Consider the following 121896-nt stretch of genomic DNA (forward strand, 5'->3'; position numbering starts at 1 on the left):
AAGAGGCAAAGTGACCTGGTCTTCCTGGATTAACTGGTATACCTGATTTGTGTCTCAGCTGTCCCTACTCAGAGAAGCAGGACTTCAGAGATGCAGAAGTTCCACATCTAGTCCATGCAAGAATGCAACAGAAAGTTCCACAAGGAGAACTTAACTTTAGTGCCCAAGATAAATGCATATTCATCTAGAAGGCCCCAAATCACCTGCTTTTGGGGAGACAACAATTGTGCATCTTAGCAGCATCTGATGCACAGGTCAGAGAATCACACAATCATAGAATCATAGAATGGTTTGGTTTGGAAGCGACCTTAAAGATCATCTAGTTCCAACTCCCTTGATATGGGCAGGGACAACTTTCACTAGACCAGGTTACTCAGAGCTCCATCCAGCCTGGCCTTGAGCATCTTGGGAGATGGGGCATCCACAACTTCTCCAGAGAACCTGTGCCAGTGTCTCACCACTTACAGTAAAGAATTTTCTCCTAATATCCAATCTAAACCTACTTTCTTCTAATTTCAATCTATTGCCCCTTGTCCTGTCACGACAAGCTCTTGTATAACATGCCTTTCTCTCTTCCTGTGGGCGCTTTTCAGGTATACTGAAAGGCTGCAATTAGGTCACCCTGAAGCCTTCTGTATTCCAGGCTGAACAATCCCATTTACTCTCAGTCTTATGAGAGGTGCTCCATCCCTCTAATCATCTTGGTCCTCCTCTGGATTTGCTCCAACAGGTCATGTCCTTCTTGTGCTGAACAGCCCAGTGCTGGACACACTAGGTGAAGCTAAGGTGACCACTTCTTCCCTGTAATAATGAGAATCTTTCTACAGCTGTCCCCTCAGTCTAACAGGCAGTGCTATACTTCCTCTATCCTAAGAGACTGATTTTTAAAAGCCTTATGAATTCCTGTACAGTTAAAGCTTTACACTTCTCTCTTCTGGGAACATATATCCAGCTCAAACAAGGTTATTTAAACTTCTCAGGCTGAAAGAACATGTATTCTGAACAACAGTTCATTAATGATTTCCTTTCGTGATTGTATTTGCAACACAAAAATCTTATTGTGCGTCCAAAGTCTGGGGAAGAAACACAGACTTATTTTGGGGATGCACAGTTTCAGTTTTACTGACACCATTAGCTTTTAATCTCTAGACCCTCTGGGCAAAGTGGGATTAGATGGTGGTATAACAGGCTTCCTTTTTCTGCACAGCCTTCAAGAAGCTATGCAAAGATTCTAGTTTGCCAGACCTTGTCAGAGGAGAACAACTGTGAAAAGTTGGTTGCTCACAGATAACTCTGCATTTTTGTCTGTATAAATCAATCATCTTCCTACAAAGGTAATCAAATTCCTTTGTATTATCACATTAGTCACCACACAGCATCCTCAATTGCACAAACTTTTATTAAGCAAATTAAACAGTACATATTAGCTTTAGCTGCAGTAAGTTCCCACTGCATGCACCAAGCACTTTTATATCTGATAGTATCTGTATTGAATAAACAGCTCAGTGTTTGCAGATTCTGAAATGATTTTCTTTGCAACAGGTTTCTTTTTCTCTTAAGACACATAACCATATAAAATTAAATACAGTGTTTCAGCAAAAATTAGGTCTTACAGAAAGTGTCTTGTAGTGTCAGTTTTAAGTGACAGGGATACACTTATTTTTCTTGATTTCCTTCCTAAAATTTTTAAGAATCTGTTCATATGAAAATTGTAAGTTTTAATGTGGTGGGGCTTTATTGGCCCATTACCACAACCTCACAGGCAGCACCACTGAATGTTCATCCTATACTGCCCACTGACCTAAATATCACATGTATATCTGTACTTTCCTTGCACATCCCATTGAAAGGCATTGAAAAAACTTCATTAACATTTTCACTTACCCAGTCTCAGGCTTCTGGAGCTTCTTTTGGGGTTGCCTGCAGAGAAATGTCTGTTTGTTACTGTGGGAGCTGTAGTTTTGTCATTTTTCTTATGTGTAGCTTTCTGTCTCATACATCTGTTGCTTAGTCATTAAGCTGAGCAGTAAACTTTTCATAGCACTAATTGGTTTTTGAGAATCTAACAGAGAATCTGTTAGATATTGTCATCACAACTGGTCCTGTTACAGAGTTGAAGACTTCTGAGGCATAAAATGTTGAGAAGTTGGTGAGTCACAAGGGGAGCTCACCTGAGTATGAGAGGGTTGCCTTTCTTGCACATGCTTCTCACAAAGACCCTCAGCCAAAATGCTGACATTGTCACCCGCAAACTCTGCTAGAGGGTGAAAAGGCACAGTCTGCTCCTGCAGCACAGGACAGAGTGAAGAAGTCCTTAAAATACTTCACATTTTGCTGCTTGGAGTTGAACAAGATCTCTCAGAGCCTGCTGTGGTGATAATGGATCTGTGCTGAGGGAGGGCATCCTTTCTGGCACAGCACCTCAAGTTTGTGGGTTTAGCTTCGTCTGCCTATCCAGCCAAGGACCCTGCATTTCCTCCAGCAGTAAGTTGAAAGCTATTACATACAGGTTCATTTTTAAAATATGAGCTGAGCAAAATCATCTCTGTGTGCTATCTTCTTGTTGCTCAGGCCATGTGATGGTGCCTTGAGTGAGAGTTGCAGTCCCTGTGATTGAAATTCCACACAAAAGTCCTCCTCTGACATTTGTCTGTGCTATAAACGCTCCAAGACCTGACGTGGCTTTGCCTTAATATCTCTGCTGCCTATCCTGGGCCTAAAAATGCTGAACGCTTTTGCTGGCGTGAGAATGGAGGAAGAAGACAAAGACCGTGGACTCTTTCATCCCCCACGTCAAACAAAAAGTGTGCTGAATAAAAGAAATTGGGAAATAACTCATTCTTGAGCTTAGGAAATACCTCACGCCTTGCTGCACTAGTCCTGTGAATCTCCCACAAAGGAAAATACCTTTAGAAAGTGTATGATTCTATAAGCAGAGAAGAAAAAAGACATCATGTTCTTCCCAAGATAGCCCTTGTTCTGTGGAGATTATCACACTAATCTAAGAATAATACATCTCCCCTCACACTCTGTTGGGAAGACTCCCCATCAGAACCATGTGTGCTGCATTTTCCTTGGTGCCTGTGTCATCCAAACCCCACCATTATTAGTGGAAAGGAAGACAGAAGTGAAAAGATTCCGTAAATTTAGGAGGCACCAAGCAGCTTTCACACATTTACAGGATTGGGTGTTCCAATTGCCCTACACAGGAAAAGACCAGAACAGTGAATGCAGTGGCACAGCACTTTTCTACAGACACTGAGGAATTTCTTTACAGATTTAAGTGAAGGCTGGGGAAGCAGTGCAGGCCTTTCTCTTTCAAGCAACCTATTTGGTGCGAGTAATTTAACTGATAGGCTTTGGGTGCAAACTCCAAGTGCCTGAAAGCCTCACTCAGCATGAAACAGTCCTTTAATCTCGGGACAAAAACGATCCTTTGGTTGCCTCTAGCCATTAATCAGAAGTTTGGAAATTTTGCTTCTTACACATCTCTATCCCAAGAGCAAAATTAACTTACACCTCTTTCTCACAGAGATAAAACAGCAGAAAATGTAAAAGGCGAGTGATGCTGTGCTATGGGAATAAGGCAAAGGAAATGTTAAAAACTGATAGCTTATTCCCAGAGAAACAGTATGAGCTCAGCCAAGCAGAAAAATGTGCAAATACTACTCTTAATTCACTCTAGACAATTTGTCATTTATAATATTTTCTTTAGAGTCTGTGAAATCACAAACTCAGTGGGTAAACTGCTGCTATTTCTCTTGTTTAGTTGCTTGCCCGGGGAGGAGAATGGGAACATGGGCAGGGGACTATAGAGAGCTAATTAAAAATTATCTGGAACCTTAAAAGTTAACATTGAGGTACTTGTGGCAGCAGTTTCCTCTCATTTGTGTATTTAATTCCTTTTAAAGCTCAAATATATGATAGGTAAATCTCAGAATTTCCTTCTAATTTCTTTTTCCCATAATACTGTTTTAATATTAATTCATTTATAATAAATTCAGTATAGAGAAATCTGTACACACATGTATGTGTAGGAGTTTGGAGGGTAATATACTAAAATGATGAAGTGACATAGACTCTTTAAGTCTTATTGACTTTCAGGGGAGCTATATTTTAAGCTATATTTTTCCCAGGAAATTGATAGATAAAGGGTTTTTTGGGGAGGTAATGAAAGCTGTGCACATTACAGCTAACAAACATATGGCCAGAAATTTAAGAACAACTTACCTTAATTTGCGGCTTTGTAAAAAACCAACAAAAGATGTAGTTCAATAGACTGTATAGTCTTCTACCCTGTGAATTTGATAAATAGCTGTGATGCAAATAAACAGAAAAATGAGGCAGTCAGTAAATAAATTGTCAAGTGAGAAGTTTTCGTTTCAGTGTTTTTGTGATGAAATATTTTGGTTTCTTAATTTGAATCTTTTCAGTGAAAAATCTTTTCAAGTCTACCTGAAAGGAAATGTCTTAGTTTCTTTGGGGCTTTTTTGGGAGGTTTTTTGATTTTTTTTTTGGTTGGTTTTTTGTTTGTTTGTTTGTTTTTTGGTTTTTTGGGGTTTTTTTCTTTTTTTTTTCCTGAAGAAAAATAAAACATTTATCTCTTCTTTTCCCCCCCTCCTCACTTATTTGGTATACAAAAATCCTGTCATTCACACTTAATCCACTACTTTTGCTATGATTTTATTTTTAAAATCCCTTCTCTTTTTCCTGGTATTTGTGCATCCAATGTTGAAACTATACTCGCTGCAGCAACACAGTTATTCCAAGTAATTATGTGAGTCTGTTTCCTCATGAAAAATGACACCTCAGGCATGGAAAAGTTTACTGTGGGCCCTTAAGTTTCATTATGTACTTCTTGTCTTACTGTCAATTTGGAGATAAAATTAAGAACTGAAACAGATCTCCTAAATCCTAACTACAATACCAAAATCCTTTCCATAAACAAAACACTTGATTACCCCTCTGAGTCTTAATCAAGTAGATATAAAGTATGGCCTGATGAGCTAATAAGATGAGACTACTTTTTTTTAAATTATTGCTTCATTGCATTTTAGGATGAGAGTTTGACTCCTAAATCATGTAGATATCTTGTCAAAGGTGTCCAATTATTGCAAAGTAATCCAACATATTTCTATGGATAATTTTTAATAGAAGAAAAAAGTGCTATAGTTCCAAATCATGATTTTAATGGAATTAGTTCAATGAAAGCTCTGATGTTCTGTTCATCTCTGTGTTTTCAGTCTGCCACTTAGATATTGGAAGTCAAAAAAGAATCATGCTTTAGGGAATTCCTAAAGATTAATTAGTAAAAATTTCAGGGTTTTTTCAAAGTACTATTCTGTCTTGTTTTGAATCATGTATATTCCCAATATATTCCAGCTGCCACAGAGATCAAACTGCATTGAGCAGCTCTTGTCCACACCTACTCAATGCAAGTTTTCAGCCAGAATAATTCTGGGTTGAGTTGTTTCTTTCCTTTATGTCTAGGTCTGGAAGACATGGACTTCTGCAGAAGCCAAGTGGCTGTGCAGGGATGGGCATCTGCCAGGAGAGCACTTTGTCACACAGGGCTTTTAGTGTCTTGGTTGCTTCAAGCTACCTGCATGCTTTGCTCAAGGCTTTCTGGGTTTTGTTAAAAGAAAAATCTAGGCCTTTGTCACTGACCTGTGCTTCTCTGCATGTGTTACCTAATGTCTTACTGTTCTAACACATGGAAAAAAATTCCTTTATTGGGCAAGCTTTTCATCCATCTGTTATCCAAGGATAAAGGTTTTATCCATTAGAGGTCAGAACAAAATCTGATATGCATTTTAGAAAAAAAAAGTGCAAAAGAATCTCACCCAAAATACCACTATAAGCTTTCTGTCAGCAGACTTCCCCCAGTCACTTTTGACCTGCTTATGTACCCAATGGAAGTGGCTCAGTGTAATATTAAACTCTAATATTCACAGTCTGTCTCAGGGATTATTATAATAAAAAAAGTCAGTAGGAAAAGGTCCTGGAGACTTTATCTTCTTCACTGAGTTGTTGCTGTACAGGATCAGCTCTGTTCACATCACTCCTGACCACTTTTTCTCTAAAGTGCTCTGCAAAGGGCACATAAGAGAAAAAATAATACACAACAGATGCACACAGACTATCCCAGTGCTTCAAAATCCCTTACCATTAAAAGTTTCTTCTGTTACGAATGCAGTGCATTCCTTCTTTTTCTGGTCACATGAATGTGAAAACAAGTCTCTTTTTCCTTCCTGGAAAATAATTATATGAGAATAAAATTCACGCTCTTGGAAAGTCCTACCATGTCCCCACTTGAATTGCTGTTCTTTAGATTGAACAATCCCAATTATATAAGTCCAAAAGCTCTCTAAATCTCTTCTAATTCTTGAAACTCACTGCACTTCATGCCTTAGCCCACATCTGCCTTGCAATATCATACCTGGAAGTAGAAAAATATTACAGTAAAGGATTTATCAAAGCTGTCAAGACCAAAAGGATGCACTGATGTGTCTTGAAAGCTGTGATCCTATTGATACATCACATTGTGAGCTCTGCCTGTCTGAAATATATTTTGAATCACATTTAGTTTGGGATCTATTATAAATCCCAGTTTATATGTAGTTTTCTAGATCTTATGTAGAATGTTGCTCTTATTCATCAAAATACTTCTGATTCCTTACTCATTCCTGAAAGTCTTTTTCTGCAATAGAGTCACACAAAGGGTCTCATACACCAGGATACAATTTTAAGTGTTCCTTGACAAGTGCAATTTCAGCATGGGGAGTCCATGCAGTCTTGTTAAGCCTTCACAACGCTCTCTTCTTGCTGCTCTAACTGCTCCCTTTGATGAATGTATCGTGAGGAGCTCAGCTTGATGGCACATCACTCTCTGCTCTCAAACGTCTTCAAAGGGGCTCTTTCTGCTGTACCATCCTGGAAGAGACACTCTTCAGAGCTGTTGCAAAGGCTTTTTGTAAGTGTGGTCACTACGAGAAAAGCCACACTGTTGCCTGACGTTAGCCGGTTGAAAGGGAGTGTTGAAAGGGATGAACAAGGCTGCTGTGGAGCTTGTCTCCATTCTCTCCATCTTTGATCTGACTAAGAAGCATCAACTAAACCTCACTGGTAATCTGGAAAAGAGTGAAGATACAGTTCACCCTGCTTCAGAGAGCAGTAAACAAGGAATGGCAGAGTCTGCCTGTGCTACATATCAGCTGGAACAGTGATGATGTAGGTTCATGGAAGCAGCTGCAACATAGAAAACATATTAGCTTCCCCATTGCTTTTCTTTCAGCTTCATCTCTGCATCACAGAGATGAAAAGTGGCTTCTGGTAATACCAGGGAGATAAAAAGGAAATAAATCCAGACAAACACAGATTTGGGGTTTGATATAATTTTAAAAACTACAATGCTGGACTTGCTTTAGGGACAAGATAAGAGAGAAGTATTGTATTCCCAGATAATCAAAAAGTTGAGAAAAATTTAAAGTTCAGTTAGAAAGTCAATGTTTCATTTCTGAACATTTTACAACTTTAAAGTTAAAATAAAAGTCAGTTGTAGGGAGATTGTTTCAAGTGCACAGAACTGAACCATTTTAAGCTTTTAGAGACCAAGGAGGATTCCTCTCAAATTACATAATTTGTTGAAAATGAGACACATTCCAAACAATGTTAGTATCTTCAAATTTTCCTTCACCCAAATTGCCCATCATAAAACTTCACTCACATCTTACAAAGAAGCTAGCAAATATAAGGAGTTAAGCACAATAAAAAGCAAAAATCTTTAGCAAATGGAAAGGAGAGTGATGTTTCAACTTTTACTCCCCAAATAAGGAAGGATGTAGAGTCCTTTGGGAAAATGACTAATGTAGAAGGAGCAAAAGACTCTCTTTCCTGGAATAAAAAAATGCACATATATTTTAATCTCTCTTCTGGCTTTCATAATGCAACTACATGCTTTTGACTCTGTGGTGCTGTCAGCAAAAATTAATTTTAAAAGTAGTACACATGAGTGACTTCAGCCTTTGCCTTAATTTAGTTTCTCACTAAGAGCCGAGATAAGACACGGCCGCACAGAAGCAGGATGGACGGCTGTACACTATATTGTAGGAGACGATAGTGCTAAATTAATCATGTTCTATCTGGAATTTGCAATTCTTTCAGAGATGCTCGAGACAATATAAAAAATTTAGTGGTAACAGTGAAAGTAGGCAGGAGGTTGTGAGGCAGAAAGCTTCAGAGGGCACTTTAAATGTGAAAGATGCATTACAGTTTCTCACACATGAACAAGATAGCATGCCTTACTAAAAATATAATAAATACGGAGTGTATTCTGCCAGATGCAGCTGTGAAGGGAGCGCTCTCCCAGTCAGATGTACCGAGTGTGATTGACACCCCCTTAGCTTTGCTGTGATATGACTAAATATGAAAACGAACAGCCTCGGAATGATGTTTGCATTAGGAACAACATACCATTCTGTTCCGCTCAGAAGCCCAGCAAATACATCAGAAGTTTTGGTACACATACTAGAGGAGTCAGTCTGTTCCTCAGTCAGGATTTCACTTTTCATTTACTTTTCTGCTTCTCCCCTGCTTTCCTTCTTTTCTTCTTTTCTTTTTCATTGCATTGTCTCAACACTTTCTCCTGCTACAAACATCAGGGGAATGAAGGAAGACATAAATTACTCCATTAGTGGCTCTCTGCTGATCGCCTGCTGTAATTTGAATAAATCAGTGCACGCCTGGCTGCAGCAGCAACAGGAGGAAGAGACAGCCGCGCAGGTTACCCCTCCATCCTTGAGGCTTTTCAACTCAAACACAAGTCTTCACAGCTTACTACTACATGAGCCCTCACCTTGCAGAAAGTAAAATGTGACAGAAAAAACTCCCTTTTATGTTTGAAAATAAATAACTAGTTTTTTAAATAACTAGATTTTCCTTTTCACTGCAGTCAGTGGATCACAAGCAGGTGTTGAAAGCTGCTGTGAGAGTTTCCACAGCAATCAAAGATCCTCTGGGGGAAGAAAAGATTATGATTGACTTGATCAAAATTAGTGAAAAAAGTTCCCCCCTTCCTATCTGAATGCACTATTGATGCTTTTGAGCCAGAACCTCTGGTGAGGGTCTGTATAAGCTTCTGAATGCAAGAAAGGACCTTTCTCTCTCTTTCACATTGTGGTTTTGGGGACATGGGGGAAACAACAACCTTTCACCGGGGAAACCCTGCACATAACTTTTAATCTTGAGTCTAAAGTGGACTATGGTTATATAGATTAATCTAAGAACTGTGGGAAAAGCAGCCAAAAATATATGTGAGGAAAACTTCCAGAGATTTTTTCCAGAATATAGAGGATGAGCATACAGTTAATGCAAAGGAGCACTGTGCAATAGTGACAGTGATGGTGTGAGTGAGACAGTGTAAGGAAGCAATTTCTGAAATCATTGCCTCATGATTTCAGCTATTCCTGAAGGTCCAGCTGTGTCTTCCTACTTCTGGTTGCAAGACTTTCTTTTGTAATTGAATTTTTCTGAGAGATCACAACAAAAATTACATCTCACACTTTAGCTTGAGAGCCGGTGGTCTGGGAAACAAACAGTGCCTTAAATGATTCTTTCAGATCTCAAAATATCATCAATGAGCATCTGCAGTATATTGGCCAGTTGAAAAGCACCTGTGATACTGCATTGGTCCAATCTGCCAAAAAGTAATACCTCTAGGCTTCATTTTTCACTGTACTATTTCTTTTCTGTGAAAAAACATTCCAAAACCAGTACTCTTTGAAATAGGAAGCTGAAAAAAGGCTAATCTTTTCACACTGACCACTTTTGGCTCTTTCTCTTTTCCCTCACGTGTGCTGTTTCCTGGGAAAAAACAACCTGAGAGCCCACAGGTGCCCTAAATGTGCCTTTAATCGCCAGTAAGCAGATCATTTAAAGAGCAGAAAGAGGTGAGCAGATTAAACTGCTGGGAAAACAAGTTGAGCCTGTGCTGGCTGAGTGTAGTAAAATACTTCTGTATATGTTAATTACAAGAGAAGACAATATTTTATGGTGTTACTGCTCATGTCTCAAAAGATCCACTTTTGAGTTACCTGAATCTGGTGATTGTAATCACTTAATACCGGGGGTATTAGTTACTGTTTCATTATAATTGACTCATAATTTTTCAAATTCAATTTATGTATGAAATTTCATTTAACTAATGGAATTCATTTAATTATAGATTATGTGAGGCATATATGTTATTCTAAAAAAATCTAATAATTTGTAACAAAGATTGATAAGATTCAAAAGATCTCACTGGATACATTTTCATTATAGTGTTCACAAAGTCACTAATAAATCATAAAAATTCTTTAAAATCCTTTTTTTTTTTCTTGGACTATGGACACTGTTAAGTATTGCAAAGTCAATTTTGTCTATAAGGGTTTTACCCATTCCAAAAAGGACACATTTCTGTGGAAAATCAAGCATATTCTCAGCCTCTGAACTGCTATTTGTGTCTCAATAGCTTTGAACTCCTTTCAATGTTTAAAAATATTAATTTGGGTTGGAGTGTATTAGTATTACTTTATAAGTTTTTAGTTTTTTAATAGATAAAGTGGATCCTAACCAAGCAAATTCATGTTGTAGACCAGGTGGTAGTAGTTTGTCAAAGAAAGATTTACTGACTTATTTTAGATATTCTACACATTATTATTTCCTGATTTAATGCTGTTATTACTAACTATATACTGTGGGGGAGGGTTTTTCTGGGTTTGGGTCTTTTTTTTTTTTTTTTTTTTTGCTTTATAGCTACTTTACCTTAACACATGAGCAGATGCCTTTGATTATCATGAACTGCAGAAGGAATTTCTTAAGCTGGATTCCTTAGGTCTCTCCTTGTGTACTAAGTGAAGGTGTGATGGCAGCATGAATAAGAAGCTACTGTTTATTGGACCTTTTACCTGGTTAGCATGGACATATTAAAAAGAGGAAGAAAGCCTCTCTGCAAATTGTCTTATAAAATTATTTAAAAGGGTGAGGTGAGCTACAAAGCCAGGCAGTTATGACAGGTTGTTCTTGAAATAACTTTCAGTTATTGCCAATGCTTATAAAGATGAGAGGAAAGGTTATTTTTATCCACTGGGGTGGCTATGAAGGGAGAAGTATCAGGTCTTACCAAGTAGGCAATAACTCAGTGTTTTAGTGTGATGACTGATTTGTGTGTGTGTATATGAGAGAGAGATATTTCATGTTAAAATAATTCTAGAATAAAATATTCTGTTGCAGTATCAAATGCTCTGAAGAGCCAATTAAAAATAAAATGTCCTAACTCATGAGTATTTCAGTATTTCTTTGTAAGTTGCCAGAATTTTTCTTCACATAGGTAAATACCATTTCATAGGTGGTTCCATTTTTTTTTTCTAATAAATTCAATATTTTGAGGTTCCTTCTATAGCAGTCGGTAGTTGAATTTGCTTTTTAGCTGAACAATCAAGTATCCCCTGGAGCGCCTTCTATAAATTTAGGCCTCCTTCCCACCATTAGAGTGAGAATATTTTAAATTAAATGGTGCAAAGTGTGTATATGTCATCTGATAAAAAAATATCACTTGAGCATATGTAGCGTAAAACAGGGTTTATTGTGGATGGATATTAGTACCTTTTCAAAGACAGAGTAAGCATCTCCATCAATTGCTCTTAATACAATTCTGTTTACTGAGTGGTACTAGCTCTCTTCTGTGACTAGGATTGAAACTGTTTCAAGTGGGGAAACAAATTCTTCATGGTCTTTTCTTCTGTGTGAAGCAATGCAAATCCATGACTGGTCAACACAAGTTAGTTAAATTCTTTTGAACTCTAGTACAATATATATTTTTATTCATAAAATATATTATTTTTTTGGGATAAGATCTTAATTTCTCTGGTCTTTGAGTACACTGAGATAAATCAGCCATATTCCAGAAAGATTTTATCTGCTAGTATGTGAAAATGGAAAGTTCTTTTTTTTGTCTTTATTAGGATTTTACATCATTATAATTACAATATGGTTGCTAAGTGGAAGTAAAAAGCAGGGGTTTATGTTGATGCACATTAAAACTGAGATTCTTTCTCTTTTCTTGTATGAGAGAAACTCTAAGGGCTCATACAGAGCCACTACATTTTCTATTGTCCCACTGATGAGGAAACAGCCCATATACGTGTCCCTAAAAATTGTATTGAGCAAAAATTATGTTAACTCTTCAGTTTGGCTGTTACTCATGCATTATATCAACTTACATTGCAAATCAAACTTTAAATTATTTGGAATTATTGCCAAAATATCTTCAGCCACGGGTGAATACATTGTAAGCCTTTAAAACCTGGGCTAGGGCAGAAAAAGCCCTAGCTTTTTCTTGCCCAAATACCTTTCTTGCCAGTTTCAGTATTGGTGAGAGACAGGATTTCTGCTACTGGATTGGACTACATAGCTACTGGGGACAGAGTGGATGAGGAAAAAGCCACTCAGCCCTTAAAGGCATTGGCCAGAGTTTTACCCAGAATAAGGAAAAGATTTCAGCTGGGCTGGTGTAGTCAAATCTGAGAGTCTGAATATTCTGTTTCCTCTCCCTCACAAAGAGAATAGACAGAACTTTGAATCTGTGTTGGACTGTATGACATCCTCCTCTCAAAAGCTTATATCTCAAACAGCTAATTAGAGATGAATCTTTAATGGTGGTTGTACAGTAAGAGTGATTTCTATTAAAGGTATCTTCTTGTTGCTGCTCACCTGCTTTGGCATTTCAAATTTTCTGTAAGACTGGGATTCCGCTGTCCATATTGTAATTATCGCTTTGCAGAGATTACTATCCAGTAAAGATGGATGCTCAAGGGCATACCTTGTGGAAAAAGTCTTTAGCTGAATACATAAAAACAAAAAGGGATGGAACAGCAAATAAAGAAATAACCCAGAGAGAATCACTAATCAAACAGTTATACATGCATATAGAAAATCTAACATGATAATGGCTAAGTTAGTTTGGTGGCAGTTATGCCTCTTTTACAGTTGCCCAGGACTCTTTCCACCTGTTTGTGGCAGACATTATTTGTGCTTGATTTTGGCTTAAAGAGTAAACATTTTTTTTTATTAAAGTGGAACAGTCATGTCGACAAAGGGATATATTCCAGCCTGGGAGCAGTTTACTTGAGAACAGTATTCAACTGAGGCTGTAGAATTCCTCAAAGGATGCCTTGCTCTCGTGGCAGTGACAGCAACCCTTCTCCTGTCAGTTCTCATTAGCCAATGGCAGTGTAACATTTCTCTTACTGTGAGTGGCAGAGATGATAGAAACTGTATTTTTTAATTAGGAAATATCACACATGCAGACACAAGGCTGGGCAGGAGCTCTGTTCACGGCTGCTTCATTTATGTGCTGCCCCTCATCTCCCATTCTGTTTGTGTCTACTCTCTAGTCTTGAGTTGACCCTGATTTGAGGTATGGGAGAAGGTGAGGTTCTTTGTGGTGTCAGGAATAAAAGTTTAAATTAAACTAAGCTTGAAGTTCAATTTAAATTTTCCATTAAAAAAAAAGTGTAAGAACTTGATTTTATGCTGAATATAATAAAATACCTTGATTTTAGGAGCTTACGAGAAAAACAAGGACATGAAAAGACACACTTGCAGAGGAAGAGTCTGTCCTTTCTTGTGGTAACCTATTGATTAGGGTATGCATCCAGAGTGTGAGAGATCTGGACACCAGCTCCTTCTCGTATTAATATTTAATAATTATACAAAAAGAAAAAGCAGCTAAAGAGAAATTAAGAACCTGGCAAGATTGCAGCAGCAAGACAGACCCTGGGGCAATGGGAGACTGACAGTCAAATATTGCCACACAGAAGAGTGAGTTAAACCCAGGGCTCTTATACCCCGGCAGGTCCTAAATGTCAGGTTACTGAGTAAAGGAGGAACATCTTTTCTGCTGATATATCCTACCAAAGTTTACCAACTCTCCTCTCTTTCTTCACCCTTGTTTACTGCAAGATAACAGGTCAGAAGAATGCTTGAAGAATTAGAGCCACACACACTTACAAAGAATTAATGAAAAATAATACATGAAGTTTATAACATTGCCTCTGCTATTGCTCAGTACTGCTGGGGAGTAATTTCAGAGGCATGTGGGCATGTTATAACAAAAATAACACCCTTAGCATTCAAATTATTACTGTATATTTCATGGAAAATGAGTTGAAAAGAGTTAGAAAGCTCTCAGCTAAATTTAAATAAATCTCTTTAAAAGCCCAACTAGGGAGAATACAGGCAAAATAACTAAGGCAGTATTAATTCAGAATTTAAGAACAATAAACATTCATCCATTGTTTTATACAAATATGTGTACTTATATGTATATACTTCTATGTATTTTATGGCATATATATATGCTTTCAGTTATGCTTATTTTCCTTTCTCTGTTAAGTTTTTCATCAATAGAAAACATTTTTAGTTAGTATGTCTTTCTCTTATATGCAGCCTATTCTTTTCTGTATTATAAAGCAGAATTGTTAATGAACAACAAATTAATATGTATATTTAGACTTACAAACAAACAGATGTGATCAATTGGTTTGAGTGTATCCACAGCAATCCTTTTCCAACTTTCTACCTCTCTAAACTAAATCTGACTCCTTGGTCAGTTCCAGACACAGAGAATTCAAAACCAAACAGGAGCAAACTGCTCAGAACCTAACTCAGATCCTGAGGCAGAAATCACCCAGCCTTGACTTCATTGTAAGGTGTAAAGAAAGCAGTCCCCTTAAATTAGGTAGCTTTTCCCAGTCTGTTGGAGCAGTTAGGTGCATTGTTTCCTCAGTGGAAAGCAGTGTGTGTATTGCAAGGTCTCAAAAAGCCGGAGATTATGTCCAAATTTAGATTAAATTCAGGTTCTTTCCTTTGGGATCCTTTGAAAACATCTCCATGCTTTCACTGACATTACTGAGAAATGAAGCCTCCATGGCTGTAGGATGAAGCCACTCATACTATGGTTTCAGGCAAAGTTAAGTGTCTATGTTAAGCAGATTCTTTTTAATATTTTGTTTCTACTGCTTCTGCAGGTAGAGTCTGTGATACAAATATAGACAATTTTACCACATAATTACTTTTGATTTTGTGAGCTGACAGCTGGAGTCAAAGCTGCCTGCATTTTGCTACCACAATACCTTTCAGAGGAGACTATAAATATGCATGAAGATGGAATGAAAATAATCTTCTTTAGGTCAAACATTCATCCAAATTAATTGGTTTTGAGAAGTTTTCTCAGAAATCCACCATGTAAATCCACTTTTTGTTTATACAACTAAGGATGTCTATGCAAAAGAAAATATATGTTTTGTGTATTTAAATTGTAGGGTTGATCTGCCATTCTTTATGGGACTTTGCGACAGTGTTTTTACAAACTGGCAGCCTCCCCTACCTCCTCAATGAGCAGACATTTAAAGAAAGCTCAGGCAAACAGCAATAAATGAGAAATTATTCAGGAAGTACTTGCTTTACCTGCAAGTACTGCTTTACCTGCAGAAAACCAATATACATGGAGGGGCCTCTGATATCTGTAGTTTGGATTTTGCCCAAACATGGGCCAAGAGCAAGTGGACTGGAAACCATCCCAGAAATTGGGAGCATGGAGTACAGGATGTTATTCTTTCAGAAATATGTTCTGTATTTGGAACTACAGCTCAGAGGAGAGAACTCCTCTCTTATGCTGGCTGAATTTCTAATTTACAAATCTGTAGAAATTTGGATCCTGCAAACACTTCTGCTCTTGCCTGCTTGATTTTAAGCACCAGCAGCACAGCTAAAATCAGCCTACCAGCACTCCTGGGGCTCAGGTGACAGAAGTCCTATGCAGAGCAGGGCACACTTGCTGGCTGTGCCTTTATATAATGTGAGCCAGTATATAACGGTGGTGTCAAGAGGGAGGACGTGGGGTACTGGCAGCAGCAAAGGCTGCAAGTAATAAAAAGTGCTTTTCTAATTGGCTGCAATAATGTTTAAATTTTCTAATAAATAACCTCCACACACATCACAAATAAGCCCTAGGTGAATGTTCCAATGGAGGTATTTATTTGGAGCACTGAACAGATTACATTTACAGAGTTATACTGCACAGCAGGGAAATCACTCTACGTGGAGTGACAGGGCAATGGTCTTACAGCAGTCCCCTTCATAGCAAAGCACTTAGGCACGTGAGGATCGATTTCAGTGTCGCAGTTCAAGCTTAATATTATGGATATATGTTGCTGAATTGGGTTGTGGAGAGGTGCAGAAACCGAATGACCCTTAGGAAAATATTTACAGGATCCAGGTGGCGTGTGACAAGCCCAAGTTCAAGTGAAAGAGGAAGACTGATTGCTTACTTTTCTAATTTTACACCCTTGCATTAGAGGTATAACTGTCAAAATAACTGAGTTTAGCTTTTCAATGGGTTAACAATTGCATTCTACAGAAGAGAAAATGTGCTTTGTCAAGAGAAATATACTCACAACAATGAATTCATTTTTTAATTAAGAGATGTTATACTATTTTGTACCTTAAGCCATGCAGCTGCTAGTGTTTACTGCATCTCCCTGTGTATGTGTTTGGCCCTTCCATCAAAAAGTTCTCCTCTGAGTATTTCTTTTTTTCCTGTTCTGTGCCGGGATGCTTGAGGGAACAAGATGAAACCTGACTAATATTGTTTGGTAATACAGTTGTTTGCAGTTTATTTGTTCTCTGGTGGATTTTATTATAGCTGCTGAATTTTTACTCATTAGTTTAATGGTGGTTATTTTGCAGATTTCTTTTATTCCGTATTTTTTATTGAAACCTTATTCACAATACCACAGTGACTTGACTATGCTCTTCATGATGCAAAATTTAATTAGATACTAACTAAGTAAGTGGTCCATTAAAATATTATTCAGATTGTTCAGGGAAATATTTTGGTAAACATTTTCTTTGGAAGTTGACTTTTTGGTAAGGGAAATGGAAACAGACAAATGAATGCTGCTGTTTATTTTGTCTCTCAGCATGCAAAGGGTGAGATAGTGTGCATCTGAATTACATCTCCATTTGCAGTGGGAGAAAGGACCTTGCCATTAGAGGAATCATAGCATCCATTTATTATGCAGTTCAGGTCTAGACTGCCTATACTGCAGTCCATCAAAAAGTATTTTAGGGGAAAGATGCTCATAATGAAGCAGGGAGCTCCACTGTTTGAATGATGATGATGATGATGCACTGCAGTTGCCAAAGCCACATAATACACATTGCTGGAAAATGTCCCATAAAAAAAATGGAGCTGGAAATAAAGATATACATTGTGTGTATTTAAGTATGGCTCCGTTCACTAACAAGAGAGGCTTTAATTATACATGGGTTTTCACAAACAAGTTAGTTCAGAGAGTGTTCAATTCACAAAGGTCTCTTTCTCTATACTCTGGGCTCTCTGTTCTAAGCAGTTTTGTAGCTATTGAAACAGCTGCACAATTTTTGATTTGGTCATGGATACTTTTAATGTGCACATAAAATGAAGAGGAGAGGGAGGGAACATTTCTTTGCCAGCTCTATGCGGAAGAGTGAGCCAGCTTGGTATCTGAAGAATATTGAACGGGTCTGTGATGACCTAATGGAGCCAGAAATCAGACCTCCCTAAGTCACACACACAGCTTTGATGTCAAGCAGTTTGCCAAGTGGCAGTACCTCCTTCAATGGCAAAACGGAGAGAGAAAGACTTGCTTAATAGGGAGGTGAATGGCAAAAGTCAACTGTTGGAAGGTGAGAACAGCAAGTGAAGTAAAGGAATTGGCAGAAATGTCAGAAATACAAGGAAAGAGTATTTCTCTCTCTAGATAGTGTGCTGAAACCTTTCAGACAGAGATCTGTGGTCAACGCTGTCCCTCATTCCCCAAATAAACTATTTATTTCAGTACCACAAATCTCCTTTCTGCCATCAAGGACTCCCTAGTCTGAAGCAACAGCCACTTTCTGCTGAGATGTGGCCACAGGAAAATACGGTCAATGTTGTGGTGTTCATGCACATGGAGAATGTGGAAATATTGCTATCAAGCAAGCAGATTTAAACCAATGCGACAGATAAATGGGAAACTGAAGTAGGAAGCAGATCCCCAACATAGAACTCTACAGGAACTAATATTCTTTGATGCTACCATTCAGCAAATTAATAACCCTGCCCTGTGAGAAGTTCATCTGGGAGTTGAAATGGAATAAGAGACAGAATCTTTGGGGAATATGGAAGTAGTGAACCCTTCAGCATTACTAATGAATTTTTTTTTTTTTTTTGTCCTATGTTAAAGGATGTGTTACTAGATCTAAAAGGAAGCCAAACCCAAGTGCCATTCAGGGTTCTGGATGGGAAAGATGGTTGCATTCAGGAACGACAAAATGGTCTCAAGATACCTTATAGCAGAGATTTGTTTCTCAAAGAAGTTATCAATTGGTTTTCTTCTCATTCCAAAACCAGCAGAGTAGATGATATCTCATTTTTTTAAGAATTTACATCTTCAGACTCAGCTTCTGTGTGAATTATCTGTAATGTCAGTACTTGCATTGCAGCCTTTAAGTTCTCTGGGGAAGGAATAGAACATCTGCTGATTTCTATAACCACTTCATTCTACAAGATTTGGAAAATGTACCAACTTATCAAATAGCATTAAAATTGGGTAATATATTTGCAACTATTAACCTGAGCAGTACAGATAGGTATGCATACATGCCTGACAACGTGTACATACACAAATGATGACAGAGCATAATCACGTGAAGTTCATATTCTTGAGAAAACAGATGAATGATAGTATTTCATTCCAAAGAAAACAATTATGTTTGTTGATTTGAAAGGCTGAGAGCTCTAGCTGTTTAAAAAGTAGCCATAAGATTGTAATAAATGAAAAATTTTGGAAATTACCTAGCTATTTTAATATTTTCAGACTTTTTTTTTTTTGCCCCAAAGTATTTGCAAGACTACCTTAGTATTGCCAACTTTGCCCGTTCCAAAATTCCAGTGTAAAAATTAAATGTCAATCTGAAAAAACAAGCATCCCAAACCCTCCCTACCAGAAAAAAAGGAAAAAAACTCAAAAGAACATTATCCATGGGTGCAGGTTTCTAGACAATATTTTCTCTCTCATTCCAAGCGGTGGCACTTAGAGGTCTCTGCGAGAGCAGTATGCCTTTCTGATGGAGGTGGAATGGATGATGCAGCCTTCCAATGTCCTCTCAATTAGATGGACAAGAGAGCGTCATTTCTGGAGAAAGGATTTTTTTCCATTTCTCTTCCTCCAAGTGAGTTTGGAGACAAACAGCATCTGTGGAAATTTGTGCCTGATAGCTGTGGGAGCTGTTGAAACTGTTAGGGAGATCTTAGAACACATTCTTCATGTGAGAGATAGATTGGACAGGGAAAGACAAAAAAGCATTTCAGGAGATGAGGGTGAAATAGATTACTATTAGGCCCCTGTTATACATGTCAGGGTCAGTTCCTTCTTCCCTCTCTCCTCCATGGAAACATGTTTAATCAAGTGTCACTTTCACTTGCAGAGAGAGAATCAGGTTTCTCTTGTGTTGCACTGTTTCAGGTTTCAGCAGTGCTTGGGCTGTGTCGCTTTTAAACGTTTCTATTTTATTCACAAAGCTTAACAGAGAGTTTTTCCTATCTTATTGAAACTATGGATAGGAAAGTTCAAAAATTCTAGCAAATTGGCTCTAGAAAGTAATTTTTAAAACATGAGGCACCAAAAATTGCCTTTTGTGGAAAAGGACTACAGTGCATGGACAGTCCTATTGTACTTTCATTGCACTCATGACCACAGTGTCAGAGATAAGAGATATCTAACCTCATCTCACCCTCTTTTTTTGATGGAGTTAAAGTAGGTAATATCAATCCTTTTATGTTTTTAAGAGTAATGGAGTAATTGATGACACTAGAGATGTCACTTATACTGTAACATGTTTTGGGCAGGTCAATCCCAACACTGATCTTTGTAAAGCATGTGTGATGCTGCAGGTGACACACCTGAGATTCCTGCTCAAGAGTGATTAATGGCTCAGACAAAACTGTGGGAATCCCAGTTCCTTCCTTCTCCTTTCTGCTTCCCTCTTCCTTGCTGCCTATCAAAATTCTTTATTGAAGACACTGTATCCACTGTTTCTGGTATGCTGCAGATGGGCATTACTCTGTCAAACTTTCTTACACTGAACTGTGTAGCAAAGTGCCTTTCCTTTGTGCTATGGCTGAAACCAAAGAGGTTCAGGAAATAATGTAGCAATAACGATCAAATGAGAAATTGTGGAAAACTCAATGATGTCTCAGATAGAACTGGGCTCCTTTCTTAATAGATCAGGTCAGGTACCTTTCCAGAAAAAAACAAAACAAAACAAAAACAAAAACAAAAAAACAAAAAACAAGAAACAAAAACAAAAAACCCAACCAAACAAACAACAAAAAAACCCAAACCCCTCCAAATTCACAGTGTGTGACTCAGTTTGTACCCATCCCTATACACTTCACCAGCAAAACAGTGGCTGTGTGCTGACATGTTTTCTTCAGAGTCTAGAGGAGATGGTTTCTACCATGGGTTGGCCCAAGACTCTTCTGCAGAAGCCGCAGCTACACAGATTATGTTGGTCCCTGCTGAGTCTGCCTGGCTCATCCTACCTGAGTAGCTTGGGATGATATCATTAAATACACTCACAGTGAGGTCAGTATAAGCTACAGCTACTTCCAGGAAGTAATTTCAATTTTTATTGTTTCAATACTTCCCAGTAACACCTCTTCCAAAATTTCCTGTGAAAGAAAAGAAAGAAGCATGAATTCATTTATGAAGTCACTGTGTTTCACAGTCAATTTCTTCTAAATACCTTTTTGATCTCAAGAGGTGGAGACAAGGGAAACTTTTTCTTACATCAATAGGTCAGTATTTTTCTGTGGAGCCAGGAAAAGTCGACATTGCCATGTAACCATTTTGGATTATGAGGCTTTATAATACTTGTGGCATGCCTGTGGATCTCCTTTAACACAGTGATATCTCCTTTAACACAGGATGCAGCCTGACGAGGGGAGAGGAATGCAGATTCCATGAAAGGGCAGACATTTGCCATGAATCAGCTCATGTATTTTCACTCTTCTGGGGGTGGGAGCACAGGGATTTGTTTTGGTTTCAACTGGATTTGGTTTAGTTTTTTACACAGAGAATTTGGAAATAACTTTTCGCTTCCAGTCATCAGAGTTTATAAGGTTATTACCAGTTAAAGTCAACATGCCTCTAAGGTTAAAGCCTTTCACTTGTGTATTTACATATCCTCTTCCACTTTGCAGACATCTCTCTCATGCTTTGCCTGCAGCCTATTTTGTATTTAAGTTGTCTTTGGACCTGAGACCTGAGCTTGTTGAATCTGATCTAATAAAATGAAAGTTAGTCTCAGAACTAGGGCACAAGAACTGGGCTCCTAAATTTTTCTTGATTGCATCATGAGTCCCAAGCTACATTCTCTAAATTTTACATTGCATGAGCTTTCCAAGAGCATGAATATCTCTTATAGGAAGCACTACTAGTGATAAGGTTTCTCTTGCATAATATTCCCTGACTGTAGGTTTTATTTTCATTACAAAAATTTAGAACTCCAATATTAGTGACAATGACTGGGTAGAACATATTGTCTCTGTCATAAATTTTAAAAACTCTGCATTAAAACTATTGCTTCAGGGGCTTTGTCCCCATTTCTCGTGTGATTTCATGTGCTTTCTTCTTGTTGCTGTAATCAATAGAAGAAACTATTGTCATGTCCCACATACATTTATTATGAGAAAAACTTATTTTTATGACATGGCTGAAACTCTCTAATTTCCCCCATAAGTGGCCTTCTAGAAGATAGTTTTATCCTGCTTTGGACCTTCCTTTACTGCCTTAATTTCCATTCTGTATGTAAGCTTAGACTATCTAATTGTCTCTTATGACAAAAAAATTATATTATCACTTAGAAGAAGATTAATATGGAAAGTTATCTAAACTAATACTACAAGTTACATTTATGTTGTCTCACAGGTGAATATAATGAGAACAGCTATCAAGTTTTTGGGTAAGTTCTATCTTTTTTAATAGTTTTAGAAATTATAGTAATTAAAAGATCTCTTCTACTGGTGATTGCTTTGTACTTTCCCACCATTTGCAGTAATAATTGCAAAAGCAAGTGGTGGAATGTGAGGTTTTAACCCGCATTTTATGGGTCACAAATGGGCTCTAAACCCACTGCAGTCTTGCAATTTCATCTAGAGATAATTATTAGATAATGCCAGCAGTAAATTATTTGCTGCTCATATACTTCCTAATAGTCACTATGCACAGGTAATTATTTCACCATTTAAAAGAGAGTATATTTGAAACTATTAGCTACCACTTTTAGGAGCTGTACGCCCAATGAGCAAGCCACTGTCCCAGCATTGCGATCCAGAAGAGTCCTTACCTGCATGGCATTGCTTTCTCATCCCTGAGGCATCTCATTACATTTGCTTTGGGTTCACACAGGTGTAAGAGAGGCCAGAATTTTTGTCCTAAATGTCTCCATCAAATACCTGTGAGGTTTTTGGATCAGAAAACCAGTTTTGGTGCAGCTGACTTCACAAGCCAGACTGAATATCTTACCTGATATGGTAAGAACTCACACAAGGTAAAATTTTCTGTCTTAAGGTAGAACTCAAGGCCTAAAACAGAGATCATTATGCCATTTTGATGGCACAAGTATAAAGAGTTTAGACTCCATGCTTTTTGGAAAATATTGTAAGGAGTATTGTCAACTTGCTTTTTAGAAAAACTTAACTCACTTGGTGATGGCTGGTGTTAATAATTTTACTGGAGGGTAACCAACCACATCATCACCTGTAACTAACATGCAGAGTAGACTGCACTTTATTTCTAATCAAATCCATATTCTATTTGCTTGTCCACTCCAGAGACCTCAAATCTACATTTTCTCTTTTAAATTATAGTCAAACCAGGCAAGTAAAATTGTTTCTACACTACCACAGATCTGTCTGCCACGCACAGAACTGTTCTCTTATAGTCAAGTAATTTAAATGAGAAATTTAACAGCAAATTCAATTAATCCAAAACACACTCTTTACCTCCATGAAAGTGAGACTGGAAAGAAAAATACCTGGACAGCAATTTCACTGTTAATGTATTGTGCTGAAAGCTATTAATGAAGTTGTTTCTGTCTCTGAGCAAAATCACTTAGAAGTAAACAATATAATTTCAAGGGTAGCCTTGATGGAAACATTCAATATCTCTGTGAGCATAGGTCTTCTGCAGAAGTTTTTACAATACCTTATCATGTTTAGTAATGGCATCCAAAGGAAGGCTATAGAGATGGTGGAGGGCCTAGAGGGGAAGCAATACAAGGAGTGGCTGAAGTCATTTGTTCTGTTCAGCCAGGAGAAAATGAGACTGAGGGGAGACCTCATTGAAGTTACAAGTTCCTTGTGAGAGGAGACATGAAACAAGTAAGTCCCAAATCCAGGGGAACTACGTATCTGTATCACCTCTTTGGGTTTGAGCTCCCTCTTTTTTAACAAGATTCACTGCTCAAGCAGATACCCCCTACTAAAACTGCTGCTGGCAGATGGAGGGGACTTGTCAGAGTATTGCCTGGAAGCTCACAAGGCACCCTGGCATGGTATCTGTGTTAGCATCTCTTTCATGAGTTCTTAAGTCATCCCAAACTTTTAAAAGACTTGTCATTGTTTCTCAAGTAGATTAAAGCTTCATTACATTTCAGGCTACCAATGCTGTCTTCTTCATGAGTTAGGGGATGTTTAACACCACTAAAAATTGATAACGAATCAAATCACTGCCTAATTTACAAAATGCAGTCAACTGACACCACATTAAAAGGCTGATCAGCCTTCAAAATTATTGCAGTGTGTTTATTTTTTAGAAGATTTTTAGTCTTTGAAATGTCAAACACAGTGATCCATCTGAGCTGCAAATGTGGATGAACATACACAGCACTGTCATTCGCTCAGAGAAGAGTTGAAAGCAATTGCACATGGATTCACTACAGAATTTATACCTGTTCTGCATAAAATTCATGAAGTACAATGTAACCAGCCAGCCCTGGTTCTGCTACTTAATTGGTTTAACTTTTGAGAAGAATACACACTTTTTAGCTAACATTCATTCAGATGTGCAGTAAAGTCAGGGTCATCGTACCTGCCCTCTCCTGACCCTTTTGTTGCTGAAACTTTTGAGCATACAGCCCTTATCTCACATTTAGAATAATAGAATCATAAGAAGTTTTACATTGGAAGGGATTCTCAAGATCATCTAGTTCAATCCCCTTGACATGTGCAGGGACACCTTCCATTAGACCAAATTACTCCAAGCCCTATCCAGCCTGGCCTTGAACACCTCCAGGGATGGGGGCATCCACAGCTTCTCTGGAAAACTTGTTTCAGTATCTCACCACCCTCACAGTAAAAAATTTCTTCCCACTATCAAATCTAAAACTGCCTTCTTTCACTTTCCATTCCCTCTTATCCTGATACTACATGACCTTGTGAAAAGATCATCTCCAGCCTTCTTGTAAGCCACATTCAGGTACTGGAGACTTCTCCAGGCTGAAAAGCCTCAACTCTCTCAGCCTGTCTTCATAGGTGAGGTGCTCCAGCCCTCTGATCAACTTAACAGCCTTTTCTGGACTCATTTCAGCAGGGTTTTTTTGTTGTTGTTGTTGTTTGTTGTTTTTTTTTTTTGTTTTTTTTTTTTTTGTGTGTGTGTGTGTGTGTTACTCTTCTAATACAGCTCTGAAGCTTTGCATGGTAATGTATTCTTAAAGCAGGGGCCTAAACTGAGTTTCCTAGAGCCATGTTTGACTTCCCTAAAAGACCTGAGCTTCTGTAGCCAGAGAACTTTACAATAAAGCAAGTATGTTCACCAGTTCTATGTACACAACTGCTGGGAAACTAGTGAACTCTGGGAATATGCAGCCGAGCATATGGGCTCTGTAGAAACTGTTACTTCTAAATGGATTTTTTTGAAAAACTACTCTGATTGTTACTGGTTTTCTTGCCCTGGGTTATGCTGTACAGAACCCATTATTCAGAGCTGCAGAAAGGAAGCAAGCTTGGTATACTTGAAGCAGTGGTTGTTTGGGTTTTGTGTGCTCAGTTCTGAGAATCCTTTTCCTGCTATAGCTACCCCAGCCAAACTTCTTTCCCTCCTGGAACGCTGAATTATGTCAGGAGCAATAGACTTACAAAATGTTTAATGCTGTTGAACTAGAAAAAGGGAAAATTTCCTGAATTATGGAAACAGAAGAGGGACTCATACAGAAGCTTCCTCATAGCTCAGCTAAAAGTCAATCAACCACATGACAGTTCTACTGAAAACGAAGCTTCACTAGTTCTGGTGCTCATGGTACTACTTGTTTTTAATTAAATTACTAAATGAGGGATTACGTGCAGAGACGACACTGATACTGTAATTGCTTCCAGTGATGAAATTCAAATTTCAGGCCATGAGCTTCTGTATACAAATGGATTCTTTATCTAGCCAGAAGGTAGAGCTGCAGCCTGTTACAAATAAGGCAATACCTTTATTCACAGCAAAAGGGCTGTTCTGGCATTAGTGTTATGATTATTGTGTGACCTTTTCAAATAAACATGCATTTAGACATGCACTCATATCAATGCATGAGTAATAGAGAAACTAGAGCTAAACTTGTATAGTAATATGAGCCATTAGTTTTCTTCAGTTATTATTTGAGTATGAGAGATAAGTATCCATTTTAAGAGATTCAGAGTTTGCAAAGCTAGTAAGGAGTGGCATGAGCATATCTATTCTGACCTCTATGTTAACACCAGCTGTAGACTTTCATTCAGTAGTTTCTGCATCATGTATAGTAATTTATAGCTGAATTAGAGCACAGCACTTAGGAAAGAGTTGCAGGAAGAGGACGCATCCTGCCGTTTTGTATTCTCAATGCACAACAGGCAGTGAGGCAGGCTGTTCCAAAGCTGAAGGCTCAGGAGCTCAAAATGCCTGTGTGCAAGACAGAAGCACGGACACAGACATTCACTCGAGAGAGATGGCTCAGCCTTGTTTTTAAAGACATCAAATCTTAATTCAAAAATGCCATATAACAGTGAATTATTGTCTAAATTATCCTTGTTAAAATTTACCCCCAGTCTGAAGAGCTTTCTGTTTATGTAGAATATGTGTAAGTTACTGCCTCATCTTTTTTAAAAAAACAAAACTAAGAACTAACATATGTCCATTAGGATATAGTCTTCAGATTTATCTTTATTTTGGCAGTATATTATATATACATACACACACACTGCATATGCCATATCTACTGTGGTGCAACTAAACATCCACCAGCTGCTCACTCACTTGTCTTAAAGTGGGATGGGGAAGAGAATTGGGAAAGCAAAAACTAGAGGACAACCATGGGTTGAAATGAAGACAGTTTAATAAGTGAAAGAAAAAAAAATCAAAACAAGCAATGCAAAGGCAATCACCTTCCACCAACTGATCCATGCTCAGCCAGCCTCTGAGCAACTTTGAACTACTCCCCAGTTTTATTGCTAAGCATGACACCATGTAGTCCATCAAACACCCCTCTGGTCCATTGGGGTCAGATCTTCTGGCTGTGCCTCTGATGCCTTAACTTTTATATTTTCCAGATGAGCACTGCTTTAATATATCTCTAAAACTCCATAGCCTGTCAGCTACCATCTTACCATTTTATTCAGACAAAGCAACTTCTCTCTAGGCCCTATCTTCAAGAGCACTCTGTTTTTCCAAGCCCCAAAAATATAAACAACCAAGAACAGCAGCAAGAAGGGGACGAACTGGAGAAAGGGACTTCACTACCTGATGTTATACTTGGACAATTGGCTTCTGATATGGAGGTGGACCAAGCTTGTATCTGTCCAAAAATCACGCATTAATCCATATTGTTTGTAGTCTCTGAGAGACTCTTGCATTACCCAGGGTGTACCCTGTAAAGACCTTTCCATAAATACCTACCTTATTCTTTTAACTCTATCTAGCTTCTGTTCTAGGTACCATTCTTCATGCATCACCTCCTCCCAACCTCTTACCCACTCTCAGCCTCCTCACTGGTGGAGGGGTCAGTGAGAAACAGAGAAAGCCTTTGAAGCTGTTCAAGTACTGCTCAGCAGCCTCTAAAAAATCAGCGAGGTATCTACACCATTTTGGTCACCAGTCTAAACCACGGCACTACATGAGCTCCTGTGAAGAAAATTAGCTCCCTCTCTTACTGAAGAAAAGGAAGCTGGGACTTGATTTCTTTGGTTCACAGAGAACTGATAACCTTATCCATGTATCTGTGGTGTAAGGCTACAAATTGAAATATCTATAGCAAAAATGCAACTTAAATTTCAATGGATGATACTTTACCTGAAGAAAAGCCTGTCTCTGAATTTTGACTATTATATTTCTTCTGCAACAGAGAATAAAACATAATGAAGTACCACTATCAGTGGTAGTGGAGGAAGAGTACAGATCAAGAAAACACCTATTACATTATACCTCAGTTAAGGAAAAAATATATAAATTATAAATCACTTTTCTGATTGCAGCTACTGTTCAAATTCCTTAAGTACAGAGCTCATTAAAGTACTAGTCTAGCATGTGCTAGGTTATGCGATAAAAATCTCATCTCTACAGGCACAAAGGTGCTCAAATGAGCAATGGTAACTGGGGTAACCAAACTAAAGCCCTGCCTAGCAACCTCCAGCCCCATCACAGAAGAGGTATCAGCCCCAGGGGTGAAGCCAATCACCATCAGTCAAGGGAAGCAGACCTCCAGAAACACCTTTTGGACTGAGGGAGATCACTTCCTTCCTAGGGACATGGGGCATGTTATGGGATGCAAAGGAAGAGTGATTTGGGATTTCACAGGACCTGCTGCGGGACGGTCAGGGTAGGAACTAGCCAGTGAGTAGGCAAAGCGGCCCAGAAGCCAAAGGATATCTAAGAATAAGACCATGGGAAAAGCTGGCTACTGGAAGCACCACAAAAGTCTTATCCAACTGCTGGACAGATTTTGTGGGTTGGCTGAGAGTGTGGGTGTACATGAGACACCTAGAGAAAAGAGGATCCAGGGGAAATTTACTGGATGGGCTGCATGTCCAAGCCCAGCTACTGGAGATATCCATGTGACATACAGATCTGTATTTTTCCCACAAGCAAGCCTTGATTAGCCAGAGAATAGGATGAAGCCACAAGTGCCATTTGTGTTCATGTGCGTCTGCCTGCATTGATCTGTGTGGTAGGACAGATATGTTTATTTATACACATGTATTGTACACACAACTTGTGCATCTGCCTATTGGAAATACATTCCAGCCTCATTCCAGGCCAAAGCTGGGCTCCTGAAGTTGTGGGACCTCAGATCTGGCAACCTCTACAAACCTCTACTGACATTTTGACACGTTTTACAAATATTGAAGACTTCTGGACTAACTTTAATTTAAAGAAACTACACATACAGAAGCATAGCAGCAGTGACTTCTATTTTGTTCATGTTGGAGGGTTCCTTTTAATTTATCCCTTTACTAATGCATGCCCTTCTGCCATATCTATGTGTTTTACTTTGAAAAGGTATCTGTCAACTTACTTAGTTAGAAGAACTTCTTTCTCTATGTTGGTAACGCTCATCCAAGTTCAGAGGTATCTTTTGCCAGACAGGTAAGAAATTCTGCTGCCACTTCTGGTGTCTGTCTCTTGGCAGCATGGTGGTGGCACTGCATGTGGAAGGAAAGCTGTTGAAATCAGCTGTGTACAGCATACATAGATACACCTATTTTATTATTCATATTAACCTCAGTTCATTTTAATTTTATGTGAGTATTTTGATTCAGGTATAAAGCAATTTTTTATTATATAATATGTTTTATTATTATTCTTCCACCTTACACCCTGAAAGGTCCCAGAGGCCTCCATTTCTACCATTTGACTATTTGCAGTGTTTCAAAGTAACCATGGGGTGCCTGTCCTTTTTAGCATCTAATTACACTTTGTAAGGGCTTGATTACCAAAATGCATTAAACAATAATTAGATAAGGATAATTTACATCCAAACAATAAAGTTGAAAAGAACAATATAACTGGTAATTGGCCTTGACCAAGGTAAATAATGTCCTCTTTTTTTATTTACATTTGGTTTTCCCCATAAACTGCCTACTAGGTTGTACAGAAGTAAGAGGCTAGCAAAAATCTGAATCCCCATCCATCAGTATTAATCTCACACTTTACTGAGGCCCCATCCATTTATCTTTCCGACACAAATTAGAAATTCAAGAGTTTTAACAAATGAGCCTGCAAATGTAAACTTATTAGCCCATATATTTTTACTACACACTGTGCAGTGCCCTCCACAAAGCTGTCCCTTCAGAGAGTGTTTTCCTATTTTGTGTTATTGATGGCAGCTAACTAATCACATTTTTAATGTTGTCTTTGGGGAGGGCTGTTTGAGTGAATGTGCAAACTAAACTACCCAGAATAAATCTACCTTATTAAATGCTTGAAATTATGTGTCTTTTACGATAAAGAAACTCTCGAGCATTGTTACATTTGCTAACCTTCTTTTTTGTAGAAATCAAAAGACTGGGATTAATTAAAATAATACATCAAAACAGAGGTTTGTACAGAATGTGTCTGTGTGTGAGAGAAAGGCCAAGAAAAATTGGTTAATTGGTCTCTTCAGCCCTTCTCTCTTTCCCTCCATTGAAATATCTTTTAAAATTGCTTTTAAACTTACCTTTGTTAGCTAAATGTTGTCATTATCTATGCTTTTGGAGAATTTACTAGTGAACAGATCAAAATGCAAACCTTGAGACACAGCCTTTCTGCACTTGTCACAGGAGTTTTTCAAAGCTCCTGCATAGCAAGGAGACACTCTGAACAAAGCATTTCAGATTATACAAAATTTGGGTTTTTTGCTAGTATTTTACTGATGGTTTTACTGAATTCCTGGAGGTTTCTGTTCAGTTAATTTTTTTTAAACTGGTTTTCTAAGGCACACATGTTTATATGCCTTTAAATTTGTACAATTTTAGAGAAGATTGGGAGAGGAAGGGATTGATCTATACGGCATAGGTTTTTCTAGAAGATAATGCTTAAAATCCTTTAATGCACACACAAAGATAAACATCTTTGACCAATAACATTCAAGCTTTTTTATCTCCTCATTCTCAGCATTTAACAAAATGATGTAATTACTTCAAGAGCCTTTACTACCTTGCTAAAAAATTGGTTAAATAATTTTAACCAATGATCAGTAGAAATGCTAATTGCTCTTTCATTACTCTCTTCCCAGCAGCAAATACAAGTCTGGGTGATATCTGGATTCTTATCTCTAAAAATAACGCCTATTGTCTGTTTTAAAGATTTGAGCAATGAAGCTTGTTGGTTTGTTTGTTGAGGATCTCTAGGACTGCTCAGTGTAGTACACTTCATTACTGACTCCTAAAGAAAAGGGAGAGAACATTTTCTCATTTTTCAGGTAGACAAGAAATGAAACTGAGAGCTAATAATGATAGTTCTAAAAAGCAAGGCAGGGGATTTAGCTCAGTTTGCTTTATATGTATAACAGGCCAGTGCCTACTTCTGTCCTACTCCTACTCATTTAAAATCAGATTTCATTTGTAACAGACATTTTATAGAAGAGGCTCCATGAAGATGAAAATTATGCACCACAGTTCTTGATATCAAGCCAATGAAAAAAGATCTTCAACACAGGACAAGAGAAGCCTTTTGAAAACTGTACAGATTTAGGCTTAGTTTTCTCTATTTTTGCTAAAATACTCCAGTTGGTGCAATGGACCAGTCAGTCATTGTTTTTCCTTTCTTAATAAGACTTCAGATTCTACTTGGCAATTAATAAATTATTTGGATTCTTTTATATCAACTTTGCTTTTACCCTAAATATATAGTTTTGCAGCTGTTGTCACAAGCAATTTGCTTATTGGATGAGGTCACATTTTTAGCAAATTACTTGAAATTTTGTATGGGTTTTTTTGGTTATTAATAGGTACCAACCCTGTAGATAACACTACAGTAGTAAAATTATCCAGAAGAATTTCAAAGCCATGAATATTCTGCCATTTCAGTACAATATATATCCTATAAATAGCACTCTAATGGATATGAAATTACAAATACTGTTATGTTGTCGAAACCCTATGGCTTGTGCTATAGAGGAGGTCAGGCAAGATGATCATAATGGTCCCATTTGGCCTTACGATCTATGAATTTCCAAGAGTTATAGGTCTAGTTTAAGTGCACCCTCAGCATGAGTTGCCTTATTATTTAGCAGAAAAGGGGAAAAAGTAACCTTGCTCATGCTTGTTCTGTAATGCAGTAGGTTACTACATATTTTACCCACAGGGTAAATAAGTTTACATTTTTATATAAAAAGACCAGGCAATTTATTATATATCTTTCCTTGTATGTACCCCAGACCACAGAGATGTGTATGTGTAACCTGCTAATCAGTCCATGTGTTATTCTTTTGCATTTAGTCATGAGCAAAGCTCATGGGAAGGAGGTCATCCTTGTATAATGAAATGTATAGGGAAAGATGGACCAGTTGTCTCTCTTACATGCTGATGAAGTTACTTGCAATCTAAAGCAAAATAAAACACATTTAATGGAAGTTTGTTTATTCTAAGAGACATCCAACCGAAGAGACTGAGCCAAGGAGAAACCTTTATTTACCCAAGCAGATCTGGGAAAATGAGAAAATTCCCATGAATTACACGAAAGTACTTACAGAAGCAGGGGAGACTGTTTTTAATCAAATATCAATAGATATCTAGTAGAACGATAAATGAAAAGTGCACATTTTATTATAGCTGAGGGAATATGGCAAAACATTTATCACTAGTACTTCTTCAAAATTTTAAACACATTTATTTCCTTCACTCTTTCACATTTCTCTCACTTGCCTAGCAAAACATTTTATGGATACGGATATTGGTGGATATAAAACTAACAGAAATTCTGCACATTAGTTTCTGAAATTATAGATCAGACATTTATATCAAGAACCATGTTTGGAGACCTGCATATTCCCAATTACTTAGGAGACAGATTAACCTCATGAAGGAAGTTCAGAACCTAACATCCCTTTTCAGAAACTGCCTTTAAGCCCTACTGTCACAGGTACTTTCATGGTAAAACTCACCCTCAGAGCTGATATTTTGCTTTCTGGCTGTTTACTTTGCTCCCTTCCACTCTGTTTTTCACACTACTTCAGAATAAATATAACAATACGCATAACTAAGTTCAGAAAAAGATAGAGGAGGAAAAAGAAAGGATGAGGATTATCTTTTTTATGTATACAAAAATTCCAGACTTTAACAATAAAATTTGCATGTTTCAAGAAGTTAAGTCAGAAACAAAGCAAGGCATTATTTTTTATTTTCCTCCAGTTAAAATCTAAGAAAATAATCTTATCCACAAGCATAGTTTTTTCTAAGACCAATAATGGCATACAAGCCCAAATATTTAATCAGTTCTACCAGTTTTAACATACCTATGGGATTTTCAGACTAAGTCATTGTACAGTGACATAACAGTTCAGCAAAAAATATCAGCCCTGCTGTTGAGGAATAGGGGAAGAAAATTTTTATTCTTCTCTTTGTATGAAGAAAATTGATTTTGAAAACACAACCTATTTCCTTGAGTAGATAAATCTTCTTCTGCCTCTTTGGTCACAAAGATATCTCAGGGTATTTCAGCTATTAGGATGTGTTTTGTAAATGGGTGAAACTGGGAAGAAATATTAGATTCACTCTGGAACACCTTGTTGAAGGTTACTCAGAGTAACTTAAAAGATGAGACAACATTCTGGAGATTCGCAAGCAATCTTTTCGCTCTGGGCCAGGAGTCGCTACTTCACTGACATTCAGAATCAAACTTGTTGGCAGCACAGTTGCACTTTTTGAAGTACAGAATGAAGGTTTTTGTTAATTAACTTAAATTAATTTATTGAATTTTTTGCTGCTTCTCAGTTTGATACTGTGGGCTTGATATGCTAATGATCAGTCTCTTCCCAACATCTGTATCCCTCTTTTCCAAACATTTTATTTTGCAAATATGATTTATGTATTTAGTGTAACTCACTGCCAAACTTGAGAAAGAGGGCAGGAAAGGAGGTCAGCTTTGAAAAGCTGTTAATGAGGAAGGAAATAAATGTGAAGGAAGGACGAGAAAAAGGAAACTAAGAGTATTCTAGTGATCACAAGCCAAATGTCGGAGCACAGAGTACAGCACAAGTTATTTCTCCAGGTGCATTGGTAATTACAGTAGAATTCAGTCTCAAAAATGAGAAGGACAGTGTTCTCCAACATACTGATTTGTGAATGTTACAATCTGATATTGCTGCATTAAATATACCAGGCTTTGTTAAAGCCCTTTAGGAGTTCAGTCCATTCAGCCTTGTGAAATGAAGGCTGCAACAACGTGACAGCTTTTGATGAACATCTCATGGAAGTAAACATCATGAAGGGAGAAAAGCCACTTAAAACAAAGGACTACAGATAACTACAGATAACTACAAACCTAACTACAGATAACCTGGAGGAAAGTCAGTTTAGGCTACAAATTACACAAATTAAAAGAAAATATGAAGTTGGGGGCATTGTTAGGTTGCTTTTTGTTTGTTTTGGGGGTTTTTTTTTGTACAAACTTACTGGAGAAACAGTTGGAAATATCTGACAGTTTTAAGATACATCTTAATCTGTTTATAAAAACTGATAACATCCTACTACTACAACTGTTTTCAGTCAACTTCACTTGACATGAAAGTCACTTTAGGAACTTCTACCCCTTCACAGACACAATAAAATGAAATTAAAAAGGACTTTAGGCAAAATAATTTCAATTTTATTTTTTTCAACAATATTCCAGCCATAGCTGCTGGATATTTTTTCCTTTGAAAACAATTATTTTGGTACTGTAAAATTCCTAGAAAAATACAGATTTTTGTTATACATCTAAACACCAGTTTTTCTTATCAAGTTGTTTTTAGAAGCCTTCAGTGTTCTTGATAGATTTATATTCACTATGTCCATGTTATCCTCCACCTTGTTAAATGATGACAGCTGGCATACAACCAGTGACAATACCAAAGGGGTAGATGATTTGGATTTGTAGATGATGCTATTTTTTAAATACACAGTGGTTTGGCTGAACCTCCTCTGACCTCACAAAAAAACTATGATATTCAACTGTTTAAATTGGTGACCTCTTGGTACAAATCATAAGAAGTGCTTATGGCTAAGTAATGAGAAAGTATTCTGAATTAGAAACACAACAGCAGTTGTAGGTACATTTGGAAAGCAAAGTGAAACCACAGAATTCTGAAAAATCACAATAATTTGAACAGTCCTTCATCCTGGTCTTTCAATGCCAGTTCAAATATGAGTCTTAATTTCAAATGAATACAGCACCTCTGTAAAAAGCTGGCAAAGTTGTCATAAAACAAAGTACCCAGAAATAAGAAAGTGTTTTTATTTACTATTTCCATTTCAAGAGAAAATAATAGCTTTCATTTTGAAATAATGTATCTCCCTTCTATATACAATCAAAAGCAAAGACATTTTCTGGGTTTATAGAAGGACAAGATAAAAATGGCAAAATGCAAAGGCATATACCAGTAATAGACTACAAAATCAATTTAAGAAGTGCAACTGCAGTTGTCTTTCCCAGGTTTTTAATTATGTGTTTGTTTGCCATGGTGGCCTAATTTAGTCAAGTAGATGAGCCAACATTAAAAGCTGGTAGGAGAGGTAAGTAATCCCCAGGGTGGGCTGCTTGTGTAGAGAGTTTAAAAGCTACATGTACAGAAGCAGAAGCCAAGGCAAATTTGAGAAGGGGGTCCACATGATAAACAGTGAAAAGCCAGCAAATCAAATTTTTCACAATTAGTTGAACAACAACTGTGACAGGTTCAGCGCTTAGCATTTTCATTTGTGTGCTCAAATTTGGTTATCCGTCCTCCTTTATGCAAATGTGATGTGACAGGAGAAGCTGGGAGCACTCAAGCAGGCCGATCACTCACAACAGGAGCTAGGTCTATACAGCTGAGAGGTCTGGATTAAATGGACTGAGCGCTGATGGATAAATGACATAACCTAGGCTGAAAGCCTCATGAAGTGATTTAGAACTTCCACAAGATGATGCCCAGAATATAAATTGTATTTTATTCTCAAATGTAAAAATAGAGGAGAGAAAAAACATCAGCTTCTGCTAGTAAATAACCATACTGTTAATCTAGCTAAATCAAACATGCTTGTTGCCTACTACAATAAGGAACTTGGGAAAACTCTAATAGGTATCTCTAATAATTGCTTATACACCAACCTTGCAATTCTACAACTCACTGAGATGTTTTTTGCTTGCATGGGAGACTTGGAAAGCTGATTAGGCAATTAAACCATTCAATCTACTTTGACAGATGGGAGCATGCATGGCTGATGAAATACATGCACAGACACAGAAAATATTTTCACAATGTACTTGGAAAGTAATTTGGCAGCAGAAATTATCAGGTCAGAGAATTCTATCCTGCTGTAGAAGGTATAATACTTAAGGTGATGTATTGCCCTAAAAGCATACTTACACATGAAGGGCTAAAGGATGAATTATCTGTGTAGATCTCCCCCTCTGCCAGTTTATAGGAAACTGAAATTGTAGAGGAAGACGTGCCAGAAAACTATCGCAGTTGCCCCTTTGATTACACCACTGCATTATTGCTAGGTTAATTTTCAAGACTGTTGGTAATACTCAGAGATTGTTCAAGAGACATCCAAACCTTACTAATGATAGAAAAGTTTGAATAAAATCACCTACATAAATTTCAGCTTCAAGATTACTATTTTCTTTAATAAGCTTTCTTCTAACTCTGTATTTCACAAGACAACTATGTATTTTACACCTCTCATTAAATCCAGTAGTTACTGTAGTCTACAAAATTTTAATTGTTGATTGCCATTTATTTGTCCATTAGCTAAAGTACTAGGATTTTTACTTTTTAGTGCCGATTCCCTCTTCTAATTAGTGACATATCTCTCTAGAGAAGATGGACTCCTTGCAGAACATTGTTGACAATTGTCACTGATTTTGAAAAGAAGAGATATTCCTTAAGGCCCCTTCATCTACCAGTGGAAACAAATCATATTACCTACTGCTGGACTAGGCTTGGCAACTCAGACATCTGAATTGCCACTATTAACATTGACATTAACAAGTCCAGCATACATCATAAGCACTGCAACCCTATTGTGGGTTCCACAACTCTTATGTTGTTAGGTCATAGCACCTCAGAGACCCAGATGAACTATCCCAAGTCAGACATTTCCAGCAGAGAATGTGGATACGGCTGTCCTGTTTTGAAGCCCAATAGTGTGTGTGAGACTTGTTCCACATCAGTTGGCCTCAGCATCAGAGAACGGTCCCAGCCATGTTTAATTTACTAGTATTTATGTAGACCAGAGGCTGAGTACCAACATTGAGATGGGGAACAAGACACTGAAATAACCTATGTCTCTAGTGAGTTCTACTAAAAGCAAAAGCTATGAAGACATAGTGAAATGTGATAGTGTTGGATATGCAGCAATGAAACCAGAGGATTACTGCATGACATGAAGTTATTTGGAAGTCACCACAGTCTAGCACCTTGCAAGATCTTTAGGCAAGTTGTTACAGGCAGAAGTTGGTGTTTCAAGTACATTCATGGGCTTTTCTCACCATTTGGTTCTTGGGGTAGAAGAAAAATTCAGAAGGTCCTAGGATACCCGCATCAATCCAAAATCCCATTTAAAATCCATGCACAGAGGGTTCCTAACACATTGTTCCCATAACCACTAAACAATGCTAAACAGAATGGTTAGAGAAGACTAATTGTTCCTTGTTCAGACATTTGGAGGAAAACAAACAAAATGTTGAGATCTTCAAAAGCCAATGTGTATTTTTGCAAGTAACAATATGTATGATATTTGGATATTTTAGAGATTTTCATGTGGATCCATGGAGATAAAAGTAGATAATTACTTTTTGCTGTGATTTTTGGACTCTAATAAAGACTAAAGATTACAGTCTACCTTTCCTTTCACACAAATATGTTGATTTTGAATGGTTAAGATTATCTGATTTTAGAAAGCAGACATCAAAACATATACAACCTCTCTCAAGTAAGACAGTACTAGGGGATGGCTCCCAACACTTTTAAAGTTCAGAACAGCTACAAATCTGTTCAGAGAAAAAATGGTCATGACAAGACCATTAATTCTTTGTGCAGCTGGAGAGATAGCTGAAATTCTGAAATTCTTTGCACTGCAGAAGTGTGCATTTGAGGGTTTAATTGGCACAAGCTGCTCTTAATGTGACTGTAAGAGTTTAGACCAGTACCTTTCATCTTACTCTGCAGCCATGATAATGAAAGAGGATTCCCTTGTTCTATGACATTAACTCAACATCATGCAATTTCCCATCTGATATTATGATCTGCCCATTAAGTTGCTGATGTAACTCCCTCCTAATTTGTTCACTCAGGCAACAGGTTAAACAGCTTAAAAAACAGGGAAATTACATTACCTGACTTGTTGATGTTAGCCTACCTAACTTGGATGAACAGGTTTGAACATACAAACACTCATTGCCTGGAAAAGTAGTCTTTCAAAGGAGTAACTCAATGTTGACACAACATACTCCACAGGGACTCATAACAAGGAACATTAAATTCTGCAATCACTAAGCCACACAGAAGTAATCACTAAAGTGAGGCTTCTCTTTACTTCTAGGTATCTTGCATGATACTCTGAAGTTCCAGATGAAAGCCTCTGTGAAAGTACTAGGCAGAATCAGTATTTCCTGGCCCTATTCTCTGAATTTAGCAGTATTTCTCAAATCTTTTACAGCATGGCTCATCTGCAACAAACTAGGCTACCCACAGGTGTGGCAGAGAGAGTAGATTGCAGGAAAGGAAATCTGCATCCAAACAATTGTTTAGCCAAGAACCTGAACCTCAGCTTCCATCTGTCTGAGTACCTCCTTCTAGAATTTTAATATTGGTAGTTTATTACACCAACACCATTTAAACAAAGCCATCCTTTCTAACATCTAACCTAATTTCAAGTCCTAAAGTGCATGGTACATCCCTACACTTACTCTGTTTTCTTCCCACCTGCTGTGTTCCCCAACTAAGGTCCCTAAATGCTTGTCAGAATTGCCTTAGTTCCCTGCCAATGGTTTCGTTTTTCTACACAGATCCATTAGAGAAAATGATCTTTTCCTGCTCCAACCTAGCCTCAGGGCTGCTTCACCCAGCTGGCAAAGCTTCCTTCTCCTACCAAGTGCAGGAATAGTGGCTCTGCTGCACAATGGTGACTAGAGGAGGAAATCCTATGGCTGCTGCATTAGCAATGCACTAACGTAGGAGTCATACAGCCTTTAACACAAAGGTATTATATTCACAATAAGCTAAATGAAGGTCCTAAAAGTCAGATAAAAATCTTTCAAGGTTTCTCACACCTCTTTTGGAAGTGATCCTTGGATGATCTGAGACTTACCCCCATCAGAACCACGGAGGGATATGCCAATAGTAGCCAGAGCTCCTACAGCAAAGTCCCTGTTTGCAAGGCTATTAAGAATGCAAATGGGTCCAGAGAGTCAGTTCAAATGCAGGCCGATGCAGCTTTCAATTTAGTGGGTCATGCCTGAAGCACAGCTTGCCCTGTGCTTGTCCTGAGTCCTGTGCAAAGTTCAAGGCTTCTGTTCTCAACTGCTCTTCTGTGGAAGCACTTCAGCTTCCACATTCCGTTCACTAAAGGTTTTATTAAATATTTTGTCCTGGCTCTGGTAAATCAGGGGAAGAGAAGAGACAAACCAGGAATTGAAGCTGAACATATGTGCGGCTTCAGGAAGCAGCCAAACATACGTGTGCCAAGGAGAGCAAAGTGTTGTGGGATTTTTCAGTGAATGAAGCATGGTTTGAAACAGAATCATGGGATGAAGAGTTCTACTGATCTCACCTCCTCATTCCTGTCCCAGCATCCCCCACCAATAACATCTTTTCAGTCATCTGGTAGATTAGGAAGGTAATTCATTTGTACTATCCTATTTTTAAAGCACAGTCCAGTTCCTCAGTTACTACATTATCACTCAAATACCTGCGGTGTCAAGCACAGAGGATGGGCAGGAATGACCAGCCAGGGTCCTCTCTGATACTGGCACGGAACAAGACTATTTATGAGAACATTTTGCACAACTTAGTCTTGCCATCAAAGAGTTAATACTGTTTTATCTAGAAAATGAATTCTACTATAAAGTTCAACAGTGGGCAGAAATTATTTCACAGAAAGATTCAAACGCTAAAAACTAGCTCAGTATTTGTTAATTCAGGGTGACTCCAGAGAGTAATTCATAAGCTTCTAAATTAATATTTTTTAAGGAGGTCATAAAATGTGAACTTTAGTAACTGCTACAGCCAATCAAGGTGCCATCAATCTTGCCTTAGACTACTAACACCCTAGTAATTACCTACTCAAATTACTTTTAAAGTTTAACAAAAGCTTATCTACAGATAGTATTGTAGCATGATATACTGCCATCTTAAAAATTGTAGTGTACTGAATTCTCCTGGGTAATCTTTCAGTTATTTTACATTCCAATTTCTGTAACTTTTTCTCTATTTATTCTGCGTTTTCCTGGTAAACTGTCTTCCAAAAATTTAATATGTAGTACATTTGCAGAGAAGAGCCAGTAAAAAGCAAAGACCTCAGTATTTTTAGTAGAGAAAGGATCAGAGAACACAAGGATGGAAATAGTACTTACTTTAAATTCACTTGAAAGGATATTTGGAGACAGTTCAACACAGAAACTGAAGAAATAAATATATTTAAAAATATTTTAATATTCAAGTTATTAGAACATAAATTTAGTGAAGACATGCAAATAATATTGTGGGAGTTTACTAATATAAAACTGCACTACAGAGAGAGCTAAGTATTGACAGTTAACAAGGTCTAATAAGACTTACATTCCTTAATTTTTCATTATATATTGACAGCAAAAAGTGCTCTACGTCATTCTGTTTTACTGCTAATATCCTTATATTACCTCTAATACAAAACTCATTTTGTAATTCAGGTCAGACAGTAAGTCTGCTGACCAGCATTTTGCTTATTCCACCATAAAGGCTATAGCTATTGCTTTTTGTTCTTTAATCTCACATTTTTCAGTAACAGAAAATTACTGTTAAATTTGACTAGATAAATTTGACTAGATCACACTAAGGCATCTAAATACATGATACACAGGATGTTGCTTCTGGTAACAAATTCCAAATCCTAAACAAGAAAAGTTTTGCAAAGTAATTGATGAAATTTTACCACTGGAAAAACAAACAAACAAACAAAAAACCAACCAAACAAAAAAAACCCAAACCAAGACAAAACCACAAACATCCTCTTCCCTCCTCTCAAAAAACCCACAGACCCCAAACCAACCCACAACAAAAAATGAACAAACAAACAAAACCCCAAAAGAACCAGGAGAAAAACAAAACAAAACAAAACAAAACAAAGAAAACATCCAACAGAAGTAGCTTGTAAAACCACCAGAGTCCAAGTTTTGTAATACTGGAAACAGATATTCACCAATTATTGACTTGGTATTTTAAAAGTAGATGGATTACCCCACAGATACTGAATATATGTATCTCGGATGTAGTAGCAAAAATCAGCTTTTTAATCTCTCTATAGGAAGATCAATCCATTTAAAATGTGTTCAAGTACACAAGCAGTTATGATTCCATATCCAGGTCCATTTCATTACTACAATGATGCATAGAAGCAAAGTATTCAAGTATAAGCAGGTAACCTTTGCCTTCAGTGTAAGAACTTGTTTGAAAGATAGTCAAGATTTCAATTACTTGGATATAGAAAGTCCACCCTTCTGAACATCTATACAAAATTCTGTGCTGCAGGAAAGTTTTCTAAACCTGCTCACTTGCTGTTTACTGGATATTTCTATTTTTGTGTTCTTGATAAAAAAATCTAATTCTACTTAACTTTACACAACTTAATTTTTGCCTAATATGTGAAGGATGGTACAACCAATAGCCAAATTTTGAAAACAACACCAATTAAAAAGCTGACGATTGTAGAACTGTCCAAATAAATAAATAGTAGCCAATACCTTACTTTTCTAAGGTAAAGTATTACCAGAGAAAATAGATGGAAAAATATAATAAAAAACTGTATTAAAATACTCTTTGATGTCCTACTTTACAGGAAAGTTAAGCAGGAAATATCACATGGGATATGTACCATTTTAAACATTACCCAATACCTTTCTGAGAGCAGCAGTGGATAAATGTTAATAATCTATCAGATTTGAATGCAAAGAAATAATCAAGATAAATAAAATCAAGTAATTGTTACAACCAGGATTCCTCTTCTCACAATCACTTCTGGTAAGTAAGGTTTCCATCTTTAGGTGAATTCAAAGATACTGACTCCTTGAAGTCTTGCAGCTTTTTGTGATGTTTATCCACAGGTGCTGATACAGCGGCCTCCTTCAAGAAAAAAGAAAAGTATGTAATAATCTCCACAGAGCTGATTTTGTGAGTGAAGAGGAGTGTAAAAAAATCTGTGGTGCCTCAGCACTTTTTGACATTGCACTAATGACTGAAAGGGAATAGAAAACAACACAGAATGAGCCACATACACATCCTGCACGGTGTAGGCCTGTATATGATTCGTGTGCATGGGCATTGCGCTCTCAGAGCTCCAAGTGCTCCACTGCACACTCAATGTTCCAATGCATGGGCTACCAGCAGCTTCCTGGCGCACCCAGGCAAGACAGTAAGAGACAGTGAATGGGTGTACAAGGATGAGCAAATACTACACATAACAGCTGAAAAGCTGTTTTGTGTAATTACAGTGCACCCGCTGTAGGTGGAGCTACAGTAATAATTATTTGTAATTCGTAGTAAGTATTTAAGATGAGTCTACCATAATACAAATATAACCAGCTATAGTAAAATTTATTCAAACCATGTTAGGCTGGTGATTTCTTCTGTAGTTTGTATGAAAACCCAATGTTGTGTGCCATTTCTGTGCACCTCCACTTTCCAGCAGTAAGTTTAAGCTTTCCCTATTCCAGAGCACCAACACATTTTAAAGATTCTTATGAAAAGCTTTGACAAACAGGATGAAGCTACCCAAAGTTTTCTACAAGTTCAAGTGTAATCTATCAAACCTAATTCAACTCCCACAGCAGAAAAGGCAACAGATACATGCCTCTTGCAACACAGAAACATTCTTCTGTTTTATTCAGATTTAAACACCTGGAGTCATGTTTTATCATTGGTACCTAAATCCAGAGAGATATTTTGTTTCAGTTCACACAAACAGAATTTCTGCTGACATAGTAGAGACGTATACAGGTTTTTGCAAGAAATGCAAATATTAGCACGAGAACTGAAACAGGAAAAATATCACTGAAGTGTTAAAATGGGAACACTTCTCAGCTTTTGTTGTTTCACTTGTGTAGTCATAGTGCCCTCTAGCAGCCTAAAGAGAAAACACAAGGCTTTATCTCGAGGAAAAAAAAAAACTAAACACACAATAAATCAGAAGTAGGTTTTTTGTGGGTTTTTCTGGGTGTTTTGGGGGATGTTTTTGTTTGTTCAGTTGGTTGGTCGGTTTAGGTTTTTTTAAGCAGAGAAAGGGCGGTTTGCAAATGACAGAAAGAAAGTTCTTCATGCTAAAACAAGGCACTTTAATGGAAAGGACACTTCTCTTGGCTTTTATGCAGCAGAGCTCTGCAGAACTGGGAAGCTCTACAAAAAAAAAGGGGTTTTACTCTAAAGGAATTTCTGTGCTTCAGTAAATCTCAGCTACACTACACACACATAGATTAGTAACATGCTAAAGGATATAGATTTTTACGTGCACAGATCAACACACATTTTTGTGAAGTCTTTTTTTTCTTTTTGGCTCAAATATCTTTACTGCACAAAATTTTGTGGAAGACAAAGAATAAATTATGACCTTTAAAACCTAAGAAACTTTTGTCATTTCCCTATAGAGCAAATTATTGGTTAGAGAAGAGTTCATATGCCTTAGAGCTGGGACATATCCTGTCTGGCTGCAGACTATCACACAAACTTTTGAGAAGCCAGTGTTTCTTTTCCTCTTGCATTTAAAAGAACACTAGGTTTAAGAAACAGAAGTCATTCTTCAGCAACTGAGAAAAGAGCATATACACAGTTGAAGTTTTGGGGCCTGTAAACAACATTTCTGATTTCCAATAATCTTCACAGCTTGTTGGGAGGCTCTTAACAGTTACTTTTCTCCCCTTTCTTTGCAAATGAAGAGTACACAGTAGATGATATTAAATGGCCTGATTTTTTAAAGAGGAATTTTTACCCATCAAATTACTACAAAAAAATTTATGTGCATCTGCAACACAGAAGAATAAAACAGTGTAAAAGAGTGAAAAGACTATTCTACCCTCTCTGTATCCAAGAGGTCAAAATGAAACAAACAGGTCTACTGCAGATGTTTTCCAGAAAAATGAATTTAGGAAGGTGTATGTCTCAAACCTTTTTCTTCCATTTGCTGATAGGGAAATACTAAAATCCAGTTCATAAACTAGACCAGACCGATTTGCCAAACATTGTATTCCAGCCCTTGGCACAGAGAGGTGAGAAACTGAATTAGTTTATTCTGCTAACAATCAGGAAGGATCTTGGAATTCAAGAATTAAAACTATATTAAAATAACTACAGTATACCACAGGGTCAGATGAGATGATTTTCAAAGACATCAACTGGTCTCAGGATTACAAGCTTACTGCAAGAAGAAGAAAAAAATGTTAATCTTCACTCAAACCAAGAACCAAGTACAATCATTCAGATAAATTTTAGCACTGATACCTATAGAAAGATTTAAAAAATAATTATCTATTAAGAAAAATAGATGGTATGGGTGGTATAGGTGGTATGTTCTTTAAATCCTTCTCATTAGAGTGCCCATTAGATTTCAAGACAACTCAAATAAAGATTGAGATCACCAAAGTCTGTTTTTGTTAGGAGTATTCTTGACATCCTCAGAGGTAAAACATGGTTTAGAATAAAACATGCTGAGGCATACTTAAAAAATATTATAAGACTTCAGTATTTATGCACCTGAGTAAAATGCACACCAGTGTATTTATAAAGGTCTACGCTGACCTCTTTACACTGAGTCCACAAAAACTTAAGATTCATTTTCCCCAAGGATAGGTTTACAGCTATGTTGGTTCGTATGACAAAGATGAAGTTTTCTTTTATCTTGATCAAGAACTTTTACTTTGTCTAACTTAACAGGTTCATTTGAAAGTAACCAAGAGCCATAACATCAATATAGTAACACACAACCCCACTCAGAACAGTATGACGAACAAAAGAAATTGTTTCAAATTTCACCTGTTTTCCCAGAAACTCCTCAAATTTCTGTTATTTATTCAGCTGCTCTCTTCTTAACTTTTTCATAGTAGCTTACTGTCCTAGTTGCAGTAACAGGTAAGTAATACAGGATAAAATCTGATTATATCTTCATTAGTTGCAACATAAATCAAAATTGAATTAGAGTAAATGAGGTGTTTCATTGAAGGCCTCTACTTCCTTTATATTAGTGTATTTGTACAACGGTAGTGTATGACTGGTCTTAAGAGAAATAAAAATACGAATAGTACTGGCCATAAGCATTGCTTCAAAGAGATATTCTTGTTAACTTTCTCTTTTGCAGAGATTGTAATACAGTCTGAATAACTGATTCTCTTCAAACGTTTTGTAGTTCAACTGAATGTAGCTTTAAACAATATTGCCATTGAACTGCATGTCAGCGCACATCTTACTCAAGCCCTTTAGCATCCAAGTGGAAAATAAAATACCTTCTTAAATGTTACCTTTTATTTGATGGACATTTTGAAAAGCTGTCTTAAGGAAAACCATGCCAGCAAGATGTTTGGTTTGTTGACTGAAATAAGGATGCTGCTCCAGGTGACAAAAGATTTCACTGTAAGCTATGTTAATGAGGATCTGAGTGAACTGAAGAAACAAGTTGGCTAAGGTAGCAGCAAAAAATGGAGGGGAGAGCAGAGCTAGACAAGGAAGACAGAACAAGCCAACAAGAAATCAAATTAAGAAAATAATTTGATAATGACAGAAATCTGTATAGAATCCATTCAGACTGCAACTGGGACACTGTCTTCTTCTGTTGAATGACATACAAACAGATTGGTTTTGACTGGGGTTGGTTTAAAGTGAGAATAAATCAAACCATTCTGATCCAGGTATTTTACAACCATTCAGAATGTCACAAGATGCAACAAGATATACACCATAAGCAGTGTGCAGAAGGAAGGTGATAAAAAGAACTTTAAGAGAGTTTCTCCCCTTACCAGTAGAGCAGGGTGCAGAGTTTCAATGAAATGAATCTTGGATGGATGCACTACCAGGCTGAATTCAAAACAAACAGGCAAACTTGGAACCCAAGTTTTCAAATTATATGATACAGCAATTTCAGATGATTTGTAAAAAACACACCTATAGTTGCCATTAGCTTGTGTTGAGTGACTGCAGTGAAAAGGTCTGTTTGAGCAGCAAAGCACACCATACAAACACTTTATGGAGCATGGACAGCATTCTCCTGTGCTGTACCTGTTCTGTAAGACAATACACAAAAAACCTCCACCTCATGGAGTGTCAATTTGGCACTCTTCAAATGTACTAAAATAATTTAAAAAGTAGGGAAGAGTGTACTTAATTCAGTGAATTAAGAACAGCTCATTCAGAGCACTGGATAAAAAGGTTCTTAAAATATTTTATTTTGCCTGAAATTCAGTGTAAAAGGAAATCAATTTCCCAAATACAATTCCTTATGGCAAAATTTAGAACTTAGCGTAACAAGCATGGCAGTCAATTGTGACATTTCAATGTGAAACTAGGACTGTACAAAAATTTAAGTGCACGTTTTTGCAACCAGATACGCATACACATCAGGACAGAGGGGAAAACAAAACCAAAACAAAGGCTCAACAAAATAATCCCCAAACCAGGATCCAGTTCTTAAAATCCCTTCAAATAATTGTAAAGCACAAACAAAAATTCTACAGCTGAAGCTCTTCTCTTTAGAATGCTACTAATTCTACTTTCCTCCATTCCTACTTTGGACTTAAAAAAAAAAGGACAGGGATATGACTTACACCAGTTCTCTCCCTCTTTCCAGCAAAAGACAAAAACATGGACTAAAGAAAACACCCTATTAACTGAACTACTATCACAAAATCACAGAATATTCCAAGTTGGAAGGGATCCACAGGGATCATCAAGTCCAACACTTCAGTGAATGGCAGTACAGGCTCATATCCATCTATTTGATAAATAAGACAGTGGTTTTATGATGCACTCATTAATGAATTAATGGGGGGAAATATTAAATCAAAACACCCCACCCACTCCCTTCACAACAAAAATAAAACCCAAGACTTCAACACTTAACAAATGCGCTTCCTTTTGAAACCAGTCCAGCAAAATGCCACTAAATGGATATAAACCCAAGTCTTTCTGAGAGGCCCTTTACTGCAAAGGAGTAGGCAGTTCCCCTTCCCAAGAAGCAACTTCAGACCTCACAAACCAGAAACACTTGCTAGAAAGAGCCAATGGAGATTTTCTGTGGAGTACACGAACATTTCACATATTTTTGAATGGTGAATATGTGCTATAGTGTGAACATTCCAAGTGTTACTTCTGAAACGAAAAAATGTAATCATAAAAACACAGGAATATAAAAAATGCATTAGTTGTGTACTCAGATTTTTAGAATATTACATCCTAAGTATTCAGATTCTCCTCACATATTTTTTTAAATTATATTTCAGTACCGCATGTTATTTTTGTGGCATCAGACTTTCTTATAGAGTTGCACAGTGCAGAAATATAAAAAAATTCCTTATTGTTGGAGTACTATTCTATTTAAGATCTGACTCGCATCACTTAAATTCAGAACATCCAAACGTTTTTAAGCAGAGTACATCATGTGTGATGTAGATAAAACACGATTGAGATTGGTTTTATATATTCAGTATTATTTAAGTGTAAGTGATAGTGATTCAAGCTCCTTTTGTGAACATGGGGGTGGGGGTTGCCATTTGGAATGGTCTTTTGTCTTTTTTTTTTTTTTCTTTTTTTTTTTTTTCCATCATGAAGGACCATTGCCTTAGCTTTTTTGGTTATTGCTTTTTTTCTTTTTCTTTTTTTTTTTTTTTTTTTTAAGACCATTCCATTTCTTTATTTTTTTAACATCTTAAAGTCGTAAGGACTTATATGCAAAGCAGTCATACACTTTATCATTAAAACCCATAGGTAAAATACGTACACAAATCCAACAAAAGGCTAGTACATAGTAAAGCCTAAGCATACTACTATGCAATATTATGAATACATAACTTTAGAGACTTCGGTTTAGTACTGTTATCTATTCATTTCTGAAAACATTCACAAAGATTTTAAATGCAAATTTTCATTCCGTATCTGGAATAGAACAAAAATTATCTATGTTATAACAACTTTTGGTCATTTGTGTTTGACCAATTCAGTAAATTACAAAGAACCCAAAGAATTCTGTAACTTTCTGTAGAACTATGTAATAAAAACATTGCATATGTTCCTAGTATGATGTCTTTAGCAATCATTTACTGAAATGTAACTCAAACATAAATCTCTCAAAATTTATAACTGACCAACTGCTTTTTAATCTATATCTGAATCCAACTTCATCACAAAACCCCTTTTAATACAAAGATGCAGAAGTACATTAGGTAATACTAATGCAACACAGGTGCAGTTCTAGCGTTGTCATTGATCAGTTGAATCATCTTCTCCATGAACGAGATTCGTTCTCCTCTTCCTCTTCATCATCATCTTGAAGCAGTGAGTCATCCACCAAAGATTCTTCCTGAAACTTCAAGAGAAAAATGTGATAACTGTTATACCACAAAATTTTAAAAATCAAAAGGCAAAGTACAAATCCCTGGCACTTGCACTTTAATAAAGAAAAAAATTTGATTGTGAATAGGTAAACATTACTGCTTTCAAAAAAATACACTGGATGTGTATGTCTTATATACATATATTACTACACGGCAAATTAAACATTTTTCAATAGACATTAAGATGACCATTACACATGCACCTCATCCATAAACAGCTCTTCTTATTCTTCAGCATATCATTCATGTCCAAACTGCTATGTATACAACAAAATGAAACTTAATATGCTATGTGACAAACTAATGGGTTTTTGCATGTTCACAGTATCTATGTCTATTTTCATCCAAGCCCTTAATCCACCTGTTCCACAGTATCAAAGAGGTTGAATCTGGGATTTTTGATTCTGACAGCTTAATCAAGATTACAATCAATACAAAATTTAAACAATTAAGGCAGGGAGACAGGGATTTAGAGAAATTCGGACAAACTGTATTAGTGTGTTTTCAATTCCATTCCATAACAACATAGTAACTTGGCAGACTTCAAAGCTTTTGAATGTAAGTTGCTTGAATTTCTATCTATATATGGACACAGGAGTGTATATAAACTACCTTATCTTGGAAACTTTTTCATGGTAACACCTAACATAGCAAACTCCGCCACAGTTAAAGAAAGGACTAAAACACAAGGATGTCTTTTCCTAGAAAAACTGCCCAGCTGTTAGCAGCTGTGTTCTTTCTTGCCTGTTCTTTGTGTCTAAGGAATTACAGGTTTTTGACCACAGTATTTCCAAATTCAGCAAGATATGTGAAGGCTGACTTGCAAAATTATCAAGTTTTCTGAGAGAGAAGACACTCTAGGCTGAAGAAAGCCTAGAACTAAGCCTTCTCTCTTTCCAGTCGGCTCTTTTACAAGAGAGAGAAACTACTATCTTCATTACTCTTGCATACAGAAAGTACAGTTTCAAAAGGAGCTCTGATGACATCTGACCCATCTGTCAATGTATGCCTGAGTAGTCTGACCTGGACCAAAACACAGAATCTTTCTGAAGACTCAGATTCTTTCCTGATATTCCCTGATGTCCAGTGAGCTAAAATACAACAGTGCAACAGTCAAAGAGGAAGAGTTCTGGGCAGCGCACAGTGCAGAACTCTACAGAGCAAAAGACTGAGTGGTAGTAGAGATGATCAAAAAGCCAGGTTTCCATAGAGGGGAAAAACTATAGGGAGAGAAAATAACTCAGGGGAAGTATGACAGTGTCCCTGTAGATTAAGGATCTTCAAGAAAGCGAAGAGAGAATATTTAGGTGGCAGATTCAACAGAACAAGACTTATTCAGGCAAGATATAGTTGAATAGTAGCATTCCCTCTTACAGGACATTACTGTTATCAGATGTTATTCAGATTCCAAAGAAACCAGATAAATTAATACAATAAACACGTCAAGTCCTTTTAACAACAAAGAAACCACATCTCTGACTCTAGAGGACCCTGAACTGCAAACCCCTGATGATTAAAAGCTTATCTCTACTTACACTCTTCCTAGGAATCAGTTGTTGACTTAGCAGACTCAACTCTTTTGTTAGGCACCCAGATGCAGAACATAAGGCATCTGGGAAGACCAGATGCTTTTATAATTAGCTGGCTACTCACGAGGGTTTTTCTAAAGCGCTCAAGTCCAAAAGACTTTCCTCTTATTTTCATAAATGGACTGGGAATCTTGTTTCGTTACTAAGAATCTCACTCAGCTGTATTATGTAGTATTTTTTTCTTTTTCTGAGACAAAATTCTCCATTTTATTCAGATCTTAAGCCTGTTACCTTCTCTAGCACAGTATTCAGCTGAACTAACATGGCAATATATAAATGGAAAAATGAAGAAAGCCTTTTCCATGTGTTTACGTCAGCTGCTATAAATTAAGTAAGTAGGAAGTAGAGAAAAACAATGAACAGCTAAGGATTTCAATCCAAGTTCAACTCCTAGGTATTTCCCACAGGAATAATTAGCTAAGGCAGTTAAAAGACAGATCTGTGCAGTTCACCTACCAAAGAATCTGTACTTTCCTTCCTTTACTCTGCTGAACTGTTTGCATATGCCTGCATGCCCTTCCTTCATTACACAAAAAGTCCCAGTGAAGTGGTTATTCAAGAAGACCTCTCAATAATGCAGTCTACTTGCATCAACACACTGCTGTTGATATTCCCAGGCAATACTTCCTTGAAGGAGATGTGACAAAATACCTAAGATGCTCTGAAGATTCCATAATACAGTCTCTTGTTCACTCACAGCTCGTGATCATCTGACAATGCTTGAGGTTTGTGTACATGAGGAAAGTAGCACTCCTTAAACTGGAATGCACAAATGTCTAATCTGTCTATCTTCAATTGGCACACAAGAAACAAATTAGCATTTTTGGAGACAGGAAGCCAACAGATAAAGTATCTTTCCTCAGGAAGAAAACAGAAAGTGAACCACCAGCAAGTGGAAGAAAACTAACCATATTTGGTTCTATCAAAGCACAGAAGCTGCATCTGTGGTAGATCTGCCAAAATGCCACAGGAAAAAGATGCAGACAAAATATTGTCATCGAGTAAGTCAAGGTATACTTCCACATCAACCTTTCAATGCCAATTTTGTGGATATAGTTAACAGACAGTAAATAAATTTGGAAAAATTGCTTGACTTTATCCCCAGGTGACATTTATTTTTCTGAATTCACAAACATAAGTATTTTGAGTGTAATGAGTTAGATTGCATCAATACATATTGCCCCACTATTCCTACATTAACCAATTAGGATGACTTGGACACAGCTGTAGTATCTGTCATGCACCATGATGAAGACTAACACTCAGCAAGGGTACTTCAGAAGTCTGAATGATGTCACAAAATGCTCTGAATTATTCCTTCACCTGTATCCTCCAAGCCATATCTATAAAGAAAAACTAGAGTCTAAAATATATCCTCTAAGAAATTAGCGCCAAAAGCAGATGGCACAAACACATTTTGGACAAAATCCTCAATCTCTCCCATGCAAGTTCAATCCTGTGCCATCCATTTTCTAGATATATCCTCTAAAGCTTTTTGTTAATTAAAAAATACAAGTATGAATCTACAGATAAATTTTCTTTCTGAAAAAGCTGTATTATTTCATCTTAAAAAAGAAAAATTAAAATAAGAAAAAAAAAAAAGTAAAAGCAAGCTTACTTCTTCTTCATCAGGTTCAGCTTCTTCTGTTTCAATAGCTGACATACTAGCAACAGGCTTGTTCCATGCCAACTTCAGCTCTTGTCCTTTGAAACGAGATCCATGAATTGCAGCCTAAAACAAGTTTAACTATCTTAGTTACACGTGACTTTACAAAAGAAAGTTTAAGTTGTAATATGTTCATACTGAAGTACTGTTACTAGGTTAAATGAAACAACTTCATTCACTGCACATGGAATTCATACATCCTTTGAGGAAAATGATGAAAATACTTTCGAAAGAAAATAAACTTGGAAAACCATAAATCATTTGGTAATGTGGGTAACATACTGAACCAATACCTTCCTGTTTTTTAGTATTATTTTGCTCAGCTCTTCAAAGACAGACACAAAACTATTAATGCATAACTTACTGGAAGAAGACACACCACAAATTATTTAATGTATTTTTAAAAAACCCAACAACCAAACAACTGAAAAAAAAAGCCCCTTTGTGATTACAATTTAATCTACTGGAAAACGTTCCACTTCCTGTAAAGCTGTTGTAATTGAAATGTAAAAAAATTTAACTTATGGGATATTCATGTCTTTCTAAGTATCAGCTGCATTAAGTGGCTGCTTTGGAAATAGTATGTTCAAATTAAAGTAACATGAATGAGCATAAATCAGCATTAGCAACATTCCGAAATAACCGTCATGGTCACAAAAGATTTATAGTACAATCTGAAAGTACAGCATAATGTGAAATGTAGAAACAATTACATGTTCAATGACATCTGAACATGAATTGTGTGATATTAAAGTCCCCAGGTATAAATTTTAAATCTGTACATATAAATTTATGATAAATTTAAAAGATTCTATGCTTATTAAAATGCAGCTCAGGAGCTTTTTGTCCACGGTCTCATCACAATGTCACACAAGTAGGATTTTTAGAAGTACTTATATGTGACATTTAGGTACAGAAATAACTTGTAATCTTTGGAAGAAATTACTACTTCATAAAAATGCAACATCCTACAATAGGGAATCTTCCTCTTCCTTCTAGGCTAGAACATATATGATCATAAAGCCTAAGCCTATTTTCATTTAAGGAAGTAAAATATAAGCTACATTTACTTTATAAATTGCCTCAGCAAAGGTTTTTAATGATTACCTTCTACAACTTCTCAAATTGCCAGCCTTAAGCTGCAATGCTTTAGTTGTACCTCAAATTGCCATCATTAATGCTTTAGTTATAAACACAGACATTCCAATGGAAATATATTTAGTATGTAAGAATATCCTAAAGAAAATACAAATTTTCCTAGGTTTGATTGAACCCAGCTTTCAAAAAGATCTTCATTTGAAAATGAAGGTGAAATTAGACACACAAGTTTAATCAAACACAAAATTGACAATTAAATGTTTTAATGCTCACTGGAACACAGACATCTCAAACACTGATCATAAATCCCGATCCTTCAGTGAACCATACTCCATCTGGGAGAAGTAAAGACTTTATTTGGATAGTCCACAAAACAAATTATTGTTCTATATCTTCTTTTCAGGGAAGCAGAACTTCCTCTCCACACCTAAGAGTATTTCTTATGTAAACTACAATGTCAAAGAATATGAAACTGCAAAAAGAAGTACCAATACCAGGAAGCACCAAAACTAAAATCCCAACTTAAATTCAATTCATTTATGAATATAGTAATTACAGCAGCTATTATCTTTGAACAAAACTTCTGTTCACTGTTGAACTGTGCTCCTTCAATATAGCCGTACAGTACTGTTTTTCCCCTATCAGTCAGTATGCACCATATACCATTAATTGTACCTCCTTTTTTACAGAATAAATATTATCTTCATATCCTTAGTGCTCATCACTGCTGTAGCTAAGAGTTCCACAAACAAAACAGAATTCTATGTTTTCTGTAAAACTTCTTTGGCACATGGGTATCAAAATATCTAACCATAAAGGACACTCTAAGTGTTCAAAACTATTGTCCCCAGCAGTTACTCCGCACTATAAATAGCAGTTATTTTTGTCAATCAGCTCACTGGTGCCTCAAGATGGAAGAGAGAATAGTCTGACCAGGTATGAAAACTGCATTTGGGTAAATTCCACAAGATAAAATATGTGCAAAATACAAACATAAAACGAAATCTTTCCATACAGCCATACTGCAAATATGAATCCATTCTTTCTGTATTCCTGCCAGAGACACAAGGATTTTAAACAAAAAAAAATCATTTGCAGAACTATGCTCATTAATTTGTTCAGGACCACATAATATTATATGCCTATACCAGGGGCCAAGTAAGGCAGGAATCCTGATGAGCCAAATGTATTAAGTTTTAATGATCCATATGTAATGATACTGAATTATAACGTAAGTCAACTCTGGACTTTAGTTTCTAGAAGTTACTTCTGCAATTTCAAAAATTTCTAAAAAATATGCTAAAAAGGGAGGAAGAAGAATCAGATCAAATCTCATTTACACGACCACAGCCTTTCAGACAAAAATAAACCAAACTGATCTCAAAGTAAATATACAGTCCTGACTTTACAGGATGTCAATGAAACTCCAGGTAGACTATGAGGGTACAAAGTCTTCAGGTGAAGAAAACTGACAATTAAATGAAGATAAACCAAGACATCTAAATATCAATTCCTAAGTGTTTCTCTTAATATCCCTCTTACCTCCTGCACTTTGCTTCGCTATAAACCTAATTCCTTAAGTATTTCAATACTATGCAGTTCTGACACTTTATTTAATCTTTCGTGTCAATAGTTTTAGAATAGCTAGCAGCATTATATTTAATCAAATGCAGAAGTGTAACAAACTAAGTATTTGAATGCTGCAGTGTATTTTCAAGAAAGATTATACTCACAGCTTCAGCTTCTGCTCTTGTTTTAAAAGTAATCACCGCATGGAGAGAAGAGTCATCTATCTGGCAATCTTCAATTTCACCATATTGCTTTTGATAAATAAACAAAATAAAAAAAAGTTTAGTAAAATAGTTCTCCCACCTCTAAAAATGCAGTCCTAGATCAAATGCCCTCAAAAAAAGAGTAGAAAATTAGAACAGTGTGTATTTCACAGCCTTAATGTCAGAGGACTTGTTCAAGAATACAGTTACTTGTATTTGCATTGCTAAAACACCAAAGTGTTCTTGTCTCTGGATTTCCCAATTCCTATAGCTATGGGGTAAAACTATGATAGAAGTAAAAGGCTGCTCTGCTTCACTATTTCTCTTCTGATTAGAAAAATGATTCCATTAGCGTGTTTATGAAACTCTTCAACAGAAGTATTTCCTCAAGTCAGGAGCTGTAGAAAAAGTTTGAAAACTTAACTGCATTTCAACATCTTAATAACATGACCTATCTATTCCTGTATTGGCTGCGATGGACTGCTATCTTTGATCCTGCCATCACTGTAAGCTGCAAAGGCCAACAAAAACGCACATCTGTGCAAGTGCAACAAAACCCTGTGCACAGGGCTGTGGTATCATATCACAGAAACAGAAATACAGCTCAGACCATTTCCAACGGAATTTTGAGCAAGTTTAAAACAGCAAATTAGCAACCTGCAAAATTAAATAATTGATTTTTTTTCTCAGTGTTATCCTACTAAGACTGTGAATAGAATTGCATTTGTTCATGTTACTAAGTTTCTTTCTGATTAACATTTGAGCTTGTTAAGGATAGCGAGTTTCCTATAATAAGAGACACAGGCCCTTGTTTGATTATTTTATTTTTTTTTTAAAGCTTCTTGCATGACTGCCTGACAAGAAATATTAAGTACACTGACTGGACTATAATTTAGTGGACTAATTGGCTCCTGGACTTCTCCCTTCAAAGAGGACCACTGCAACTAAATGCTGGGGAAAAAAAACCCCAAACAAACAAAGGGAAGAGTGGCACGGATGGAGATTCACATAATATTCTTAGCATTTATTCTACAAAATAAACTAATTTCCTTTTATTATACTATTTTTTTAACTCGAAAATAAATGTTTTTATAAATTTTATTGATTTTTCATACTATATTTGCAAATAAAAATTTGCTAAAAATTATGTATGCCAATTTATCATTTTTTTAGACTAAAATAGAAAAAAAGTAGAAAAATATCTGACTTCTCAAGCTTAAGTACATGATTAGATAGAAATGTTTGGATGCCTCTTCAAGATCTACATATAATTGCACAATTTTCACTCTGACTTTTAAATTCAGAAAGTTGGGCAAAAGCACTGAAGATGTTTGAAGAAAATTTTCGTTAAGGACTTATTAAGATACTTCAACAAAGACAAACAGGTACTGAAAGTTTGGCAATAAAACAATCTTAGTTCTCACCATTCCCTCAGTTATTTTATCTTTTTGTACCTAAAATATTGTAAAAAATTTACATATGTCCTGAGCAAATAAATATCACATGCTGTTTTTCTTTCTAAGAAAATTAAAAAGCCTTGTAAATGCTATGTGATTACAGCTGTAACTAGCTGAAGCAATAGTATATTTTTCCTGCTTTACCTTTTCCTAATGCATCCTCTGTGTATCATGCTAAAGATTCATCCCTACATAATATTTCCAGATGAACTGAATCGGGAGAAAACAAGTCATTCGAGGGAAGGATGTTACCCAAGGGGGGGGAAAAAAGTGCAGTTGTGACATACCGCAAAGTGGGGCAGAAGATCCTCTCTGTCGCTTTCGGTGAAGGCCGAGATTTCCAGCGCCCTGGGCCGATGATCCACCACGGCGTGCACAGGAACTCCTCTGCCTCTGCCCCGGCCCCGGATTCCTCGGCCTCTGCTGCGCGATGCCCCCCGGCCCCTGGCGTGAACCCCTCTGCCACGGACTGAGGAGAGAATCCCCCGCTTGGCAGCCTGAGATGGTCACACATAATGCATTGATAAGATTAAAATTCACTATCTACATGCTTAGATAGAATGAACACACACATATTCTGATGTTGCCAAAAAACACATTCCCAAGAAACACCCAGAAAGAGCAGCTTGCAAGCCTTCAAAGAACAGAAGGTGAACATTTAAATAACGTTGAAAAGCTAATTAACTAAAGGATAATCATTACCAGACCAATTATGGGATGGAAATAGGAAACAAGAACCAGGTACCAAAAGAGTCCTTATCTGTGAAGGTAAACTCCTCATAGGAAAAAGCAACTGCTGTACAACTGAAATTTCATTATCAAAATTTCTTGATATGGTGTCTACCTACTTAATTAGTCTCTTTATCTGTTTGTCTTGGAAGTTTAGGCAAGACTTTTATTCTGACCAGAACTATCACAACTTAAGAGCTTTTGGCCTCAGAATTTGGGGTGTGAAACAAAGGTTTCTAAGGGGCACCTCCAAGGACAAAATATTCACTGAACACTTGGCTCAATGTACTCAAAAATACCCATTCCCACAGTATCTGTGTACCCATTCCAAAAACCTGTCATATACTATTAAAAACAATCAATAGGCCAATGACAGTGCCAGTGATTTGAAAAATAATTTCCAGAAGTTAAGTTTTGAAAGACACCTCTCAGGTATCTAATTTCTATGTCAGCAGCAAGAAAAAACATCTTTTCAAACCCAAACAGATCTGCCATAGGAATCAAATGTTAAATGAAATCACCATGTTTTTAATAAATTCTACAGTGTTTACAAACTCATGCAGCAATGGCACTACTTAAATGCATGTCAGTGATATCACCTATGAGCAGATAATTTTCTTATGTCTTTATTCATTAAATTATTCATGTAATTTTACAGTAGTATCTAGTTTGTTTTTTAGTTTTTTATAAACAGAATCCTGTGGTATTTTTGGGGTATTACTAGTTTTGTTCTTTGCTTGGGGCTTTTTTTTAACATTTTAAAATGTTTAAATGAGTAATTAGGGGCATGCTAACTAAACAAACAAGCTGTAAACTATTTGGATTTTCTTTCAGTAAAGTCAGGGTCACCTGAATAGAAAAGCAGGTTATGAGTCAAAAAAGCAACACATAAAATATTCTAGGAGTCAAAGCGACAAGCACAATGTGTGAATAAAACTTTTTGAAATGATTTTTAAGAATACTGAAGAATTAAGCAAACATCACCAGGGGGAAAAAAAACCACATCCCTCTTGTAATTTGTACAAGGGTTATACTTCGTGCTGTTTCCTGAAACATATAAGTGTGCATCACTGGCGATCCTGTTTTTCTCCACCTACTTCTGTTGGTACTTGCTAAAGTCTTCAAAAATTCATTTAAATATGTGTGTCCCGAAAGAGCTCTTTTTTACCTAACTCAAAATACAAACATTTAATGAGAGACAGAGTAGGATTAGCGCGCTCAACTATGATGCAACACTATCTCGAATGTGCACCTACTATTTTACATATCATTCAATTCACATATTTTCTGAGATGTAGAATCTACAAACAAGCTTTCAGTACACTTATACAGTATTACCCACCATCAGAAAATACATTGTTAACATAAGCTTTTGTGTCACCTCTATTCAATTGGCTTGCTTTATTAGCAAAACTGTTTCCACAATTACCAAAGCTGCATAACAATTTCAATTTTAAAGTAGGATTTTAAAGCAACTTCATGCATTGTATTCATATGCATGTATTCATATGCACTGTATTCACATGTATGTATTCATATGCATGTATCCATAGGCACTGTATTCATAAGACATGATCAAGCTTCATAACAACAAGGGTGATTTAAGCAGCTCTGCTTAACAGTAAAGAAAGATAAGATTATCGAGCGATTCAAGTAGATATTACACAAGGCAAGAAGTGAAATATAACATAGAGTAATACCCACAGCATTTGTAATTTCTCAAAATTAGGCACACATATGAAGAATTTTGTACAGCCATCACATTTTTTTTTAAAGCAAGCCCTTGAAGAAAAGATTGTGTTTCTACATATTGAATACTTCTTGAAACACTGTATTTGCTTTTGTTAAGTTCTCCCCTTGAAACCAACACTGTAATAATAGCAGTTTTGGCACCTCAGGCTTTTTTGATTAATCTCATTAAAAGGATGCTAACACTTAAGAACAAAAGATCAGGCAGTGTTTCTTAACTTTTCTGTGTCAAACACAAAACAACCTTCAGGCAACAATTTAAAAACACTCCATATTCTCAAGAAAGCATTACTATCACAAATCTATAAAGTATCATGTCATCTATAAAGTATCATGTCATCTAAATAGTTACAGAATTTAAACAGATTAGCAATTGCAATTAAAGACAATACTATTTCGGAATTCCACTGAAGTACAGAAAGTGTTTTTTTTAAATATTATTGTTAAATGCCTCCACCTACATGCAACTTACCACTGCACTGTGGATAAAAACAGTTCATGATACAATACTCAAGCTAATAAACATAAAAGAAAATATTTGATTAAAAGTTAATTGATATAAAAGAAGACATAAACATACTTCCAGCTGTAGTTCTGTATATTTTCGTCTTAATTCAGTAACTTCCTCCCCAGCTTGCATCTTCTTGTATAAATCCAGTTCAGTATCTAGTAACTCCTTCTGCATCTAAGAAATTGTTAAGGTAAATTATTAGTTCCACAGTTCACATTCTCTACTAAGGAATGTTCAATAAAAAGCTGTAACTTTGCAGGTATACTGCTTATTACACTGGGTTTCTACCTTCAAAAACAAACCAAGACCAAGCTTAGGAGCCATCATGGCAAGGTGAAACTTCCATCCGAGCTTTGCGAATGTCAAACCTTTTAGACTACCTAACAAACCCAAAGGTAATGAAATTTCTTCTAAAGATACATACAGTAAAAATTCACCATTATATGGTTATGGTGATGAGATGAACTAAAACCAAAAAAAGGCAGCACAGCTATCAATGAATACAAGATCTATGATCAGTACTGAGAAAAAGCATCCAAGTTTATTACAATGTCATAATGCAAAAGCACAAATGGTAGTTCTGTTCAGTCCACAGTGAAAGAACACAGGAAGTAACAAGACCTTTGCTAACAAAAGACTGATCTCTAATGCACTCAAAACTACCTTCCAGGACACAGTATTTAAAAAAAAAAATTACAGTTCAGAAAACATATATGAAACAGAAAGGTATCTCTGAACCCCGATTAGGACATGTTCACCCGAATCACTGAGGTGCAAAGAAAGATTTACGTGACCACGAAAACTTAATTTGGAGTTTCGATCCAAAGTGAAACTTCTCTGTCTTCTTTTCTTTAATGGAAGAAGCAGGACCCAAACATTTCAATGACATCACAAATGAAGGCTAGCTATAAAAAAAAACTACAGAGGACTGTAAAACAGTTCACATTTACACGTGTTGATTCAACACAACAGCATGGATTGTTTGCAAAGGCTGCACGTCCAAAAACAAGGGTTTTGCACTTGTGACAGCTGGAAACCATGTATCACCACTGATAAAGAAAGGTGATTTTTCTGGTTTGTTTTTTTCTCCAGGAATCTTTAAAAGAAAAAAAAAACACAACCAGATTATTCAACTGGCAACTTCAATTTCATTCAGCCTCATTTTCTGATTATCTACTGCAATGAGATGAAAAAAAACCATTATCTCCTGTATAATGGTTTTCCAAATTTTCAGAATTGGAACCAGTGTTTCTCTCAAATCCCACTGTGCTGCAATACATCAATGACATGACAAAAGAAGTACTTCTGAAGTTTAATGATGACCAGCAGTTAGCACTCACAGAGCAGTCAGTGACACTGGTGTGATGAAGACTTTTAAGATCTATCAGTGGTCTAAATGAAGACTTCTCTGTTACAGAGCTGTGCCAAGTCTGGAGAAGAAAATACCTCCATGACAAATCACGAGGCAGCAAAGGTTTCTCACTTAAGGGGGAAGAGCCTTTTGTAATCTGAATGAACTGGAAAAAGCTAAAACAAGTAAAAGATAATGGCACAGTCATGTGGGCCTCATCTTCCATATCTTCTGGGTCTTCTTCAGAGATGTCCAGGTCTTAAACATTAAAAAAATGCAAGAGAACCAAGACCAAAGTCTTTCAGAAAACTGTCAAAGTTGTAAATTTTAACCAAGGGCTCCATAAAATCCTCACTTCTACAAAAGTCAGATGGGGCTGATTTGTTTTTGCTATTTCAAATGTTAACAAAACTGCACAGATAATGGATACTTTGTCCACTACTAAGTGGGTATGTTTAAAATGTTTATTTTCCATATTTCAAAGGAAATGGAAAAGCAGCTCAAAAAATTCATTAGAACTTCAACATTAGTATGTTGCCTCACTTTCTCCTAAGTAAAAACAACTATCACACAAGGAAGTGGTGGACCAGGTTACCAAGTAAAGGGTGACATGGGCAGAAGAGATCTCCAGATAAACAAAAACTGGGTTGAAGAACCATCTCAAACATAAACTTACTAATCATACAAATGAGGGAAGGCCTACAGAACAGCATCAAAGGGACAAGATCTCCTTCCTTTTCTGGGAAATCAGTGCCTCTCTAAAGAGCTATACACTACTACACAAAACTTGTGAAATTAAGAGAAGACACTGGATATCTGTGTGCAGTTACAGGGCTACAATGTCCCTGGGATTACAGAAACATCATAGAGAAACAGAGAGTGGAATGGTACAGTGGACTGATAGTCTCTTAAGGAAGGATGAGCCAGGACAGCAAGAAGTAGGAGTTGCTCTTCATTAGAGAGTGCAGTACGAACACACAGAGCTCTGCCTGGGGACAGATGATGAGCCAGCTGAAAGTTAATGAGTCAGGACAGATGGCAGACCTATGCAGGTGATATTGCATCAGTGTGTACTACACACCATCTAGTCATGTAAAAGTAGATGAGGCCTTCCTCAGACAGCTGGAAAAAGCCTCCTGTTTGAATACCATGGGTCTGGGTAATTGCTGGAAAGGCAAGTTCATTTCCAAGAACTGCATCCTCTAAGTTCAGGAAGATGCAGGAAATAAAGCTGGCAGGACGCTTGCCTGGATGAACATGATGATTCTAACAAAACATATCCAAAACCAAGGTGTACAAGAGGTGGAGCATCAAAGGAACATAGTGAAATTGTCTGGGCATACAGGTATTGGTTTGGAAACCTGAAGCCCTCTGAGGGCTTTGAATCTGGAAGTCAGTAAGAAACAAGAAGGCTTCAACACATCAATCAGAGGAACACTGTGCTGTGAAAAATGTGGTCTGATTGCTGGACATTAAAGAGGACTTGACAACAAAGGACATGAGAACAGTGGAGGTACTCAATATTTCCTACACCTCAGTCTTTACTGGACAGACTTACCTTCCTCAATCCCATATCCTGAGAATGGAAAAGCCTGGAGCAAGAATCATAGAATCTTCAAGGTTGAAAGAGATCTTTATGATCAAGTCCAACAGCCAGCTCAGCATTCCACTTTAACCTCTAAACCACAACACTCAACACTTGATCCACACACCCGAAGGACCTTAAACACTACAGGGATGGTGACTCCACCACCTCTATCAGCAACTTATTCTATTGTCTGACCACCCTAGCAATCTATGCCCATTTTCGGGATAAATACAAATTGCTTCAACTTTTTCCTGACTAACTAAAAAAGAAGCTATAGTTGAGTACATAGAAGTAATTTCAGTATTTCTTTCTGGTATTTCTTTTCAAGGCTGTGATATGTTTAGGAACAGATACTTCTATAAAAAGCAAAATACTGCATTTTCAAAACGTCTTTAGGCAGCTGGAAAACTTAAAGCCACGTATCAACAAGAATGGTAGCAGAGGAAAAAGCTCTTCTCACAAGTAAAATCCAAATATGGGCACCAAGATCAAAGGAAAACTGACCAGTATAATCTGCAATCTTAAAAGGTTAATATACTGACCAATTTTCCTGACACAAAAAGTCACAGGAAATTATGTACTAGTACAATTTGTTCTGTGTATTAAGCCTAACCAGAAGATATCTGTGCTGCCTAACTATAATCTTTTCACATAAGAAATATGATTTTCGTAATTTCTATTAAAATTTTAATACATCAATAGACTATGCACAAGGCACTGGACAAAGTAAAACAAAGAATCATAAGACTTTTGATTTGGTTTTTTTGATCTTCTAGATGATGCAGTATCTGTGTCAGCAGATACAGCTTTTATACAACAGCATGGTTTTAAAATTAGCTATGTTTCTTTGATAAGAAGGCAAAACTAATCTCACTTCAATGAGGACTTAAAAACTAAACCAGTTAGGGTTCTAAATACTGCTGATGGGACTACTTATTTTCATTCTTCTGAAACAAACATGTGAACTCATCTATTAAAAAGCTGATCCAAACTTGAGTACCTGAGTTTTAGTTTTCATGCTTTTTAAAGGAGCCCCTCCTCCTGGTGATACACCTTTTAATTCATCCTTCAACTTGGTGATGCTATTAGTCAAAATTTCCAGTGTTTTCATGATTTCTGCTTTGTCTTCTGACTTCATGGCTTTATTCTTCTCCAGCTTCGAAATCAGCATCTGTCCAGTTCAGGAAAAAAAAGTCTTTTTACTCAGCAACTACTACTACAGGTCTGTCTTCCAGTGGTCATTAAAACTAATGGAAAAAAACAAATACTGCATTTCTTTTGCTGGGACCTACTAATCAACACACAGGACTTAAAACACGTTGCATTAAATTAAAATCTGTCTGGATCTCTGATTAGTTTCCTAATATACCTGATATTCCTAATTCATTTGGACAGATTTGCTTAACACACTTGAATTATTTCAAAACTTTATTCAACTTAAATGACATTTTGGCTTTTTTCCTCTTCCTAAGCCTAAGTGCAGTCATGCGTAATTTTCTACATCATGCTCTGCTATTCTCATCAGACAGAACCTAGGCTTTATCTTCTCTCAAACATAAGCATGTTGCTCCCAAATTTGGCAATATCAATTAAAATTGGACGAAAATTGCATAAGCTTGTACAGCTTTAAGTGAAATAAAGTTAGATAAAATCTCTAAACTCAAAATAGTATGTTAACCCCATTCTAAGAGAATGATTATTTTATAAGCCTTTTTTTTTTTAATTCTTACAAATTCTGAAATATTTTACATGAACTGAGATTTTATAACTGAATTGGTTACTGTCTTTAACACTAATATTTTACCTTCTGTGTTTCAATGTGCTTCTCCAAAATTTCTTGCTTCTTTTTCCTCACATCTTGTTGAAGTCGCAATGCTTCCTAGAAGCATAAAAAGATTACAGAAAGTTTCTAGACTTTGAAACATAATGCCAGAATAATATACTATACCTGGCAACTACACAATGTAACTTAAAATAACAGGAAAAAAATTAACAACAGGAAATGCAAGGAACTGATACTTCTAACTATGTTTTGGAATACAATGTATCACCAAACTAAAGAAAGGTCTAATTATCTTTTTGAGTTAAATCTGTGCTATGAAGACTTAATTACTTGTTCACATATAAAGTAACAACTTACACTCCACTGAAAGCTGAAAGGCAACATATTGCACTACCTCCAGAGGTACAGCATGCAAGTGTTTAGATGTGTAAGAACAATTATCTTGAAAGCAACTACGCGTCAAGCCCTACAATTAAAACAGTGTCCAGAATTGTTACAAGTAAAAAGAAAACACATTCTACTTTCTAAACTTGAAGTGTCACCCAAAGAAAAGTATCTTTTTTGTGTCTGAGCGCTCTACCTGGGAAGTGACAAGTACAGCTACTCCACCTACCAACAACAGAGCCTTGACCAGGCATGGGCAAATCGAAACGAACTGAAACTGATCAGTAAGTGACAATATTGCAGTCGGAATGAGAAGCAGGAGGAGATGCCACCCCTGCTGTGCTCAGAGCCTATTAATGGTGCTTCTAAGAAATCATTTGCTTCTTTTTCTCAAATACAGAATATAGAAGTCTTAGCAGAAAACCCTTAAGAGCCTTCATATCAACATATTTAATGGAATAGTAGAGGAGAGGCACAAGATGATCAACTGGGATCAACTGCAAGTGGAGTACCTTATACAGAGACTGTAAATGCACAACAGTAACAGAAAAAGAAATAGCAGTCAAGTTTCTGTATGCCTTCCCAAATACCAAAAAATTCTGCCACACAAAATGTTAGTAATTCAATAATGTGCAACCATTTTTCTGAAGGGAAAGGGAAGGTAAAGGGATGAATGCGAAAAATAGCTAGGGAGAGAGAAGGAAAAGAAGGAGAGTCAGTCCCACAAAATCATGGTTTTTCCTCAAGTACTAGTATATTTTAACAGTAATCTCTGAAGGCAGGAAGGAGCACAAGATCACATGAAAAAAAGAGCAAATCACTTAGGCACAACTTCAGTGTCTTCTCTCAAAAAAACTTCTACAGCTGTTATGATGAGTCAACAGTTTGTTACAAGTTTTTTGCCATTTTACAGGCATTTAGGATCTTAACTTGAAAAGTTAAGGCTCTAATTCTAAAAGCATGTGTCAGGAGACAAACATGAAATGAAATTTCAAAATCAGAACTGCTTTCTTTGAATTCTGGACCAATGGCAAAACTCACATGCAGCTACAAATTGCTAGTTCAAATTACATTAGACATAAATTACAGAAATTTAGAAGTATTTGACCAAAATCTTTAACAATTATACTAATTTCAACACTTAAGTTTGGACATAGCTTAGTATTGTATCTGTAATTTGTGGTTAAAAAACCGTAAGGCAAACAATGTCCTCTACTTTGTTTCTCTAAATGATAAGAATAAACCTGAAGAAGGAGTTTTGCTGTGCTTTCTTGAAAATTCTAAGCAAGCTAAACTATAACTGAGTGACCTGTTAAGGCCAAATATATTTTTGTTGCATTTCCTTTCTAACATGAATAAAAAAGAGAAAGCCTAGCCCTACATAAAAATAAAAATGGGTGCAGAAGATTGATAGATTAGAAACAATAAAATGCAGAGTCATAAAATTCTCAGTTCTCTTGAAGAAACAACTTTGGTCACATGTACAAAATACACTGAGAGGCCAGTTCCAGAATATTATAAGGGAGAAGAACCGTGACTATACTATACTCCCTTTCACTCACAACAGACAATTCATACCTCACCGTGTAGATTCTGATTCCAGGAAAAAGTGACATTTTGAATTTCTACAGTTTTGAAGCTGCTTACACTGCCTGAACATACACAGAAAAATAACAAAACAATGCTGAATTTTCTTGTAATATGTGGGGGGAAAAAACCCATCATAGTGAATTTAATCTTGCAACAAATTTCATCTATGTTCTTGAGATGAATATACATAATGTTCTATGTCTAGGTCACAAGTTCCCAACCTAGGTCCATTTTAAAAAGAAGTATATTTAATTTACCTGTTTTTTCTTCTGTGCTTCATTAGAGTCTAGCACGGAAGTGGAAACAACAGGCAAAGATTTCTGTGCTGCCTTCAAAGCAGCAGGGTTGTACACAGTTTTTGTCAAGCCAGTAGAAGTAGATAAAACCTATAGGAGGAAATCATTTTATTTTTTTGCCAGTGAATTTCAATCTTTTAAAAAACCCGCATGAGTGCTTAAAAATATATAAGCATCTTTTCTTTTGTCGCCTTTGATGATACGGAATATAAAAATTTGGTGTAGCAATTATATCTGGAGTTGCTGAAGTTAAACAATTTCTGAAGAGGCAGCACCACATCAGATATGTAAGGTATCAGCTTATAAATCCTCTCCACTGAGATTTCGTATGTACTTCCAAGTTTCAAATACATAAATATTTACGTATTTGAGCATAACTAAGGAAACAGAAGATGGAGATTTTTGCAAGAGTAACTGTTGTTTTTGTGTTTTGAAGTCTAAAATACAGTATTTCATGGCTGCATGAATTTTCCAAGCAAAACTTCAACATAATTTTAGAGATTAAGTTCCAACATAGAGACAACAGGGGGTTTTTTGTATGCAGTTGTTGCAAAGCAGAGCTTGCACAATCAGCAAAAAGTAACTCAAGTACAATGAAGTCTTCAACATTACACAGCAAAGGAGGAGACTCCTGCATCTCCCTGTTCTTTTTCCCACATTTGTAATGAGGTATGAAATTTCTCCATGACTGAGAACACTGATGACTGCTTTACAACCTCTCTAAAACATACTACGCACATCTCAATACCTGACAATTTGAGCTATTCTGTTTTCTTAGCATGTTCCTTAAAGTTTTTTGGGCATGCTAATATTGAAAAATCCATGGCTAAGTCCTAGAGATAATGTAGGCATGGTCTTGTCCACCTTGTTATCAAATAGAATAAAGTATGCAAATGGTATGGTTTCCAGGAGTTTGAAAATACTTTCGATCCATGTGGAAAATTAAAAGATGCATGCAGATTCTATCAGTCACCATGCACTCCATAAAATAGACAAAATGCCCACCAACAGGAGGAAAAAAAAAAAAGAGACAGACAAGAAACAGAAAGACAAAAAAGATCAAGAGATTAGAAGAATTTATAACAGGATCAGTTCATATAAATCCTTTGCACTTCAGTGTGATAGTTATACTATTTCTTCCCACAGTAAAGTGTTCTCAAGAGTATACAGTGCATAGAAAACAACAGCAAAAAGAATCAACATGTTACGGGGTATTATAGAAGGTGGTACAAAATGCAGGCTCTAAGCAGGCCGTTACAAAGATGAAGGATTTTTTCTAAATCTATTAAAGAACATTAAAGTATGCATATCCAAATCATACGGTTTCTATTACAAAGTAGCTTTAGGACAGGCTACAAGACAAACAGAGGATCAAGCAAACACAAAAATATTGACACATTCCTTTCATCCTGAACTGTCTTCAGGACAGAGTGAACCACACCACCTCGTCTCTTTTATTTAGATGTAAGGAGAGACACCACAGCACCAACACAGATATGTCAAAAGCAACACTAAGGTCTTCTAAATCGCTTAATACTATCCAAGAGAAGGAATAGTGTGAATAGCATGAATCTCTTCACAAGTCCAGAAATTTTAAGTCTCTATACAGATCCTACAAAGTCTCACAATGACTGTTTTATCACCTTTTCCTCCTGCTTTTTGGGAAAAATAGCTACCTCCTTTCTCATTGCAAAGTTCTTGTCAAACCATGCAATCCATCAGGCGCAAAAAAACCATCTAGGACATGACACCTCTGTTTTCTGACGGATGTCAATCATTTTATTTCCAATGGTTCTAGAACACAACTGCAAACTAAGCAAGGTATTTCCTTGCAAAGAGGCAGTAGTAGATAAAAATAAGTCAATCAAATTTCAGAATCCTACTAAAAATGTCAAAGAAAATTGCTGTTTCACAGCAAATCCAGTCAACAGCCCAGCTGCTCAGCAAAAATCACATCTGTACTATAAGACAACAGAACAGAAAAACACTCTAGCATACAATTTACTTTTGATAGAAAAGTGCTTCAGGATAACTCAACCCTTACACAATGAGAAAAAAAAGTATTTCCATTCAAGCTGAAGCAGACTTCCTATTTCTAAAGTAAGCATGTATTATGTATGTAAAATGTAATTCAGGAATACACAGCAAGTTATCTGCAACTAATTTAGAGCACCAAGAATGGAACTAATCAAACTTATAACAGAATACAGGCAAGAAGCCTTGATCAATGCATTTAGGTGGACGGCTCAGCTTGAAATGAATCAAAGACATATTCTCTAATATTGTAACTAATATTAACAACTTCAAGTACTGTTACCTTTCTATGCTAAAGAAAGTGAGTGAATTTTACCAGTTAGATGCCACTTAATCCATCAACTGCCATACCTAAAAGGGGTGGGAGGGGATGTGTGGGGGGAAAGACAGTGGATGCTTCACTTATTTCAGGTCAAGCTAACTCCCAACAGAAAAAATATATTGACAGAGGAATCCTGTTACCAGGCAAAACTTGCTGTCTTTCGACTAAAAATTTTCTCAAATGAATGTTAAAAACATTGGAGAAGCCTGTTCCCTGAAGTGCTAAATAGATCTGGAAAAAGGCATTACAAACTTTGCTACTGTAGTAAACACATCAATCACTTTGTATTCTGAAAATTGGAACCACTGGGCCAAAATACATAGCTCATAATCACAATTCAGATGCATCTTTCCCACCTTACCTCTCTCTGTCCTTTCTATACTGATTAATTTCCACCTTTATCTTTTCACAAGTACTGCAAATTGTAAAATCAAATAAAAAGGTAAATATTTACAGCATCAACTTTTAAGGGACACAGAAGTCCAGAAACATTTTTATAGAATCATACATAATGTCAGAATTTATTTATTTTTTAAATTTATTTTTGTATCCTTGTAAATAACTCAGGATTATGGAACAGATCAATTTCTTTTTATGACTGAATAAAAGGAACCTGATTGATTAAACAAAATCCACGAAATAACAGCTTTTGTCCTTATAATTATTTAGCCATCTGCTAATTGTACTTCCTTAAACTAACCCTTCACAAATTGTTTTTCATAGTTATGAAACAATACTGACACAACGGATTTCATTAAACAATCAATTCTACTGACAATAAATATGAGAGAAGAGAATATGAGACATTTTCTTACCTTTTCAGTTGTAGGAGTAACTGGCTTTGACACAAAACCCAGTCTATCCTTCACAGATAATTTAGTCACATTCTAAGAAAACAAGGCAAAATTATAGTTAAAATGTTCACTACAAGCATTAGCAATTTAGAAAAAGTATTTACCTAATAAAACCAGAGCCCTTTAAGCAACAAGAAAAATATTCAAACTGCTGATAAAATTCATTTTAGATATTTGATTTTGCAGCTAATGTATGTCTCTAATTGGAACACATTTGTAGTTGAAATTCAACTAACTTCCTGCATTTGAAGTAGATGTAATCTGCAAATAGCAGATTCTAGAACACAAGGACTGTAGTGTATTTAAAAGGGCCTGTGCAGATAATCCTCTGCCAGCTAACAGGTCCTGGACTTCTTGCAAAAAATATGTAGAATAATCTTTGATTCCAAATTTGGCTTCATATTTGTCTTACTCAATTTGCGCCAGTCTTTCCAGAAGTAAAACCAAAGCACAGTAATGCTAATAATGAAATGTTGCAAACGTAATAAAACATTAAAGCCTATTTCTAATGGGAGTAACACACCAGATTCTGTCATCTTTCACATTGATACTGTGGTTACATTCTTTCTTTTATTAAGGGTGATGAACGAATTCTGAAAATTCTTCTAGATACAGAGCTTCATTCTCTACTGGTTTTAGGTGTTTAACAGACAAACATTTAGGTGTTTAACAGATTAAAAATATATACATTAAAAAAAAAAAAAAACAAAAAACTTTCAGTTCTTTGGATGGAGACTCACTTTATTTTGAAATCTGACACCAGCAATATAACACAACAATTCTGGAACAGTCTGAGAGCCTGTCAGTTTTTTCTTTTTTTTCTTCTAAACTTGTAAAAAGCTACAATACTACAAAATTCAGTACCATGCTCAGGTAAAAAAGCCAAATATTGTTGCATGGAGGAAAACTCTAATAGGAAACCACCACTAACAATGTAAGCAGATGCAATTTGAAGTAGTAAATCTGTACAGGCACTATAGAAGTAACTGGTATATTCATACACTACAGAACCTATTTCAGAAAGAACAGACAACTGAATTTCTCACTACTATACAAACCTGAGCGACTTCAGTGTTGGCAGCCTGTGCTTCTGCAGGTTCAATGTTACCGGCAGGTACTGGGCCGAGCCGCTCCTTCACTGACTGCTTCACCACAGGCAAAGTGGGCTGCTGCACTAAGGGCTGGATCACCTGGAACACCGCCCCATCCCCCAAAAGGCACAGCACAAGGTTAATGACAAAAGGCTGCTACACGTGTCACTCAGTGAGTACACAGTGAAATTACAATGGAATTTACGTTTACGCTTCTTCCCTTCTACCATTCAATGGCTTTTACACCTAATGGGATAAACAACCACTTCATTTACTGTGTTATATAGAATATTTGTGTAGCACGAGTGGCAATAACATCCATTCTGCACTTGCAGCTTACAGAAGTGACCAAACAACTCCAATTTATTTCTACTAATTACATTTACTCAGCCTAACTTAAATTCCACCTGTTAGAACAAAATAGAAGGTAATAAAGAATTCCTCTCACAACTGATTCCTCTCACAACCCTTTCACCACCAACCATTTAGTTATGAAAAGACAGAATACAAACTTGTATCACAAAGACTCTTACATTTACAGTGATACATCACTTTTCATCTCCTATGGGTTTAACTTGGACAAATAGAAAGAAAAGGATACAGAAACATGCAGTCATGGGACTGAAAAAAAAGAAAAGAGAGCAGATAATCTTTGAATCTACCATGGATATACCCTGAGAGCTAACACTGGTCCTTTTTTTTCTTTGACAAAAACATTCAACAATTAAGACCAAAAAATATGCTTCCAAGCAAGCTTACTGTCATATTTATAGCTCTCATAAGGTCACCTAATCCATTTCTCCACTGTAGGGCAAAGTCAGTTATGCCATTACTGACAGCATCTATCCATCTCTTACAGATCTTCGATGAAACAGGTCTTGTCACCTCTTTAGGCAAAAGTGCTTCAGTAGGCTTTGGCATTAGGAAATGTTTTTTTTAATATTTAACCTAAATCTCTTTGTGCTGTCTTTTAAGCCTAGAACTTCCTGCTTTATCTACCTCAGATGTAGAGAGCATAATATTTTCTGCTTCCTGGCAGAAGCCTTTTATTTGATGATTTATTATAGTTGACTCCCACCATCTTTACCTAAGTACTTCCACTGCTCTCAAAAATTCAACAGCAAAAATTTTCCCAAGTAATCCTGTTGATAAAATAGCAATGGTTAAGCAACTGTGCTGGACAAGATACCACTGAAGGGACAATTTAGAAATCAACTGACTTTACACTGAAGAAAATTCAAAAACCTGTCTTTGGTGGCTGACAGACAAAATCTGGTTGCAAGCCATTACAAATACAGGTGAAAATAATTACCAGAAATCTTGACAAAAATACAAATATTTATAGTATATGAATAAGTATAAAGTTTGATACTACTCACAGATATGACACCAAATATTAATTTCAATGAAAAGAGAAGTACTTATTCTCCTGAAAGACTTACAAATAAAAAATACCTGTTTACTGACTCAACAATTTATTAAATAATTATATCTTGGAGTAGAAGAACACAGAAGCATTGCATTTAAAATTTTCATTTCCTGTAAAAAGTTTTTCTTGTTACTAAGTAACTTGTGTGGCTGATAACAGCCTTCAAAATGCAGTCTGCTGACATGTGCTGAATGGCCGTTCTTGGTGAGGCAGGAACATTTAATACAGTCCCCAGACTTTGGGGTATTCACTCTCAAACCAGCAAAGTTAACTTGCTACAGTTGGTGTGATTGGAAGCTCTTAACACCACTAAAAATTATCTACTACTAAAAATAACAAATATATAGATCGAATGTTTGTTTGGGAATATAGTTAATAGTCCAATAATACTCTGAATAGCACAATCAGCAAATAAGCTGATAGCATAGTCATAGCAAAGCTTTCCTTTGAGGGAATGTCCGTCGGAATGCAAGTGACATACTCCACTGCCCTCTTCTGGCTAAGACGAAAATCAAGCTGAGAAAATAAATACCATTTTGAGCAGCACTACTTTAGACAACGCATTAAGCATATGGATAAAATCAGAAGGATAGTAACAAGGAAGATAGCGAGATAGATGTCATTAAAACCAAATTTCTGAAGATAAAAATCAGGGCATTTCTTACAGAGAATGACAGAAAGGAAACTGTTAAAATGCTGTACAGCAGGATTGCCATGGAAAACCAGGTCACTGATTCTGACTGATGACATACATCACCAAGAGAAAGTAGGAACTCTCAACTCAGAGCAGCAAATGAAAGAATCCTCTAACAAGTTATTCATGTATTATATCAGCAAATATAATTAAGTGACCATTTCTTCTACAGAGCCTTTCTCATATTTTTGAAGTGCAGAATGCGCTGCTGTTCCACACTGATGGCAAATACAATAGAGCAGGATACACAAATATTTTAAAGGACTTGCTACACCAGCTGCTAACTGAGAAGACTCTACTCAGTAACCCACAGAGCCAGGGAGAACTCAAGGTTCCTCTTCTGTGTGAGTACAGCCACTACTGTACTGCTGACAAGTCTGATTTGGCTTGACAGAAGTTACAAATCTACCCTCCACAACAGTAATTGCTGTTTTTAATGTTGCCAATGCTGCTATGAGCATGACAACTTCCAAAAGGTGTTCCTCTGCAATTCAATTTAAAAAAAAAAAAAGGCAGATTAGAGTATGTCACTTGTAAGGGACCTGAAACAATCATCTAGTCCAACCATCTGGTCACTTCAGGGTTGACCAAAAGTTAAAGCACATTGTTAAGGACACTGTCCAAATATCTCTTAAACAGTAACAGGTTTGGGGACATCAACCACCTTTCTAGAAAACCTGTTTCACTGTCTGACCACTCTCCCAGTGAAGGAATGCTTCATGTCCAGCCTGGACCGCTAGTGATACACCTCTCCAATCCATTCCCAGACACCCTGTCCCAAGATATCAGAAATCAACAACTATCTCCCTACTTAAAAACATCCCTGATACCTTCCTAGAGAATCAGTTTCTCTAATGCAGTTCTCCTCTTCCACTGTTTATTTGCAAGTCCTTAGATCTATGTGTATAATTGTGTGTACACATAGGTGCCTCTGCGTAAAACAAATTCTTCTGCTACTTTGCACAACAATATGCATGCTCAACAGGAAAGGAAAAGTGCTTAATAGTAAAGAGGAAAAATCAGAACTTCTTGGAAGAACATGGAGATCATCTTCCACAAAAAGAAATATAACTATGCTGCCTTTCTTATGCTTACCAAAAGAAATAAAAAAAGTCTAAACTACTTAAAATAGATGTTATTCAGCAGAGAGCTGCATCAATTCTTGCTATAACGGAGTGGAATATACCAAAAATCACCAAAGAGCTTTCTTTAAATATCTTTGGTCTCATCTTACTAATCAACTGCTCAACACTGTACATGGAGTCAAAGAATTTACAACTTAAGAGTGACTTCTAGAAATTAATTACATGAAGTAGTCATTATCTCAAAAGGACTTTGTTTACTTAATATAAACATTCTTTCAAAAATGTTCTGAAGATTCTATTTTACACAATATGCTAGAATAGACTTAGACCCTCTACCTTCTGGGCAGCAGTCTGGATTTGTGGTGTGCTGCCTTCTCGATGCCAATAAACTTTAATAAAACGATTATTTAATACTGCTTCTGTACTTGATATAGCTTTCTTTGCTTCCTCATGCGTGGCAAACTGAATAAGGGCACCTTCTGGATCACCCTGATATGCAACCTAAGATTTAAAAACAGAAGAACAAAACTTACTACACAGAGAAGTCTCATTTGTGCCTAAATTATCATTAAATCATTAGCTTTTAGACTTAGAAGCTTTACAATTTACACCCAATATGTGTCATTAGACAAATTCATTCATGTTTGAAAGGCCTGGTGTCAAAATCAACTTTGATTTTATGTCAACAAACTTTTAAGAATAGTTTAAAAACCTCAAACAAAAGAAGTAAAGCAAAACCCTCAGTCAAGTAGTATTTCCATTTGTCAATGAGTCACTGTTTGAAAGACAAAAGGAAGCATCAGCAATGTAAGAAAAAAATACTACAAAAAATGCAGGGGTCAGATAGTAAATGTCCTATCTAAGAGAGAACAAAGTTCATTTTGATTTCCCTCCTTTGAGCATTAACACATTATTTTACCCTCAAAAGCCAAGATTATACTCTTTGCAAGGAGAGCATAGCTTGCAATCTCCATATACATACCTGTCTCTTCATACACATCCATATTTTACTTGTCTTAATGAATAATATTGCCTGCTAATACACCCATATTCTTAGATAAACTATTGAAAGGATTAAAATATTTAATAGCAATTAATCCCTCCAGTGTTCAGACAGGCACAGAAGGTTTATTCAGTACTATGTCTAAGTATGTACAAAAATATTGTTGCACCTCTTCATTCCATCCCTCAGTGCAAACAGGAAAAGGGTTTAGAAAAATGCAAGATAGCATCTGAAACTTGCTGATAATGAAGCATGGTGAAAGGTCACACTGAGTAGCTTAGAGACTGGGTATGAAATACTGACATTACACGTGCAGCCTGCAATATGTAACATCAGCCTAAGTCAGGCCCTACTTCTCTCATTGCTTTCATCTCTCTTTAATTGCTTATTGGGTGACTCCAATAAACCACAAAGTTTATTTAAGGGACAAACCATCATTACCGTGGAACCAGAAAGCAATTATGTCACAGGGACTGCTTTCTGGATGAGAAATACAGGTTTTCTGTATTTACAATTTATCTCCGAATATACACAGTGTTTATGATAGCAGATCCAAACTTGAGAAAATGGGTGAGAAAACAATCAATCAATTTTCAGTGTTTTGAACAATGCCTCTTAGAAGTCTTGTCTCTGAGGAACATATTTGTTCAAAATCTAAAAGATGACTAGAACATTTTAGTTCTGCTTCTTCAATGGCAATATCATTAAGAACAACGAGATCTTGTTTAAGAAACAATTTAGGAAAATAATAAAGAATTTCAGGGAACCAGGAAAAAACCTGGTATTCTGCTTTTAGCAACTACTACTACCTTTACATCAAAGCATGCTGCTTTCTCTTTGTTAACTCTTACCTGCAAGTTGACTAAGTTTCCAAACTTACTGAAGTGCTCATTAAGTTTGCTGATGTTGTTAAGTTCTGGGGGAACTTTTCTCAATTCAAGTTTTGTATTTTCATTTCCAAACTGCACTTTCTTCTGGAAACCTGGACTATTTGTTCTGTTAAAATTTTGCCTGCAACAAATAAAAAATCAAGCCAGAAATCCATAGCAACTAGCCAACACAATGTTAAACTGTATATGCTTATAAAGAAGCATGTGTATGAGACACAAAGATCTGCAGACTTGAAAAATAATGCAATTTTAGACAAGTGAAGGAGAGAACAGGACACACGCCCATACACCTGGCCATCCTCCCCACTGATACTCTCAGCATACCCCAGCACATAAATCTGTGAAGATAATTCACATTATTTGCTCATGTTAGTAATTCCTGACTTCCACAATGCTTCTCTTCAAAAACTGTTTCTTAGCTATTCCATGAAATTTCCCCACTACTGTTTCAAATAACTATTACTTCAAGGCTCTCATCACTCCCAGCAACCATTTAAAATCCCTTCCAACCTCGCACCCTCTTTTTTTTTTTCTCAGTAACATACCTGGCAACTCATATCAAAATAGCAGTGATAAAATTCACATTTCACAACTAAAATCAGTCATCTCAAACAACCATCATACTGCAGCTTCCCTGTTTCTTAGATCATGCCAACTTTCAAGGAATAGATCTAGCACCATCCAAAGCAACTTCATCTATCTGTATACTACCTTTGATAGAAGACAGTCAAATACAGATCACACTATAGTATGATTTACTTTCGTACCATCAGTGTACTTGCAGTTTCACTTGCTTGCCATTTACAGACATATACATACGTTTCAGATTACAGTAAAGCAGTTCATGAAATTCCAACTCTTAAGCCAACACCATGTTAACAGTCACTCACTTGTCAAACCAAGTCTTCTTTGTAGGAACTCCACCATCCCCTGCACCAATTGTTCTTTTTCTGGATTCAGCATCTACCACTATTCTCATACTACTTTTATTAGGAGGCTTTTCTGTAAACAGATGAGAAGATTTTACTTTTTTAGAATTTATTTTCTGTGTATTTGATTGTAAAAAAGTATTCTGCTCAAACTGAATTTGCACTGCAAAGCACAAGTATTTATTTTGAAATTACCACGATTCTTGTTTTGACTGAATCAAACCTTGGTCACAGACTTCTTTGCTATCAACAGATGCTGTGACAGATGAAAATAGCTAATAGCACTCATTTTGTCACAGTAACATCACACATATAGAAAACAAAAGAGGTGTGACAGAAGGCATCTGCCTTAAGATGACTGTGCTCAGGTTCACAATGTTTCACAATGTCCATGCAATACTCTGAGGCTCACACCACTCCAGCTAACACCTCCATTCTATTATTAGATGGCACACACAAAATGGTCATGACTGGAAATGCACAGTACTCCAGGGCACTAACACCTAGGAGCAAGATTTATGGATGGAGTGGGAAAGGAGTCACTTTTGCTGAAGAACAGGAATCACACTGGGGGACTCCTCACTGAAAATACACCAACAGAAACATAGTAAGATTAAATATAAATACATACAAATGCAAATAAAAACCACATTAAAATGGTTTTATCCCTCTTCCATTCTCATTTCATGCGCTGCTGCTTCTTCTCAGGGCCACAAGAACTGCGAGGTTAAGATTACCCATATATAAAACCGCTACCAGATAAAAATGACTCCCTCCTCTCTGCAGCAAAAATCATCCTGAGGTTCTACTACAGAAACATTAACACCTTTCTGTACAAAAGATATACAAAGGGACCAGTTACTTCAGCTAAGAGCAAACTGTTCAATACTATAGCAAGAGATTTCATTTTACCTGTAAGAATGCACACACAAAGCAATTATGGACATAGTTCCCTATTCAACTAAACATCTCTTAATTCCAGAAGATTTTAGAAAAATCTAAAATTCCAGGTATTTTCTGAAAAGTTCCTCAACCTGCATTAATGTAAGAAAATCAGCTAAACTAAGTATAGCTTTGAGAGCATACCTCTGGGTGGTAGATCCATATCACCTGATGTGAGTCCTATCAAATTTGGTCTTTGGGCATGTACTCTATGTCTATACATAGGTCTTGAAGTATTTGTTATACTTGGAGCTTCTGGATTATAGCCATCTGTGTCATACGTTTCTGGTAACAAAGAAATTGTCTAATTAAAATAAATTGCAGTTAAAACCCATAAGGTTTCAAATATAATATAGTATAATATTTAATTACAAAATAGTTACAATAAAAGAGTTGTATAACCACTATGATAAAAAAACCATCATGCCAAGTTTTCTGCTTAAACACAACGAAAATACTACTCTCCAGTCAAAATTCACACTTTATATGCAAATTTTACTTCCATCTTGAACTAAGCCTGAAAAGAAGAATGTTAATTTACTGTCACAATCTATACAGTACAAACTTATTCTCCCAAACTATGACATTATAATCTCTATAAAGTACAGTATAATATGAATCAATGTTATTCTATTTAGCAAACCTTGTGGGCAAAGCCTCAGTACTACACCTGCTGTAAAAAGAGAGGGTGGAGCAGGAGGCGGCTGGTGATGAATACCCGTGGTAACAACAGTAGGAACTGAGCTGGTTGCTGAGTTTGGGGGGGCATCCATGCCAGCAGGCTGCAATGGTGGAAGGGGAGGGGGTGGTCCTGCCAAAAACAAAGGAAAACACTGCATTGATTTATTATCCACTACACTTTCATTACACTCCATTCAAAACAAAACTGATCTGAAATGCTTTTAAGGCTGTTTAAGAAAAATGGGGCTGAGAGGGCACATCTGCAGACTTGATGGTGTACCATAAATTCACATGAAACCACCCCCAACAGCAAATGACTCAGAACTTGGATTAGAGAGAAAAGCATTTGAATCATTTAACATTTCTCTAAACACCTTCTCTCTACAAGCAAAATTTAAGTCCTAGCCCAGTATTCATCTTTACCAAGAGAAGCATTTTAAAGCTTGATAAAAACTGATCAAAGAAACAAATTCTATTTTTAAAATAAAATAAGTATTTTTAATATAACAAAAATATTCTATGGTGACAATAACTAACCTGACTGAAATTATTTTTCAAACACCCAAGAAGAAACCTTCAACTCTAATGGAACTCTTCTTAAAATTGAGGGGGTGTTTTTGTTTGGTTGGTTTGACTTTTTTTACAACAGGTAAGTGACACTTCTAAAGCTAAGCAGTCAAGCCCTATCTTCAATTTAATCACTAAGAAGAGCAAGTTTTGGAAGAAGTTATAAAGTGATAAATCTGAACTTGTGAAGCAGATATGAAAATAGCATGTAAGGTAGAACTGACCAACCCAGAGGAGGTTACACACTGTATTAACTGAAATAAATACATTCATTCATATCTTTCTTAAAGATACTATCAACAGGAAATTAAATCCGGTTAAGAAATTTCTAAGCAGTATCAAATATCAATTACTCCTGAATAATTTTACCAAGCGGGACACTTAAGTTAATAAAAAATGAGATAAGAGAATAATCACAGAAAACTAACATAACAGCTTTTAAAACACACAAGGTAACTGAGTACTAAACTTCGGCTACTTTATAAATGACAGCCAAGCACATAAGTTTTCATGTAATTTTTAGTGCTTCAGCTGAAGGACTTTCCAGTGAAACAGTAAACAAAGTGGAGAGTTTCTTAGTTACGAGTTTAGGTTCAGAATTAATCCCAAATTATATTTGCAGGTATAAACTTGATGTGGTCACGAATTGTCTTTACTTTTATTAATATAAAGGAAACAATAAGGATTTGTTGTTTCCAGGATTTTCACTTAACAAAAGTCAATTTTGGACAACTTCTCTGTAATACTCAAGGAACTTAATTTTGCCATGTCATGCTTTTACTTGAAAATATTATTCCATATTAAAGAATGACATTTAGTGTGTAACATTTTATAACAACCAGCTCTCAAACAATTATCATCAGAAAGAATAATTCTGAGGTAAGCTATGCCATAGTAGAGCTCAGTTCAACCTTCTATAATACAGCTGGGCTTCTTCAAAACAGCTTTTTGCACTGCATACAAATCAAGTAAGATCCAGGCTTTTCTGCTAAAATATGGAATTTAATCTTTTTAAATTACCTGTTACAGGTGGAAGGCTAGGTGGTAAGGGGCCTGGTGGTGGTACTGGAGGTCTAAGGTTAACAGGAGGAGGACTCAGAATTGGTGGAGGGGGAGGAAGTCCAGGAGGAGGTGGTCCTTCGACAACAGGGGGTTGTGCTGGAAAAGGCAGAATGCCTGGAAGATTCACATCTTCTACCACTACTGGATCGCTTCCATGATCAAAAGGGCACATGTCTCCTCTCATACAAAAACCCTTCTCTGAAACATCAAAAAGAACTGATGTTAGTATTCAATAGGTGTAGCTTGATTCAGGGTAGATACATGACATTCAATGCATAATGTGGCAGTTTGTAAATTAAGAGCTCCACATACCAGCAGAAGCTCAGATCAGAAAATGAAATTGTCTGTTAAACTGTATCATTAACAGTCAGCACACATGGACATTGAAGAAATTTGCCAGCACCAAAGTGTTCAATTCTTCTTGAAGAACTAATTTTGCACTGAATTATAACAAACAGTGAAAGTAAAGAATGAAATGTAATTGTCATCACATTAACAAAATCAATGTTCCTAAGCAAAAAGTGCTGACACTAGGACTGAGAAACCCCTATTAAAAGTTAGATATTAATATTTTGAAATTCCAACACGAGCAAATTCACTCATTTTTTCCTCTTCTGCCATTATTTCAGGAAGCATTATAAACATTTGCCATAGCTTAATGTGATTACTTAAGAGAAAAATTTGCTATTCACACATAACATATGCACTTGTAAATACTAAATATATTTTTAAAAAATGAATATATATTCACTTATTTTCTCTTACAAACAAGTCAAACATAGAGGTGGGTCAGAGAAGGGCCACAAAAATTACCAGAATCCTGAAGCACCTCTCTTATGAGGAAGGGCTGAGAGAGTTGGGGCTGTTCAGACTGGAGAAGAGAAGGCTCAGAGCAGTGAATTTAGGTACTCACTGCAGCCTTTAAGTACCTCAAACTTTTTGCTGGGACCTGAAGTGATATGTCACAGTTTTAAACTAAAACATCATAGATTCAAAGTAAATATAAGAAAAAGAAATTATTATAATGAGGGTGGTGAAACAGTGGAAGAGGTTGCCCAGGAAAGCAGCAGATGCCCCATCCCTGGAAACATTCAAGGTCATGTTGGACTGGCCTCTGAGCAACAAGATCCTGTTGAAGATGACCATGCTCACTGTAGGGATGCTGCACTAGATGACCTCTACAGGGCCCTTCTAGCCCAAACTGTTCTACTATTATCTGTTCAGCAACAGTGCCCACAAAAGCAAACAACACCAAAATACTAGTCAATGCAATACAGTAAAAAGGCTGAAACACCTTCTGGTAAAAGGAAGGAAGAAGAGGAGTGCCCACTTCCTCAAAACATGATGTGGGGAAGCAGTATGAAGAATTATAGAGCACATTAAATTGAAATGTTAAACAAAGACAGAAGTTCACTAGAGGGTAAAGTCAAGAATTTGAAAGTGCAGATAGGAAGAGCAGAATGATGGAACAATGTAGCCACTGAAGAGAGAAAACTTCAAAACAAAATGACACATTCAAAATTCCACTTGCTCCATACAGCATTGCTGTGATGTACACTAGCAAAGCTATTCTTCCTAAGAGTAACTGCCAACACTTGAAAGCTCAATTTCTCATCTTTTTACTTAAAAAAAAATTCTAATCAGAGTCCTGAACGTAAACTAGCCTAGAACTTAAACTCCTCATTGTGATACACAACAATAACAACAACAAAACTCCTCAGAAGCAACTTTAAGGGAGCTTTCAACTCTCCTGAGCTCACAGATTGACAGGCTGAATTTAGTTAAGGTGCTGCCAGCTGCAGCAGCCTCTTGTGCATATTTTGGTACAAGACATTTACAATGAAAGCTTAAGACAGAGATAAGTGAAAACCTAGCCAGTTTCTAAGAAACAGCTACGCAGAAAGAAATGATGGTCTAACATGAGCTTGGGAAGTTTCAGGTCTAGACCTCTGTAATTAAAAATTGTCTCTTTGACAGGATAGAATGAAATACGATGAGATCAGTAAGGTGCTAACCATTGTCAAAACCATCAAATACACTATTTGGCTGGAACATGACATAACATAGAAAACCTGGGTAAAACTGGAATTTTTTTAAACCTTTTTAATATACTATTTTTCATTTATAGAAAATAGTCCTAGCAAGTTAAAAAATACACAAACACTAAAAGAGCAAGCTGTATGAAGTCAGTAAGAACTGCCACAAAATTTGCATTCAAGAATTGTGCAATAGAAAAATCCCACTCCTCTAGAGAAGGTCAGAAAAAGAAGGGTGAATTACCTCAATCTTTTCAGAAAGGGAACAATCATAGCTGCAGGAAGCAATTAAAAAATTGCAGTGTACTTACCATCATAATCTCTACAGCGTTTCTTTGGCAGCGGAGGTCTTCCATAGGAGTTGTGGTCCAGCTGCTCTTCATGGAACTCTGACCAACTTTCAGTAGTGTTATTTCCATGATGAGCAGGAGCAATAACAGTAATAGTACTGCTCAGTGTAGGGACAGGGTAGTGGCCAGATGAAATATTTGTCACAGAAGAAACTGGAGTATAATTGTTCTCTAATGGATCTGTTCTATCCATGTCATATTTTGGTTTTCCCAAATCCCTTTCTGTAACAAAAAAATAAAAATAAAAATTATACTGGATGACTCCTTACCCACCTTTTCATCAGAAGCAGTCACTACTCTCTAACTATCTTTACTCCACATCAACTCAATATACATACACAGTAATTGAAATGTTTTACAGGTTGCCCAAAGTACCTGTGGAGTCTCCACCCCTGGAATTATTTATAACCCAGCTGGTCCTAAGCAATCTGCTCTAGTTTATTTGCTTTGATAAAGGGTGTTAGACTACACCACCTTCAGAGGTCTCCTCTAACCTCAACTATTCCATGATTCTACATTCCAAAGGTTTAACCAGAAAAAAAAAATAATCTGTGAAGTACATAGTCAGACCCTGGGCTATTTTGTAGAGCAGATATCCTATTTAACTTCAGGCAGTGAAGGTATCTTTTTTAGTGATGAACATACTGTAAGAACTTCAGATGGAAATTTTTTTTTTTAATAAGGGAAGCAATGGCAAGGAAATGGTAACCATTGCTTCCAAATACTATAAAAGTTATAAATGTTTCAAGACAACGTTACTGTTGAATCTTCATTTTTTTGATCATCATTTGCTGCTCCACTGGAATGCATGTATTTATTGCATGCAAAGCTTTGCCATAATAGGTGAAATAATAATGCCTGACAGGTGTGGAACACTCCTGGGCAGATACAGCAAGTAAAATGACCTTCTTTTCTGAATACATACAAACTATTCTCTTTCTTTTCTAGTATTACCACCAAATAAACAGTAAGCATCCCAATTAAGACAGAACAGTTATGTCATGACGTAAGTCAATGGACTTAAACAATTCCACATTAAAAGAACATTATGAAATAGCTTAAAGATGGCTCATCAGTGTGGGTAAAACAGGCATTTCCTCATGTTCTAAGAAAAAGAAACAAAGTTTTCACTATAAAATATTGCCTATATGGTACTGACATCTCAGTTTATGTAAATAATCCTTAAATTAAGACTTGATTAATCATGTTGTAATCTTTTAGTTAAACTGCTGCACGTTATTTAATTTGCTTATTAGCAAGTTGTTTGGAAAATAACTGCTCTCGTATTTTCAGAAATCTGCATTACTGGTTCTAAGGGTAATCAAGGCCTGTTTTACACCAAGATAAATAATACAAAGGAGAGTTCTACCAGAGTGTCTTTACCCATCCATTGTTTAAGACAGGAGAAAGACATAAAATTATTTTCATTGCTCTTTTCCAATTTACCATTAAAATCTATTGAGGGGAAAAGCACTCCTTCCAGCTGAAAAAGCAACCCTCTTTTTAAAGACGTTTAATTCTACAAACTACTGTACTGAAGCCTTAAGTCCTACAGATATGTGCACAAATGCAAGTATTTACTGTAATAATTTCAGCCCTTCACCTGTAACACTAAAGAGGGGACAAGACCAAAATAACTGAGCTGTACTGCCCTGCTTGACGAGTCATTTACTGTCAAACAGGCAATTTCTGCTAGTTCCACCTTTGTAGATGAGTATTAATTTCCGTATCTCCCTAAACCAGATTCTAAGTTTCCTAAAACTTCATGTAATGCAACTAACTTGTATTTTTCTGCCTCTCTGGCAACAATGCTTAAAAGCGGCCAGCATAGTCACCTCACTACAAAGATATTAAAGAAGAACAGAGGGTAAGAGACAAACCAAGCACTTAGAACACAATCACAGAAGCCTCATTTCCACAGAAAACAAAGCTAAATTTGAACAAAAGAACAAGAACAACAGAGGAAACTCTAGTACATTTTTAACACAATTTTCAAGTTTAGTTTCTAGATTTTGTAGAAAACATTCACCGTATTTTAGAGACCAACTGTTGGTACCTCTGCTTCGCGTTCTGCTCCGGCTTCTGCTCCGGTCTCGATCACGGTCCCGCAACCTCTCTTTGCTCCAACTCCTACTTCGACTCCTGCTGTAGCTCCGACTCCTCCCCCTCCTTCTGTTGTATCGATCCCTATAGGAATCTCTTCGGGGAGGATTTCGGTCATAATCCCTCTTCCGAGAACGTTCATCTTTTTTCCTTTCATCGCGACTCCTAAAATGAAATATTAGAGGGTAATTTCAAGAATTATGAAGCCGTAATTTGAAATCTTAACTACACAAAAACTTTAAGAAATGGCAAACTACAGAAGAGCTACAAATTGTATGCAGTTTATAGCTACTCTTTCTTCTCAGAAGTATTTTAAAATTAATTTCACTTATTCATTTTATTTATACCATATCTAAGACTTTAAAACACATATAAATTTCTGTTTCTGCCCAATACTGCATATTTCCCAAGACTTATTGAAGGGAACTCTTCTAAATCAAAATTCAAACCCCATATCAAGCAAAATAAATACTGCAATATAAACCAGAAATCTAACACCAGAATTACTCCTAAAACTCCAAGGATGATAGCTGTGCACAACTCGAGAGACAGGTTACACTGACACAACCTCGCCACTTAACTACATATGCATAAAAGCAACAGAAGTCTTCTTTTTAGGCTTTTTAGATGACAACACAGAAACAAAGTATTTAATTCAGTAAAAAATCCAAATCCATCTGATTACTGATATAATACAAGGGGGTAAGGAAAGTTTTTTACCTGGTGTCTCTGTAGCGAGAACTTGACTGAGGAGGGCTGTGATTTAGTCTTCTAGAGAACTTTTTCTCTCGCTCTTCCTCTTTAACTATCTGAATTCAAAGAATATATGTTAGATCAAAACATGAGTACACTAAAACGCTGACTTCTGCACAACCAAATAAAAACTGAGCAATTAGCAGTAACACTAAATGAAATATTTCAGTCTCTAACATACTTAAAGAATCTTCATAACATATTCATTTCTATTTCCAGTAATATTCAAAACCCTGTTTGATAAAAAATAAAATAATCAATCTTTATAGTGATGCACTGAAAACACAGCTGCTTTTGCTGCAGGTAGACAAAAAGCCGTCTTCAGGCTTTGGGAAGGTTTGAGAAGGCATGGATATTCAACAACCAATACCAAAGTCTTTTTTTCATCAGCAGGTTATCTAGCTCAGTTCACACTTAAAACACTGTCACACAGGCAAACCTAGGCTGCTATTGAAAAGCACAAACTTACTCTCCTGGCTCAATGAACAACATAAAACACTTGTGACAAAAGGATGTTATCTGGATCAAGCAGCTGAAGGAATGAAAATTGCCATTTAGAATGGCAGCCTGGATTTATGGAGAATTGAAGTGCAGCACAACGACAACAGCAATTTTGACCAGAGAACTAATGCAGCTCCTACACTACTCAATGACTGCATTTACCTTTGCCTCGGCAAATCCATTTTGGTGTACCTTTGAAACACCCACTTGTGTTAGAAAAATCGTGCAACAGGGCTCAACATGCCAAGTACAAATCTACTGACTTATTTTAATGTTGTCATGTAATTACTAGCAATATTATTAATAAATATTATTATTGATATAAAATCTAATAAATTCCTAATAACTGTTACTAATAAACACTATGAAGTTAAATACAGAAGCAAATTACATGAATGAGGAAAAAAATGTACATGTAAACTAAAGTCAAAGCCCACCTCTTCTTTTTTTGTCTCTTTTTCTTGGTGCTGAAAAAATTCTACTTTCAGGCTTCCTGATGATGGCTGTTCTGGTGGAGGTAGGTAGCTTTTTGTATTCACAGCATCAAACAGTTTTTCCACAAATATCTGAGTTTCTAAAAGTAAAGAGTATATGAATATCCATTATACAAAACCATGGTTAACACTTGCTTTAAAAATTAAAAAATAAATAAACTAAAAAAAAAACCGGACAAGCAACTAAAACCAGCATTCAGCAAAAAGTTAAAACAATAGATTATTTTCTTTAAATACTGTGTTCCTAATTTATATTTTAAAAATACATTTACAGAGTCAAAAAACATGTCAATAATGAACAACATTTCACAAAAGTTTTCAATTCTTGAAAGACTTAATGTCTCTTAATAAAGAATCTGGAAAAATATTTCTGGTACATTTACATGGAGATTCAATACTTGCCCAGGAAGTTGTGGATGACCCAGCCCTGGAAGCATTCAAGACCAAGTCAGACAAGGCCCTGGTAAACCTGGTCCAGTGTGAGGTGTCCCTGCCCAGGACAGGGGGCTGGAATCAGAGAATCTTTATGGTCCCTTTCAACCCAAACCATTCTATGATTCTGGGCCTCTGTGAGTACTAACAAAACATATACCAAATATAGGTATGCTAACCTATACAGCTGGGCTTTTTAAAATTACTTTATGAAAACTGAATTATATTCTACAAAGTAACAAAGCCAATAAAGAGATCAAAGCCCAATTCCATGGTAAATGATTGCCTGAATAAATTGAACAAGACAGAATTTTCACTCAATTTTATGGCAAAGCCCATACCTTTCTGAAGAAATACATCCAGCTGATCAACACACAATGCCTTCAGTTCCTTTTCACTTTTATCCTTCTTTACCAAAGCCAGAACATATTTAGCTAGGGCAGATGGATCTGCATCACATCTGCAAATAAATTAGTTAGGAAAAAAAATAAAAGGCAATTTAATCACAGAAATTAATGTCTGAAACTGGTATGACCAACATATATATAGAGCAAATATATTTCCTACCAAAGCAATTGAAAAATACGCAGTCAAAACAGTCCAGATACAGTAACATTTCTATGTATCACTTTCCTTTTCAAGCAAACAATTGCACAGAATATTTCCTGACAATACTGCACACAGAAGATCAATGCAAACTAGAACAAACTATTCCATAAGAAACAGCCTCAACTGCCTAACAAAGGCAATAAATACTTCCCTAACTCCCAAACACAGAATCAGTAATTCTGAATGTAACACTGAGTAACTGTTACCTGGGAAAAGTCAGTCTATCCAATTACAAATGAATACAGTGATACAGTAGAAGTGATCTATGCTACCTAAAAGACTGACCCTTGAGTATTCCCCTAAAACCACTTTTCAACATTCTTATTACTACTTATATATGAACATCATGAAAACTGAAACTGATTTTTTCAGTTTCAAACTTGGTTTCAAAAGCCTAAATTAATGTATTTTAAGAGACACTTCTATAACAGGTACGCTGAAAATGGAGGGGAATTACAATTATATACAGAGTGCCTCAATGTAGAAGCTGATGTTCCTATGCACATCAACAAAGAACTTAAAATGAAAAATGGCACATATTCAATATAACACTATTTAATATAACTGGCAGGTTTCTTTTTCCAGGTTTCACAATTAGGAATTTACAATAAACTTTGTGGTGGTGTAAAGCCTGCCAAAGCAAGTGAGACTACTGCACAAAACTATTCATGTTTTATAAAGAGTAACTAATAAAATGGTGAGACACTGGTGTTAAACAACTTAATCTCCTTATTTAGCATATACCAAAGGAAGACTTCAGGCCCCACAAATTAACACAGGATTCAATGGATGCATACTGGTCATGTGATACAGACAGCTGATTTGGGCAGTTATCTAAGTTTGTACTGATGTTTTAAAGAATGACAAGAAGAAAAGAACTGCATCAATGCATCCCAACTGAACATGTTTTCTAGCAAAAATAACCAATAAAAAATAAAACTGCAGCCAGGGAATTGCACTGAATATGAACATTGCACAAATACCACTCTACCATAGAGGTCCAACAGTCATAATAAAGGAATATGAAGTTTGAAATCCCCTCCACAATGAGTAAGATACAAATGCTGAAGCTCAATTATTAATCTAAATGTTGATCATTGAAATGACATTATTTTGGACACTGAGCAAAACAACCCAAATCCCTAAACAGATCACACCACCTAATTCCTCTCAGCAGAGAAACTTACCTCCTGCTAGCAAGCAACATGCAAACATATCCACTAAGCAAAGGAAGCTGATCTGTCAGCATCACTTAAGGATACCCTGGGCCCAGCACACAGAGCCCTGAAGTTAAAGGTCAGAGCTTCAAACACACTCCAGCATCCTTTAGAAAACAGGCATTAGTAGAGTTTCATGCTGAAAAAGCAACTGGGACTGCTAGTGGACGTACCACTGTATTCCATGTTAGCCTGCATTATTTATACATACAGGAAACGGGAGTTAATAATCAGCCTACATTCCAAAAGAACCCACGCACACTAATTGAACAAAATGAAAATATATACTGCGAATCAAAAATCAGACTGCACACTGACTGAAAATATTTCAGAATTTTTTCACATTTGTTTGCCCCATTCCAGTCTAACAATTCTTCATCCAGGAGAAAATACTGCCCAAGCACCAAGTCAGTGCACAACCTGACACAACCTCCTACAGTGGGAGCAGCAGAACTCTTTAACTCTGCAAGCACCCGAGCACATCAGCCAAGCAGATTATCTAAAAGCCCAGTGTTGAACAGTATTCATCACAGGCTGCAGTGAGGGCTCTCTCTGCCTTCAGCAGGCCCTAAGACTAGCATTAAATAACCTCTCAATCCTTGAATTTGCAAAGCTATTAAATTCTTTTACTGTTTCTTCATGCACCTTCAGATTTTTCCACACTTTCCCAGCTTCAAGCTGAATCATGCCATGGAAAATTTATGTGCTAATCATGACAGGTGCTTTTTTATTCTCAGTTTTTCTTTTTTAATTTCCATTTCCACAAATTTAGTTCTCATTTGATGACACAAACAGCTGTGATTGTTCAAAATCTGCTACAACTTACTTAAATGACACATGAACTCAAAATTTAGGGGGTTGGGGGGGAAACCCCTAGTCAGTCTAGAAGGTAAAAACCTATTGCTCTTAGCTACTACAATGTTTTAATTCTTCAGCTCCTACAGCATTGACTGTACAACAACCTCCTATTCAGTTTAAAGCAATTCCCTTTTCATGAGCAGGATAAAAACGAGAAAATCTTCTCTGGAAAGCCACCTAGACTGTAACAAAATAAACAAACCATAAACTATCCCCAAAAAAACAAACCACAAAACCAACAAACACAACTCCAAACCCCAAACAAACAGAAGATGTTTAAAAATAATGAACAGCTAATGTTTTTTATCCTCCCTGCCATCATGACTTCGGAAATCTTAGCAATCCTCTCCACCCACTTGAACTCATCCACCCAACTCCAATATATGCTCATGAAAACATTCTTAATAAATACTTTTAATTTGCAAAACACAGGATCACTTTCTGCTGTGCAGTCAAGAGCGTTTCAACATTTGTCCCCCTGTACAGTCACATATGAACAATGCAAGATAATCATACTGAATTCTAGTATCATTATTATTCAGTGTGTACAGGGAAATTTCTACAACAATAAGAATTGTGCTTTCAATTTTGGCTAATTAATTTAGTATTTAAATTAGTATTAATTTAGTATTTGTTAAATAGTATTTAACAAATACTATTTTTTAAAAAATACTAAACAGACAAATTATTTCAAATTGACACTAATTAAGCACTAATGAATACACAGAGTTTTGCGGTATAGTGAGATGAAGATGCTTTTGTAAATCAACAGTAGGATTTTACGTGCTTTCTTTTAAATTAAATTCAATTTTTAATTTTTTAAAATTAAACTGCAAATGATCTTTACACAGAGTCTGACATTTTTTTAGGTACTGACTTGAAACAGAAGTCTCCTCATCTGTATCTGTTCTTCAAAGCTTGAAAAAATCCCACAAATTATCTGTTTTCTCCACACTACTGTGAAGACTGTTACCGTACATAGCATCTTAAGGAGATCTAACAAGTTTATAATCTGATCTTTTATTGCTTTTCAAACTCTTGTAAAATGCCTTTTTTTAAGATGATGTTAAAATTAAATTGCTAACAACCTCAAGTGGTGGAAGAGAGGACCAACTGGTCTCATTAAGTGAAAAATAAATGTATGGTTTGCAAACTATGAATAAAGGAAGTCTGTGTGAAAATTTGTTTACTGCTATCAAGAGTTCTAGACATGATCTTGAATCATTTTGTTTGGCGGGGGGGAGCTTTTTTAAAAAGCAATTCCTTTCCACTGTTTCACTCAAACTTAATTCTGAAATGTTCTGTATAAATTCTGCATCCACTGGTTTAGTCACAATCCGCTGGTTTGGATTATGGGGCCTTGAGTTCTCCTCATAAACAAGATCTTATGTTCTCTAGTTTAACAGTATTTTCTCAGAGAATAGCAGCCTTTGTATGAGAATAATACGCAATATGCTTGCTCTGTCTTTATGGTGCATACATGGATTTTTCACCAATTTTGAGCTAGCTTTGTCAGGTTTTCTAAACCTCTTTGTCTTGCGTTTTATGCTCTTATAATCGACTTTGTTTTGTTAACAAGTAATGTGAGAATAAAGAAAACAGGAAAGACACCCATGCTGATGGCAGCAAACATACTGTGTAGAAAAAGGATTTATCATACAATATATGCATATCTATATTCTTGCAGATTAAAAGATAATAGAAAAAGTTGCTCCAAAAATTAACAAAAAATTCAAATTTTTGATTCAACTGCTCACTGAATGATATACATTTTCAGTTACTCAATACAGGTTTAAATCCTTAGCTAAACTTGAATATAGTGGGCACCTCAGTCATCACCATAAACACAATCTGTGCATTACACATGTGACAGAACTTTATAGTAACTTCATTCTTATGGTAACACCTGGCTACTAGAAAACTGGTCACATTCATCGGGGCATGGAGAAAAACATTTCTCAACTCTGATTTGCTGACCTCCATCCCCTCCACATTCTGTAAGGCATGTGCTGCAAGCACTAATACACATCTGTAATTACCAATTTCTCCTCCTGTTTTCACTTTTATGTTTTCTTTAACAAACAAACACCAGCTGGCACAACTAATCTGAATTCATTTCCACTGCAGCAAGTACATCCCAGTGTGTGCTACCATTAAACACCGTAGCATGTTCTCTTACACCTATTTCTGAATATATATCATTGTTCCCAGCAACGTTACATTTTTTTACCTCTAGTAATACTTTTCTGCAGTCTGTACTCTCTAAGTCAAAAAATAGACAGTGCTTACTCCTATTAAACAAGGGTGGCTGCTCATGTAATCCTGCTTTAATAAACAGTATTGAATATATAGGCATAGATGGAAGAATTCTCTTGCTAGATCGGTACATGTTCTTCAAATTATACGGATACCTCCACTTGCAATGTAACAGAGAGAAGCTTCAAAAAGGAAAGCAATTCCTAATCAAGTATTTTGCTCAATCACAGAAGGAAGAGTTCAACAAAGCTCACAGGAAAGTTCAAAACCCCATGTTTTTGACCTCACCTGGTTTTGCAGCCATTTTTTGAAATTACTATTTCAAATAAAGGTAAACCAGAAAAGCTGAAGCTTCAGGGTAAATTTAAGCCTTGTTTTTCGGGGTTTTTTTGAGGGGGGTTGTTTTGGTTGGGGGGGGGGGGGTTGGTGTTTGGCTGGTTTTTTGTTGTAGATAATATTTGAAAAAGGAAAAGTAATTTGGCTGAGTCATCTCTCAGTCCAGTCTTTTCTTCTTATTTGAATACTTTGCAATTCATTAAACACTTTTCAACCTATCCATTTCTGATACTCTATTTTTTTTAATATAAAATATGTTCTGAGAACCCACTTTGAGTTTTTTAATCACCAGATAACTACAGACATTAGTCTTAACAGAGAAATGCAGTATATGTGGAATAGGTATTAAAGGTGTTCACAAAAACACAACTGGTGTAGCTGTATGTTCAAAAGCCCTTATGTTGTACGCACACACTACTTCTTTAAGATGCAAAGAAACTACACAAGGGGATTTTTTTCTTCAATGTACAAACCAAAAAGATGCTGCAAATCCTGAAACTAGTTCCTTGGCAAATTTAAACTACCACAACACACTGAAACCTCAAAAGCACGTCTGTAGTCCTCCAGGCAACAAATGGTGTTGCTGTAAAGGAAATAACATGTGGGTACCTGCTATTTGTCATGCTCTGATCCTGAGAGTTAATAACCTAAATTTCAGAGTCTAGTTTTGTTGCCTGAAGACTGATTGCTAAAATACTGTTCAGTTCTTCATATTAACCAAGGTGGACGTGGCTGTGTTTGAAGATTGAGAGAAATGCTTTGTACTTGCAGGGCTGAGTGGGTGCAGAAAGATGAACACTGCATGCTGGGCAGTGCAGCCAGCCTAATTCGGGCACCACTCTGTTGTTACTAAAAAAAACCCCAAAATCTTCAAAAAGCTATGGTGTTCAGTAAGCACAATGAATGACAAAGTCATTCAGCAAGATCTAGCTTTTCTCTTGAGACACTATCGTGGCTGAGGAGAGCCACTCTTACCATACTCACTTTCATTAACTCTCTAACAGTACTTAAAGCAATAGAAACACATTGAGGAATGCTGCAGCCTCCAAAGCTGCTATTCAAGCTAATGATGCCATTAAATCAGTTCTAAATTATTATGATACCCAGATCTGACATGTTCATACAGCTGCAACCAGTAATTGGCAGCCTAGAATGCTACCCCTAGATTGAAGACAGCTCTCATGAGGCAGAGCAGCTGTCAGCTTGCTGGCTCTCAAACACCCATTCAATGCTGAAAGCAAAACCCATCCCAGTGTCTCCGTGACTTGCAATGCAGTCAAAGGGGTTTCACTCCACTGCTGGTATTCACAGTAAGAACAAAAAAGGTTTCCTGTAACAGCAGTAATGTTCTCCTGTTTATTTTCTGATTTCAACTATACTTAATGATACCAATCTTTTAATATTAAAGTAATATTTTTACACAGAAGCTTAGCAGTATCAGCACTCTAAGCTAGGAACCTTGTTCTCACAGTAGCTCTCTGTGAGTCAGGTGAACAAATTATTAAGTTTCATAACAGACGTAGAAAAATAACTAGTGTTAAAAATTACATACCACTGATGTGCATTTGTGCTTGATTTATCTTAGTTACTTACAAACAGCTTCATGCAAAGTGTTAACAAAGTAAGTGAAATGAAGAGAAATGCTTATTGCTTCTGAACTTAGAAAGTTTTGTGGAAAATCAGAGAAATCTCATGGTGGCCCAATGAGTATTATGGGTAGGATGATGTGACAATGACAAGGTTTTTCATTTGAACTTATTTCTATGCTCTCAATGTCCTGGCTTATTAGCATATTCCTTATACCACTGTTAAACCTCTTCTATTTGCTACCTTTTGTCAGTAACCTATGAAGCCAAAACAAAAAGGGCTGAAAAAGTTGACAAACAAAGAATAGTGAGGGCATAACACCAGGACACAGATCATTTGCCATAAAATATGCCAATGATAAATATACTCCAAATATTCTTTAAACAATTTTCATTTTATTCCATCTGATGTAAGTTGTTACAACACCACATTCACTTACAGAATCCACCAATGCAAAATACCTTTCCATTTCAGTGAGGTATGCCTAAATACTGCAAAAATTATGTAGGCATTTCATCTTTTTTTCAAGTTTGATTTAATACAGGAACAAACCTTCACAAAAATGTAAATACAGTGAAGTGGAAAAAATTAGATATGGGAGCCTTAATCAAATTGAAAGTAAAATTCAGCAGGCCACAGAAATATTTCAATTTAATTTATTTTACACAAAGTAATTAAAACCAAGGAAACCTTCCAGTGTAGAGAATTAGGGCAAGGGGGAGAACATTACACTGTCTTAAAAGTGAAATTGCGAGTGTAGCATTAGTACAAAAAGCTAATTTTTTTATTTTTTTTTCACAAGTAGAGATTCAAACAAATGCAAGAAAAGAAAATTACAGATATCCGTACTTGGAACTTTGCCAAGCCAGATCCTAATATTCCAGCAAGGACTATACACACAGCTCATAGAGCATCTGGAATGGGCTTGCAGAAAAGAGACCCATCACAATTGACAGGCTCAGTGAGAGCCTTGTTAGTATAGAAATCAGAAGTGACAGGCATACAGTTATATACCAAGTTTAACATTATTTTCCAACACTTGACAGAAACCATGCCATGGACATGGTAAGAAAGTGTGTAATGCTAGAAACTTAGTTTGTTGCTGCCTGCAAGCAACAAGGATGACTGGTAACAAATGCCTTCTTTACAGAGCTGACTGGAGTTGAACATACAAGATAATTCCAGTCAAACACAGAGTCAAACACAGCACAAAAAGCCTCTTGCCACTTTATTTGTACTGGTACTACATTTACATGGCTGGATCTGCAATGATTCTGCGTGTATATTTAGCAATTCTCTGTACACCACATGGAGCAGCATGAAGAGTTATTTCCAAAACCACAAAAGCAGCCTCTTCTTGAAGAGCAGCAGAAAGCTCCTAGAGACCTATTACCCCTCAAACAGAGCTGGACTGTGCAAGTGCTTCAGCGTGGCAGCATTTGCAGTTTCTGCCTCACTGCAACAAGACAAAACTCAGATAAGGCCTTTTTGTATGGATGATCACCAAGGCTTTGCCAAAGGCATTAGAGTGGTCCAAAACAAACAAACCAACTCAACAACCTATCACCAACAAAAAATTCCAAATCTTAAATCCTCCACCATTCCTCTCCTTCAAACATTCTTGTCTATGAACAGTGTTTCCCAGAGAGTTCATGTGAAAGCAATCCAACAACCAAACCATGTCCAGTCCATAATTACATAACACACTTGTTTCATTATATTAATAAGTCAGCATTTTTAGAACTGTTTAAAGAGAAAATGAGACTTTTTTGTGGCTATTGCTATATTTTAATTCTGAAACATTAGGTTTCATAAGTACATGCATTATGGCCTTTGGAATAAGTTATACATCTTGATTAAAAAATGCTAGCTCCTTGGAAAAGGCAACTTGGAAAGTGCAGCATGTTCTAACTACTCAGCTCTAGGTAACTTCTCAGGTTGGGTTCTTCACCGGAGATTAAGGTAGTTAAGAGTCTTTTGCTTCTGAAAGCGCTGAGGCAGGCCACAAGGAAGAAGCAGAGTCTTCAAGGTCTTGTTTTCTCAATTTCTCATGTTATTTATTATTTCATATCTCACAATATTCTCCGTGCCCAGCTGAGATCTGAACAGCAGCTGGGACATGAGGCAACTGAGGCAACTCCTCAGTGGGACGTCACAGCCCCTTTATACAGAAAGTTACTTATCTGTTTACAGTTATCTGCCAATACCTATCACCAATACTAAAGGGTCAACTCTGCTCTGAACCATCTCCTTAAACTACTTTGTGCCACCACCACCAGAAGATGGAGGCCAGGGGAGACAAAGGAAGAACTCGGGGCACCACTCTAAATCTTCCACCTTGTCCCCCATGTACTTATATTCTAAAAACTCAAAACTACATAATTTTTCATCCTGTGCTAAGATAAACTACTGTTTTCACACCTTTGTGGTTTGTAATTCTTCTCTCAATGTTAGAAGCCATTCCCATGGGCTGAAGTCAAAGGCAGCGTCGTCTTGGGCTCTCTGCCAGGGTCTACTACAACCCCTCTGCACAGCTCCAAGCCAGCCCCTGTACAGATGCAAGACCCTCTTGCTCGAGTCCCAAACCTCTACCAAGGTCTGTGGCCGCCCAGAGCACCCAGAGGAATGCTCTGGACTCCAACAGTAATTAGCACATAAATACAGATCTACATCTATAGAGCTACATGAATATAAAATTTACATTTCCTCTTAAACGCAATTCCCAAGTGGTTTAAAACCAAGACATCACCTTGACTCCCTAATACAATGGGGTCTTTCTTAGTGTCATTAGGCGGTTAAACTTGCTAAAGGTTTCTGAAAGAGCCACTAGACAAAACCACTTGGCTCTTCTGTCTCTTTAACAGGAAAAGACAAATCAAAAATCATTTTTGGGCTACAACAACACAGCAACACCTCCAGAGGATCAGCAGTCAGCGCCTCACTGTACTAGCAGTGCCACAGTTATAGAAGTAGCTCACACCGAAATTTTCATGCAGCCACAAGCTATGGCTGTAGTCACACACTTCAGAGAGCTGACACCGAAAGCACCTCCAAGAGTATTTGACTGCTGGGAAAGGACAACACACCTCCACCAATTTTAACATCTATTCAACAATGCAGTTACACAGTACACTGCAGAAACCTGAATGACAGTCACTGCTGGTTTGTTTCCCCACAAAGCTAAAAAATCAGAGAACTCATCATTCTCCAGACTAGCATCTCCCTAGCTCTCCACAGTTTTCAAAATGATAACCACATTTGATCTGCTCACACACCACATTTAACCTAACAGGTGCATGCTGGTCTTCTTAACGAAAAAAAAGCAGAAAATTGCACTGACCAAGAAAGCTGAAAATCTCAATTTCACCCTTTAGCTGCTGACTATTGCTAAGAGAGCTCATGGTTTAATATTCAAACAAAGAAACATGGACCACCCTGAGTCTGTTCCAAGCCTCTTAACCAGCACACTCTGAAACAGCGACCTCAAACTGCAGATTGCCATTAACAAAATATTCATACAACAAAGTACCTAGAGACTAATAGCGAGCATTATGCAGCAGAGAACTAGGGAAGTCTATTACCCCAAAACACAACATATTCCATTACACTGACCAAAGAGAAAAAGTAATTCACCTTCCCTAAACTACAGCTTTTATCCCTCCAAAATAAAAACCTTAAACATCAAACCTTTTATAATGAAGACACTCAATGCAATTTGCTGCAGGCCTAATTCAAAGGCCACAGAAAGTAAATTCATAGTTCATCCAGTGTGGTCTGGATTAGATGGAGTAAAGGAGAACCACTACATCGCCCCCACCGACTCAAAAAAAAAAACCCAAAAAGTCCCAAACAAAAAGAACAACCCAAGTGCAACTCTCCTAAAAACGTCCCAGAATTTTATAACTTTTTAAAGTTATTTCCGCATAAGCCCTACAAACTGTATCTGTACATACATATACTTAACTAGTGGCTATGGAAACCATAAAGCAAATTTTGCCTCCCCCCCGCCCCCATCTGAACTCGCCAAGAGTAAAACCTGCAATGGACAAACATCTAGCGTAGAAGTTAACACCAGACTGAATGCAGAAGTTCTAGTTCATTTAACTCAAATCAAAGTCCAGCAATTTAATTCCAGCATGTTAAAATAGTGGTTCAGAATGACAAGAAAAGTGTATGTTGTCATCTGTAGATACCACACTTCCAGAAAATAAACCTTTAAAACTAAGTTCACACTTCAGTTCCACTAATATACCATCCAAAGAAGGTAGACGCATTTGCAGAAGAGCCCCACTTACTCACATGAATGTTATGCTTAGAGGCCACGCACGTATTCATAAACAGGTAAATTATTCTCTGGGGCTCCTACTCCCAAGGCCTCTACTGATGCAATTTTTATTCGGGGGAAGGGAAACCAGAAAGCGTCAAATACTCAAAATAACCAAGATTATGTTCGACGAGTCTACAGAAAATGCCACTGGTAAGATCCCAGGATCCCGCGGGACGCCCCAGCGGCACCTGAACTCTCAGGGAGAAGGTCCCAGCACAGGGTGGCGGGCCGTGCCCATTAACGCGGGCTCTCCGGGGGCTGAGCGCGGGGCACGGAGAGCTGCACACGCACACACGGCGTCTCCCGCTCTCCCTGGGCTACAAAGGGAAGAGGAACGCGGTCGCTAGGGGGGGAAGCTGCATCCTCCGGAGGGAGATGGTCCTACCTCCCGGCCGAAGACGGCGACGGGAGAGCGGGAGAACGACGTAGCCCACTCACACACGGCGGCCGGGGAAGAAGGGCGCTGAGAAGGCATCTCCCGGGATACCCTCCCGGGACTCGCCGCCACCGCGTTTCCCGCCCCTGCGGATCCCCATCTTCTTCAAGGGGAAGGTTTATTTCGAGGGGGTGAGGAAGGGTCGCGGTTACTCACATGGGCTCCAAGGTTTTGCTGAGCCAGGATTTCAGCGCCTCGAAGTTTTCTATGATCATTTTAACCACCATCCAGAGCGGCCCGGGCCCCCCGCCTCCCCGCCAGCAGCAACAGCGGCAGCAGCAGCCCCGGCGGCGGGGTCCGCGCCGCCCCTCCGGCCGGCACCCCGGCTCCCGCCGCGCCTCCCCGCACCCTCCGCCGCCTCCCGGTTCGGCAGAGGCCGCCCGGTAGGGGCCGGAGGCCCAGCAACACGGAGGGGGCGGAACCGCGGCTGCTTCCCGCGGGCTCCGCTCGCGCCGCTCCTCTGCCGGGGAGCGCGTCCCGGGCGCTGCGCGGGTTCCCCCCGCCGGAGGGCGGCGCGGCCGAGTGTGGCGGCGGCGCGGTCCGGGACGGGCGGCCCCCCCGCCGCCTGAGCCGCAGCGCCCGACGGAGCGAGCGCCCGAGCGAGCGGGTAAGATGGCGGCGCCCCGCTGTCGCGAGAGCTCAGAGTCTCGCGAGGCCCGGCGGCGCGCGGGGGCTGCCGGGAGGCGGGGCCGGGCGGGGAGGCCGCGGTGCGGGGGCGGGGGGGCGTCTGTGGGGCGGCCCGGGAGCCTTCCGAGCCTGCAGGTTCGCTGCTGCTGTGGCTGGATGGAGCAGTGCTCCAAGGACAAAAGAAATACCGCTGTGTATTCCCGACTGGTGTTTGAAATGCGCATGTACTTGTTTTGTTTCCTGGAAACGCTGATAGCCTTACCTAATATGATCACAGAATCATAGAAGGGGTGAGGTTGGAAGAGACCACATTGGGTCACCTGGCCCAGCCTCCCTGCTCTGGCAGGGTCATCCTAGAGCACACTGAGCAGGGTTGGTTACAGATTGTTCTTGAATAACTCCTTTGAGGGACACAACCTCTCTGGACAATCTGTTCTTGCGCACGGTCACCTACACAATCAAGAAGTTCTTCCTCAGATTCAGGTGGAGCTTCCTGTGCATCAGTTTCTGCCCATCACCACCCAACAGAGCCTGGCTCCATGCTTCTGGCACCCTCCCTTGAGATGATTATTGATGAGATTCCCCTCAGTTGTCTCTTCTTGAGATTGAACAGGCCCAGCTCCCTCAGCCTTTCCTTGTAAGAGAAATGCTCCAGCCCCTGAACCATCTCCATAGCATCTGGACCTGCTCCAGGAGCTCCATGCCTCTCTTTTACTGCGGAGTCCAGAACTGGACGCAGCACTTCAGATGTGGCCTCACCAGGGCTGAGCAGAGGGGCAGAATCATCTCCCACAACCTTCTGGCAGAGCTTTTCCAGGATGCCATTGGCCGTCCTGGCCACCAGGGCACACTGCTGGCTCGGGGACAACTTGCTGTCCATCAGACCCCCAGGTTTTCTCCGCAGGGCTGCCTTCCAGCGGGCCACCCGCTATCTGCGCTGGTGCTCGGGGTTATTCCTTGTAGCCAGGAAACTGGACACAGTTGCCGCCCGTCTCCGGCCTCCCACCAGCGGAGAGCAGCCCCCCAATCTCCCGGGCAATAAGGGAGTTGCTGCAATAAGGAACCACACCCTGGACAAGCAGGAAGGGAGGCACAGCCGGTACTCCTTCGGCTCCCCGCAAGCAAACTCGCATAAATATTTGCAACTGACAGAAACAGGAAAAACATTATAGATATAGATAAATAGAGATAGATAAAGATAGAGATATATAGATATGGATTTTTTTTTTTTGAAGAAGAAGAAGAGGTGGGACCAAAACAATAGCGTTTGAAAACATGGGAGATGGCAGCAAAGTCCCATCAGTTCCTGACGCGGGGGTCCCAGCTCCTCAGGGTGCATCTGGCGAGGGAGCCCAGCCCATGCCGCTGCTCGGAGATCTCCATGGACAGCGGCGGTGGGAGCACATGGGACGGCCCCCTGCACACCTGTACCCACCACCAGCGTGGCCCCTTCCCATGAAAAGTTAGGTACGCGCTGCTTTCTCTGGTGCCTGGGGTCAACTGAACATTGAAAAAAAAATGTCCCGGCTCGGAATCCCCCCAAGTCAGATGGATCTGCACTTTCGAAAGATCTGCGTCCCAGCTGAGCTCCCGAGCCAGGCGCTCTGCACAGGCAGTGCAGAAAGGCAAGAGTTCCATGGAAATCATTCACTCTGCCTGTCTCGGGCTGACTCCTGAGCTGCCTGCCTGGTGTTCTCAGAGGGAGAGAACTGCAGGTAATTCGCTGTCACCGAGACAGCTAAATGGGAGCTGGAGGAGGCTAAGGCTGCCTGCACACAATTATTTGTGACTTGATTATCATCCTTGGAAGTTTGTTGAAGACTGGAGAGTGTGTCAAGCCGACCAAATAAGCTGCCAGTTTAGTAGGTACTTTGGGGAGGACTTCCCAATTACAAGATACACTTCGGTTTCTCTGCATAGTGGAGAATGAACAGCACATCCTGTCAGTTGACAGAAAATCACCAGAGCCTGAAATTTTCTGGAGACTGTTCTATAAACATGTAAAAACTCCTCAACTCACAGTCGCCAGCTTGTAGGTTAACTCCCCGTGAACACATGAAAAAGGTCACTAACCTTGGGATTCTGATGCTTCTCTGAAGGGACAGGCGCATAGAGATTAGACATTGTGATAAGAATCTTAATTTGGTTTCAGATCTGTCCCTCAATTCTTTGCAAAAGCCAGTTTCTAGTGAAAATAATTTAGACAAGCACTGCAACTACCTTTGATCCTTGTATATACAACAGCTAGCAAAAAAACACAGCTTCTAAGACTTCCCCACATAAATTAAAGGATATAATCACAGTAGCAACTTTTCTGATATTTCATTTTCTAAACTGCTTTTGTAGCCATTTGGAAGCACAATGCTGTAAGTAAATTAGGGATCACAAAAAAGTTTTCACAAATACATTTTACATACTGGATAAGGCTTGCCTGCATGAGGTAGTTTTTTTAATGTTTCTGTGTTTATAGAACTGTGCTGTTATCACACTTCTGTGGTGATATTCAGAGTAATAGTAATAAATAAATAAATAAATAGACACTGACATTCCCAGTTCTAGAGTTTGCAGACTTGAAATCTTAAAAGCCTCATAAATATTTACATCCCACATCTTCAGAAGTGACTGCAATGTTCTGTAGCATCTTTTGGGCAATGTTCATTTCATTTCACAGCTGGAATTACAGGAGTACAAAATAAAACTGTTTATTAGGTCTGAGGAAAGAATTTATTCTGAAATATAAAGTGTCTTCTACATATAAGGTGGTTTCTATTTAAGATGCAATACCTTTAAAATCTTATTAGCAATTTTTAAAATATACACCAAAAAAAAGGAATAGTTTTTAATTAAGTTTCATTCACATGTGAAATTGCTGACTAAAAACAAAAATCATAAAGATCATGTTTCATTTAAGCAACATAAGAACCTGTACAAAGGGTCAAAGTAATAATTAACTTCTACAATGTCATAATTCTGTAAGACAAATTAGGGGGTTTTTTTCTCCTGTAGCTGCTCAATATAAGATTCAAAAATTGTTAAAGGAAAAAAAACCCCATACTCTAAATTTCATCCCTACCTGAAAAAGCCCTGAAGGGGACACAACAAAGAAAAAAGAACATTCTGAACAGCTGTCCTTAGGTTTCAACAATTTAACATTTTCATTTAAGAAATCCTTTATAGCTGATGCATGACAGTGGTATTCTGTATCATGTATATGACCTACGGGTACCAAACATTTAGTAGAATCTAAGCAACTAAATAATAATTTCAAAATGTTGGAAATTTACATATGCCTTCTGTGAATTCATACAAATGTTGCATTTTAATATCAGTAGATGGGAAATATAAACAAACTGGTATGAAAATAAAGTAATACAAATCTAGTTCTCTTACTTATTCATTCATCATAGACCAGTAACAGCCCTTTTAGCTTATGAAATCTTTGTTAAATTCTTCATAGTAGTATAGATGTTTCCGTGTATAATAAGTCCCAAAGTTCATAGGTTTCATGTGCACTTAGTTTGCAGTAATCTTATCTAACACAATGTGGTGACCTTTGATGTCTAAAAACAATGGTTTGCATTTATTCGCATTTTTATTGGATCGCCTGCTAACGTGAGAGCTGAAAGTGGCCAGTGAAGTTAAGAGAGATCGATCCTTCCTGACATCTCTTGAGATTTTATTTTTGCTGACTCCTCTCCAAAGCCATTGAACTTGTGCTCATAAGCAATCTTTGTCAATGTGTAAAGCTGCAATTTTTAAGTGTTAAAGATTTTTCTTTGAAAGCTGACATTTTCTTAACTGTTTGTGGATGTCTTTTTAACTCAGATTTGTTCCCTTCTTTTTAAATACAAAAAGCAGCTGTAGAAGAGAATAACTTTTAGGCACATCATCCATCATTTTGCCAAACCTATAATACCGTCATTAGTCCCTGTTTCTGTCATACAGAGAAAAAAAAAAAAATAAGGTTAATTCTTCTTTTTTATTTGTTTGGTTGTTTGGGTTTGGTTTGGGTTTTTGTTTTTTAATTGAGTTTAACTTTCTTTTGAAGACAAGCCAGACATTTTTTACATAATTAAAAAATTCTTCAATCTATTTTCTAATGCTTCACCATTTTATTTAGGAAAATGCAGCTGCATTTGCAATTGTATTTAAACATTCATCTCTGACTGGAGGTTTTCTTCTAGTATTAAATCTGATTCTGGTTTTGCATAGCAGGTTTAAACACCAGACTTGGGGCTCCTAGTGTCTCCCAGATAAAGCATTTCAGCATTATAGACCTCAGGTGTATCAGAGTGGATGACCTAGAGGTCAAGGGTTCCATGTACCTGCAGTTTATCACAGCTCCTAGCATCAACACACAAGCCGAAAAAGCAGGGCTGCTGAAGTTGGATGGCATCAAGGTGGATTGATGAAACTAAACCATTTTGTATGTTGTTCAGATTTTTAGTTTGTACTGTCATTGAGTTTTGGGGTTTACTATTGGTTGCAAACTAGACATGTATCTGTACATGTACTGCCTTTACTCTGTGTAAAAGGGTCAAAGGATATTCCTCCTGATGCTCCTTGTCTATAGCTAGTTTCATTTCAGGAGGCATCAATATGAGTTTTGAGAATCATATCACAGAATTGATCCAGATCTGAAAATTCCCCTTTCCATCCTTCACAAATAACAAATGCTTATCAATTCTTGAGCATCTGAAAGCTGAGGCACTTTTCCCTTTTCCTGTGAATACACCTACTGGTGCTTCCACAGGTATAACAAAACAGGTCAGGTCTTACTTAATTGTGGTCCAAAAAGATCATTGTTTATAGGAGTGTTTAGTTCTTTGCTTTTTTACTATTGACTTCTGCATAGTGAATTTAACCGAAGAGAGCCATTGCTACTTTAAAAGCAGGGCCTGCAGAAGCTCTCAGAGCAGATGGTCTTTAAAATGCAAATGCCTTCATCTAACCTCAAAACCAAAAATTTAATTATTAAATAAGCTCTGGACATTAGACAACTTCCTTGTCCATGGCTTTCTACACAACAGCCCTAAACTTTGGGATTATATCTCTCTTGCTTTCTTCTTGCTGCAGGAAGCAGATAGGTGACATAGCTGGAGAAAAAGGATCTACATGGCTGTACTGTGAAGGGGAAGATTCCAGAGGTGCCTTCCAACCTAAACCACTCTAAAATTCTATGAAAGGCTTTGTGCAGAGTGTCCCATAGCCACAAGTGTTTGAAGTATTTGTAGCTGGTGCATGTTGCATTTAGCTTGAGATTGCAAGTCATAGAACACAGCATTGCTTTTTTGAACTGACCTAACAGTTGTTCAACAGGTTTTCTTGAAAGCCAATGTTGCAACAAATTGCTACCATCAGAAGTCAAACCTACAAATTCTGTGGTTTAAATTATTGTTTAAATACAGACACTAGAAGTGGGATATTTAGTTGATATTTAGCAGAATACATCACACTTCTGAAATCACCCTATGCTAAGTGTGTATTGTATATCTCTAAATGGCCTTGTGTTTTGAAAAGTAGGAACTGTTGGTTTTGTAAGTCAAGATGCTGTTTTAGAACCTCTTTAGGTTGTAGTAATGCAGGGATTGCTTGTTGTGGACTTGCTCGTTAACCTGTACCAGCACAGATGCGGGAAGCAGGATTGCTCCAGTTTGCCAATGGCAGCAAAATTAAGCTTAACTGCTGCTTTGGCCTATGGGAAGGATGACTGAAAAAGGGGCCAGGGTGTAATTAATACCTCCTTCCTTTTCTTCCCAAGTTGCAGAGTAGCAAGGAAGAAAAGACACAGCTTATAACTCTGCCCATATGACACCAACCATCAGAACTTCTTCCAGAAATCTTCTTAATGGAGTCTCAAGCTACTGTGTCATTGTGGTTTGCACAAGCAAATGATTACAGGGCAGAGCCACACCTGAATTTACGCCTGCATGTGGGGTAAGAGACTGCCCACATTCCCCAATTCCCTTGGGCAAACTGCTGTGAAGGAGGGGTTGAGGCTAAAGGCAACTGTGATGCAGGTGATGGTGCTGCAGTCTCAGCTGTCATGTCATGAAGGATATGTGCTGTGATTGGGATTTACTGCTAGGGAAGAGAGGCTGCCTCTCTAGTAATTAACTTGGTCCATCCCAGATGTTATTTTCAGAGTTCTGTCTACAGTGTATCTTAGACACCACCTAATGTTCTGCTTCAGTTTTGAGTAACTATGCAGTATGTGGACAGTTGATTCCTGTGTATTTTCACTTAGTGCTGTCTAGTGTATTACGCTTTGCAAATCTTGTGAGGAAAAAAAAAAAAGCTATATTTTTCATTTCAGAGGTTAATAATACAAAAAAATGTGGGAGGAAGCAAGCAGGATCTTTATTTTGTCCTTCCTGCTTCCCCTCATGCCCAGCTCACCTTCCTATTAAATTCAACAAGACTAGAGGAAAAATTGTTCTGAGTTTTTGTGTAGGGTACACCATGCTGGAGAGAAGGCATTCGTGAGCCACAGTGAGAACCTCGCTGCCTCTGAGATGGCTCAGCTATCTAAGATCATAATAAATGAAAAAGTAATCTTCAGTGCCAGAATGTACTTTATCCATTTATTGTGAACCCACTAATTTATTTTAATTATAAATAAAGATATTTTCTCAGTTAAGACTGAAATAACCAGCCATTATAAAAGACTGCTGAGAAGCCAATGACTAATCCAGCGAGGATGGCTTCATCCTACAGATATGAAAGTTCTGTGTTGAATGTGGTAGAACCACTGAAAGAATTTTAAAGGATACCTTCTGTCATATTTGAGGTGGCAGTTGTATTGTTCACAGCACCTGTTCTTCTTCATAGTGAGGTATACATAATCATGTATGGTGGTGCAATAAAGTCTATGAGTTCTTCCTGTAGACATATACAAATTGGTCCTGAGAGGATGAAGCTGTCTACTTTTTATTAGTGGTACTGTTTTAATTGCTGTTTGTTTTGGGGGGTCTTCTGGGCTTACAACAACACAATTAAAAAGGATCTAATTTTAGAATTGAAAAAGGTTATTTAAACCTTCTTGTGAATGATTTATTAGATAAACTATTATTTTAATGATTTAAGATTGCCCACCATAGAGATCAGGAAGTTTGTAATGAACTGTACTTAGAAATTAACCTACGGTATTATAAATATTGAGAAAACTGCTGCTGTCCCTTGTGCAAGGCATTTTTATATTTTTTTGTCAGATCTTGGAAAAAAAACTTTCAAGAAGCTGGAAAATAGAATATTTTAAAGATAATTTTAATTTCCATTTGAAGCAACTTTTAGGTTTTCTCATTGAGGAAGCTGAAACACTGCAGTGCTACACATTTTTGTTCTTTTGTTCTTTCTGTTGTGCTCAGGCTTCAGCTCTGATGTTATCCTGGTTAGGATTTGCCCAGGTCACTGTTGCTGCAGAGCCAGGAGAGGGAGCACAGACATTGCTGCTTCTTGGTCATGCTTTTAGAGGTAACTTGGATTATTTCCAGAGGAAAATCACTAAACTGGTTTTAAGAGGAGGCCTCTTTTTCTGCTTTTTTGTTTTGTTTTGGTTTGGTTTTTTGTTTTTGTTTGGTTGGTTGTTTGGTTTTTTTGTTTTGTGTGTGTGTGTCCCAAGTTTTTGAATAACGTTTAATTAGGGAAATTAAAAAACAGACATTTTCATCCTATAAAGCAAAAAAATGTCCTGTAAAGGAAAAAACAAACAAACAAACAAAAAACACCACAACAAAAAAGACCCTGCAATTTAATGAATGGCTGGTGTAGTATTTTAACATTTTACAAATTTTTAAGGAGTTTTTTTGCATTTTCTTCTGCAGACACTGAAGAAGGTGAAGTTTACCAGAATCCAAATATAGGAGAAAAACTTGATTCACTGCAGTCTAATATAAGAAAGTGTCTTTCAATGTGTTTTTATATTTTGAGTCTAACTTCAAATCAGGTATTAAAAACATTATTTTAAAGACACAAGGGGTACATAAATTCTCTCCAACTTTTTAATACAATTGTTAGAACTTCCCATATCTCTCTTCTGTCATAATTCCCTCAGTTTCTGTTATAATTTCTCATAGCACTTAGCTATTCCTGACTTTAGAGAGAAAAAACATCTGAAAGTATCTTGTTTCACCCTGATAATAATTCCTACTACTTAATAAATTTATATAGGAGAGTTGCACTTCTTTCCTATAGCAGTCTTGGATGAAGTTTTATAAGAATTCCCTGAATAAAATAAAAATGTATAATCTGTGAGATGGCTTTGTAGTACTGAAAAAATATTCCCTCATGTCTTTGGTTTGAGATTTGTGTCCAAAGAGCGTTGACAGCATTACAAAGAGGACAGCTTACAAGTCAGGCAACACCTGAGTGAAGGCTGCCAGTTTTCCTGATGGCCAGCTCTGTCATTCAGGGCCACACGCTCTCTATCCCAAGTGCTCAAGGAGCAAGAGGCTGGCTTCTCACTCACACTGCATGAGGCAACATGTCAGGTCACTTCACGTGTGTCTCCCCATGGTTCCTTATATACTCAACAGATAAGACCATATCACTTCTTATCTGTGTTATAGAGGACTCATGGAAGTGTGGTGGGTGTAGTAATACAAATGCTAATCACCCGGCCACACTGATCACAGAATGGTGGAGTTTAAAATTTGCAGTGTAATGAGAAAAAAAATCAGTGAAGTCACTAGCCTGGACTAGAAGAGAGTAAACCTTAAGTTGCTGAGGGAGCCAGTTTACACTGCCCTGCCTTTTGAGGACTTAGGGCTTCCTGTGAGAACAGGTCAGTTTTGAAGCACCACCTTCTGCAAGCCCCAGAGCAGGCAGTGCCATGGTATTGTAAGTCAGAAAGTGGGACAGTAGACCATTTTAGCTGACCTGGGAACTCCTTTTGCCACTTAGGTGGAAGAAGAAATTGTATGTTCTCTGGAAGCAAGATCAGGCTTTGCAGGAAGATCATAGAGCTGTAGTTTTCATGTGTAGGGAGAAAACACAAAAGGCAAAGAGTTGAAACTGGTCAGTGTTGTGTCAAGACAACTTCTTTTTAAAAGTATGCTCATAGCAAGAAGAGGTTTAAGGAATATACTGAACCAATACCTGATGAAGCTTATCACCTGACAAATGGTGATGAAGAAAAGGCAGAGGCATTGAATGCTTTTTTTGATTCAGTCTTTAGTATTATTGATAATTACTGATATTACTTGGGGTGCTGAATCACTGAGTCACAGGGCTGCAGGAACTGTGGTTCTCCATTTGTGGACACCAGAATTTTAAGGGACGAGCTGTATCAACACAGTGTTCACAAGTTCATAGGGCCTGATGGGATTTGTCCCGGAGTTCTGAAGGTGCTGGTAGATGTTATGGCAGGACCTCTCTTGACCATCTACCAAAGGTCTTGGATGTCTAGGGAGGTTCCTACTGCCTGGAAATTGGCCAGTGTTATTCCCATCCACAAAACGAGCAAGACCCAGGAAATTAGAGGCATTTTATTCTACCCTTAGTTCCTGTAAAAAACACCATAGAAGATTATACTGAGTACTACTGAAAGGCATTTAAATAATAATGTAATCATCAGTCACAATCTACATGGGCTCACAAAGAGAAACTCCTCTTTAACTATAATTATATATTCTTCTATGACAAGGTCATCCACCTCATGGATGAAGAGAATGCAGTGGATGTGGAGTTCTAGATTTTAGTAAGGTTTTGGATAGTGTCCCTCACAGCATCCTTCTGGACAAGCTGTGCAGTTGTGGGATGAGCAGTACATGGTGCACTGGGTGAGGAAATGAACGACAGGGCTCAAAGCATTGTGGTGAAGGGGAGTGTAGCAATACAAAGTAAATGAAGGTTTCCCATTTTTAGCACCTTTCCTAGAGTATGTTTACATTTTCTTCTGCAGCTTCTGAGGAGGGTAAAGCTAGGTAAAGTTTATCAAAATGGATGAAGCTTATCAGAATTGGTGAATCACAGTGGATGAAGGGAAGTTACGATACAACAAGAACACAGAATTTTCTCAGAAACTAATCTGAAACCAGACTACATCCTTGAATAATCAATAAATATAAAAGGATTTTCTACGTGCTGTTTATGCAAAGTTCTGAAGGATTTTCAGGTATATTTTAATATAAAAGATGCAGCATTTTGAAATAAGAAAACTAGTTTTGTATTACGTTTTTTGTTGGTTTTATTTGGGGCTTTTTTCCCTTTAGGAAAGGAAGAAGATGACAACCACTATTTTAACAGTTCCATAAAACACTCAGACCTGGTCCACAATGTTTTTTTCCTGCATCTAACTTCTGATTCTTAGCTAAATGCTTTTTTTTCTTTTTTTTCTTACCTCTTCCCATACTGCAACATCGACTCATACCGTGTATCTGTCCTGCTGTGACAGAAAAACACCTCTTCCAAAAAATCTCCTCTTTTCCCGCTAGAGGGAGAGCTCTCCCAAAATACTCATGGGAGACTGTTCGCTGAGACTCTCCTGCTCTAAACATACCTTTTTAGGAGTGTTTTCATCTAATGGTAAGGGCTACCCTGGTATAAAATTATATGTAACGAAATAGATTTAAATGAAATTTCAGTCAGTTGTTGGAAAAAAACAAAAACAAAAACAAAAAACCAACTGGTTATTGGTATTTGCTCTTCTTCCTCATTTTGTTTTGTTATGTGGGGACATATTTGATGGGGTTTATTTTAGGAAACAAAACAAAACAAAACAAAACAAAACAAAAAAAAAAAAAAAAAAAACAAAAAAAAAAAAAAAAAAAAAACCAAAAACAAAACCAAACCAAACCAACCAAACAAAAAAACAAACAAACAAACAAAAAAACACCAATCCTATGCACATTCTGAAGAGGAGTGAAGCTGATATATAATTCTTGGAAATGTAAGAAGAATAAACAGAATTTGTACACAAGTATTTGTATCTTCATTATCAGCTATATTAATATGTCCACAAAATTTTTGGCTCAATACACCTTGACTGTATTACAAATCTGAAGCCAAACACTTGCACCAGCACTCAGTAAATATGTTGTTCAACTAAAAATAGAAATTACTGTCACCAGCAAAGGGTATCCATGTGGGAATGATATATACTATAAATATACTAAGATACATGTGGATTAGTTTAATCTAATGAAGTATATGTAAACAAACCAATGGACAGAGCTTTGAATAGAGAAAGTAGGATGAAAAGAAAAGGAAGTTCAGGGAAACTACTAAAGTCCTTATTATTATGTCTTGATTAAAAAAAGCAAGAATAAAAAAATCTTTCTTGTTTGTTGAGCAACTATTACATTAAGAACTTGTACATGACTGTTTCTACATAAGTCAATCAATTTTAGGAAGAATTTGAACTGTAATGGGGTTTCTTTTATGTTTATCTTACATCTCCAAACATCAGCCTGTGGTTTCAAGTATTTAAATGTTCCATCTAAGATACTTGAAATGGGACAGATATTCAGAGGGTGATTGCTTAGTTTTCTAAATATGAAATTTTATCTAAAACAGGCACATTTATAATTCAGGTGAGGTTCCCAAAAACCCATTCAAGATAATTGATGGCATTTTAAAATTTAGGCCATAGAGATATGAGAACATTTTATAAAGAATAATTTATTTGTTTTCTATATCCTTTTTTTGTTTCCATGTTGATCTGTAATCAGGAAATCATGGTTAGAAATCACTTTGATATTCATGGTGAGGAATACATTCAGTGCTGGTAGGTTGGGGTGCAGCTGCAGTTTGAGCTGTGAGTTGGAGCCCCAGCCAAGAGGCTGTGAACTGCTCACCCTTTGCAGAACAAAGGGCACACAGACCTGTGGCCCAGCCAGGTAACGGGGCACTCAGGTACACGGCACGACCTGAGGACTCAGCTGGAAGATCCTAGACTTTACCATGCACAGACTGTGAGGGTATGAAAGTCCAGGGAGTCCTTTGTTCAGGGTCTGTCCTCTGATGCGGCACCAGCTTGGCCTGTTATTTGGCGGTAGCATCACGATTAAATTGTTTTAGGGATCCAGCAGTCTGAGACTCTGCTATGGAAATCCGAGGGCAGAGCCCGTATGGAAACCTGCCTGACTGTGTGCGAGTGGGGTGTGTAGGGTGTCAAGACAGGCAGTGTCAGCTCACTGAAGCTGCCCACTGTGAAGGGACCTCGGTCCCTGCAGTGACAGTCTCTGGTGGCAGGAGTGTGACAGCCAGAGTGTCTCCCGAATGGTCAGACAGGGAAGTTTCCTTAATGTTGAAATAGCTTTGGCAAAACTCACACATTAAATTATACCAGAAGTTTTAAAAATATCGATAATAATGCAGTCACAGGTTACAACAGAACTTCTACAGAAATAATTCCTTTAAATTTATTTGCAATGAAACATAGACACAGACACATAGAGAGGGATATCTTTCAGCTCCAGAATCTGACTCCTGTCAGCATTAATTACAATCTTGTTGGTTTAAAAAACAGTGCTCTTCACTATTTATTCAAGAGGCTGTTGAAAGCCTGTGGATAAATACCATGTCAAATTAGGAGCAAGTAAGAGGAAGACCCAGCTCTGCTGACTGAGGAGGTCTCAGCTAAGCCATGCGAGGAAAATACCAGCTGGCTTTGAAGTCCAGCCAGATTTAAGTGGGTTAAATTAATTCATGTATGGCCCCATTAAAGTCAATTTTTATATAGAGTCAATGGGCAGTCTCAGCTAAGCACATGAAATTACTTGGAAAGAGAATCTAGTTTTTCTTTGGCAAAAGTTATAAAGTTAATAAACTGTAACTTAAGTGGAGTATAATTAATGTCCCCCCACACACAAAAAACTATTTTAAAAAGTGAAATTAAAGAAGTAACATCTTAACATTAAAAAAACCCTGCAGACACTTTCTATTGATTTTCTCAATGTTATAGGCCACAATTATTTGGGCTATATATAGCCCAATATCTATGTTGCCAAAATAATCCAATATGTATTGGATAATTGTTCTACCACAGGATAATGAACAGGAAGAAGAGACAAAGGGCTTTAATATAGTTAAACAGTAGAAAAGCTGTTGGGCAGATATACTGTCTACACTTAACCTTTTTACTCTGTAATTCTGGCATCTTCCAGCTGGTAGAGGCCATATTTCTCTGTTATTTATTGATCCCCAAATGCAAGTTTATGTTTGTGCGAATACATAGAAAGTAGCTGTGTTCATGCCTAAACATAATCCAAAACCTTAGCTACTGATACTTTAAGGCATACACAAAGCAGTAAAGTGCAAGACCATCGTGGGGGAGGAGAACCCAGTGTCGTAAGGAGAGAGTTGGATGAAGAAGGGCTATTTGGTTCATAACATTGCAAGCACTCCCATGAATATCAGTAGTACAACCTATAATAAAATTATCCATCTACATCTCCTGGTGCTCAGCATAGAGCTGTGTCTGCTACCTGCTTTACAGCTTGGCTATGTCCAGAAGCAGCAACCCTGGCATACTCTACAAGGCCAGTAGGGCTGACAGCTGGCAGGGAGGGATGGAGGGGCCGGCAGGACAGCAAAAAACAAGGGGAGAAGAGGAAAGGTGGTAATAACAACCAGGTCAGCCAGCAACCCGGGCAACTAGACATTTCCATGGGGCTGAGGCAGGTCTAGGGTCAAGGGAAGTCAGATCAGTGTGTGGGGATTGTGTCCGTGACAAGCTATCAAGGTCAGCCACTATTCAGTGATCTCTAGGCAAACCTGTAGTGGTGAGGCAAATCCAAGGTCATCGTTCTGGTATAATGGACAAGGGGATAAGAAAAGGATTCTTGCAACTATTCAAAATAATGGTATGCTGCATGGTTGTTTTTTTTGCTTTAGTCAGCATTTCATCTTGAGTACTGAAATGCTGTTGTTGCCAGCAACATGGCCAAATGCTACGTTGCTGTTTTCCTACTTGACTGTTCCTATTTTTTGAAATACCTACAAATTACAGCTGATGCTGAGAAGTCAGAATGTCAATGCTTAGGAAAAGATTGTAATAGAGAAGTTTAAAAGCTAAACAGAAAAAATAGAAATATTAGCCCCATTTTCCAAGTGAGAAGAAGCATTTGGCCAAAGTTATACAAGAAGACCTAAGCTCTGTTTCACAATTTCTGTGCAAGAGAAGTCTTCTGTCTATCATTTGGCAGATGAGTGTTCCAGGTTGCGTGTTTATACTAGCAGCTGTGTATTCCTAGCTGGAAGTGACCATGACACAGAACTGGCGCCAGTACTAGGAGATTTCTCTTCTCTGACTAAACTGAATGAACCATTTTCACCTCTGGAGTGGTGTGTGACCATGATAATGTTTATATTATCAAACCCGGGAATATTTTTGTATTTCTCAGGGAAGATGCACAGCCAACTACAAGGCACAGACAGATTGTGGCATCAATTTCTTATTGATTTGTGAGAGAAAGAAAGAGGTACTGAGACAAGACAAAAAAAAGAGACCCATAGTGCTTTCATGTCTGTTTTGTCTGGGGTTCAAGACTGCACAGCATGACCCCAGCAGGTCAGGTTAGACATAGACACAGACATTTACATGGCTGCTTAGATCTTATCCTAAGCAGAAACTCCATTTGATTTGAGGCTTTTCCTGCCACCACTTAATCCTCAAGTCTCTTGTTTTTCCCTGTGTTTAGCCCCTTCCTGCTACACACACTGATTGGTGAGTTACACAGAGAATTTATAATGTCCCATCCACAGGAGAGTTCAAAGCCAGGCTTGATGAGTCTTTGAGCAACATGATCAGTGAAAGGTGTCCCTGCCCCGCCTCCCTCTGTCCAGAGGGGGCTTGATCCAGATGGTCTTTAAAGGTGTCTTCCAACTCAAAACATTCTATGGTTGTGAAAATACTACTTTCAGTTTTGGACTCTCTGGTAAAGCAAATTGAGGTGAGTTCAGTGAAAAATCATCAGGGTGGTTGGGGCCTGTGAGAAGATGCTGTGGACAGGATCTTGTTCAGCCTGAGGAGGTCATGGATTTGGGGACACCTAATAGAAGCCTTTACCTAAGAGTGCCTGTGGGGAGGTGAGCAAGGCAATGAAGCCTTGTTCTTTCCGTGGTGAGATGAGAAGAGATGACAAAGTGAGACAGACTGGACATAAGGAACAATTTTTTTTCCACGCAAGGACAGGCAGGCAGGGAAGCAGAGTGTCCAGGGAGGTTTTGCCATCTCTGGCCTTGAAGATGGTCAAGAGTTGACTGAACACAATACTGAGCAACCTGGTCTGACTTCTGTGAGCAGGAGGTTGGACTGGAGACTTGCTGAAGTCCTTTGCAGCCTGAATTATGCTGTGTGTTTATGATCTTATTAGTCACCTTGTTCTCCCTCTATAATTAACAACATTTATTGGAAATGATAACTTAGACCTATTTATTATGAGTATTTATTTTAACTGAAAGGAATGGTGCTATGCAACTGTTTCTTCACTATGAAGACAGTTCAGACAGCTAACTCAGATCTAATTATCAAGATGTTAAGTGTCCAAAACTAGGTCAGGTAGATCCCATCTGGGTATATGTGCTCCCTGAAGGAGTTAGATTCCAGGCATGGGAGGAAAGAGGTTATTTCTGTACAGTATTAAAACAGTTAAAACACTTACTCCAAAAGCAAGTTATCTGAAATCTGGACTGCATTCTTCTAATCCTTATATTTTGGTCCAAGATCTCTTTTATAGCAAACTAATAGATGTGTAGAGCATGGAATTTTCTATCTCTCTGTTAATTCTGTCTGATTTTTTCCCTTTTTCCATCTCTGGGCCCTCTACACCTTGCAGGAGGCTGTGCTCTCTGCTCCTCTCTTCCATGGATGCCTGACTTCTTCCTGAACCAACCACAGGGCCAGCTCTGCTCCTCAGGGAATGGTATGGCTGCTGCTAAACCTAGCTTCTGTTTGCACCAGAGAAATTATAAATAGCTGATTTAGGTACTTCTGCTGGGACTTTGATTTATGGCAAAGGGACACAGTCTGATTTTTAAACTGAATTATTTAAAAATAGCTTTCTTCATGTACTTTGTCTAAAGAAATAATATTCATGGTACTGCAGCATCTTGTCCTTTTTACCAGTGTAATAGTAACTCAGCAAGAACTCTTTAATACATTTCATAGCTTTATATATAAACATAAAAAACAGTGTCATGTTTGTTTATGTTACTAATAAAGTATTGGCAACAAACAATACAGTTAAGTACATCAATAAATTATCGTAGGGATTATACCGTTGATTTTTCAAATACTGTTAAAAAAATTAAATCGTGTTGATTGTTCCCTTGAAAACTCTATTCAAGTTATTGGTATGAAAAAGGTCAGTAGTTTTCCATCCATTTCAACATATGGATCTACTTTACAGAAGAAGAATATCCCAAAGTTGAGCTTGTTAGAAGTATCCTTGCCATTCTTGCCTATTTTTTATTACTAAGAGTCTGTAATTCCATGCAGTGTCAATACCACTCTGATTTCTAGGCTTCTCAAAACCATGCCTTTAGCTTAATAATACCCATGGTTTTTCATGCCTTCTTAATGCTCTGTGCTTTATGACCTTTGATTTTTCATGTATATTCATTATACCAAGGTACTTTATGTTGCTTTTCTTCTATCACTTTGTACATTATTACCATTTTCCTTTGCGATCCAAGCAACGTCATCTTTGTTTGTAATAATTCAAAGCAAAAAAGTGATACTGCATTTGAAAATGTATATCTTCCTGACACAACTCCTCCTTCTAGGTGGCATATTTTGTCTTCAAACATTAGCACTCTGAGGCACATGTGTGACTGAACCTTGGGAATGTGTGCTTCCTTTTGAAGTCTGCTTGCATTGCTAATTCACAACAGGGTGCAAGTCAGGATTCTTGAGCACAGAATTAAGGACTAGCTACTGTTCTTTTATTTTGGCATCACACTCACAGACATATATGTTTTGTTTCCATAATTATTGCAAACTGTACATTTCACACATATTGATAGATTTATTTTGTACTATCCGATATAGAAAACTCTAACTTAACCTAATCTTTTTTATTGTTGTTACTTTACATTAATGGTGTTGCAAAGTGGAACATCTGCTGCACACAAGAATCTTTCTTTGCTAACATGCTTCAGTTATTTGCCTGAAGACCACTGTAGAAGAGTCACACTGTCTCTTTAGGAACCATAGTTATCACTCAGTAAAATTAATCACCATTATGTCACCAGAATTTTTCTTGCAAATATTGGCTCTTGACCATGAGTGGCCTAGGACAGATCTTGCTAGCCCAAGTTTACTTTTTTCATGCTGGTGCTCTTATGATTATCCATTTAGGATTAAAAGACTTCTCTTCCTCCTTTATATTTTTTTACAACTGTGGTAGGTTAAATAACTGGTTAAATAACTGAATGTATTTCCCGTAGACATTTGCAGAAAAAAAAAGGTGAAGACTTACTGGTCAGCCTTCTGCTGTCTTTATCCATGATTTTTACTGAACTCATATTTATTATGAGCAGTCTCTAGATATGGAACTCTGCAGTTTCTCTTTCCATTGAATTAAACCAGTCATTACTTTTTTTGTGACTATATGCTGAACAGTCACCTGCTTGAATGGCAGAAATTAAAATAAATGCTATTATAATGTGCTTTCAAACAAGTCTTCTATATTTTTCATTAAAGGCCTGATGGTTAAAACTGATATTCGTGTCTATTTATTAAAGAAAGTATTGCTCAAATATGCAACCAACTATGCCTATGCCTCAAAAGTTAAAAATATGCTATGGCAAAACAGAAAGTGACTATTGATTTAGACACTGTCACTTGAATGCCTGTGCTATTGCAGAGAGAAAAGATGTTTAGAAGCACAAATTTCAGATTTTTTAAAGACTTGCTAAACAGTAAGCTGGAGTAATTAGCTGGATTTTTCTCGTGTGTCCATGAAGAATTAAAAAACCTCCATACTAGATCCTTGCTTATTTCATTTTTTAGAAAAAATGCTAGTGACTCTGTTTGCCACTTAATGTTCCATTTTGTGTTTTGATGAGTCTAAATTTTTTTAAAAATTATGGATACATGAGAATATGTAACCATTTTATCCCCTATTTGTAATGCTTTTGTACTTTGCTAGGTGTTACTCTTTTTGTAATTATGTTACTGCTGTCAGTAACAGTAATATGCATTTTGAGTATTACATAATATTTCAAATGGAAAATGGAATCTCAAAATTCATGTACAGTGCTTTGCACAGCCTACACATAAAAATGAAAAAAAAGAGAATCAAGATTTCTGTAGTTCTTATTACATGAAACATATTCATTAGTCTGATTGACCACAGTATAACCTATAAGGAAGTTTCCAATACAATAAATATAAGTTATATAGCATATATAAGTTAGGTATTTATATGCATTTGGAATAATAATCTCTGGTTCAGTTCTGCTTATTTCACTAGCATAATGAAAAGATTAATTTTACCCTTCATGTTATCTCAGGGCAAAGAAGGGAAGGGAAGGGAAGGGAAGGGAAGGGAAGGGAAGGGAAGGGAAGGGAAGGGAAGGGAAGGGAAGGGAAAGGGAAGGGAAGGGAAGGGAGAGGGAAGGGAAGGGAAGGGAAGGGAAGGGAAGGGAAAGGGAAGGGAAGGGAAGGGAAGGGGAAGGGAAGGGAAAGGGAAGTAGGAGAACAGAACAGAACAGAACAGAACAGAACAGAACAGAAAAGAAAAGAAAAGAAAAGAAAAGAAAAGAAAAGAAAAGAAAAGAAAAGAAAAGAAAAGAAAAGAAAAGAAAAGAAAAGAAAAGAAAAGAAAAGAAAAGAAAAGAAAAGAAGACCAAAAGATACTCTGAAGAAGAGAGAAAAATATAGTAAATATTTTCCAGCTCCTTTTCTGTGTTTATACAGCTGATGTATTGAGGCAACTCAACTGGAGATGTAAGCACAATAGGCAGCTGCTGTAATAATTGTACCAGATGCTTAAAAGCTTCTTCTCAAAGTTTTGTAATTTTTTTCTTTTCTCTGAGAGATCCTAGGGCTTTCTCAGTAGGAAGCAGTGCCTTTTTACTTACTTGTGGAGGAAATTGATGCATTTATCTTAGCTTTTTTTACTATTTAGCTGCTCTCTTTTACAGTAGAATCCAAAAACAGAGTTTCAACATTTTATGTCTAGATAATTCTCTTCTTAAATCATACCAGAAGTAGACATTTTAGACAAAATAGATTTTTTAATAACAAACCAGGAAGAATAGTAGCTCCTTTTATGAATCTCTGTAGTTTTTATTCAAATAGAAGAAATCTCCATAATTAAATTTTGATTTAAAATTATTGAATTCAGTTTGAATCAACTTTCAGATTGTAGTTGTCAGCTATCACATAATTAGTCACGTCCTCATTGCCACTTTATGGGCGTGGCAGACTAATGTGAGGTGGACCACTTCTCTTTCTGAGGCTTTCTAAATATTAAACAGAAGGGATCTCAAAGTAATCTGATGTCTGAAAGAATATTATTTTCTTAAAACATTTGATTAGACTCTGATACAACTCTTTAATGCCCATTGGATAACAGAATTTTCCTGTCTCTAGGTTTCCTTTCATACAATCCTGATGGCAGTTCCTTTCTGATTAGTCCTTCTGTCTTTCCATGGCACAGCCCCCACCAGTACATCTCATGCCACCCATTCCTGTTGAGCAGTGCCTGGAGATATTTGAGGAACTAAGGACATATTTCTGCTTAACAGTGAAACAGAGCAATTCATGAAGGTAACTTTGTAAGAGTTGTCTTTGAAAAGTTCATGATATTTGCCTTTCGAACCAAATAGCTTTTCTTTTTTTCTTTTTAGAAAGCTTAGACAAGCATGAAGAGATGCAAATCCTTGTCTAATCTTTCTTCCTTTTTAAATAGCTTTGGTCTTACCATGAACATCTTTAATTTTTTACTTTTAAACCAGTATCACAATCTGGTTTTCCTTTTCTTTATTGATTTACTATTTTGTGAAATGTCCAAGTTTCAACAACTGTGTGACAGAGACCAGAAAAAATCACAAACCCATGGAAAATAATGTGGGGACTGACTCCCAAGAACTACATATACCAGTGGTTTTTACCATTGTTATTTGTATTCAGCAGAGGTAATCACACTGATGCCAGTGGACTACTCAGACTAAGCTATTTTTTAATACAAGCAAGAGGATTATAGACTGCATGCCTAAAAAATACAGTGCAAGGAACAAGAATAAATCCACAAAGGAGTACACAATCAAATTCTAACTTTCAGAGGTTAATGTGTTAGCACTGAGAAAGTGAGGTGCTGAAAAGTTGGAAAGAACAGTCTAGTCTTCTGGAAAAACATTGTGGGAAGGAAATAGTGGGAAGGTCAGTTATCACTGATAGCATAAATGAGCAAAGTGGATTAGGCTAGTCTTAGCAAATAGGAACAGTGAAATAGTGAAAAAACCGACCAAATGAGAGGCTCTGTTTTTAGAAATCCTGAGCACCTAAGAGTGCTTACTAGCCATGACTGAGCTAGCAATTTTAAAATACTGGAGAGAATCCTCAGGCATTTTAATCTAATGCTTTGTGTCATTAAACTGCAAGTATGATCCCTAGGAGAAGTCTTGGCTTTGCCCAGCATTATAACAGTTCCTAGGCATGGTTTGGATAACAGCATGGGTAAGGAACCTTTCCTAACAGGCAGTTTAGGTCAGGCCACCCTGTTCAGGACAGCCTAGTCACATAGCTATGGGGGTGAGGGCTGCTGCATGCCAATTGCCTTTAGTGCCAGCAAACAGTCCTTGGTACATTTGATGTCTTAATATAGCCCAGCTAGCTGATGTGGAAATTTCCAGGTGCCAAATAATTTAGAAAGTTCGATTGTTTAAGTTGAATGTATGGATTTAGGGCCTAATTATAGACCTATTTTAAAAAATACATTGGCCTCAATAACTGAAGGAGTACAGGGCATAGAGTTCTTCCTTAATGTGGGAGGAACTTGATGGCTAGGAGACATGCCAGATGCCACTTGCCAGCTGGATCACTCCTTCTAAGCCCTGTATTGGCTTTCCCTTCCTCTGGCTGCTCAGTAAATGCCCAGAAATGCTCCTTCCTTTGCCCATTTGTTATAATTTTGGCATACAAAAAGGCTTAGGTTATTGTCAGCAAATAAATGTGAATAAAACAGCAATACTAATGAATTGACTTGGTTTGCTTGTATTCCTTTACCTTCTTTGCTACAGCAATGCATCTTCCAACAAGTTGTGTCTAAAAACTAATTGATTAACATCTTTCAGGCTGGAAAGATGTGAAATATATCCTCATGTTATATGTTCAAAGTTGGAAAAAAAAAGATACTGAACAGACACTTCACTCTTTGAAGTGTATAGCTTCTTCTGGCTTCAATGAACCATGAAAATATCAAAGGGATAACTTACAACTCAGTATTTTGATGTTCATCAGTCCTCAGATTGCTTTATTAAAAAAAACAGTGGCATCAGTATTGTACAGCAATGCATTACATGCTTCAACTTTCTTTTTTCTCTTGGTATGACTGTCTCAAATAATTAGTTCAGTTAAAGAACACAGAATCTTCAGGGGTCCTTATGAGGTGATGATCCTTTAAAAACCCAAAGTGGAAAAATTTTCAGGGAAAGTGAAAAAATCCGCCTATTTGATATGAAAATGACACTCGAGTGTATCCTTCCTTTGAGCCTGTTTATTCTTTCAAGCTATTCTTGAAGAAGAAATGGAAAATTTAAGGAAAATTATGTTCTATATATTTACAAAAAATGAAATACACTCAAATATAAATTGACTCAAATATCAATTGGTACTTAATTTTATAATAAATTGAATTGTCTTTCTTACTCAAATGTTCCATCTGTAAAAATAAAACAAACAAAAAAATGCCTGTAAGAATGATTTATATGAGAAAGTATTTCACAATTAATTTTTGGTACTGAAATTATCTGAAGAATAATTATAAGCATTCCATCTTTGCTCCCAGGCCTTAATTTACTCTGTGTCCAAATAATTCTCAGTTAATGCTTGTTGTAATTTCAATTGCTTTAATTTACTAATATTTATGTTTATACGCTGGTGGCTAATACAATTTGTCAGCTTACAATAATAAATTTCTTCTTGTTGCTGTTGTTGATCTCAAATTCTTTTGTTCAAATCAAATAACACTTCCCCCCCCACCAAAACCTATGTATCTAATTTCAGAACCGAATTATTATCATATAAAAAAGATGGTGGAACTCTCCTGTAGTTGTGATATTCTGAGAATTTTATCTTCTTATTAAATAATTTTTCAGTAGTCATTTTTAAAGAAGCCACTGTATATCCTGGAGTACTTCTAAACCAACATACTGCAGAGATTCCTTCTTTATGTATATAACATATTTTTCAGCTTCCAGCACCTAATTTTATCATTCAAGTATTTTGAGATTCTTAATTTTTCATCAAAACTCAAGGCTATTTTACAGAATGTCACAATATGCCTTCACCCTGCCATCAATTTTATGAAATCAATATATTTAACAGTATTTTTCATGTTTTCCTTGAGTAGCTGACAAAAAAAAAAAAAAATATTGATCCCCTAATAGTAGCTTTATTTTAAATTTCCTATTGATGTTGCTTCTCGTTTCCTTTGATTTCAGGATTGTCTAATGAAGATGACATAAATTACAGAGATGCCAAGATAGTCTTTCAAATTAATTTAACCATTCTTTCTCCAAAGTTATGTTTAAGTGTTCATCTGTTCCAGTGAGATATCGTCCGACTACTAAATCTAGCTTGTTAAGCCTTTTTGTTATCTTTTGCATTTTATAATTAATCAAGAGATTTAACAGTATGTCCTTTTGCTGTTCCCAAGAAGTCGGATTTCCTCTTGTTAATTTAAAATAAAATTTCTGTCATGTTAGTCTCCAGAAAAAGCTGTTTGCTTATAAGATAATTAAGAGGCTTGCTCAAGCATTCTCTCAATTTTTCTGTAACTGTGTTTTTTGAAATAAAAATATATCCATTTTCATTCTCCATCAGATCTTGGCCTTTTCAGTGATTGTATCTTCCATATTTCCCTCTGTTTCAATCCATCTTCTTCAGAGCTATCCAGAGCTTCAGAGAATCCATCTGCTTCAGTACCCAGTGCTACTACCATCAGCCCTTCACTGGTTTGGAGGCCTGAAGAAGAGAAGGAAGCAGTCTACATAACTAGGGTGAAGTGCTGTTGAGGTTTGAAAACAAACCAAGTGAGAGGCTCTAAGTCAGAAAATGCAATTTAATGAGAAGAAAAGGGAAAATAAAATAAAATAAATGCAACAATACAAAAAGAAAAAACCACCGACAGAGTCAGAATACAACCTGATCAGGGTGATGGAAGCAGTCAAGATGAGGTGGTCTTCCTGAAGCAGTGGTCCCATAGAAAGGTCTGGTAGCTCCAGTCCTCTGGGAATCCAGTGGGTAAGAACTGCTTCTACTGTCCTACATCCCAGCTTATATCCAGGTGAGAATGCTTGGCTCCTCCCCATGGGTGGAGCATCTCACAATGGGATGATGAGTCATACAGGACGTCCTTGATGGCCCATTAAAGAGAGATAGCTCCTGGAGGGTGTTATCTCTGAGTCATGCACAAGGCATTGATGGGCCATTAACTGAAGATGGTGATAGAATATATCCTAAACTACAACCCAGGACAAGCGCATGGAGAGAAATCAACTGCTGATTATATTTAAAAAAAAAAAAAAACACAAACAAAAAAAAACAACAAAAAAAAAACACACACAAAA

At 37.2% G+C, this 121896-nt stretch overlaps 1 protein-coding gene and 1 long non-coding RNA gene across 4 annotated transcripts; one reads left to right on the forward strand and one right to left on the reverse strand.

Moving 5' to 3' along the window:
- Positions 1-45899: 45899 nt before the first annotated feature.
- RBM26 (RNA binding motif protein 26) lies at positions 45900-98146 on the reverse strand. 3 transcript variants are annotated; one of them, XM_066313429.1, is made up of 22 exons: positions 97684-98146; positions 86243-86361; positions 85413-85549; positions 84442-84530; positions 83675-83886; positions 81580-81840; positions 79191-79430; positions 77593-77733; positions 77067-77207; positions 75942-76053; positions 75013-75172; positions 73495-73659; positions 69918-70049; positions 68821-68892; positions 65611-65739; positions 63401-63475; positions 62597-62767; positions 58727-58831; positions 55956-56165; positions 54173-54259; positions 51294-51407; positions 45900-48058 (listed from the first exon to the last, which is right to left on the reverse strand). In XM_066313429.1, exons 1-22 carry the CDS (start codon positions 97752-97754, stop codon positions 47969-47971), a joined length of 3033 nt encoding a protein of 1010 aa, XP_066169526.1. In that variant the 5' UTR covers positions 97755-98146; the 3' UTR covers positions 45900-47968. The 3 variants fall into 3 exon arrangements, with proteins under 3 accessions (XP_066169526.1, XP_066169525.1, XP_066169527.1); XM_066313428.1 differs by having other exon boundaries at positions 77566-77733; XM_066313430.1 differs by lacking the exon at positions 65611-65739 and having other exon boundaries at positions 77566-77733; positions 97684-98145.
- Positions 98004-120847, forward strand: LOC136357830 (uncharacterized). The gene is made up of 4 exons (XR_010742960.1): positions 98004-98134; positions 103922-104091; positions 117698-117874; positions 120769-120847. It is a non-coding gene; the product is annotated as an uncharacterized lncRNA (long non-coding RNA).
- Positions 120848-121896: the final 1049 nt, after the last annotated feature.

The sequence above is a fragment of the Sylvia atricapilla genome, chromosome 2 (genome assembly GCF_009819655.1).
Source record: "Sylvia atricapilla isolate bSylAtr1 chromosome 2, bSylAtr1.pri, whole genome shotgun sequence".
Taxonomy (NCBI): Eukaryota; Metazoa; Chordata; class Aves; order Passeriformes; family Sylviidae; genus Sylvia; species Sylvia atricapilla.

Bases quoted from the DNA above. Each gene is read 5' to 3' on its own strand.
- RBM26 (XM_066313428.1), bottom strand. From the start codon at position 97,754: ATGGTGGTTAAAATGATCATAGAAAACTTCGAGGCGCTGAAATCCTGG. The intron at 65,740-68,820 runs GTAAGAAAATGT...TTCCTCCTATAG, and splicing joins TTACTCCTACAACTGAAAAG to GTTTTATCTACTTCTACTGG. The intron at 51,408-54,172 runs GTGAGTATAATC...AACTTGTTTTAG, and splicing joins CAAGAGCAGAAGCTGAAGCT to GCTGCAATTCATGGATCTCG.